This window comes from Hypanus sabinus, chromosome 6, assembly GCF_030144855.1.
Source record: "Hypanus sabinus isolate sHypSab1 chromosome 6, sHypSab1.hap1, whole genome shotgun sequence".
NCBI classification, from domain to species: Eukaryota; Metazoa; Chordata; class Chondrichthyes; order Myliobatiformes; family Dasyatidae; genus Hypanus; species Hypanus sabinus.
In genome coordinates, this window is record NC_082711.1 from 152,540,440 (window position 1) to 152,677,036 (window position 136,597).

General features: G+C 40.9%; 2 protein-coding genes across 2 annotated transcripts; one reads left to right on the forward strand and one right to left on the reverse strand.

Annotated features, from left to right (window-relative positions):
* Window positions 1-13,067: 13,067 nt before the first annotated feature.
* On the forward strand, window positions 13,068-64,932 carry vkorc1l1 (vitamin K epoxide reductase complex, subunit 1-like 1). Its single transcript, XM_059973196.1, has 3 exons — window positions 13,068-13,314; window positions 46,635-46,744; window positions 61,518-64,932. Exons 1-3 carry the CDS (start codon window positions 13,124-13,126, stop codon window positions 61,742-61,744), a joined length of 528 nt encoding a protein of 175 aa, XP_059829179.1. The 5' UTR covers window positions 13,068-13,123; the 3' UTR covers window positions 61,745-64,932.
* gusb (glucuronidase, beta) lies at window positions 62,562-88,455 on the reverse strand. Its single transcript, XM_059973195.1, has 13 exons — window positions 88,248-88,455; window positions 86,438-86,623; window positions 82,035-82,213; window positions 77,506-77,648; window positions 75,416-75,609; window positions 73,992-74,144; window positions 73,165-73,343; window positions 72,495-72,641; window positions 72,297-72,381; window positions 70,865-71,041; window positions 68,439-68,574; window positions 66,428-66,554; window positions 62,562-66,006 (listed from the first exon to the last, which is right to left on the reverse strand). Exons 1-13 carry the CDS (start codon window positions 88,425-88,427, stop codon window positions 65,904-65,906), a joined length of 1,989 nt encoding a protein of 662 aa, XP_059829178.1. The 5' UTR covers window positions 88,428-88,455; the 3' UTR covers window positions 62,562-65,903.
* Window positions 88,456-136,597: the final 48,142 nt, after the last annotated feature.

A 136,597-nucleotide genomic window follows, 5' to 3' on the forward strand; every position in this document is an offset into this window, starting at 1 on the left:
GTAACAGGGATATCCAGGAGCAGATAGGGAAACGGATCCTGGAAAGGTGTAATAATAACAGAATTGTTGTGATGGGAGATTTTTATTTCTCAAATATCGATTGGCATCTCCCTAGATGGGAGTTTAGATGGGGTGGAGTTTATTAGATGTGTTCAGGAATGTTTCTTGACACAATATGTAGATAAGCCTACAAGAGGAGAGACTGTATTTGATTTGGTATTGGGAAATGAACCTGGTCAAGCATCAGATCTCTCAGTGGGAGAGCATTTTGGAGATAGTGATCATAATTCTATCTCCTTTACAATAGTGTTGGAGAGAGATAGGAACAGACAAGTTAGAAAAGCATTTAATTGGAGTAAGGGGAATTATGAGGCTGTCAGGCAGGAATTTGGAAGCTTAAATTAGGAACAGATGCCCTCAGGGAAAAGTATGGAAGAAACATGGCAAATGTTCAGGGGGTATTTGTGTGGAGTTCTGAATAGGTACGTTCCAATGAAACAGGGAAGTTATGGTAGGGTACAGGAAGCGTGGTGTACAAAGGCTATTGCAAATCTAGTCAAGAAGAAAAGAAAAGCTTATGAAAGGTTCAGAGAGCTAGGTAATGTTAGAGATCTAGAAGATTATAAGGCTAACAGGAAGGAGTTTAAGAAGGAAATTAGGAGAGCCAGAAGGGGCCATGAGAAGGCTTCGGTGGGCAGGATTAAGGAAACCCCCAGGGCATTCTACAAGTATGTGAAGAGCAAGAGGATAAGATGTGAAAGAATAGGACTTATTAAGTGTGACAGTGGGATAGTGTGTATGGAACCGGAGGAAATAGCAGAGGTACTTAATGAATACTTTACTTCAGTATTCACTATGGAAAAGGATTGTGGTGATTGTAGTGATGACTTGCAGCAGACTGAAAAACTTGAGCATATAATGTAGATATTAAGGAAGAGGATGTGCTGGAGCTTTTGGAAAGCATCAAGTTGGATAAGTCACTGGGACTGGATGAGATGTAACCCAGGCTACTGTGGGAGGCGAGGGAGCAGATTGCTGAGCCTCGGGCAATGATCTTTGCATCATCAATGGGGATGGGAGAGGTTCTGGAGGACTGGAAGGTTGCAGAATTTGTTCCCTTATTCAAGAAAGGGAGTAGAAATAGCCCAGGAAATTATAGACCAGGGAGACTTACTTCAGTGGTTGGTAAGTTGATAGAGAAGATCCTGAGAGGCAGGATTTATGAACATTTGGAGAGGTATGATTCCGAATAGTCAGCATGGCTGTGTCAAGGGCAGGTTGTGCCTTATGAGCCTGATTGAATTTTTTGAGGATGTGACTAAACACATTGATGAAGGGAGGGCAGTAGATGAGGTGTATATGGATTTCAGCAAGGCATTTGATAAGGTTTGGTAAGGTCCCCATTGCAAGGCTTATTGAGAAAGTAAGGAGGCATGGGATGCAAGGGGACATTGCTTTGTGGATCCAGAACTGGCTTGCCCACAGAAGGCAAAGAGCGGTTATAGACGGGTCATATTCTGCATGGAGGTCGGTGACCAGTGGTGTGCCTCAGGGATCTGTTGTGGGACCCTTACTCTTTGTGATTTTTATAAATGAGCTAGATGAGGAAGTGGAGGGATGGGTTAATAAGTTTGCTGATGACACAAAGGTTAGAGGTGTTGTGGATAGTGTAGAGGGCTGTCAGAGGTTGCAGCGGGACAGTGATAGGATGCAAAACTGGGCTGAGAAGTGGCAGATGAAGTTCAACCCAGATATAGAAAGAAAAAATAATGGATAGTCAGAGGCTTTTTCCCAGGGCTGAAATGGTTGCCACAAGAGGGCACAGGTTTAAGGTGCTGGGGAGTAGGTACAGAGGAGATGTCAGGGGGTAATTTTTTTTATGCAGAGAGTGGTGAATGTGTGGAATGGGCTGCCGGCAACGGTGGTGGAGGTGGATACAATAGGGTCTTCTAAGAGACTTTTGGATAGGTACATGGAGCTTAAAAAAATAGAGGGCTATGGGTAACCCTAGTAATTTCTAAGGTAGGGACATGTTTGGCACAACTTTGTGAGCTGAAGGGCCTGTATTGTGCTGTAGGTTTTCTATATTTCTAAGCCTCTGCAGATTATTTTGATCCTGTGAGATAGCCTTCCCACACCCCCATATCAGATGGTGATGCAGCCAGTTAGAATGTTCTCCACAGTACACCTATAAAATTTTGTAAGTGACTTTGGTGACGCCAAATCTCCTCTAACTGCTAAAGAAATTTTGCCACTGTCGTGCCTTCTTTGTAGATGCATCAATATGCTGGGCTCAGGATAGATCCTCAGAGATATTAACACCCAGGAACTAGAAATTGCTCACTCTCTTCAGTTCTGATTCTTCTATGAGGCCCAGTGTGTGCTCTCTCATCTCTCCCTTTCTGAAGTCCACAATCGGTTCTTTCACCTTACTGATGTTGAGTGTAAAGGTTGTTGCTGTGACACTACACAACTGATATATCTCACTCCTGTACGCCCTCGTCACCATTTGAAATTCTGTCCACAATAGTTCTGTCACCAGCAAATTTATAGATGGCACTTGAGCTAAGCCTAGCCACACAGTCATGGGTATAGAGAGAGTAGAACAGTGGACCAAGCACACACCCCTGAGGTGCCCCAGCGTTGATCGTCAGTGAGCTGGAAATGTTGCTTTGTTTGTTTGTTTTCTTCTGGTTAGGAAGTTGGGGATCCATCTATCTTTAACTTTGTATGTTTATTTACACTTAATGACCACTATATTAGAGATCCTGCAGAGGGCTGTAAATTTAGTCAGCTCCATCTTGGGTACTAGCCCACAAAGTATCCAGGACACCTTTAGGGAGCGGTGTCTCAGAAAGGCAGCATCCATTATTAAGGACCTACAGCACCCAGGGCATACCCTTTTCTCACAGTTACCATCATGTAGGAGGTACAGAAACCTGAAGACACACACTCAATGATTCAGGAACAGCTTCTTCCCCTCCGGCATCTGATTCCTAAATGGACATTGAACGCTTGAATACTATCTCCCTTTTTAAATATGTTATTTGTTTTTGCAGAATTTTTAATCTATTCAACATACATGTATTGGAATTGATTTACTTATTTATTATTATTTTTTCCTTCTATATCATGTATTGCATTGAACTGCTGCTGCTAAGTTAACAAATTCCATGACACATGCCGACGATAATAAACCTGATTCTGATGTTTGTGGTCTTCTGCTATTGTAGCCCATCCACTTCAAGATTTGATGTGTTGTGCATTCAGAAGTGCTCGCCTGCACACCACTGTCAGATTGTATGCTTATATGAGTTACTGCTGCCTTCCTGCCACTTGAACCAGTCCAGCCATTCTTTGGCATTCCTCATTAACACAGCATTTTCACCACAAACCTGCCCTTCGCTGCATTTTTTTTTCATTTTATGCACCATTCTCTGTAAACTCTAGAGACTATTCTGTGTGAAATATCCCAGGAGATCAGTAGTTTCTGAGATATTGAAAGCACTCTGCCTGGCACCAACAATTGTTCCATGGTCAAAGTCAATTAGATCATATTTCTGAACAACAATGTCTGATTGTGTATTGAGTGTGTATGATTAGCTAGTTAAGTATTCACAGTAACGAGCAGATGTAAAGGTGTACCTAATAAAATGGCCTGTATATTTGGAAGATCATTTTCTTGCATTCTTAATTGTCCTGAAAGATTGCTTTGGTGTTCTGAAGAAAAAGACATATTTTCATGGCATTGCTAGGCCAACCTGTAACTTCAGATTGTGTGTGGATGTGAACTAAATCAATTGGGATTAAAAATCCACTTCTGTTACCTCCACACTTCTCATTTAACTGCTGTGAGCTTCTTAAAATTTAACAGTCCATCCGTCTTGCCCCACACTAACTCCATCAGTCCGTGGCCGGAAGCAAGAGAACACTTCATTCTCAACTAGCTATCCATACTATTCCCCACATCATTCCAATTGTTTTTTTCTCAAAGAAGCCTTTAAGAGTATCTTTCTTTTGATGTCTTTTTGGCTTCTCAACCACGTGCCTTCTCTCACAGATGTCTAGCAGTGAACTTTTCTAACGGTCTATAGAGCAGGTGTAAGTGTTAGAAAACTGAATAGCATTACGTGAATATTTACTTGCTACAATTTTTTCTCTCTCCCTCCATTGTGTGCTGGCTGTGTGCCAGTTAGAAGGTTGTGGTTTTCAACCCTATTCAGAGACATGAGCGCAAAATATGATGATGGTGATAAGACCATAAGACATAGGAGCAGAGTTTAAAATTTCTCCCTTATAAAATAGTCAGTGTACTTATCCCTTCCATCAAAGTGCCTGACCATACAATTCCCTACACTGTGTTCCATCTGCCACTTCTTTGCCCATTCTCCCAATCTGTCTAACTTTCTGCAAACTTCCTGCTTCCTCAACACTACTTGTCCCTCCATCTATCTTCATATCATCTGTAAACTTGCCTGCAAAGCTATCAATTCCATCAAACAAATCATTGACATACAATGTGAAAAGAAGCTGTCCCAATACCGACCCTCGTGGAACATTTCTTGTCACCAGCAGCAAACCAGAAAAGTCCCCCTTTATTCCCATTCTTTGCCTCGAGTCAGTCAGCCAAACTTCTATACATGCTAGTATCTTTCTTATAATACCATGGGCTCTTATCTTTTTCAGCAGCCTCATGTGCAGCACCTTGTCAAAGGCCTTCAGAAAATCCAAGTAAAAATCATCCACTGACTCTCTTTTGTCTGTCTTGCCTGTTACTTCCTCAATAAATTCCAACAGGTCTGTCAGGCAAGATTTCCCCTTAAGGAAACCATGCTGACTTTGACCTATTTTATCATGAGCCTCCAAGTACCCCAAAACCTCATCCTTTGTATCATTTTCTTTACCCTTCTGTGTTTATTCTGGCACTCCTGTTAGGGGACCTGGCTGCTCGCACACATAGCAAGTCCTCTTTGTCATCACAGCGTCTACATGACTTCTCTTCCCCCTCTACTGGTCTATCTCCACGGCCCATGACACTATCGTGGGGTAGGTCGATTGCACTGATAACCCCAAATCTAAAACATCTTGGTGGGCTGATCTCAGGCCTTCCTTCAGCACTTTCAGGAAGATTGGATCCTCCCTCATTGAATTGTCCAACCCTGAATACTCATCGTATGCTTGATATTTTCACTCTGCACAGTCCATGGCAGGTTCATTGGCCTTCAAACAAAAGACATTATCATTCCCCCATTACTCACTTATCTTCCAATTCCACCTCACATCTTCCTTAAAGTTCTGAGATCTTTCCTCATTGCTGGCATTCCCACGAGTTGCCCATGTTCCATCCTGCTCCCCTGGGGTCATACTGTCGCGGGTATTTCTTGGACATTTAGCTCTTGCCAATATTTGTACATCTTTGAGGTGCATCGAGTGGATTTCGGTCATTTCATCTAACTTACACCAAATTTTTGCATTGCCACATGCAACTCTAAGTGAGGGCAGTTGGGATAAAGTGCTCTGCTTTTCACCTGGGGTGAAGGACATGTGGATGATGGTAATGAATGTGAGGGGCTGGCTGGAATCATCCGGGTTCTGAACCTGTTGTTGTCTGGTCTCTAACACGCCATCCCAACAGGCAGTGCTGGGTAGAACCACTTCTGTTTGTGGGGACTGTCCCACTTGTTAATTTCCAGGTCCCAATTTACCTCATCACCTTCCTCAGCAGTTATTCCCGTGGCTGCTGCCCAGTGAGCACCCGCTGGGTCTTATCCCACTTACCTCTCGGTCTGGTCACACCCCTGAACAATTCATTCTGGCATTGTTCAAATTGTTCTGCCTGTTTTTCATCCACATCTCCCTCTGTAAGTGAAAGTGCAGTGCTGAGAACTGCGCTGTTGGTACAGACATCCCTCAGCTGAGGCACAAAAAATAAATCCTGCTTGGTCTTTGAGACAAGCAGAGGATCATGTGACATTATTTTGGGAGTTATTCCCACCGTTTTGGATGATGTTTATCTCCCCATCCACAAATAAATAGATATCATGATCTTACTATATTGGAAATTTCCTGAGTGCCTTATTTCCTGACATCAATAACTATAGCTCAGAACTTTATCTGTAAAACAATATGGATGTCCTGAAGTTGCGTAAATCTTAGTTTAAAATTGAGAACCTTCTCCTGTTCCACTGTAGCCACAGAATTTGACTTGTAGATATAAGCAAATGCTTAATAGTTACCTTGACTGAGTTTTCATTACCAATTAAGATGGTTGCACCACTAATCAATAATCCAATTCAGAAAAGTGCTTTTTTAAAGACCATAAATAACCTCCAAATTAACAAAAACAAAAAATTTCTATGTAGGCAATAATACCACTTTTTATCGAATATGGACTCCAGTACCTACACAGTTTGCCAATTTTAAAAGACTCCACGTTTCAACAGACACCAGTACTTCACCACTGTAAACCCTTTTAACCAGACAGGAAACATATAATAAGTTGCCCTCAAAATTCAATGTTTTAAAACCACACTGCAATAAATATAATTTTTTCCAAATATTTAAACTTAGTCCATTACTTTTGCTCAAAATTATTGTAAGAACAGCCAAAGCACCAAGTTTGAGAAACTAATGTTTTCTGCTGATGAATGGTATTGATGAATCCTGGAAAATCCAGCATATCCACAATCCAAATTTGGTTTGTTAGGAACAGTTCAACTCCTTGCCCAGGGCTTTGAAGGGAAATTATTTCTATAAAGGTTTTTGAAGGACATACATATCACAGAGCAGTCTTCTGGATAGTAAACCCCCCCCCCCCCCCAGTACGCAGCTGGCCCAGATGGAATCCACGGCCATGTCCTCAGATCCTGCAGAAATCAGCTGGGAGGGGTATTTGCAGATGTTTTTAATATCTCCCTGCTTCAGTGTGAGGCTCTTTCCTGCTTTAAAAAGACCATGTACCAAAGAAAGATAAGATCATTTGCTTTAAAGACTATTGCCTAAAGGCTCTGACAGCCATCATCATGCAGTGCTTCAAGAGGCTGTAAATCTAACAAAAATAATCGTTTTGTCAGTCCTGAATATATGAAGAGAACATGAACAGATATGGAGCATTTTAAGACGTGTACAACAGGTAGTTATTGAACTACAAATTAATTCATTTTTTTGATAAAAGTAATTCAAATTTTCATGTTATTCACAGATTGACCTATTCATGAGTTTTCTGAGCTTAATTTGACATACCTAGAAAACTTGTGGAGTTGATGTTGATTCACTCCATAACCTGGAAGATCCTGACTCTGTTCTACAGTATGTCATATCCATCCTTCTAGATCAATTCTTGATCTTTCTAGATCAAGTTATGCAATCACACATAATTACATCAACCATTCATAGTCTCTTGTATATTTTTCAGAAATTACATGCTTTTTAATTATCAGCTTTTCACAGTATCTCTTACTCAACCATATTCTTTAACTATTATTCAAATATTTCATTTCCAAATGTCAAACTTATTGTGAGATGTTAGCACATAAATCTCTCAGGGTACTCAAAATGTTTCTCTCTGTAATTTGATTCCTATTTCAACTGTTTCTCTGACATTCTCCCAAACTAAGTTCAATTGTGGAGCCACATTTGCTGGAATCTGGAGTAACAGGCAATCTGCTGGAGGGACTCAGCAAGTCGTACAGCAGCTGTGAGGGGGTGATCTGGGGTTTGGAGAAAAATGTTAACAATTCCTTTTTTTTTCCCCCCACAGTTGCTGCTTGACCCACTGAGTTTGTTCAGACAATTGTATGCTGCTTTAGTTTAATTATGCTATGAATCTTCTACCTATTGAGCAAAAATATAGTGTACTGCAGTGTTGTTGCACTGATTAACAAAATCCATATATCACTGACAAACTTAAGAACTTCTGTAAATATTTGTTTCTTAAGTTTTTCTTTGATAATTCTTCCTGATCTTACAGAGCTGCCATTTGTCTTTGGGTCACTTGGTGAAACATGTGCATGTTTAATATGATTTTATTTCATAAAATGCTCCCAAAGAAATTCATGACGTTGAGATTTGTTATCTGAAACTTGCTCTTTTAATAAGTTGTGAAGTGAGGAAAGAGTGTGCATTTCTTTGAGCATATGTTGCTTGTTGTACTGGATCAAACATGTCTTACCTCAATCCACATTGCATAACTTTTTTATATGTACTAAGAAATTAACAATGCCTTTATCACATTCGGCAACCTTAACTCTTTGGAAGGGTCTTGGTTTGACTTCCAGTTCCAAAATGTTCCAGACTTCCAGTTCCAGTTCTACAAGCTCGATAATACTGTAGATATTTACTAGCTTTCAAGAACCTGGTCTCATCCCACAAACAAGACATCAGGTTCCTGACTTGACAGAATCAGATATTTAGCAAGAAGCTTTACTAACAATTGTTTTCTCAATATACTTGTTATGACACAACCTTGTTCTATCAGTAAATCAAATGATCTTATGCCTCCATTTGGATATTTGTCTTGTTCAGTCTCAGCTGTTAGACCTTTCGTTGTATAGATATTTTAGAAAGATAAGATTTTTATCACTGCTTGGCTATCTCAATTGCTGTAACCAGAAAACAGCTTCTCGTTTGTGAAACTATTCAGACTCACATTTGGTAACCTTGATAATTCACCTGATATTGCAGTTTGTTTTGAACTTAATTGTGTAATTATAATTGAGATAAGAAAATAACTTGTCTCAGCATTTCCATATTTTGTACACCAGTCCTGAAGAGTCATTGAATTGCGTAGAGGGAGAAAGAGTTTAAGAGATGTGAGTGCAATCAGCACATTTTGCATGCCACAGTCCTGAGTCATCGGGACTGTGCAGAGGGAGAGAAAGTTTAAAAGAAGGAAGTGGGGGCGGTCAGCACACTTTGTGCACCACAGTTTCTGAGAAGACGTTGGATCGCGCATAATTAGGCAACTGGCAAGGCCAACAAAAAGAAATGGCAGAGCAGCCATTGTACGAGTATCATAGTGGGGAGTTGTGGGATTGTCTTATCGGGACTTCAGTGATGAGGCGTAGGGCATAGGTAGATTTTTATTTCATTACTTATTCTTTATTTCTTGCTTATTACACATTCAGAGCAGTGGGGATGCCAGACAATATACTGGCATGCTCCTCTTGTGGGATGTGGGAAGGCAGAGAGACCTACACTGTCCCTGATGACTACACCTGCAAGAAGTGCATCCAGCTGCAGCTTCTCATAGACCCTGATAAGGAGCTGGAGCTGGTAATGGATGAATTCTGGGTCATTTGTGAGGTTGAGGTTGATAGACAGGACATACAGGGAGGTAATTACACGTAAAGTGCTGGGCACTGGTAACTGTGAGAGTTTCAGGAGGGGGAGAGGGGTAAGGCTGACAGTGCAAAGTAGCCCTGAGATCTTGTACCCCTCAACAACAGGTGTACTGCTTTGGATACTGTTGGGAGGGATGACCAAGCAGAGGAAAGACAGGTCTCTGGCACCGTGTGGCATTGTGGCTCAGAAGAAGTGAGCTGTAGTGATAGAGGATTCATTGGTTAGGGGAACAGAAAGGAGATTCTGTGGATGAGAACAAATTCCCAGATGGTTTGTTACTTCTCAGGTGCCAGGGTCAGAGGAATCTCAGTTTGAGTCCACAGCATTCTTAAGTGGGAGGGTGAGCAGCCAAAGGCTGTGGTCCATGTCTGTATCAATAGCATAGGTAGGATGGGTGATGAGACCCTGCAAAGTGAGCTTAGGTGCTAAATTAAAACAGAGGACACCCTAGCTGGTGATCTCAGATGCCTGTGCCACTTACTAGGGAAGCCAGAAATAGGAAGATCGGACAGTTTAACACATGGCTAAGGAGATGGTACAGGAGGAAGGGCCACACTTCGGATAAGTGGGCTGTCTTCCAGGGAAGGTGGGACCCGTACAGAAGGGATGGTTTGCACCTGAGTTGGCAGAGGACCAATATCCCAGTGGGTAAGTTTGCTAGTGCTGCACGTGGGGGTTTAAATTAGACTTGCAAGGGGATGGGAACCAGAGTGGAGTGGCTGTGGAGAAAGATGTCGTGAAGCCTACGTACAAGGTCAGGAATCAAAAGGTAGAGCACGGTGAGACTAACGTTCAGAGCCACAAAGAGTATTGTAGGAAAGGTGGATGAGCTTAAGAAATAGATTAACACATGGAGTTACGATGTTGTAACCATTAGTGAGACTTGGCTGCAGGAGGGGCAGGACTGGCAGCTCAGTGTTCCAGGTCTCTGTTGTTTTAGGTGTGACAGAGCAGGAGGGATTAAAGGGCATTAATAATCAGGGATAATGTCATGGCAGTGCTCAGTCAGGATAGACTGGGAAGCTCATCTAGAGGGGCTTTATGGGGAGAACTGAGGAAAAAGAAAGGCATGGCATGGCCACATTAATAAAGCTACCCCACAGTGCACAGGATTTAGAGAAACAAATTTGTAGAGAGATCGCACATTGTTACAAGAAACATAAGATTGTGGTAGTAGGTGATTTTGACTTATTGACTGGGCCTCCCGTACAGTAAAAAAAATGGGAAAGAGTTTGTCAAATGTGTTCAGGACATGGAAGTCCCAGCTAAAGAGAGTACAATACTGGATCACCAGTTAGGGAATGAGACAGGGTAGGTGACAGAAGCTTGTGTAGGAGTACATATTGCACCTAGTGATCGTTAAAACCATTAGTTTCAAGGCAATTATGAAAAAGGATAGGTCTAGTCCTCAGTACAAACAAAAAATCTGCAGATGCTGGAAATCCAAGCAACACATACATAATGCTGGAGGAACTCAATAGCCAGGCAGCATCTATGGAAAAATCAACATTTCAGGCCGAGACCCATCATCAGGTCCTGAGATATTTAAAGTGTCCTTGGTCATGGGTGAGGAGCTGCACGATTGGAGGATAGCACTGTTCAAAAAAGGCTCCAAAAATAAGCCAAGAAATTATAGGCCTGTGAGCCTGACATCAGTAGTGGGGAAAGTTATTGGAAGGCATTCTAAGGGACCTGATATATAAGTATTGGGATAGACAGGCAAATTAATGGTTCAGCAGAGACGGGATGGGTCAAAATGCCTGCTTCGGTTCTATAGTCTTTTATTAATCTATGGCATTGCCAACTTAGGATCAAGAATAATGATGAGTGACTGAAATGAAAGGTCTGCTCACCAAGAGTCCTTAAAACACTTTCACCCCAAGTACATTTTGTAATTTTTTTTTGTTCCCAGTTTGAGTATAATTTCTCTTACTATTTGTCAATATATGTACTGCAAGGCTTTCTTGTACCCAAACAATAATTCAGAGAAGTGTACAAATTGCAAAATACTGTTTGAGAATAATGAATTAACAAACTCTTTTTGTATAGCATATTTTTACTGTTCTATGTCTATTTTTCATCATTCCAAGGTTGATAAATTTAAATTTCTTGCTCATATGATTCCATTGCTAACATCCTGTGAGTCACTTTCTTACCAATATGCCGAGTAGCCTGCATCAGCTTTCACTTCTGTAACCAATGTAGGCTGTCAGGCCTGCTGCTTTGGTATTGTCCCTGTCTGAAGAACAGCCTAAAATTGGCAGAAATTTCAGGTTTTCAATCCTTTACAATGCCCTCCATCTTTGACTGATTGCAATCCATTGCATTAACGTGTAACCCTAGATAAGTGACTACTTCAGGTAACATTGTGCATTTGCCTGAACTTTATACCTTGCTTGTGCATGAGTGTATGTGTCTTCTAACATTCAAAATTATTTTCTTCAGCATTTCATTGCATAAAGGGGAAGGGCAGCAGACAGATGCAAACATATACCACACACATATCTGTAGGTTCCCAACCAACTCACACACCGTTCTGACTAGGAAATGTAGTACTCCATTGCTGTTTGATTTAAATCCTGGAACTTGTCACTCAACAAAACTGTGCAAGTACTTTCCCCAGAAGGGTTACGACTGTTCGAGAAAAAATGGCTTATCGCAGCTTTTGAACAGCATTTAGGGATAAGCAATAAATGCTGACCTTACCAGCCTTGTCCAATTTCCAAAACATGAAAAAATGGTCATGGATGAAGGAGATTAGGTATGTCACCAAAACACTTGCACAGCTCTACAGATGTACTGTGGAGAGCATTCAAACTGATTGCATCACTTTTTGATATGGGGCGGGGGCGGCTACATCACAGGATCGAAGCGAGCTGCAAAGAGTTGTAAAATTAGCCAACTCCGTTATGGGTACCAGCCTCCATAGTATCCAAATCCTCTTCAAAGAGCTTCTTCCCCTCTCCCATTGATTTCTGAATGGACATTGAACCCACAAACACTACCTCACCACTTTTTTAAAAAAAAGTCTTCTTATTTTTGCACTACTTATCTAATTGAACAATTTACTGTAAATTCACGTTTCCTTTTTTCTCTCTATTATTGTGCATTGCATTAGACCATTGCTGCAAAGTTACCAAATTTCACAACTTATGCCAGTGATATTAAACTTGATTCTGATTTACACCTTGCAGTACCATGTCCAATGGAGCTTAAACAATCTTCAACTACAATGACCACAATACAATGTTCCACCAGCATTTTGTGTGTGTGTGTGTTGCTTGAATTTCCAGCATCTGCAGATTTCCTCGTGTGACAATATGAGGTAGTTTTTTGCATTGAAGAAAAACTCTAGAACATGTGCAACCGATTCTAGACATGTATATATCAAAGACTGTTACATTTCCATTTTAACTGTTAAATATAAATATATATAATATAGCATATAATTAGTTATGAGGGTTAATTAAAATGTATCTATAGCAATCACGGACCAACCTACTCCCAATTCCAATCAGTTATCTGTTTTTCAACGGAGCATCATTAAGTCAAACCCATCCAATGGTCAATGGTTTGCAGACTGTATTAAGCTAGCGGTAGGTGGTACCAAACTAGCCCAGAACCATCGTCAACTCTCCTCCCACCTGACGGGCGCCTGTCTGATGACGAAGACGCTGGGATGGGGCAGGGGTGACGCATTTAGACGACGTCGGCAGTGCCCCGGCTAGCCAATCGGAACGCGCTACGTCTCGGCCTCGGCGGCGGACTGAGGGGGGGAAAGATGTCGGCGCCCATCCTGAAAGTGGCGACCCCGAAATGGGAGAAGGTGGCGAGGGGCAGCGTCTGTCTGCTCGGGGTGCTGCTGTCCGTCTACGCCTACCATGTGGAGAGCGCCCGGGGCAGTGACCCCGGCTATGTGGCCATGTGCGACTTCAGCGAGCAGATGAGCTGCACCAAGGTGTTTGGCTCGAGGTGAGTTGGCACTGACTGCGCGGCGGCAGCGGGAGAGGGGCCGCCGGCCTCCCGGGCGCTGTCTCCCCGACAGCTGTGGAGGGCAGTCGCAGCACTCCATTCATTGCTGAGGCAGATGCTGCCACTTTTGCAGGGAGGAGGGGGTGCGGTGGGTTGTCGCCAGCCCTTCAGGCTGAGGGTTCTGACAGGTGGGGGACGAGGTTGCTGGTCTGGACAGAAAGTGCCTCATTCCTGGAGAAGACGGGATTGTTCTGTCGGTGCTGTTGTCACTGAAACCCGATGAGTGAACATTTGTTCTCTACTTAACTGAAAAGTATAGGTTATTATCTTTTCTCATTTGGGTCTTATCTAGTGAGCGCATCGAGTCTTAATAGGAACGAAGATGTAGCTAATGATTTGTCATTGATGATTAGCTATTTTAGCTGTTCATTGAAGGCAGATTGTGGTTTAACCAACATTATGCCCGTACTTTTCTATAGTTGTGTATGGGTTGCTGATTAGTAAATAGAGATAGTCGTTGAAGCATGCCATTATGCTGGAGTAGTATAATAAGTGTTACCCAAGTGAGTTAAGTTTCATGTTTTGGGATGGTCTGGACTAGTGCAGAAGGATCCATTTGTGACTGATGTGTGTTTTATAAGTACTAGTTTGTATATTAAACCATGTTAAACAATATGAATTGACAGATCAGCTACATGTAACGTTAGGATATCCTGAGCAAATATTTGAAGCTTGTTTACATAGGGGATTTGTATATTTGTCAGTCATGTAGTTAGTGAGCAAAGAGTAAATGTGCACAACTATGACAAAATGACCTTGAACTAAATGTGAATCTTCAATGAAGGTATTTCTGAAACAAGCTGAACTTGCATTCACTGGGTACAGGTTAAATTCTTGGTGATTATTGTGTGCCGTTCTAGTATTAATATCATTAAAGGAGTAGTTGATATAGTTGAACTGGGATCGGTAGAACCTCATTATTTGACCAACACATGGACAAGTTTGCAAGGAGTTTGGATTTTTTAAAAAAAAAGGATTTCTCATAATTCATTGCCAAGATGAAGCAAGAAATGAAGGCCCCACTCAAATATTGGCAAACTAAAAGTTTGCTTGATTGAACCATTTGGCATATTCTTTTGACATACCATAATGACAGGTGTAAGATGCCATAAATTGATGGAATTTTTGAAAAATCTTAAAAATACAGCAATAAAGCAGGGATTTAAACCCATGTGGACAAACCAGTTGCTTGTTAGGTGGGCTGGTTAGAGGCAGGGGGAAGATTTATTGATTTCAGCCTGACTGAATTTCCCCCCTTTTTGCCAACTTGATTTTTTTGGGCAATAACTTGGTAAAAAGAATACCTTTTTCAAAAAAAAAATTGAAATACCACAAGTCTTCAAAATCTCCTTTAAAACGATGATTCCTACTATAAGAGTCCTTTTGCAACCCAAATAGATAAAAGTCAGTCTAGATATTAGATTCTGTTTCAGACCTTTTTGAAACCTTCAGCATTGCTATGAAAAAGCAAGGATGAAATTGCATTGGCAAAATATGGTCCAGTAAGTTTAAAACTTGAAAGAATGGAAACTTATTTAGTTTGTAGGGATATTGCATTAACTCACAGATCACATACCAAAGGTTAGGGATTAGGAATATTTTAGATGGCTTTTTTTTTGCTCAGCCTAGATGGCATATTGTACAGCATAGTTCTGTGACGTTTTTCTTTATTATTTTGTTATACAGTTAGTCAAAATATGAGCCAATTTGTTTTCCCTCGATGATCAGCCCATTTAAATGATAAATATTTTCCAAAGAGATTGCACAGCTTGGTTTATACCTTATAATGAAACTTTCTAAATTCATTTCTTCTTCATTGCTGGAAGTGCCCTTGTAACTCAATGCTATCTTTTGTGGTATGTGCCTCAAATCACACTACTCCCATTGATAGACGGCAATAATTTTAGAAGTTTTATGTGAGAAAAAAGCAAGCTGTAAATTTTGTTGTGTTCAGCATATTGAAGTCCAGATCATTAATGCCATCGGTACTCATACCAGGATTGTTACCCTACTATGTAGTATTATTCATTTTTATCACTATCATTTAGCTTCTTGTCACTTGTATGTGTAAATAAGTTTCAGAGGCATAATAAAGCTGTTTTAATTTGAAGAGTGCATGCCTGCTTTAAGATTTTCACTAGCTTCATTTACTTTGGGTTTGGAATTATAGTGGAATTATACAATAATCAAAGATGGAAAAGTCCAGTAAGTAGTGATCAAAACCAGTGCCTTTAGTTCATCTATAACTTATTGCACTTCACAAAGTAATGCAGTATGAGCAAGCAGCACTGTAGCTGTCTTTTGTACATTTAATCTGTTATCTTAATGTTAAATATTTATTTCTTCCTTTAAATAGAGGAGGGCAATAGAATTAAGGTGGTAAGGCAGTCCGGCAAAGTTTCTCCATGTTTAGTTTACATACTGATGATTGCTTGCTTTGTGCAAGATTGTTTATATATGATGTACTTGAGTGTTGGAACAACACATTTCACATCATTTAGGACAGTGATAATAAGCCTGGTTTGGAGTTGCATGGAATTTTTAGTTGTCATTCTTTTCATCCGTCAGAATGTAGTAGAAACACGTTTAAAGATCTCTGGATTTTGTTTTGAGGGGCTGGGAGTAATTTGATCAGAAATGTGTTAAAATACTGTTTACATTTTATTTTAAAATGAGAGTAGATGAATGTCATTTGAACACGGTAGAACTGTTACAAGAGCTGTTCCTCCAAACTATGGATGTGAATTATTTCTCTGATTCAAAATGTACTTTTGAAGAGGTTAATTCTGTGTGATCAGTCCAACTATTGCCCAAGGTGTTTCTTTGTACAAGTATTTATACTCTTTCCTTAATGTACTGTTGACATCAATGACGGATTCCAATTCAGCCTTTTATAATCTCTCAGAATTGTAGCCTTGATCTTGGTAAGGTAACCACACCCTTGCTGTCTGTTAAACAGGTTGACTAAATAGCTTTGAGTTTCTGGCCTGTCTTGTGTCCTTCCACAGATTTTTTTAATGTAAAGTTATCTTTGTTGGAGATAAGGTTGGAACTTTGTATCCTTTGCTTTCTTGACTTCTAGTTTCTTTTGTCCTAAGTCTCCTGTTGATATGTGATTACTTCATTTAGTTTCAATGGGAAGGAACTCCAAAGTCTAAAAGAATTTGAAAGTTTCTTTTTTGCCTAAGGAGGTTTGAAGTAAATGGCATTATTACCTTCACAGAGGACCTATTTATAACAGGAGAGAGGCAAAAAATAAGCTGAGGGTTTTACATGAAATTGAGTGGGAGGAGACTTAGAGCATTAATATATCTGCATTAATATTTTGATTTGCATTTTATTGTCATGGAATAGAGTGCAAAATTTGTGCCATGAATGTTTTTAATATGAAATAACGTATTTGAAATGATAGCTCTCTTTCTTATAAACTCTGAGGAAAATTACTTCCTGTCTTCAGGATTATTTCAATCCCAAGAACACGTAGATCGAATTGCTTCCAAAGACAGCATATTAAGGCGGTGCTTTTAATCAAAATAAAATCCATCTTAGTCTAAATAAAAGTTACACTTTGCTCCCTTGATGGTTTGACTAGTGGAGCCCACAGGTCAGGTCAGTCCCAGTCAATTCACCCTGCTCTTTGATCAGTTAGAATGACTTTGCTAAGGCTGAAGAAAAGTTGCTATAGCCAGTCTTTACGTTTAGCCAAAAAAAAAGCAACTTTCCAGTGTCAACGTAGCTATATAGGACAGCTTGTATGTCAGGCAGTAAGAGTTTTATTGATGCTTTCTGATTGTTGACTCCCCTAGTGCTTGCGCACTGAATAACGATGATCATACAGGACAGCCACTGGAGTTGTTTCCACTAAGTTAGCACCAATATCATCTCCACAAAACTGCCTTCACTGGAAGCATTAGTGAAAGGTGTTGAGGACCGAGTTGCACTCTGTTCTGCTGGGCAGTCATGTTATTCTGAAGCAGACAGTCTGTTTAGAACTGGTCAGTAGGGAGGGAATACTCAGTGGACAAAGGAAGAAAAATCAAAAGTGCTCAAAGCATTCTCAAAACAGAAGGTTATTGAGGCTTCATCCGTGCTTTAAGAATAGGCATAAACTTTGTGGAAGATGCATGCTACCGCACAAGCTACGTGTGTGTTAGTCCTGTCAGGCAACTCTTTTCACCATCTCTGGTGGAGCCTGACGATTCCACATGGATGCTATCAGTTAGTAAAGAACCCATAAAATGGATTGGCAGCAACTTGTCCTCAGTCTTAAGCGGCTGCGCGAGAGGATTCGATCTGAATATTTTGGGTAATTTCAGTAAAACAGAATTGGAGACGAAGAGGCTATTGAGCTGTAAGTTAATGATGAGATTGGGTTAGTGAAAATAGTCTCATTACACTAGATGAGACTATACGACATAGAAGAATGAGGCTTCTCCACCATTCCATCATGGCTGATTTATTATCCCTCTCCATGCCATTCTCCTGCTTTCTCCCCGTAGCTTTTGATGCCCTGACTAATCAAGAGCCTATTAACAGGCAACACGAGTGAATCTGCAGATGCTGGAGATAAATAAATATACAAAGTGCTGGCAGAACTCAGCAGGCCAGACAGCATCTGTGGGAGGAGGTCACTACTGTTATGAGTGATGAACAGACCTGATGGTCAATGGGGTGCAGAGTTAACCATTCCCAACCCCCCTCCTGAGAACTACAAACTATTGCTGTTGCTATGCTGCTCATGTGAGAGAGAGAGAGATGAAACACAGGCAAGAACATCTGCTGCAGATAAGAGGTGGAGAGAGACTGTTGATTTACTGTATTTTTACTCTTCCTGGATTATTTACCTTCCGCTACAAGGACCTTACTTTGCTCGTTAACATTCCTCAGGAGATAGCAGGAGTGGCCTGATTTGATGGACATGGTCATTCAGAGTTGATGGATAGCTGAGACCCCGTGAGTGGGGATAAAAGACAGATCTTGGAGAGACACCCTTCAGACACACCAGTGGACACTGACTGAGTGTTGGGAACCCACAGAAAGGTGGGGGCTTCGGGGACCGAATCAGGAGATCGGTCAGTAAAGCTCAGTGTTATAGCAGGGCTGGTGGGGACTTGTGTGTGTGTCCACTCATGCCAGAGTGACGAGTCCACCACAGAAGAATGGTCTAGCTGAAGAACAGAGGGGTCATAACTGAATGACCACAACAATACGATGGATTAAGAAAGCAATGGAAGGTTTGCCTGCTGTTGCTGTTACATCTCACTGGCTCTCTCTCTTCAATGATTTCAATACACCAACCATAACCACCTTGGCATTTATGAACTGAACTCTATACTTTCCTATGACAATTCATTTACCCCAAGACATCGATAAAGCTTGTTTATTATTGCTTATTATTATTCCTACACTTTTAGGTTTATTACTGCTGACTTGTTTTATATGTAAATTTGCATTTTTGATATTGTATTGTGTAGTTTACTAATAAACACCTTTAGTTCGGTACCACCAGACTCCAACGGATTCTTCTTTCTCTGCTGGTCAGACACCCAGTTACGGGGTACGTAACACTACCTCCTCCCATAGATGCTGTTTGGCCTGCTGAGTTCTGCCAGCATTTTGTGTTTTTAAGAGCCTATTAACCTCTGCTTTAAATATACCCAATGGCTTGGCCTCTACAGTCATCCAAGGCAGTGAATTCCACAGATTTGCTACTCTCTGGCTAAAGAAATTCTTCCTTATTTCCGTTCTAAATGGAACTTACTCTATTCTGAGGCTGTGCTATCTGGTCAAAGGCATCCCCACTATAGGAAACGTGCTCTTCACGTCCATTTTATCTAGGCCTTTCAGTATCTGATCAGATTCAATAAGATTCGTCCCTCCCCACCCCCCCCTCCCTTATTTTTAAACTCCAGCGGATATAGGCCCAGAGCCATCAAACGCTTCTCATTCATTAACTCTTTCATTTCCAGAACCATTCATGTGAACCTCCAATGCCAGCATACTTGTTTTAGATAAGGAGCCCAAAATTGCTCACAGTACTCCAAATGTGATCTGAATAATGCCTTATAAGGCTTCAGCATTACGTCGTTGCTTTTATGTTTTAGTCCTCTTGAAATGAATGTTAACATTGCATTTTCCTTCCTTACCACCCACTCTATCTGCAAGTTAACCTTTATGGAATCATGCACAAGAGCTCCTAAGTCCCTTTGCACTTATGATTTTTGAATTTTCTTCCTGTTTATAAAATACTCCATGCATTTATTCTTTCTATCAGAGTACATGACCATATACTTTCCTATACGATTTTCCATTTGTCAGTCCTCTATCCATTCTCCCAATCTAAGTCCTCCTGCAAACTCCCTGCTTCCTCAACACTACCTGCCCCCACCTATTTTTGTATTGTCTGCAAACTTGGCCACAAAGTTATCAATTCTGTGATCCAAATCATTGACACATAATGTGAAAAGAAGTCATCCTAACGCCAACTCTGGTGGAGCACCACTAGTCACTTGCAGCAAACCAAAAAGACTCCCTTTACCTCCTGCCAATCTTGTATCCATGCTGGTATCTTTCCTGTAATGCCCTGTGATCTTATCTTGGTAAGCAGCCTCGTGTGTGGCACCTTGTGAAAATCCAAGTAATGACATCCACTGACTCTCCCTTGTCTATCCTGCTTGTTATTTCCTAAAAGAATCCCAACGTATCTGTTGGGCAAGATTTTCCCTCAAGGAAACCATGCTGATTTTGGCTTATTTTATCATGTGCCTCTAAGTGCCCCAAAATGTCATCCCTAATAATGGATTCCATCATTTTCCCAACTACTGAAGCCAGGCTAACTGGCCTATAATTTCCTTTGTTCTGCCTTCCTCCCTTAAAGAGACATTTGCAATTTTCCAGTCTTTCAGAACCATTCCAGAATTTAGTGATTCTTGAAAGATCACTACTAATGCCTCCACAATCTCTTCAGCTACCTTTTTCAGAACCCTGCAGTGTAGTCCATCTGGTCCAGATGACTTAATCTACCTTCAAACCTTTCAGCTTCCCAAGCATCTTCACTCTAGTAGCAACTACACTCACTTCTGACCACTGACACACTCGAATTTCTAACTTACTATTAGAAATACTTACTAAATTCTTCCACCATTTCTTTCTCCCCCATTATTGCCTCTCCAGCATCATCATTTTCCAGTGATCCAATATCCACTCTTGCCTCTCATTTACTCTTTATATATTTGGAAAAAACTTTTGGTATCCTCTTTTAGATTATTGGCTAGCTTACCTTCATATTTCATCTTTTCTTACAGCTTTTTAGTTGCTGTCTGTTGGTTTTAAAGCCTCCATGTCCTCTAATTTTTGCTATATTATATGCCCTCTCTTTTTCTTTATGCTGTCTTTGATATCCCTTAGTAACATAGGTTGTGTCAGCCTCTGTTTAGAATACTTTATGTTTAGGATGAATCTATCATGCTCCTTAAGAATTGCTTCCAGAAACTCCAGCCATTGCTGTTCAGCCAGCATCCTTGCTGGTGCCCCCAGCTCCTCTCTCATGCCTGTGTAGTTTGCTTTACTCCATGGTAATACTGATTATTTTGACTTTAGGTTCTCCCTCTTAAACTCCAGGGTAAGTTTGATCATATTATTTTCACTCTGATTCCCATCACCTTGTCAAATCAGTTTAAACCTTCCCTAATCTCTAGCAAACCTGCCTACAAGAATAAAAACACAAAATGCTGGCAGAACTCAGCAGGCCAGACAGCATCTATGGGAGGAGGTAGTGATGGCGTTTCGGGCCGAAACCCTTCATCAGGAGACTCCTGAAACGTCGTCACTACCTCGTCCAATAGATGCTGTCTGGCCTGCTGAGTTCTGTCGGCATTTTGTGTTTTTATTTATTTCCAGCATCTGCAGATTCACTCGTCTGCCCACAAGAAATTTCGTCCCCTCGGGTTCAAGTGTAAGTCATCCTTTTTGTACACATTATACCTTCCCCAGACGAGATCCCAGTGATTCAGAAATCTGAAACCCTGCCCTCTGCACCAATTCCTCAGCAATGCATTCATCTGCCAAAACATCCTATTCTTATCCTCACTGTCTCATGGCTCAGGCAGCAATCCAGTCGTTACTACTCTAGATGTCCTGCTTTTTAGCTTTCTTCCTACTCCCTATGTTCCCTCTTCAGGACCTCCTCTTTTTGACATTGGTACATATATAGACCGGGACTTATGGCTGCTCGCCTTCCCCCTTTAGAATACAGTGGACTTGATCTGAGACATCCCAACCCTGGCATCTGAAAGGCAACGTACCATGCAGGTGACTCTTTTATGTCCATTGAATATCCCATCTGCTCCTCTAACTATAGAGTTCCGTATCACTACTGCAGTCCTCTTCTCCTGTTCCTTCCTTTCTGAGTCACAGAGCCAGACTCATTGCCAGAGATCTGATTGCTGTGGCTTCCCCTTGGTAAGCCGTCCCTCCCAACGGTATCCAAAGCAGTATACTTATTATTGAAGGGAATGGTCACAGGGATACCTGCACTGGTTGTCGTTTCCCTTTCCTTCTCTTGACACTTACCCAGTGAATGATACGATTCTGTTTCCATCATCCCAATAAGCAAGTTGAAATTAAAAAGAATATTTTCCCAACCCTTAATTTATGCCCAAAATTAAAAGCTTGGGATCCTTGGCTAAATTGCTGATAGGAACAGTTTATAATTATGTAATCCAGTCACGATCTAGTACACCTTTATAAGACTCTTCTTGACCTTCTTTGCTCCTGGGAAAATAACCACAGCCTCTATATTTTAACCTTTCAGCTGCAGTTTCTGAGCGATAGTCCGATACCATAGTCATAAATCATTTGTTGTAACCTTATTAAGGTATTCTCAAAGTTCAAATAAATTTATTATCAGAGTATGTGTATGTCACCATATGCAGCCCTGAGATTTGTTTTCTTGGGGTCAAATATACATCCTCCCCAAACAATATACCACACTGGTATATTTTGTACTCCCAGGAAGCTGCAGCGTTAAATGACGCTCTCCAAGTGTCTCACCACTTTCCCCCTCTCCATTTTCTAGGATGTATGCACATGTACATCCAGCTGCCTCTGTCCCTACGCACTAGTTAGAAATGTATCATTTGGTTTATAGCCTTTCAGCCATTGTGCCTTGCTCCACTATCCAGGTCATGCACTCTTCTCGCTGCTGCCATCAGGAAGAAGATAAAAGGGGGCTCAGGACACACACCATCAGGTTCAGGAACAGTTATACCCCTCAACCACCAGGCTCTCAAACCAGAGGAGATAACTTCACTCATCCCATCATTGAACTGTTCCCACAATCTATGGACTCACTTTTAAGGATTCTTCACCTCATGTGAAACTTAATGTGCTTTATTTATTTATTTAGTATTTGTGTACTTCGGTGTCTCTTACACAGTGGTTGTTTATTTGTTGGGTGTTGTCTTTCATTATTGTGTTTTTGTGTATGCCTGCAAGAAAAACAATCTCGGGGTTGTATATACAGGCGTATGTAATTTAATAAAAGCTCCTCTACAACTAAAGCTGACTGGCCTGTAGGTGAGAGGCATTTCTGTGCACCACTCCTTAACATAAGGACGTTAGGAAGGCTAATAGAATTTTCGACTACATAATGCACTCAAAGGAGTTCAAGTCCAGAGATGTTCTCCTGAAGCTATATAATGTGCTTGTGAGGCCACACCTTGAGTACTGTGTACAATTTTGTGAGAGATGTGAAGACACTGGAGAAGGGTGATGAGACTCATTCCAGCTCTGCAGGGTATGAGCTATGAAGAAAGATTGAAAGAGTTAAATCTTTTTGGCCTAAGTAGATGTAGAATGAGAGGAGGTATCATAGAAGTATTCAAAATCTTTAAGGGTATAAGGTGGATGCCAGCTGCTATTTCAAAATTGATCCATCATCAAGGGCACGATGCTATAGGTGGAATCTGTTAAAAGGAGATTTCAGACTAACATTAGGAAGCATTTCTTTACAGTGAGTTGTGGACACATGGCACAAACTACCTAGTTGTGTAGTTGAGTGTAGTACCTTAGAGACTTTCAAATCTAAACTCAAAAATTATTTCAACACACTATGTGAATAGGAATTTGGCAAGCTTTGTTTGGCCGAATGGCCTGTTCTTGTCAAAAACTTTCTAATGTTACACTTTTTCTAATCCTCTAGTGTCTCCCCAGCATCTAGAGTGTGTTAGAAGATTATGACAACTGCTTTTTGTTCCCCTTCTCAGAACCATAGGAAGTATCCCATATAGAACTGATGTATTGTTTGCCTTTCTAGCACCTTTGTATCAATTCTCATCCCATCCATTACTTCTATTGCCTAGCCTTGTACTGAAAGTTTGGCACCTTTCTCTGCCTGAGAAAGATTGATGCAAAGTATTTAATATTCCCTCTTTACTCATCTTTTAACCCTTCTGTCATTTAAATAAATACTTCTGGATCCAAAACAAAAGTTAGGAAGAAAATTTAACTGTTGTTAAATTTGTTTAATGTATGTATTGTATGTTAGACATTTACTGTGAAGCTCCTGTGTCAGAGGGAGAATGTGTACTATCATCTGTACATCAAGGATATTTTGTTTTACTGTTTGTTTCATTAATCTTCAAAATTAGAGTTGTTTCTATTTTGAGGTGATTCATTTTACTGAACTATTTGTATTTGGAAATGATAATGGTTTGCAGACAGAACAAGCAATTGTAGCCTAGTGTTTTAATCTAATCTGATCCATTTCAAATAGTTGTCCGGTTCACATTTTATCATAAGATATCTTTATGCAGTCTACATGTAACAAACCACTGGTAAGGTGGGTAAAATGCGGTAGTGAATACTTTTGAAATGGGTGTGAGGTAATGCATTTGGCAAAGCAAGGGATTACATAATAAATACTGTATAGTGGAGCAGGAGTTAGACTTGTATGCTTGCAGTTTACTGATGAGATATCAGATACTTTATTAGTTGTGGATAAAATGTAAATAGGGGAGGGGAGATGCTGGAGCTGCATAACATACTCTGCTGTTGGAGAGGGGAGACTGCCTTTTGATCACTGGGGTTCATTCTGCTATTGGAGAGGGGAGAGGCTGTGGTGCTGTGCCCAGAGCACGTTACCCAGCTTTTCGATGTTTTGGATATGGACTTGGAACTACAGACTTTTTTTCAGTGTTTGGTTTTTTTATTCTGTATTTTTCACCCAATCTTTCTTGGTTCTGTGTGTGCAGGGGAAGGTGGATTTGGCAGTTGATGTGCCTGTTCCGTTTTTTTCTTTGTGCGGGAAGGAGTAATTTCAGGGGTTGGTGATCATACTGCCGTTCTTAGTTTTGTGGCTAACTGGGGAAGAATTATTTCAAAGTTGTATACTTTGATAATAAATGAACCTTTGAACCTACTGGTTAGTCCACACCTGGAGAGCCAAATATAATTCTGGTAACTACAGTCTAAGGCAGCTATCTGCAAAATGAGATATCAGAGTAGTTCAGTATTTCCATTGGTTGGCAATTTCCATAATAACAGCAAGGAAAATTTGGGTCTAATTACAAAAGCTTAAATTTAGCAAAAGTTGACTGCTACTTTCTACAAGATTTTAACTTTAGATGGAGACTCTTTGTTATGGAAAAGGAAAAATGATGACATGACCTTAACAACTATCATTTTGTTCATACCAGGTTCCAGATAATTGTGGGCAATGTTTTACTGTGTATTAGTATCTTTGAGATGTAAACTCAGCTGCTCACAAGAGCCCACTTCTTATAAGTGGAGTTTCATAGAAATATTAAAAATAAATAGGTTAGGCCATTTGGACCTATGTCAGGGAGTTCCCTCAGTTGGAGTTAAGGACAACTATCCACAAAATGAAACATCAAAGTAGTGAATAGAATCATACTGATCATCTGCTTGATCTATTTATTGTTAAGAAACGTCCCTGAGTATATTTAATGTCCTGACCTACGCTTTTGTGGTGGAAAAATCTGCAAGCTCCCTCCCACCCCTTCCACTCACCCTCCCCCAACAATACTCACATTCACCTTATCTTGTTTCAAAATCTGCATCCTAAGGCTATGATGTCTGGTTCTAGACTCTTCAGCCATCAGAAACATCCCTCTGCCTCTAGTCTGTTTAATTCTGTTAGAACTTTATAGGTTTATCTGAGATCTTTTTAGCTACTATGAGTGTTGGACTAATCAGTCAAATCTCTCATTATACATCCGTCCTGCCATCCCAATTATCATTGGAGGAAATGTTTGTTTACTCACATTGCAAGGACACCTTTTCTTGGATAAGATCAAATGTGTGTAGGCAGCTCCAGATGGAATTTTACCAGGGCCCTGTACGGCTGCAGCATAATCCCCTGCTCATTTTGCATCGAAGGTCAGTATGTTATTTTGTGCTTCTAACTACTTGCCGCACTTGAATACTTCCTTTCATGGCCTGGTGTAGCACCCAACCTTACTTGCAAGTTTCCTTTTCCTAATCTGCTACACCTCAGATAATTTTTTTCTCTGTACAACCAAAGTAGATAGCCTCACACATATCTATAATTAAACTGCACAAACCATCTCCCCCAACCCTCTACCAAGCTTGCCAAAATTGTATTACAGCCTTGCCTCTATTCTCACTTTTCCTGCTCCTCTTTGGAATGTCGGACAAAACCTGAGTGCCTGGAGGAAACCCACATGGTCATGTGGAGAACATATAAGTTCCTTGCAAAGAGCAGTGGAATTGAACTTGGGTCACTGGTGCTGAAGTGGAGTCATGCTAGCCACTACGCTACTGTGCCACCCTATGTGGAATCTCTCCAAAGCTTTCTAAAAGTCCAATTAGATCGTATCTGCTAGTTTGCATTTATTATTTCCAGGACCTTTATCTTTGGTCCTATAGGAGGTAAATTAATAAGCCCTGAGGATTTGTCAGCATTTTGACCCATTGGTATCGCAAGCACTATCTCTATTAATTTCTTACCTTTCTGCATGCTTTTGGTTCCCTAATGTATCTGAGTGGTTATTTGTGTTTTCCTTTGTGGAGACAGAGCCAGGTAGGTGTTTAATTGTTACGTCCAATTTTTAAACCAATATTTGTGATCGTAAAGAACAGGGATTTGAGTTCGCTTCAGTAAATTGGTGGCGTGTTCGATTGCAGCGGCTTCTGTGGGGCCAACCAAAAGTGTTATTGTCCTTTTTAAATGTATTTTTTACAATCACAAGACTCTGCTGGACATTAAGAACTTAAAGGACTGCAGGTCTGTCCCATCAGGGAGTTGCTCATTGGCAGGGAAACTGAGGGACTCGACTTGGTGCCAGTTGTGCTGCTGCCTACGTCAGAGGAGTCGGTGGGCGAAGACGGTGTGCAGTTTAACATCACGTGATGATCTTAGTCACTTTTCTTGTGATTGCATCATCCTGTCAGACATTGTTAATGCGGAATGCTGCAAGTCCAATTCACTGATTTATTGGTAGATGGCAGGGGATCTGTGTGGTCTCTGATGTAGTGAAGATGAGGCCTCAAGCCGCGGCATTGCTTGTTAACAGCCTTCCAGGAGAGAGGCATTGGAGTCGGTGTGCTCCACCGGAGGTGTTGTGGCGCAATGTCCAAGCTGGAGTTGGTCCTGCCCTCCCCAGTGTTCACTCGGCAGAGGGTGAGCTGTATTGTGTTCAACTGCAGACTGCTGCAACATTTATGATGCTCAGTGTCTTGAACTATATTTTTGTGTAACTGTATTTTACTGATAACTTGTATGTGCTTGCTGTCTTATGTGCCTTGTGCTGAGTGTGATTGTTAGTACTGTGTTTTGCACCCTGACCTTGGAGTAATGCTGTTTTGTTTGCCTGTGTTCAGGGGTAATCACGTATGGTTGAATAACAACTGAACTTTAACCTGAACTTTACTTTTTACATATTTATAACAACTTTAATAGTCAGTTCTTGCATGAACTACAGGTATACTTTTGTACTACATCTTCTCTAATATTTTAGTCTTTTACTGAATTTTAAACTGCTCCCAAATCCTTTTCCTGATAGTTTTAAGTGCTTCCTCCTTTTGATAATCAGTAACCCTGATTTTCTTTGTGTGGTTGAGCTCTTTTGTCTGACTTATTTTTTGAGCTACATAGGAATGAATAATTGCTGTTAATTTAAGTACACATCATTAAACATCATTCATTGTTGGTCCATTTAGATTGAGGACCTTTGCCATCAGCCAAGTGGCACCTTGCACTTCTGCAGTTTCCCATGTTCAGATCCAGGACCCTGGTTTCTGACTGTTGCTTTAATCTTTATCTTAATGAAGAATTTCGTCATGTTATGGTTAATGCTCATTATAAAGGGCACTCGTTACAAGATTGTTAAATTAGTCCTTTCTCATTTGTGTATAATCGGTCTAAAAGTCCTTGTTTAGAATAAGTCCTTCAATCTTATTGCTAATTTGGTTCAAACAATTTATATATGAAGTCATCCATGATTACAACTGCACCTGTATTGCATGGGTCTCTAATTTTTCCTCCCCTTGTCATTCTATTTTAAACCCTTCTAGACAGCGTTAGCAGAGTGGCCACCAACACTCCTTCCTGAGGACATTGGTACTGCCTCTGACCAGGTGCAACCATCCCAGTCGGTACTGGTCCAAATGTCCCAGGAGTATCTGAATTCTTATCCTCAGCAAAGGATTAAGGACGCTAGTCACCCAGGACATCCATCCTCATTGTTACTATCAAGGAGGAGGTACATGAGCCTGAAGACACACATCAAACATTTCAGGAACAGTTTCTTCCCCTCCATCATCAGATTTCTGAATGCCCAATGAACCCATGACCACGACCTCATTTTTTTTTTTGCCCTCTCTTTGCACTACTTGTTAAATTTTCTTTTTTATATATACTTTAATTTATAGTTTTTTATTATTAAGAATGGCAGTGTACTGCTGCCACAAACAAATTCCATGATGTATGCCAGAGATATTAAACCTGACTCTGATTCTCATCTGATACCTCTTCCTCTTTCTGTTCTTGTTAGCATGAGGTACATGGCATATTCCTAACATTGCAGCCTTTTAGGTCCTGTTTTTAAAATGTACTTCCTAACACAACTTTCGGGACTTCATGCCTTTTTCTTCCTTTGTTATTGGTACTGATGTGTATCACAACTGACTGTTCATTCTCTCCCTCCAGAATGTCCTGCAGACATTCTGAGATGCCATTGATTAGCACCCTGGAGGCAAGTCACTATCCTGCAGCTGCAGAAATATCTCTCTGTTCCTCCTACATTTGAATCCCCTATTTTGTAGTCTTGTTGGTTGATGAGATGGTACAGTAGCCTGTTCTTTTGCTGCTTACGTTATGATAAATTGCTTACAATATTATATGTGACAGTAGCCTCCAGCATTTCCAGCCCTGTGGGGACAGTCTAGCCTCTAGACTTATTAAAAATGTAATGGCAGAGTAACAAATATCCTGAGAGCTTTGTTCAATCTATACGAAGCTTCATTTACCAAAAAGTTAAAATTGTTAAAATGGATCATTTATCTCATTACAGTTTGGATAAGTGTATTGAAGCAAGCTAGAACTTTTATAGCAAGTTATTGGAGTGCACTCTTCCTCTGAGTGTGAGCTGTTTCATTAACAATATGAGCAAGCTTTTAGGCCCTTTGTGTTGTTTCATTACTCAGTCAGATGATTCCTAGCTCATTCCCTGCCTTTGACACCATATCAAAGTTCATCTTATCCAACTTATAAACTGAGGGACTACTAAAGGTCCTTGTGGAATGCAACAAGTTGCTTCTTTCTAATTCATAACCATTATCCCTACTATATTAATACTTAAACCTGCTAACTAGTCAATAGCTAATTTACTGTAATTTTAGATAACACTTGGTTTTATTTACATATTGATTGAGATACAGGGTGAAATAAGCCTGTCTGGTCCTTCAAGCCACACTGCTTGGCAATCTCCCGATTTAATTCTAGCCTAATCATGGGACAGTTTACAATTACCAACTAACCTATCAACCGGTATGTCTTTGGACTGTAGGAAGAAACTGGAGTACCCAGAGGAAACCAATGTGTCATTGGGAGAACGTATAAACTCTTTACCGGCAACGATGAGAATTGAACCCAGGTTGTGCTGACCATTATGCTACCATACCGCCTGTTTAGATGGCCTTCAATGATGTTTTCTGGAACATTATTGAAGGCCATCTAAACTGTACCCAAAAAAAAAAAATCCCTTTATCTATTACTTTAGTTAATTCAACAAGATTCAGTTAGGTTTTCAAATCTTCCCTACCCTTTTAAAAATGACACTCATCAGAGGATTTGGATAAATACACCATGGTTGTTATGGACTTTATAACGACAGTCATAGATGAGTGTGTCCCCAAAAAAATCATTCAGATTCTACTCCAACCAGAAGCCCTGGATGAACAAAGATCTGCTGAGGGCCAGATAAGTGGCATTCATGTCTGGTGAATAATTAAATACAAGAGGTCCAGGTACAACGTCCAGAAAGCCATCTTACATGTGAAGTGGCAATTCTGGCCCAAACTGTAATCACAGAAGAATGCTCAACAGCTGTAGCATGGCTTGAATTTTATCACCTATTATGCAGTAAAACCAAGTGACATTATGTGACCACAATATTTTGTTTCTGGATGAAGTCTCTGCCTTTTATGCCAGTTTTGATTGACAAAATAACTACACAAACTCCCACAGCCTTTGACAATCCTGTGATTTCAGCCTCTGAGGCTGACCCAAGAGCATCCTTCAGGAGGATGAACCGACAGAAAGCATTTGGCTCAGACAGGGTACCTGGCCGAGTACAGAAGATATGTGTTATTCTATAGGCTGGAGTGTTCATTGATCTTTTTGACCTTTTGCTTTGGCTGTCTTGAGGTATACACCTGCTTCAAGCAGGCTTCAATTAAACCAGTGCTCAAGAAGAACATGCTAATCTGTCTCAAGGATAATCGTCAAGGAGCATTTGTATTCACTGTGATGAATATCAACTCTGCTTGAGGAGCAGCTTGGATTGGCTTCAATTTTCCGACAGTCGCAACAGGTCAAAAACAGATGCCATTTCATTGGCTCTTCACTCAGCCCTGGAACATCTTGACAGTGAATATGCATTCATCAGGATGCTCTTCATTGACTACAGCTTGGCGCTCAATACTATTATCCCCTCAAAACTAATCAATAAACTCCCAAGACCTAGGCCTTAATACCTCATTATGCAACTAGATTCTTTATTTCCTCACTTGCAGACCCCAGACAATTCGGATTAGCAACATTTCCACAATCTCCATCAGCGTGGGTGCACCACTAGGCTGTATGCTTAGCTGCCTCTACTCACTTTATATTTCTGACCGTCAAGCATAGCTGCAATGCCATATTTAAATTTGCTGATGACACCACTGTCCTTGGCCAAATCAAAAGGTGGTGAAGAATCAGTGTGTCGGAGAGAGATTGAAAATCTGGCTGAGCGGTGCCATAACAACAGCCTCCTGCTCAATGTCAGCAAGACCACGGAGCCGATTATTGACTTCAGAAGGAGAAAATCAGGGGTCAATGAGCCAGTCCTCATCAGGGGATCAGAGGTGGAGAGGGTCAGCAACTTTAAATTCCTCGGTGTTATCATTTCAGAAGACCTGTGGGTCCAGCACATAAGTGCCATTACAAAGAAAGTACAGCAGTGCCTTTACTTTCTTAGAAGTCTGCAAACATTTGGCATGTCATCTAGAACTTCTATAGATATGTGTTATTGAATATATTGTCTTGTTCCATCATGGTTTGATATGGAAACACCAATGCCCTTGAATGGAAAAGCCTACAAAAAGTAGTGGTTACAGCCTAATCCATCACAGGTAAAGTCCTCCCCACCACTGAGCACATTTACAAGAAGCACTGTCATAGGAAAGCAGCATCCATCATCAAGGATCCCTACCATCTAGGCCATGCTCCCTCTCACAGCTGCCATCAAGGAGGAGGAACAGGAGCCTCAGGACCCACAGCACCAGGTTCAGGAACAGTTGTTGCCTCTCAACCATCAGGCTCTTGAACCAGAGTGGTTAACTATACTAATTCCAACACTGAACTAATTCCACAACCTATGGACTCACTTTTAAGGACTCTCCAGCTCATGTTCTCAATATTTATTGCTTTTTTTTTAGTGTTATTCCTCTTTGTTACCCTTTCTTTGTATTTTCACTGTTTGTGTTATCTTTGCTCATTGGTTGTCCATACTTGTTTGTGTTTTCAGTGATTCTATTGTGTTTCTTTGTATTTATTGTGAATGCCTACAAGTAAATGGATCTCAGGATAGCATTATGTGGTATAAATGGACTTTGGTAATAAATTTACTTTGAACTTTGAACATTGGCTTTCTAACCAGCTCATATTTCTTCAAGTTCTCAATTATTCTGTTCATAGTTATCTTCTCAAAAAAATACAAAAAAAGATGATGGCTAACAACTTAATGCTTTCCTAGCTTTTGTCATAAATGGAGTCACATTTGCATTTTTCTGAGTGGTATTTCCTTAGTCAAGAGAGGTAATGATTTGAGCCCATTTCTTTACTTACCTCTGTCAAATGTAGGGATAGAATCTTTTCGATTTTTGGTCTTTTAATTTATTTTCTTTCCTGCATAACCTATGTGAAGTAATTCCTGATTCATTATCTTTTCCTCTGAATGTTAGAATAGTTTCATTTGAGTATGGCTGGAACAATGATGTAGATGAGAGATTTTAGATTCCTGGGGCAGTGGGGCTTGCAGTGGGGGAGGTGGGACCTGTTCAGGTCAAATGGGTTGCACCTTAATAGGTCTGAGACCAATATAGTAAATAATTTTACACATGGTTGAGAACCAAGCCATAATGGTCCGAACATCAATTTCTCTAACTTCTGACAATTTAACCCCCCCCCCCCCCCCCACCAACTCTCCTTATCCTATTCTGGCTCCCTTCTACCCCTTCTCCTCAACTGACCATTACCTCCCTCTTGTGCCCCTGCTCCTCCCCTTTCTCCCATGGTCCACTCCACTCCGATCTAGTTTCTCTTCAGCTGTGGATAGCAATGCGAGTCTCTGAATAAGAAGTACACAGTATATGGGAAAGTGTGTGTGCAGTGTGGACTGGATAATCATTTCTACCAAATAGTGCATAGTAAAGAGGACATTGGAAGTTCACGGTGTGGACAAGGTGGAGTTATGCAGGGACAGAGCAAGCTGGATTCCGAGCACCAATCAAAAATAATGAACCTAGATCCAGACTGGATATCCGAGCAATCAGAATCACAATAGACAGTAGGTGCAGGAGTAGGCCATTTGGCTCTAGCCAGCACCACCATTCACTGTGATCATGGCTGATCATACACAATCAGTACCCTGTCACTACCCTCTCCCCATATCCCTTGACCCCGCTATCTATAAGAGCTCTATCTAACTCTCTCTTGAATGCATCCAGAGACTTGGCCTCCACTGCCTTCTGGGGCAGACCATTCCACATATCCACCACTCTCTGGGTGAAAAAGTTTTTCTGCGTCTCTGTTCTAAATGGCCTACCCCTTATTTTTAAACTGTGGCCTCTAGTTCTGGACTCACCCATCAGCAGGAACATGCTTCCTGCCTCCAGTGTGTCCAATCCCTTAATAATCTTATATGTTTCAATCAGATCCCCTCTCATCCTTCTAAATTCCAGTGTATACAAGCCCAGTCGCTCCAATCTTTCAACATATGACAGTTCTGCCATTCCAGAAATTAACCTTGTGAACCTACGCTGCACTCCCTCAATAGCAAGAATGTCCTTCCTTAAATTTGGAGACCAAAACTGCACACAATACTCCAGGTGTGGTCTCACCAGGACCCTGTACAACTGCAGAAGGACTTCTTTACTCCTATACTCAATTCCTCTTGTTATAAAGGCCAGCATGCCATTAGCTTTCTTCACTGCCTGCTGTACCTGCATGCTTGCTTTCATTGATTGATGTACAAGAACACCTAGATCTCATTGTACTTCCCCTTTTCCTAACTTGACTCCATTTAGATAGTAATCTGCCTTCCTGTTCTTGCCACCAAAGTGGGTAACCTCACATTTATCCACATTAAACTGCATCTGCCATACATTTGCCCACTCATCCAACCTGTCCAAGTCACCCTGCATTCTCATAACATCCTCCTGACATTTCACACTGCCACCCAGCTTTGTGTCATCGGCAAATTTGCTAATGTTACTTTTAATCCCTTCATCTAAGTCATTAATGTATATTGTAAACAGCTGCAGTCCCAGCACCAAACCTTGTGGTACCCCACTGGTCACAGCCTGCCATTCCGAAAAGGACCTGTTAATCACTACTCTTTGTTTCCTGTCAGCCAGCCAATTTTCAATCCATGTCAGTACTCTGCCCCCAATACCATGTGCCCTAATTTTGCCCACTAATCTCCTATATGGGACTTTATCAAAAGCTTTCTGGAAGTCCAGGTACACTACATCCACTGCCTCTCCCTTGTCCATTTTCATAGTTACATCCTCAAAAAAACTCCAGAAGATTAGTCAAGCATGATTTTCCCTTCATAAATCCATGCTGACTCAGACTGATCCTTGTACTGCTATCCAAATGTGTTGTAATTTCCTCTTTTATAATTGACTCCAGCATCTTTCCCACCACTGATGTCAGGCTAACCAGTCTATAATTCCGTTTTCTCTCTCCCTCCTTTCTTGAAAAGTGGGACAACATTAGCCACCCTCCAATCAGCAGGAACTGTTCCTGAATCTATAGAACATTGGAAAATGATTACCAATGCGTCCACTATTTCTAGAGCCACCTCTTTAAGTACGCAGGGATGCAGACCATCAGGTCCTGGGGACTTATCAGCCTTCAGACTCAACAGTCTATCCAACACCGTTTCTTGCCTAATATAAATTTCCTTCAGTTCATCCTTTACCCTAGTTCCTTTGGCCACTATTACATCTGGGAGATTGTTTGTGTCTTCCCTAGTGAAGACAGATCCAAAGTACCTGTTCAACTCATCTGCCATTTCCTTGTTCCCTATAATAAATTCACCCGTTTCTGTCTTCAATGGCCCAATTTTGGTCTTAATTATTTTTTTGCTATTCACATGCCTAAAGAAGCTTTTACTATCCTCCTTTATATTCTTGACTAGTTTACCTTCGTACCTCATTTTTTCTTGGCATATTGCCTTTTTTGTTATCTTCTGTTGCTCTTTAAAAACTTCCCAGTCCTCTGGTTTCCCACTCATCTTTGCTATGTTATACTTCTTCTCTTTTATTTTTATACTGCCCTTTACTTCCCTCGTCAGCCACGGCCGCCCCTTACTCCCCTTAGGATCTTTCTTCCTCTTTGGAATGAACCGATCCTGCACCTTCTGCATTATTCCCAGAAATACCTGCCATTTTTGTTCCACTGTCTTCCCTGCTTGGGTATTGTTCCATTGAACTTTGGCCAGCTCCTCCCTCATAGCTCCATCGTTCCCTTTGTTCAACTGTAATACTGACAAATCCGATTTTCCCTTCTCCTTCTCAAATTGTAGGTTAAAACATATATTATGGTCACTACCTCCTAATGGTTCCTTTACCTCGAGGTCCCTGATCAACTCCGGTTCATTGCACAATACTAAATCTAGAATTGCCTTCTCCCTGGTAGGCTCCAGTACAAGCTGTTCTAAGAATCCATCTCGGAGACACTCCACAAACTCCCTTTCTTGGGGTTCAGTACCATTTTGATTCTCCCAGTCTACCTGCATGTTGAAATCCCTCATGACAACTGTATCATTACCTTTGCGACATGCCAATTTTAACTTTTCATTCAACTTACACCCTACATCCAGACTGCTGTCTGGGGGCCTGTAGATAACTCCCATTAGGGTCTTTCTACCCTTAGAATTTCTCAGTTCTATCCATACTGACCCTACGTCCCCAGATTCTGTGTCCCCACTCGCAAGGGACTGATGAGACATGATGCACACAAACTGATCTTTCTTGAAGAGTAGGCTCTGTCAGTAACCTAACTTTGTGTGAATTGTTATAGGGTAGGGCACCTCTATAACCCACAGCTCCAGTCTCACCTCATTCAAACACCTGACTCCAAATAGCTTTTGTAGAAGGCATTACACCAGAGGTTCACTTTTTTTTAACCTTGACTGTGATTGTTTAAATAGTGTACTCGGTATTGATGAGAGAAGTGCAATTGTGTGTGTTACTAGTTTAGGCAGATTGTGTTTGTTTATCGTGACTTGGATGAAGGTCAGACCACATTTTATGAGTAATTAATGCAGAAAACCAAGTAATTGTAAAGGATTCACAAACTTTTTCTTGCAACTATATATTGTCCATCTAATTTTCTAATGTTCATAGGATGAAAGAATTCAAGAATTGAAAAATATCTGTCGTGTTGTGGGCATTATTCTTAGAAGGTCCTTAAAACTTGCACTAGAATGTGACTGAAAAACAGTCATATTAATATTAATCTTTGCAAGCAGTACTAAGCTAATTTACTGATGTGAAAAATGTTTTTAAATAAAAACCTGGAAAGAACAATGAGAAAAGAGATTAGTAAACTAAAGTCAAACAAGCATTTGAGGTGATGCCACTAACAAAATTCTGATAGACATTATTAATAGTCCATCAGAAAAGCTTAGGAATGTCAAGGATGCCCTGCATTGGTTTGTAAACATATAAAACTTGTCTTACTTGATTTGAATATTTTGCATGGTGAATTACAATTGCATGGTTGATACAGTTTACATGGTTTTAACAGACAGACAGATGGCCCTTATTGATCCCGAGGGAAATTGGGTTTCATTACAGTCGCACCAACCAAGAATAGTGTAGAAATATAGCAATATAAAACCATAAATAATCAAATAATAATAAGTAAATAATGCCAAGTGGAAATTAGTCCAGGACCAGCTTATTGGCTCAGGGTGTCTGATACTCCGAAGGAGGAGTTGTAAAGTTTGATGGCCACAGGTGGGAATGACTTCCTATGATGCAGAGTGTTGCATCTTGGTGGAATGAGTCTCTGACTGAATGTACTCCTGTGCCTAACCAGTACATTATGGAGTGGATGGGAGACATTGTCCAAGATGGCATGCAACTTGGACAGCATCCTCTTTTCAGACACCACCGTCAGAGAGTCCAGTTCCATCCCCACAACATCACTGGCCTTACGAATCAGTTTGTTGATTCTGTTGGTGTCTGCTACCCTCAGCCTGTTGCACAACAGCAAACATGATAGCACTGGCCACCACAGACTTGTAGAACATCCTCAGCATCATCCGGCAGATGTTAAAGGACCTCAGTCTCCTCAGGAAATAGAGGAGTAATTTAGTAATCCCCATGGCAAATTCGTCAGGTAATTTCAAAGTAAATTTATTATCGAAGTACATTTATGTCACCATATACTACCCTGAGATTAATTTTTTTTGTGGGCATTCACAGTAAATGGAGATTTCATAGTCAAAGGAAGGGTGGTGAGATTCTGTGGGTGCGATAGAGACACCCCTATGGTACGTTGCATCCCTGGTGCCAGTATCAGACCCCTAAACAGTAGTAAGGATATGTTCTACAAATTACAACGGGAGATGGAAAATGCATGATGAAAGATTACTATTACAATAGTCATGGGGGATTTCAATAAGCAGGTAGATTGAGAAGATCAGTTTGGTTCTGGAATCCAAGAGGGGAATCTCTACAATGCCTGCAAGATGGCTTTTTAGAGCAACCCAAGGATGAGCCTGCTAGGGGATCAGATATTCTGGACTGGGTGTTGTACCATGAACTAGAATTGATTAGAGAGCTTGAGATAAAAGAACCTTTAGGGATAAGTGATCATAGTATGATTGAATTCATCCTGAATTTTGAGAAGGAGAAGCTAAAGTCAGATGTATTTGGTGTAAAGGGAATTACAGGTGCATGAGAAAGGAGTTGGCCAGCATTGATAGGAAAAGTACACTGGCTGGGATGATGACAGAACAGCAATGGCTGGAATTTCTGGAAGCAATTCAGAAGCACAGAGTATATACATCCCAAAGAGGAAGAGGTATTCTAAAGGCAAGGTGACCCAACCATGGCTAACAAGAGAAATCAAAGCCAACATAAAAGCCAAAGAGAGGGCATAGAATAGACCAAAAATTAGTGGGAACTTAGAGGATTGGAAATCTTTCAAAACCAACAGCAGGCAACTAAAAAGGTCATAAAGGAAGGTAAAGATGAAATACAAAGTAAGCTAGCCAGTAATATTAAAGGGGATACCGACAGTTTCTTCAGATACATTAAGTGTAAAAGAGAGGTGAGAGTGGATATTGGACTGCAGGAAAACTATGCTGGAGAGGTAGTAGTGGGGGACAAGGAAATGGTGGACAAACTGAACAAGTATTTTGCAAAAGTCTTCACTGTGGAAGACACTAGCAGTAATGTGGAAGTTCATGAACTGTATGAAGTTACCATTACCAGGGAGAAGGTTCTTGGGAAACTGAAAGGGCTGAAGGTAGATAAGTCAGCTGGACCAGATGGTGTACACCCCAGGGTTCTGAAAGAGGTTGCTGAAGAGATTGTGGATGCATTATTAATGATATTTCAAGAATCACTAGACTTTAGAATGGTTCTGGATGACTGCAAAATGGCAAATGTCAGTTCACTCTTCAAGAAGGGAGAGGGGCAGAAGAAAGGAAATTATAAGTCATTTAGTCTGACCTCTGTGGTTGGGAAGATGTTGGAGTCAATTGTTAAGAATGTGGTTTCGGGGTACCTGGAGGCACATGATAAAATAGGCCATATTCAGCATGGTTTTCTCAATGGAAAATGTTGCCTGACAAATCTGTTGGAATTCTTTAAAGAAATAACAAGCAGGATAGACAAAGGAGATTTGGTTGATGTATATTTGGATGTTCAGAAGGCCTTTGACAAGGTGCCACACATGAGACTGCTTAACAAGCTACAAGCACATAGTATTACAGGAAAGATTCTAGCATGGATAAAACAGTAGCCGACTGGCAGGAGGAAAAGATTGGGAATAAAGGGAACCTTTTTTGGTTGGATGCCGGTGACTAGTGATGTTCCACAGGTGGTCTGTGTTGGTGCTGATACTTTTTACGTTATATGTTAATGATTTGATGATAGAATTGATGGCTTTGTTGCAAAGTCTGCAGACTATATGAAGATAGATGGAGGGACAAGTAGTTTTGAGGAAGTGGAGAGGACTACAGAAGGACATGGACAGATTAGGAGACTGGGGAAGGAAGTGGTGGATGGAATACAGTGTTAGGAAGCATTTGGTCCTGCACTTTGGTAGAAGAAATGAAAGGGTTGACTATTTTCTAAAAGGAAGGAAAATACAAAAAACTGAGGTTTAAAGGGATAGACTTGGGAGTGCTTGTGCAGGATTCCCTAAAGGTTAATGTCAGAGAATAAAATATAAAAGAGAATATAAAAGCAAGGATGTAATGTTGAGTTTTATAAAGTACTGGTGAGACCTCACTTGGAGAATTGTGAGCAGTTTTGGGCCCCTTAGGATGTGCTGAAACGGGAGAGGATTCAAAGGTTTACAAAAATGATTCCAGGTTTAAGCGGCTTGTCATATGAAGAGCATTTGATGCCTTTGGGCCTGTGTTCACTGGAATTCAGAAGAATAAGGGGTGACCTCATTGAAATCTATGGAATGGTAAAAGCCCTTGATAGAGTGGATGTGAAGAGGATATTCCCTATGGTCGGAGAGTCTTGAGACCAGAGGACACAGCCTCAAAATAGAGAGGCACCCTTTTAGAACGCAGATGAGGAGGAATTTCTTTACTCAGAGACTGGTGAATCTGTGGAATGTGTTGCCACAAGCAGTTGTGGAGGCCAAGTCTTTATGTATATTTAATGCAGAAGTTGATAGATTCTTGATTGGTCAGGGCATGAAGGGATATAGGGAGAAGGCAGGAGATTGGGTTGAGAGGGAATATGGATCAGCCACGATGAAATAAATGGCAGAGCAGACTCAAAGAGCCAAATGGCCTGATTCTGCTCCTGTGCCTTACGGTCTCACTGTCTAAGTAGAAAGAAACACAGTAGAATCAGTGAAAATCCAAGTCTTCCTGAGCCTGATGGTGTGGGACTTGAAGCTCCTGTACCTCCTTCCCGATGGCAGCAGTGAGAAGAAAGCATGGTCTGGATGGTGAGGGTCCTTGATGATGCATGCTGTTTTTCTGTAACAGTGCTTCTTTTAAACAGATGGATACTTTTTTGATTCCAAAGGAAATTACAGTGTCACAATGGCATTACAAGTGCACAGATAGATGAATATTAGAAGTAAGAACAGAATAACGGGAGGGGGCATCACTATCCCCAGCTATAGGTTGATTCATTATTGAGCCTAATGGCTAAGGGTAAGAATGACCTCATATAGCTCTCTTTAGAGCAGCAGAGTTGTCTTAGTCTATTACTAAAAGCACTGCTCTGTTCAGCCAGGGTGGCATTCAGAAGATGAGAAATATTGTCCAGAATTGCCACAGCCTCCAGTTTGGCTCCTATAACAGAGCCAGCCTTTCAAATCGGTTTATTGAGCCTGTTGACATCACCCATAATACACTTGTAATGCTACTGTGACAATGTGATTTCCTCTGAGTTCAATAAAATATGTATTTATGTATTTACAATAAGCGCTATTGCCATTGCCTCAGTACACCACCACATAGAAGATTGTACTGGCGACCACAGACTGGTAGAACGTGTGAAGGAGAGGCCTGCATACACCAAAGGAATTCAGTCTCCTCAGGAAGTAGAGGCGACTCTGGTCGTTCTTGCACACAGCCTCTATGTTGATGCTCTACTCAAGTCTGTCATCCAGGTGCACCCCCACATACTCACCATCAGTAGTAACAGGGAGCAGTGCAGGCTTAGCCTTCCTAAAGTCCATCACCATCTCCTTTATTCTACTGACGTTGAGCTGCAGATGATTCAGCTTGCACCATTTGACCAAGTCCTTCATTGGGGCCCTGTATTCATCCTCCTGTCCTCCCCTTATACATCCAACTATTGCTGAGTCATCAGGGAATTTCTGCAAATGACATGACTGAGTGTTGTATCTAAAGCCCGAAGTATACATGGTAAACAAGAACTGTTCTCGATGGTTGTGAGGGCTTTACCTGTGATGCATTGGGCTGTATCCACTACTTTTTGCAGTTTTTTTTCCCTTTAAGGGTATGCCATGAACGCCCGTGGATCCAGGAACAGTGATGTTCTGAGACAAGGAAAACTTGATAACTAATGTGTTGTCACATTTTTTAAGAGGCACAACTGATTCTAAGACAAACATGATGGTATCTATGGTCAAAATGCTTAAGCAAAACGCCATACTGAATCTTTTGAGGCAGTAACGATAGCCAAAACAATGGGAGAATACTCTCCCTTTTCACAATGCCATTTATTATCTTCCTGAACAGACAAAAATTTGATTAAACATCCCGTCTGTCTGAAATACAGCATCAGACAAAGTAGCTTTCTTTCATTGTAATGCTAATCTAAATTGAGTTCCGACGGCTGGTGTGAAGCTTGTGTATACATGCAATATCCCAACCAGAAACAAGTTGTGTCAACTGAAGCAAACTTAATCAGACACGAATTTAGCTTGGCAGAGTTTTTTAATTTCTTTGTACTTTTTTTTAGTTAATCTAGCTGCTTCTTGGTGATCAATGGTCCTTTCTTTACTGTCTCCCTGAAGACAAATAAGCAATTTTTTTCCTTCAGTATACCATTCCTAATGTGAACTTAATTGGCAACCTACCAGGTAGAAAATCTATTCTGAAACCAACCCCCAGAGAATGAATATTGATTCTTTTGGCATGTGTGTATGATTTCTTAGCAATGATGTTAGTTGACAGTGTAATTGATTACTTGTAGTTTAGTAGTTTTCGAAAATAACAGAGGTATGTCACAGTCAAGAAACAGAAAGAGGCCCTTTGGCTGACTCTGTTCATGCTGATTCCATTTGCCCACATTCTCTCCATAATCTTGTCCTGCGCAGTTAACTAGCTTAGTTTTGAGTAAATTATTATATGTATATAGGAGTACACAAGGCAACACAAACTCTTCATCTTTTACTTGCAACTGCACCAGTCTCTGCTTCTAAATTTGGACATTACTGCACTTCTTGTAGTACTTTAAGAAAAATGGTGAGAACATCAGTAAACTATTTTGGAGTAAATAATATGACAATTTCTTGGAGTGTATAAATGTGGAAACCTGGCACTTGATTGTTGAATTTACCCAGCTATGCTCTGGTAGTGATTTGTTACAAGCTAGGCACTGAGATGACTGAAATAGGATGGTTTTTTTGGCTGTATTTGTCCACTTTATGTGGCAACTTGACAGTTTGAGCTTTGTATTCAAGTATGAGTGAAGTTTTTATTGCATTGTGGTAAATGATCATTGTTGCCAAGCAATATATTGGCATTGAAGATTTAATTTTTGTTATTTTGGATCACATTTGTTTTAAAAGTTGAAAACTTTTTTAAAAACAATCCAGTTATTGCTGTCAATTAATCTGTGATGAGCTTTTGGTTTAGTAACACCTTGCCTAGTGAACATGAACATAAAAAGGGAAAGTGGGCAAATACTTTCTCCTTGTTTACACATTTGTTTTGAGCTGAGACCCTTCTTCAGGACTGAGAAAGAAGGGGGAAATGCCAGGAAAAAAGGGGGGGGGGGAAGAGACTGGCTGGAAAGTGATATGTAAAGCCAGGTGGGTAAGAAAGATTAAGGGCTGGAGAGGGAGACACCTGATAGGAGAGGACGGTGGACTATAGGAGAAAAGAGAGGAGGGTGGGACGCAGGGGGAAGTGGGGAAGTAATTGGCAGGTGAGAAGAGGTAAAAAGCCAAGGTGGGAAATGGAGGAGAGGGAAGAAACTTGTTTACTGTTAGAACAAATAGATATTCATGCCTTCGGGTTGGAGATCACCCAGACAGAATATAAAGTGTTGCTTCTCCACCCTGAGGGTGGCCTTATCTTGGCACAAGAGGAGGCCATGGTCCAACATGTTTTTATACATATTTCACCAAGGGCTCCTGACAGAGATGGGAATGATTTTTAGATTTATTACCCTTAGACCAATTTTACTGCATTCAGTTTTGTTCCTATCTTAGACTGCTACCCCTGTTCATGCTGAGAAATTTTGGGTTATACCTTCAACTGATCCATCATAAAAATGGCACTTAAGTGACATGTGAGGAAACTATATGAGAACTGTTAATGTGATGAAAGGTGTGTCAGAGGAAGGAAGAACAATAGTAACGTTTAAGAAAAGTAATTCTGTAGGCTTTGAGGTGGGTAGTGAGGCCAAGATATAATCCACAGAATCTGCTCTTGGGAGTCATGGAGTAATTAATGCAGCTTGAAAGCAAGCCCTTCGGCCCAACTTGCCCACACTAAAGATGGTGCCCACCTAGCTAGTTCCATTTGCCTGTATTTGACCATTATTTCTCTAATCCTTTCCTATCCACATACTTATCTACATATATAAATGCTGTTATTATATCTTCAACCACTTTCTCTGGCAGCTTATTTCATGAAAGCCCCAACTTCTGAAGAAGTTGCCCTTCAGGTCTTTTTTTTCCATCTTCGTCTCTTACCTTTTACCTAGGCCGGGGGTTGGCAACCCGCGGCTCCGGAGCCACATGTGGCTCTTTTACGTCTGTGCTGCGGCTCCCTGTTGCTTTGGGAAATAATTGGTTGTGGCGACCCTTTTCCTGGCACATCCGAACCGACTCACAATTAGATAGCCTACAGGGGTTTGTGAGCACAGAGCTTTGGAGCCTCTGTGCCATGGGGGGCAGGTTGAGGGAGGCTTAAAAGTGAGGCTGAAGATTTCGAATAAAGTTTTTTTCCTTCGACTGCAGTTACCGACTCCGTGTCGTAATTTTAGCGCTGCGTGTAGCACACCGCTACATGGTCAGTATTTAATTAAAATGTATTTTATGTTAGTTTGTTAGTTTTTGAAATGTAAATCTAAATTTGAAGATTATGGTGATCTTGTACAATCTAAATAAGACGTTGTGGCGACCCATTTCCTGACACATCCGAACCGGCTCACAATTAGCCAGCGTTCAGGCTAAGGGAGACAGCCTACGGGGGTTTGTGAGTACGTGTCTTTTGCAGCATCTGCGCCCATGGGGGGGGCGGGTTGAGGGAGGCTTAAAAGCAAGGCTGTTTAGTTCGAATAAAGCTATCTTTGACTGCAGTTTACTGACTGCGTGTAGCACACGCTACAACGTGTTTTTATCGCTGGCTGTCCAGAGGGGAGGTGCTGAAACGCTTTGTCGCGTGTCTGGAAGAAGTGAAAACTTTCCTGGGCAGCAAAGGGCTCACCTTTCCTGAGCTGGAACAGCCAGAGTGGCTGGAAAAGCTACACTTCATGGTAGGCATGACAGCGCACCTGAACACGCTGAACACAGCTCTTCAACGGGGTAAGGACGTACAGCCCTGCACATGTTGGAGGATGTTTTGGCATTCGAGTGCAAGTTGACGTTGCTTGCCAGAGATTTACAGAAAGGCACAATGTCTCACTTCCCCAATTTGAGAGAGTTCAAACAAGGTCACGACATGATAAATTCGGAGTATTTACATTCTGCAATCATCGCAATGCAAACATCGTTTGGGAAACGCTTCTGTGAGTTGAGAGAGGAAAAAAACACATTATCCTTCCCCGTCACTCCCCTAAGCATTGATCCATCCCTACTGAATACGACTGCATTGTCAGGTGTGAGTCAACCTGAACAAGTACGATAAATATTTTAATTGCCTATTATTTTACGTATATTCATATGTTTTCATTGTTCAGTGAAATAGTCCTTTTATTTTTCAGGTTGACAGCTGGCTGACGTTATTTTTGGTTTGCTGCTGGCGGCAAATTTAAGTTTGGCGTTTTTCATAAATACAAGAAGGACTCAAATAGACGTTGAGTGTTTTACTTAAAAGTAACCTTCAACCCAACGTCTTTTTTTCGGAGTTCAAAATGTTTTTGTTGCATGCAGAAATGTAATTTCGTTTTCTCTGCAGGAGTTCATCAATTTCATAAATGCAACACATTATAGTTTGTTTATACATAGCATAAAGGCAAAACAAAACGTTGTATGCAGTGTTATTTCATTTTAAATGTCAAACGGGTTTTGCGGCTTTTCTGTGGGAAACGGGTCCAAGTGGCTCTTTCAGTGGTAAAGGTTGCTGACCCCTGACCTAGGCTATCTACTTTGTAGCCCCCCCCCCCCCCCATCCTTGGGGAGGAGATGTCGAATGTGTGTTCACCCTTTTTACACTGTGGTCACATTTTTAGATATGTCTCATTAATGCAAATATCTAATCAGCCAAACATGTGGCAGCAGCTCAGTGTATACTCAATGTATAAAAGCATACAGACATGGTTAAGATGTTCAGCTGTTGTTCAGACCAAGCATCAGGATGGGGAAAAATGTGATCTAAGTAACTGACAATTAAATAATTGTTGGTGCCATTTGGGGTGGTTTGAGTATCTCAGAAACTGCTGATCTCCTGGGATTTTCATGCACAGCAGCCTCTAGAGTTTACAGAAAATGGTGCAAAAAAAAACCCCAAAAAATATCTAGTGAGCTGCAGTTCTGTGGGTGAAAGCACCTTGTTAGAGATGTCAGAGGAGAATGGCCAGACTGGTCCAAGTTGACAATAACTCAAATAACCACGCACTACAACAGCAAAGTTCAATGTAAATTTATTATCAAACTACGTAGTCACATATACAACCCTGAGATTCATTTTATTGTGGGCATACTTAATAAATTGATAATAGAGTAATAACCATAATAGAATCAATGAAAGACCGAACCAACTTGGGTGTTCAACCAGTGTACAGAAGACAGGAAACTGTGCAAATGTGAAAAGAAAGAAATAATATATTAAGCAATAGATTTCAACTACATGAGATCAAGAGTTGAAAGTGAGACCATAGGTTCTGGGAGCATTTCAATGATAGGGCAAGTGAAGTTGAGTTAAGTTATCCCGTTTGGTTCAAGAGCCTGATGATGGTTGAGGGGTAATAGCTCTTCCTGAACCTGGAAGTGTGCAGAAGAGCACCTGGACACACAACACATCAAACCTTGAAGTGGATGGATTTACAGCAGCAGAAGACCACAAACATACACCCAGTGGCCATTTTGAGTTGAGGTACCTAATAAAGTGGTCTCTGAGTGTATACCCCTATGATTTTACATAGCTCCATAATTACCTGTCAGACTCTTGTGTTCCATGTTCTAGTCTGCCCACCCGCTCCCTCTGTCTCAGGCTCTCAATCCTGTCTGGATCCTCTAAATATTCTTGCCATTCTGACCAATTTAATAATATTTCTCCTGTAACAGGGAGACCAAAACTCTACTTAATACTTCGGTGCATACTCACCAGCATCTTATGAAACTGCAACATAACATCCTAACTTTTGTATTCAGTGCCCTAGTTGATAAAGGTCAGCACGTCAAATGCTGTTTTCACCACTGTGGCCTGTAATGCCATTTTCACCAAATTGTGTACCGTACTCCTAGTCATTACAACCCCCTCCCCCCCCCATATTCCATACCACTGCCCATACTGTGACCATTCACTGTATGAGTCCTACACTGGTCTGATTCCCTAAATACAACACTTTGTGCTTATTAAAATTGAAAGCCTTCTGCTAATTTTCGACCCACTCACCTAGTTGATCAAGATCCCCCTGCAATTACTGATAGCTTCTTCACTGTCTATGATCCCCCTATTTTAGTTTCATCTGCAAACTTCCCAGCTATGCCTTGTATAGTTGCAAGAAAAAGTTTGTGAACCCTTTGCAATTACTTGGTTTTCTGCATTAATAATTACTCATAAAATATGGTTGATCTTCATTTAAGTTACAATAATAGACAAACACAATCTGCCTAAAACTATTAACACAAAAGCAATTGTACTTCTAGTCAATACTGAGTATATCTTTTAAACAAATATAGATGGAAAACAAATCTATGGATAATAGTACATGATCATCTTTACCAATTTTTACTAATTCTGTTTTCTGAAATATGACTATTTCCAATTTTCAAATTGCTTTTTGACTATTATTTTAATAAACTTGATTGTATTCTTGTATTTAAAAAAAAAAATGTTTTACCATGGTGGATGTGTAAATCAATCATGTTTCTGTTATCTGTTACTAACAGATGTTCTTGCATTGTCACCTTAAATACTTGTTGTTTGTTCCAGGTGGGGAAGAGGATTTGGGCTAGTTGGAATCATATTTGGAACAGAGAGTGCTTTGAACCAGCCAAACAGTATATATGGACTTAGTTTCTATGTGCTACAAATGTTGTTGGGTGAGTACAATTTACATCTGAAGTAATATGATTCACTTCTGGCCATCTAAGCTTCAATTATTTACTATTGAAGTAATGTCCCCGGAGCAATTACAATATTCATACAAAACCTTTTTGAGTGCGGTAAGAACTAGGAGTAGGACTCAATTGTTGTGCTATTCAATGTGACCGTGACTGGTATGTCCCTGTCCTCATTTTCTCTTCTGTGTCAGATTACCCATATTCTACTGAACTCCAAATAAAGAAATAGTTTCTTTAGCATTCTTTGATAGAATAACCATCTCAACTGGGGAGTCTAGTGAATCTCTTTCCAACTGTCTTGAATGCCAATATATCCTTCCATAAATCACCCCAAATTATATTTTGATAGAACCTTGCAAAATCAATGGAGAATACTGATGTTTCATCAAGTTATTTTATTGGGAAATAAACAAATCATTCCAAAGGCTATCCGTTGAAGTTTGTTTCCAAGAAGGAGGGTTTAAGTAGATTGTGTTGAGTTCTGCTTTCTAGTTTTAAATTCCCACATTAATAAAGTGCTTATTTTCTTGATTCTTGAGAACAGTTTGGATTCTAACCCAAAAAAAATCATGGCAATCATTTTGAGGAGTTACTTTTCAAATTATTAAAATTATACCACTGTAATTTTTAAACCATGCATATGTTTAGTAAATGCTTAAATTGTGAAAAGATCTGCTCTGCATAAAATTACAATTTAACATTCGTCAATCTATTTGAGAATGTTTCTATAGTGACTGAAAGCTTATTCATTTCAGTTACATATCCATACTTTCCTACTGATTCTGATCCTTCATTCCAAATGTTAATTTCAAATTAATTGGATCTCTGGATTATTACAAACGTAGAAAAAAACTGCTAATATTTCTGATATTAAACAAAATTTAAAAATGGTTATGTGCTTTATAAAGTTGGCATTTATTAGGTCCAGTTCTATTTTCACTTGCCAAAAGCCTCAATATTCGGCAATATGATCTATTTCTGTAAATGCAGCATTTTGCTGATTGACGAATATATTTACCTCAAGGCTGGAGTGAAAGATCATTGTAGGTTTACTCTGCCATTTGTTAGCTATCTGTATACCAAATCTACAGATAATATAAAAAGACTCATAAACCAAAACTAAATTCAAGGACTGGTCTTAAATTGGGGTTGATATCTCAATGCCCTTCTTTCAGTAAAATAGTCCAAATAGTAATTACCTATGAACTGGGTAAATCCTGCTTAGTGATGATAAAATACTTGATCCAAACTAAGATGGCATCTGTTTGGAATGTTAAACTGAAAATACATATGCTTTAATTTAATGTGGGGAAAAAAACGACTAATTTGGAATTGTGGCCTTTTATATACCAGTGATCTTGTTGACCAGTTTTGTTATTACTGAGTAGAAAGGTGCATTATGAAAAGCTCAGTACATTATTACAACATGTTTCAGTTTGACAATATGGTGAATAAAAGATGTAAAATCTTAATAGGAACTTGTTTGCTTGAAGTTACTCTTGTTTGATTCCAAAAAGGAAATTATTTTCTCCAATGTGAAATTAGTATGTTTTATTTTTATGGAGTTTTAAAGTATTTTATGGCTTCTTGTGATGGTACTGCAGTACAATTTTATATTGTGTTCGAAATTAATTTAGTTCTACCTGAAACCAAGGTCTTAAATCCAAACAAAGTTACGAAGCCTGAGTTGGTAGAAAGGGAAAATACATAAAAGCAATAATGGAGAGAAGCAATGGTTAAAAGTTAATAAATGTGTTATGTATAGAAAAAAACAGGAAATGAGGTCCAACCATAACTAACAAGAGTAGTTAAAGATAGTATGAGATCAGAAGAAAAGATTAAGTTGGTGAAGAGATTAAAATGGTGATTTTTGCCTAATATCATTGCGGCAAATGTTCAGTGTTTTAAAAAATTGTAACATATTGGGCAGCCATAACATAGATATATGAAAGGGAAACTCTTTCAATATATGGAACTGCATATAATGGCAGCACAGAAAAGGTAGAATAGAAAAGGGAATCAGTGGATGTAGAATATTTAGACTACCAGGCAGCCTTCAGTTAGGTGCTATATAGATAATGAAACAAAATGTAGGGTATATAGGATTGACAGTTATACACTAACTCGGACTAATGAGGGGAAAAAAAGCTCTATTAATAAGCAACAGGATTTAATTTCGACCATTAAGCTGATGGAAGCCCTTAAAGCCAAGAGTGACGATTTTGAGAATCGGTCCAGAAGACAGAACTTACGTATACTTGGTCTTCCAGACGGCATAGAAAAAGATGACCCTTCGAAATATTTTGCTCAACTTTTAAAAGAAGCGTTTCCGACGATTTTCCCAAATAACCCTCCTTTATTGGATCGGGCACATAGAATTCGGCGTCGATCACCGAGTGCTACAAACAAACCTTCGGTGGTAATTGTCCGGTTCCATTATGTACATGACAAAGAACAACTTATAAGAGCAGCTCGTCGAGCAGGAATGATTAAATTCAAAGAATTTTGCTTCCGCCTGGTCGAAGACTTTAGTCCTGACCTTTTAAAAAGAAGGCTTCTTTTTAAACCATTGATGGCTGAATGTTATGAGAAAAATCTGAAACCTGCACTTCTATACCCTGCGAAGCTTCGAATATCTCCGTCGAATGCTCCACGACAGGTTTTCATTTCAACTTCAGAAGCGAGAAAATAACTGGAGGAGAACTTCCCTACTGCTACGGTCACTGGTCTCTAATAAATGAACGATTCTGATCGTGTAAGATGGTTCTCGATCTCTTAAACCAGAATTAAAATCTGGTTATTGGTGTAGGTTCATCCTATACTTTATACTTAAGTTAAAGTGTGTTTTCGTCATATTAATTGTTTTGCCTTATACACTTTAATCATTTAACTACATACTTGTCCATTAACTTTGTTCCTTCGAAGATATATTTTTAATTCTTTGAAGGTGAATTTTTCTTTGATTAAGATGGTGGTTTTTTGAAAAAGATTTTTGGTTTTGCTTAAGATGGCGATATGTTTTTATTTTTTTCGCCTTTTTCCTACAATGCATCGCTTATCATAGCTTAAATATTTTTTGTTTTGTCTGGGCTAGAGCCCGATTTATAATTTTTTTGTGATTATATTTTTATTCTTTTTACAACTAACTATACTTAGAAATATGGTTTTTATTATAGCGATTTTAATTTTTAAAGTTGGGGTGATTCTTTTATATATATCCTTTATATATGGAGTGTTCTTCAGCTGACATGGGGGTAGAATTAGTCTTACTTTTTCCCTTTTTAAGTCATATTTTGACTTTTTCTCTTTTTCTTGGGGGGTGGGGGGATGGTCTGTTTTCTAATTCTATTTTTTTTGTACCAGTTTGTGTTTTTTTATTTGGGCTGTTTTTGAACTTCAAATATGTCTGTGTTGTCGTCACTTCCGGGTCTCCTCTTTACTTTTGTTCCTCTTCCGGGTGCATGAGTTTATAAGTTGGTTAACCCTTTCTATACCAAAGGGTTGATTTTAGAATTATGGCTCAGACCATTAATTTTGTGTCTTAGAATACTAATGGTTTAAATCATCCAATTAAACGAAAGAAGATTTTCAAAGTATTCCAAAGACTTAATGCACGTATCATTTTTGTACAAGAAACTCATGTGAGGAATGAGGACAAATTTCGTTTTTTTAGATTTGGGCGGGGTCAACAGTACCACGCAAATTCGAATGCTAAAGTAAAAAGAGTTTCAATTTTTATTGACTCCTCTATTTCATTTGTTCAACATGATATTTTTTCGGATCCGAATGGCAGATTTTTGTTAATTACGGGTTTACTTTGTAATAAAAAGGTTGCTTTGGCTAATGTTTACGCTCCAAATGTGGATTGTCCTGACTTTTTTAAGTCTTTATTTACCTCTTTACCCAATCTAAACGAATATAAGTTAATAATGGGTGGTGACTTTAATTGTTGTTTAAATCCTCTGATGGATAAATCTTTATCTATTCAGACTTTACCTAATAAGTCGGCCACTTGTATTAACTCTTTTTTGACTGACAATGGAGTTTTTGATATTTGGAGATTCCGGCATCCTAATGAGTTTTCTTTTTTCTCACATGTTTATCACTCTTATTCGAGAATTGATTATTTTTTTGTAGACTCTTGTTTTATTCCATTGGTAATCGGTTGTAACTATGATATTATAGCTATCTCTGATCATGCTCCATTATTACTTTCTATGAAATTTACGGATACAGCTTCTAATGCTAGACAATGGTGATTTGACTCTACCTTGTTGCAAGACTCTGACTTTATAAAATTTATGGAGGAGCAGATCGACTTCTTCTTTTCAACTAATTCTACAGATGATATTTCCTGCGGAACACTTTGGGACACTTTTAAAGCGTATATACGTGGACAGATTATTTCTTATTCTGTTGGTTTGAGGAAACGCACTAAGATGGAAACTCTTTTATTGGTTGATAAAATTAAAGAGATTGATAAGAAATATTTGATTGCTCCTAGTAAGGAGCTTTACAAACAAAGGGTTGAACTTCAAATGGAACATAGTTTATTACTTACATCCTCGATTGAAAATCAATTAATGAAAACTAAATCTGATTTTTATATACATAGTGATAAATCTGGTAAACTGTTAGCTAGTCAATTGAATAATGCTTTGGTTAAACGTCAAATCACTAAGATTGGTCAGCAGAATGGGAATCTGACAGTTAATCATGATGAGATAAATAAGGCATTTCAAGACTTCTATACCTCCCTGTATCAATCTGAATTTCCTCAAGATCATAATACCATGTCTGATTTTCTTGGGAAATTAAATTTTCCAAGATTATCATCTGATGATCTTTTGATATTGGATACTCCTATTACGGATATAGAAATTAAGGGGGCTATTTCCTCAATGAATTCTGGGAAAGCACTGGGTCCAGATGGCTATACAGTTGAATTTTTAAAATTTTTTTCTGCTACTCTTTCCCCTTGGTTAGGTAAGGTTTTTGAGGAAGCCATTAGATTGGGGAATTTGCCACAATCTTTTTATAGAGCTTCCATTTCTTTAATATTGAAGAAAGATAAAGACCCTCCTAACTGGTCTTCTTATAGACCTATATCTTTAATGAATGTAGACTCCAAGATTTTTTCCAAGTTACTGGCATCTAGATTGGAGAAGGTATTACCCAAAATTATTTCAGATGATCAAACTGGTTTTATTAAAAATCGTTATTCTTTTTTTAACATTAGGAGATTGTTGAATATTGTTTATACTCCCTCACATGACACTTCAGAATGCGTGATTTCATTAGATGCGGAGAAAGCATTTGATAGAGTTGAATGGCCTTACTTATTTAATGTGTTGGAGAAGTTTAATTTTAGTCTTGTAGCGGTGTGCTACACGCAGCGCTAAAATTATGACACGGAGTCGGTAACTGCAGTCGAAGGAAAAAACTTTATTCGAAACTTCAGCCTCACTTTTAAGCCTCTGTCAACCGGCCCCCCATGGCGTAGAGGCTCCAAAGCTCTGTGCTCGCAAACCCCCGTAGGCTATCTAATTGTGAGTCGGTTCGGATACGCTAGGAAATGGGTCGCCACAGTCTGATATTTATATCATGGATTAAATTGATTTATCATACTCCAGTAGCCTCAGTGTTTACCAATAATCAAAGATCTCCCTTTTTTCGCCTATTTCGGGGCACTAGACAAGGATGTCCTCTTAGTCCATTACTATTTAACATTGCCTTAGAACCTTTGGCAATTGCCATCAGACAATCACAGGATAATTTGGGTATTAATCGTGGGACAGATATTCATAAGTTATCTTTGTATGCAGATGATTTATTACTATTCATTTCTAAGCCGGAGAAATCCATTCCAGCAGTTTTATCATTATTGGCTCAATTTAGTGAGTTTTCTGGGTATAAGTTAAATCTTAATAAAAGTGAATTGTTTCCTTTGAATAAACGGGTCCCAATTTATGGAAATTTACCTTTTAAATTAGTTAATGACTCTTTTACTTATTTAGGGATCAAAATCATAAAAAACCATAAAGATTTATTTAGATTTAATTTTTTACCCTTAATTGATCAGATTAAAGGTTTGTTTACTAAGTGGTCACCTTTATCTTTATCCCTAATAGGTAGGATTAATGCTATTAAGATGGTTATTTTACCTAAGTTTTTATATATTTTTCAAGCGATACCAATTTTTATCCCGAAATCTTTTTTTACTAATATTGACTCTAAAATTTCTTCATATATATGGCAGAATAAAAATCCCAGGTTAGGTAAAACATATTTACAGAAGACAAAAAAGGAAGGCGGGTTAGCATTACCTAATTTCAGATTTTACTATTGGGCAGTTAATATTAGATATTTGTTATGTTGGTTGAAAGATGGGGGTGGATCTTTTGGCCCTTGTTGGGTGAGTAGAAACTAAATCGGTATCAGCTTATGCTCTGGGTTCTATTTTAGGGACTTCTCTCCCTTTTGCTCTTTCTAAATTGCTGAAACGAATTGACAACCCGATAGTTAAACATACTTTGCGTATATGGTTTCAATTTCGGAGATTTTTTGGGTTGACTCAATTCGTTTTAAATAGTCCTATTGTATCTAATTGTTTTTTTCACCCTTCCATTATAGATCAAGCTTATTCGGCTTGGAAAACTAAGGGATTACTAAGATTTTCTGATTTATTTTTAGATAATTGTTTCATGTCTTTTGAGCAATTATCCAACAAATATAACTTGCCTAGATTTCATTTTTTTAGATATTTACAGATTAGACATTTTTTAAGTTCTGTACTCCCTACATTTCCAAATTTTGTGCCTTCAGATATTTTGGAGAGTTTATTTGAATTAGACCCTTTTCAAAAAGGGCTTATTTCAAAACTTTATAATATAATTATGAAGATACGTTCAGAGCCTCTTTATAAGACTAAAAAGGATTGGGAAAGAGAGCTTAGTCTTAGTATTTCTAGTGAGAATTGGGATAGAATTCTTCAATTAGTTAATACATCATCGTTATGTGCCAAACATTCATTAATACAATTTAAGGTCGTACATAGAGCCCATATGTCCAAGGATAAATTAGCTCATTTTTACTCTCATATTAGTCCTATTTGTGATAGATGTCATTCTGAAATTGCGTCTTTAACTCATATGTTTTGGTCTTGTTCATTTTTGGAGAAATATTGGAAAGATATTTTTGATATTATTTCTGCAGTTTTGAATATCAATTTACAACCTCATCCTATTACCGCAATTTTTGGTTTACCAATGATGGACTCACTGCATTTATCTTCTTCAGCCCGTCGAATGATTGCATTTCTAACTCTGATGGCTAGAAGATCTATGTTGTTGAATTGGAAAGAAATTAATCCTCCCACTGTATTTAATTGGTTCTCTCAAACTATGTTATGTTTAAATTTAGAAAAAATTAGAAATGGTACTTTTGAGACTTCTATTAAATTTGAAAAAGTTATGGAGACCATTTATTCAACATTTTCATATGATGTAATATGACCCTGTGCCAAGTTCATTTGATTTCCCAGCTTTTAGCTTATGTATTTTGAGAGGACCGGAAGTGACGGCATTGATGAATACTTATTTTTGTGAGATATTATAAACAGCCCCATTTTTTTTTCTCTTTTTTTTGCTTCTTTTTTCTTCTATATTAGTTATCAGGTATTAGATTAGATTAGCTAGTTTTGCATTATATATTTTTTTCTTTCTTTTTTCTGTTTTCTTTATATCATATATTATGAAATATTTAGACTTACTATGTTCATACATATATTTTATGGCTTATGTCTTGGTAAACTCATTTATATTGTAACTATTATGTATGTTTTTTTCATATGTAATGGAATTTATATGTTGGTAATTTCTTTATCAATATATCATTTGTATTCTGTCCATATTACTAATATTAATAAAAAGATTTAGAAAGAATAGGGAAAAAAAATAAGAGATTGCTATGATCTTAATTAAAGAGCCAAACAGATGTAAAGGGTTGAATAGTCAATTTCTGTGTTCTAAATACTCGTAGATCTGGCATTAAAATGTAACTACATTTATATGGATGTCCTTGTAACTTGTACAAGCATAACATGGTTATCTTTCTTATCTTAATATTAACCAGGCACACACATTCAAATATGAGTCACTAGAAAAATATGTATGCACTCTAAAGTGCTGAAAACTGACTTTTTGATAAAGATAGTTGTGTATTAATGTCTAAAGTATGTTAACAAAATTATGGCTGTGATTGGGGGGGGGTTGGTTGAAAAATGGAAATTTAGAAAGGAGTCTATTGTGAACATGTGTATTTCGAATTTTTTTTCTTTCACTCAACTTAGCTCATGCTTAGTTGTGAGTCCAAGCAGACTTTTTAAACTTCAGTCTAGTTTGTGAATGACTTTGAACAGCTGCATGGGCTAACATACCCCCTCCACAAAATCAACTGTGCATTTCTAGACAGCGATCGGGAGTGGGAACCTTAGCTCTTTTCTCTTCTGTCATTGGATACCTGGGTTGGTTGCAGTACCTCTGTGGCTAATAAAATATTTTAAAATAGGTTGACAAAAAGATTACATATTTTCCTACATGTGTCTCTGTGTGATAAGATCACAGTAAAATTGGTCAGACGATTGAGGAAAGAGATATGCATATTGATAGATCCATGCTTCATGAGAAATGATTTGCTCGCTGTTGCACGTGCAGTTCTTTTAAAAGAGTTATTTAAGATCAATGGTACAATAGTAAAATAAACCATTCATTTATGTATCCAATTCCCTATTGAGATTTGCTGTAGCATCTGTTCCTAACATCCTCTCCGGAAGGCACTCCAGATCCTCTTGGTGTGCCCTATGATTCTATTGTTAAAACTGTATCCTCTGGTTACTGACTCTATTGCAAAAAGGGTGGTTTCTCCTTACTTATTTGAAATATTGAACATTTCTGCTAAATCTCTTCTTATGATTCTCTAAGTTTATGATTCTAGTAGACAAGCAACTGTTATCAACTGTTGAGCAAATGAATTGAATCAACTTGTGGAAGCAAATGTGGGGCAGACCTATGAAAAATACAAATCAGTTTCGACTTTTTAAGTGTAAGATCAAGCAACCTGCAAGAATCCCTGATCATTATAACATAGACATTGCCCATAGCTACTTTTGTACGACCATAACAGGGTAGTTTTTGGAGGCTTAGAAGATGAATTTTAAGAGAAACAGAGAACCAGATGCACAAAATTACTTGAAGGTTTAATATTCAAGATGGTGAGACAGCAGTCACAGGAAAGAAACCCAGAAAGCAGATTAAAGTTTCAAAGCGGAGTACTTACATAACACTTTCACTATTTCCAGACATTCCAAAATATTTTGTAACTGAACAATAAACTTATCAAATTAGAGAATGCTGGAAGTATTCACTGGCTCAGACAGAATCAGTGGTAAGAGAATAGAATTAACATTTTTATGTTACTGTTACCACAGTTCTAACAAATTTGCCTCAAGTTTTTGGCTGGGAAAAGGATTGAGGTAGACTAGCAATGTGCTCACTTAGAGACACAAGAAACCACAAATACTGGAATCTGGAGCATCAAGCAAGATGAAGCAATCCAGATGCAAGATCTTGACCTGATGTGTCAGCTGTCTGTTTCCCTCTGTAGATATTGCCTGGCCTGCTGAGTTCCTCTAGCATTTTGTTTGTTACTGTGATTACATAGTCTAACTGTGATATATAAGGGATGTGATATTAGATGGGCAAAGTTAGGAATGAAGCAGGGTAACACTGAAGAGAAGGGAATAAACATGCTGTCCCCAAATTCCTTGCCTTGCTTTTCCATTTTGAAATCCATTTGCCTTATTGTTGATTACATTGCCAGTTCCAGTGATATCCTCTTCAGCCTTCAATTTTATTGTTCAGTATTAATCACATTGTCAGTTTTGGTTGTCTTCAAATGGCAGGTTTTGGACTCTATTTTTTCAATTATTCAGGCACACCACAGGAAGGAGGACGAGCACTGAGCCCTGCAGGATGCCACTACACACAGTTTCCCAGTCACTAAAATAGTGATCTCCTACTTTTCGTTTATTATTCTGAGTTAATTATGGATCCAATTCTGCCTTTTTTATGCATCATTTGTAACATAGAGGGCAGAGAAAGTAAATTCAAGGAAATACTGATGAAACTGAATGTTTGGTGTTTTCAGTTAACAGCCTTATCAAGCTTATCAAAAATGCAAGTCGAAAGTTAGGTTCCTCTCTGGAAAGACTGGAATCTTTAACCTTTCTGATAATACAAAGTACTCTCCAGCTTATGATCACTTGACTAGTGTTACAACCTTACGTACAAGTTAGCATTTTGCAGACCAGGACAGATTTTCCATTGCTATGGGGCTGTAGGTGACTGTTCTTAATAATAAATACAAAAGATTCTGCGCTGGAAATCCAGAGCAACAAAGACAAAATGCTGGAAGAACGCAGGAGGTCAGGCAACATCTATGGAAATGAATAAACAATCGACATTTGGGCCAAGACCCTTCATCAGGACTGGAAAGGAAGAAGGAAAACACCAGGATAGAAAGGTGGGCAATTGGTTGATTGGTGAAGCAATGTGGTTGGGAAAGGTGAAGTGCTAGAGAAGAAGAAGGAATCTGATAGGAGAAGAGAGTGTCCATGGGAGAAAGGCAATAAGGAGGGGCACCAGGAGGAGGTGATCAACTGGTGAGAAGAAGTGAGGGGCCAGAGTGGAGAGTAGAAAAAGAGCAAAAGGAGAGAGTAAAAACAAACTTACAAGAAGTTGATGTTTGTGCAATCAGGTTGGAGGCTACCTAGATAGAATATGAGGTGTTGCTCTTCCACCCTAAGAGTGGCCTCCTCACAAAAAAAGGAGGCCATATGCCAACATGTTGAAACAGGAATTGGGATAGGAGTTACAATGGTTGGCCACCAGGAAATTCCACTTTTGGCAGATGGAGCAGAGATGCTTGACAAAGTGGTACCCCAATTTGCATAGGGTCTCGCGAGTGTAGAGGAGGGTGCATTGGGAGCACAGGATAAAATAGACGACCCCAACAGGTTCACACGTGAAGTGTTGCCTCACTTGGGAGGACTGTTTGGGGCTCTGAGTGAAGATAAGGAAAGCGGTGAATGGACAGGGAAATGTGCTAGTTGGAGATTAATAGGGAGGGACAAATGGACAAGGGAATCACGGGGGGAGCAATTCCTGTGGAAGATGTAGGAAGATGGGGTGAATGTGGGTGTCTCAGATATGGAGGAGATGCAGGTGAGGGCAGCATCAATGGTGCAGGAAGGAAAAGTATGCTCTTTAAAGGAGGACATTGCGTAGTGTCCTGGAAAGCCTCATTCTGGCAACAGATGCAGTGGAGATGATGGAACTGAGAAAAGGGAAGAGCATTTTTACAGGAGGTAGTTTGGGAAGAGATATAGTCAAGATAGCCATGGGAATTGGTAGGTTTATAAAAGATGTCAGTAGACCATTTGCCATCAGAGATAGAGCGATCAATAAAGGGGAACGAGATGTCAGAAATGCACCGTGAATTTAAGGGCAGGGTCCAAGTTGGAGGCAGTGATGAAATTAACGAGCTTAGCATGGGAGCATGAAGCAGCACCAATGCAATCATCAATGTAATGCAGGAAGAGTTGGGGCATTACCAGAGAAGGCTTGAAACATGGACTATTCTAGTTGCCAACAAAAAAGGCCCATAGCTGAGCTGAGGCCCATGGGGGTGCCCATGGCTACCCCTTGAGTTTGGAGAAAATATGAGAATCTGAAGGCAATATTGTTCAGGGTGGGGACCAGTTCTGCCAGATGGAGGTGGAAGCAAACTGGTTGGGTCTCTTGTTGATAAAGAAACAGAGAGCTTTAAGACTTTGAGGGGGGAGAGTTTAAAGGGATTGAACATCCATAGTGAAAATGAGGTGGTCAGGGTGAGGGAATTGAAAGTTGTTTAGGTGATGGAAAGAGTGTGAATTGTCTCAGATGTAGAAGGGAAGGGACTGAACCAAGGGAGATAGAATGGAGTTGACTATGTGGACATGAGTTCAGTGGGGTAGAAGCAGATAGAAACCATGGGCCTACCAGATAGTCAGGTTTTTGGATCCATGAGTAGAAGGTGGAAACGAGCAGTGTGGGGTAAGGGAATTATGAGTTTGGGGTCAGTAGATCACAGTTCTCCAGAGTTGATGAGGTTAGTGATGGTGTCAGAGACAATGTTCTGGGATTCTGTTCGAGGTAAGTAAGAAGAAGTACCTGAGAGTTGCCTCCTGGCCTCAGCAAGGTAGTGGTTGTTCTGTCACACTACAACAGCAACCATTTGATGCTAAGATTGGGATTGGTGCAGAGAGATTGGGAGGGGTTAGTGCATTCAGAGGGGATAAGGCTTAAGGAGGAGGGAAGAGTGCTGAAGTCAAGCTGCTGGATGGTTCCCTGGCAATTGGAGATTAAAAGATCTAGAACAGGCAGAGAACCAGAATGGGATGTCAAGGAGGAGGAGGAAGGTTGGAGATAGGAGAACAGGTCATCAGTGCAGCATGGGGAATACTTGCCAAAGAAGTGGGCTCGGAAACGGAGGTGATGGAAGAGCTCGCTGTTGTGCTGGGTGCAGTCTTTGCTGAGGACAGAACTTTCTGCCTCAGGAAGGTTAGAGGAAATGGGGAAGACACAGCAGGGATTAGAGCTGGGGAGGGTTGGGGTATTCAGGGAATGTAGGTTAGGGGGGAAGATGGAAGCTCTGAGGACCCAAGAGGTGATCGGGGGGGGGGGGGGGTGGGAAGGAGCCTGAGTGACCTGGGGTTGCAGATTGGTGGTGGGGAAAGGGGAGCCCAAGAGGCCAGAGGCAGAGAGGAAGGTGGTGGCGGCTGATGTTTGGGGTGGGGTGGGAGCTAGGAGGCACATAATTCACAGTCTGAAGGTGTCCAGGGTCATTGGCACTGGACTTGGTGACAAGCCACAGACAGGAGGTGTCCAATTGAATCTCAGTCCAAGGAGGAGGTTGTCAGGGACCATGGTCTGAAGATGTCCAGGGCCGTTGGAACTGGAGTTGGGGGCGGCAGATCCGCGATCTGGTTATGGGCCATCTTCCAACCCTTCCTGGTCTTAATGCTAGCTGGAATTTTGCCACATTGAACCCAAGAAGAATACATTCTAGATAACATATTTATATATAGTTTGTAAATCCCATCTAGAGACACACCATCTGGGCCAGCAGCAATGGCCTTTTTAAAAGCATTAATAGCATTTAAAACCTCTTCTGCAGTAAAATCGTTTAGAAGAATATTAGTATTGTCCCAAATTAGGCTTGGACTCCCTCCACTCTCCCCCCCCCCCCCATATTAGCTTTATTTAAGTAAAGGTGAAATTTTAAAATGTTTCGGACTATGGCTCAACTTACCTCTACAGGCATCTTCGCCATTGGTAACTTTTTATTGCAATCTGGTGGACTGTTCAGATCACGAGGAGTTTTCAGCAATGGAACCCTGCCATAACCAGAGGAGGGCCTGCATATACTCCATTTACTTTTAATTTTAAGATAATTTTCTCACTCTCATCTTTGGTACACTTATTGCTCCAATATTAAAGCACCCCAAGCAAAGAAACTTGTGAATGTAAAGAACAATAAAAATTAGCTCTGAGGTAACTAAACACTCGGTTGAATAAGTATTACTTCACATTTCAGTATTTTTCATAGGACAGAAGAGGCACCATTTAGAGTATTTCTGTCAGTTTCATTCCTCCTCTTGCTTCTCTGTATTCATTTGGCCCTAATTTTTTCTTATTCTCCTCCCCAATTAAATCCTCCACCATGATTTTCTTGCCAGTCACTTCACTGAGGATAATTCATAGATCTCAATTATCCTATCAGATAGTATATGGGAGGGAACTGGAACCTCTGGGCGAGCCCTCATCGATACAGGGAGAACATGTAAATTCCACACAAACAGTACCTGAGATCAAGGCTTAATCTTAAGTTATCAGAGCCACATGACAGCAGAAGAAAATGCTAAGTCTCTTTCTGGCCCTAAAAGTAGGTTTGGGGCTTAAAACCATGGTGAGGTGAAAGAAGTGGAGATGTATTGTAAATCAAAGTGGAAAGAACAGTGCTTTCAGGGAGGGTCGTGTAGCTGGAAAAGGTTGGAAATGGGGAACAGCAACACAGAGGAGGAATTAAATATCATGAAGATTTTAAAATCAATACATTACTGGACTAGGCACAAATTGTAAGTCAATAAGCACATGGGTAAACAAGTTTTGGATGCATGACGTGCAAAAATGGAAGCATTTCAGTTTTTTGTATTGATACAAAAATCCATTCAGAACTGCCTAGATTAAAACTGATTAATTTATGTTAAATGTATATTGATATGTCACTCTGAGAGCTTTTGTAAAATAAAGCTTGAGTAATTTTCTGGGTAGAATAAAATAGACAGCTGCTTGGTGTTCATGCCCATAGTTTTGTGCAAGATTCCAGAAAACTTTTAGCTGAAATATCTGGAGAAACTTAATATATCCTGTTTTAAGCAACATACATGTATGAAAACAGTACCATTAGCTGCTTTTACGAAATATTATTACACATCTTTATCTGCTATAAATATCCAGTTGGCTCCATAGAACTGCCTGACTGTATCCTAATCCATGTATCACAGTTTTCAAATGTATGGCAACATGAGTAACTATTTTGTAAAAGAAATTACTTTTGTTCATTATATAATACGTCTTTTCTTTCCCTACAGGTATGACCGTGAGTGCAATGGCTGCTTTAATACTAATGACAACATCCATAGTATCTGTGGTGGGTGCACTGTATCTAAGTTACATCCTGTATTTTGTGCTGAAGGACTTTTGCATAATTTGCATCACTACATATATCCTGAACTTCATTCTCTTTATTATCAACTATAAACGACTCGTTTACTTGAATGAGGCCTGGAAGCAGCAACTCCAATCCAAACAGGAATAATTCGTACGATTGACAAGCCTAACACCTGGAGAGCCTGCTTTCATTATGTCTGTTTGGCAGTAATTTTTTTGAGAGGTGTATATGATATAAAGGAAATCAGATTAATTGAGAATCAATTTTTTTTTTAAATTGTATACTTGTGTGGGGCCCTGGACTTTATTTTCATTTATCTCCCTCATGCAAAGATTCAATAGACAGGCCAGCTGAGAGCAAGCTTTAACTGTAGTGCACATTCCTTAGGTGACCTGAATTTAAAAAAATACACTAAGTGTCATTTGTGTTGTTAAGCATTCCTCTTCCTTTTCCTCCTCCCAATAATGCAAATTGTGTTAAATCGTGATTGAAAGTGCCTTCTGTTACTGAGGATTTTGCTGTTTATTTTAATCCTATTCAAGTGTTTTATATTGCACAGAAAGTGGCTAACATGTGTCCTGGGTCTTGGTGCTTTTATGTGGATCAGAAAAATGTACTTTGAGTGACAGTGTGACTGTTGCAAGTCCCAATTTCTTTCAATGTAGTAGTAATTTGTCACATATTGAATGGTAGAAAAAATGCTTGGGTCCTGTAGGCATAAGCCTTATCTCTATACCATGCTTGATTGTTTTTCAAAAAGGCCAACCACGGTAGACACAATGAACCAAAAAAAAACGGTATTTAAACTAACACCATTCACAGTGGATAGTTCAGACAACAGCTTGCTAGTGTTTTTAAAATGCTTCTGGGTATCCAGTAAAGTTACAAACGTTACTCTTTTCAGATGTCAAAAATGCTACTGTGTATATGTTAATATTTGTGATGTAGTTTAGTAGAAGTGCAGTATAATAGTTTTGTTTTTTACAAAAACGACTTGAAGTTGCACTTTAGACATTTTATGTTTCAGTATTTTTAATATTCTTGAATAAAGCAGCATCAGGACTACGTCTATAGAAATGCCTGGTCAGCCAGACCCAAGCTTAAAAGTTGAGTCTTTAGTGACCTTATTTAATGGACCCCTTTTGGTTTGAATTTAATTGCGCTGTACATAGCTTTTTTTATAATATGGACAAGTTTTGAGGTTTTCATTAGGTTGAGGCCCCTTTGTCTTCAGTATAACACCATTGTGCCAAGTGTTTATGCGATTAAGACAAGTTGATTTCAGCAGCATTGCTTATAACATAACTTTCAAATTGGTTGGATTTCATGGATAGAAATAAGCTGTTTATATGGCAAGTTTGATAACTGCCATTAAGAAAGTATTTAAATTCAGTTCTGACCCATAAAACATTTAAATATGCATGACAGAGGCTTAAATAAAGGATTCTCTCTCTTTCTGTACAATTAACTGCCATCCAGAATTTGAAATGCCTGATTTGCTCATTATAATTTCAGAACAGTTTGGGAGTATTCTATTGTATGCACATTGACATTTAGCATTGAAGAGGCTTTTGCCTGGTTTAAACTGTGGTGCTCAGATATTGTTGGAAATGTGTATTAAGTGAGTAATAACAGGTAGATTATCTTGTAGTCATTGCTTCACTAGATAAAGATTTCAATTAAATATATTTGTGTCCCTAAAACTACAAATTGCAGCAAATTTACTAACTTTTTCCAGTACTGTAATTATTCACATCAAAGAAAACTTTGTCTATTGCACTAACTGAGATCTGAACAGTTTTGAAATTTCTTAAAGTAGCTTATGATATCATTAGAATGAGGTTACTTTAAGCATTTTCACAATCCATGAAATTGAACGTCATTGCAACTTTGAACTGGTGAATATGGTTTATTGCAGAAAAATATTGTTCAACCAATATTTTTTCTGAATGTAACTTTTTATGCCTTGAAACAACCTTTGATAAAAATGTATCAATTCTGGTATACCTCAGACGCTATGCACATATGAACACAATTCATCTTACATGGCTCAGTAAACCAACTTCCAGTGACTGTTTGATGTGCTTTGTCTAATGGGTGAGATAAGTTTTAAATCAGCAGGCTTACTGGCTGAAATAAAATGGGTTATGTCGATCAAGGACTGCATGTAAAGCTAATACATAGTAATTTTATTTTAATCTAAAACTTGTTCATGTGCAAGATATTGCATATGCAATCAGTAATTTATGGAACCAGTATTTTGCAACACGTGTTTTTGTGTGTCCTTAACTGTGTTTATTTTTAATCCTTGCACTGTAAATGTTTAGTTGGTGATGTTTAAAGCCATTACATTCTTTATAGAATGGAGATAATCCAGAGGAAGTAGGGTACAGTTAAAGCTTGCCTCAAAAGTTTGAATCCTGAATATGGGGGAAGTACATTTATTGTATCTGTGCTTCTTGAAGCTGCTGGTATAGTAAGTGACTCAAGTCTGTCTCTGAGCTCCAGATGACCACTGAATGCTATTGTAATATTATGTGACATTCCTGTGGCCCAATAAGCTGTAAGGAAAAGAAATATTCCTACACGGTTATTTTATCCTGGCTGTGGGCCACACATGCGCATTCTTGATCCTGTTTTGAAGTAAGGCTATACCATGTAGCTGCAATTCTACATGTCTGGTGCAAAACAAATTGAATATTGATTTTTGCCACTGTTTTGGGTTGGGTTCAAATTTTGTGTATTTCTTAGTATTGGATCTTTTTACCAGCAGTAGAAGGATGGACAAATTTAAGGTCTCAATGTAACTGTATTAACCCTCTTACACCACCATTGTTTGATAATATTGCACTGTCTAGCATGAAACCCATGTTTACTGCTCATGATGTACTGTAATTGAATATAGATTCATAACTATTGGTATTGGCCTATCACTACATATCACTGGTATCAATATAGGCAAATGGGCCCCTATTAAAGACAGTGAAATAAAATGGTTTTCATTACAGTAAATTATCATTATGAACATGACAGGGTGACAGATGCTCTTTATTTTTGTAAACTATCTAGCATGGCAGAAGTACTATGTTCTTGATCTGTATAATATGTTCCATCAGAGTTATTTATTAATGCTGCTTCAAGCTCATGAGCACACATTAAAACTTTCAAGGTGGACTCTCTGGGCATTGATCCCTTTCACAGCCACAGGCGAGAACGTTTTTTTATACATAGGTTCAAGAATATGATTTTGCTAAATAGCAAAAATTGTAAATATGTATGAATGTGTATTCATTGCACAAATTTTTTGGTATGAAATAAATGTAGAATTTACATGAGCAAGTCTTGTAATTTTTGAATGTTAACTTTGTAAGATTGCTTCTACCGTGTAGGTGGACTTCAAAATGAACCATAAACTGAGCAAGTTCACTTAAGGATCAATACTTGATAATTTCTCCGACAACATTGATTTTTTTTTCATGGCACTTCTTGGTTACTGCTAATTTCAGTGTTTTCAGAATGTGGATTGCTATGTCAGTTTTACTTGTTAGGATGTGTAAAGAAATGAAGTTTAAAAACTTGCCTGCAGTAATCCTGCCAAATGAGATTAAGTTCTGCTGAAACAAATTCTTTCTAAAATATTGTAGTCAGCTTTAACCTCTTCAAGCTATGAAGTGTAACATACAGTGAATGGATGAGTAAATTACTGCATATTTAATGTTTCCAGAAGCACCTTGTCTGTGTTTATGTGGAAATTAGTACCTAAATCTGTCAGCATATATGATGAAACAAAGTCTGGCAAATAGTTTAATAGTCATTGAAAATTTTATTGGTTGTAAAAGTTTTTAAAAAAACCTTTTGTGTTTGTCAATCATTAATGTGTCATTTAAAGAGAATGAAGGTATTTGAGGCAGGTATTGTGCGTGTGCGTCTCTCTCTCATGCTCTTGGTTAACATACATTAAAAATTTCCTTGAATACCTTTTGTCAAACAACAGCTTTCAGTTTAATCTCATGACACTTGTAAATTAGGGAAAAATCAATCATAATTATCAAGTTTTTATTTAAGAAGTCATCCATTTCCTTACTCTTGCTGTGAATTTGTTCTAATGCTGATAAGAAAATTCTATACATTTATACAAAATAAATGAGACATTGTAAAGTTAATTACAGTTAACCTTTAATAGTCGCTGAGGGTTATTTCCACAAGGCAGGGAAAATGTTTATAAATGAGCAACAGATATTCAAAAATTACAAAATTAACAGGGCCTTGGTAAAACTCTGCTTATATCTATTTTACCTTACCTATTTTACGGGGAATAGGGGTGATGAAATTGTGACTTGGCTGTGCAGAAGTTTCTTTCATCCCTTCGACAGATGTTATGGTCTTCGTTTTGAGACTGGCAAGAGAACCTGCCAAACAATAGGGTTGGTACTGACTATGTGGGGATCTGTTTTTGGTGTTTGTCAATCTTAAGTATTGACATTTCCTCTAAGCTGATAAAGAGAAGTTAGCCCCAGCAAAACTGCCTCAAAACCCTTTTTAACTCCCCAGGCTTTTCAAGCACATGGCAACACAAAAAAATCTAGAGGAAGTCAGTGAATCCAGACCAGGTGAAAGATCTCAACCCAAAACATCAACTGTCCGATTCCTTCCTGAGATCCTCTAGAACTTTATCCAGTATTTGTAATATGTCTTCAAATGGGGAAGCCAGTGTAAGTATACATTCTGCATCCTTCCCAGAGCTTTTGGGTACACATTTCTTAAAATGAGATTTAATTTCCCACAACACTATACTAGTACTGTATTCACAGATGACCACTGGCATAATACCTTGGAGAAATGTATCTGGTTTCATTTGCCAGTTTCCAGTAGCGATTCCGAAGAACAAAAGCTGCTGTTTTAGGTTGCCGCTGACGAGTGAAGATGCCTTTTCTGTTCCCATTCACACGTCTAATGGCTGCAAGCAAATGAAGGAGTTATTTGCCATCCTTCAAATTTTCATGCCCCCATCCACCTTTTAGCAACTTGTACAGTTAACTGATGTGAAGTATTTAACTTTTAGAGTCACTGTCTGTAAGACTGTTGCCAGGAAAACCTCGAAAGACAAATAATGAAATTTTGATGCAATCCTATATTTTTCTATTTCATGTTTTAATATGAATCTGATATTTCAGTAGCATTAAGAATTGATCAGCAAATTCAAATAAAATATTTACAAAATTGGTTTGTATTAGTCCATGTGAAAAGTCAACAATACAGGTCCCTGAAACTAGATCACATTATCAATAAGACAAGTGCATTTTAAGTAGCATGTCCTTTGTGGTTAGGTAACTCAAAATAAACAGTCTGGTTGATTTAAAAAACTTAATAAATTATGATAATTAAGTTTTACTGCCACCTGCAGCTGAAACCATGTCATTGTCTTACTCTGCATACCTCAAAGTTCAAAGTACATGCACATCACAATATACAACCCTGAGATTCATTTTATTATGGACATACTCAATAAATCCAATGATAATAGTGTCACTGAAAGACGATATCAGTAGGGCAAAAAATACAAAAGAAAGGAAAAATAAATAAATGACCAATAAATAGAGAACATTAGATGGAAAGTCCTTGGTAAGTGAGATGGTTCAGTAAAAGGACAAGTGAAGTTATCGTCTCTGGTTCAAGAACCTGATGGTTAAGAGGTAGTAACTATTCCAGGTGGTGTGAGTCTTGAGGCTTCTGTACTTTCTTGATGGCAGCAGTGAGAAGAGAGCATCAGCTGGGTGGGGAGGGCTTTACCTGTGATAGACTGGGTTTATCCAGTAATTTTTATAGGACTTTCCATTCAAGGGCATTGGTGTGTCCATAGCAGGCAGTTTTACAGCCAGTCAATATATTCCCACCACATATCTAAAAGGAGTTTGTCAAAATGTATTAACCATGGAGTGTAAAATCTAAATTTCTCATTAATCTTTGATAAAGCCTGCTGTGCAATAAGCAGCTTATGTACAAGTTCATTGCCTTAAATAAAGCAAATTATCACGGAGCCTCATTTGTTCCCAGCACAATCTAAGCTTAACCCATCAGTACAATTAAACAACGGTGTGCAGCATCCACTCATACTGTTAAAGAATGTGAAGTAAGCAGTGCTTCTCCCGCTATACAGGGGAGGAGAGTGACTGAAGAAATGTAAGCTTCCATTTTGCAATAGATCTTCAACTTGCCAAACAGCAATGCAATATTATACATGAAGGATCATAAATCTGTAGCTGTCATATTCAAAGAGCTGTAATTTGTTGCAAGTTCCTATTCGGGCAGGAGTTCCCAACCCTTTTTGTGCCATGGACTGCAGGTTGGGTGCCTCTGTCTTAAGGTAAATGCTTATTGTTCTCTTTCCTACTTTGGATAAATATATAATATTTCCTACTTTGGGTAAAATTTCATATGGGTACACTGTAGTGCAGCAAGTAGTAATTTATTTATTTATTAAATAAGACCACTTGAAGTACAGCTAGTAGTCATTGTCCCACAGCACCAGCACCCGGGTTCAGTCCTCTGATGCGTCTGGGTACATGGTCTCCCTGTGATTAAAAAGGCACCACAAATACCACTCTAAATTTTCCCCCATTGAGAGTTGAGATTAGGTGACAGAGAAAATTAATGGGGAATGGGCTTGCACTAAGGACAGGCACGGACTTAATGGGCTGAATTATTTCCTTACAGCCTAGCAGGTCGCAAAAACACTCTGGTAAGCAACAATTCTGAAATCACTTCTCAAAGTTAATGTTGTAACCATATAACCTGGAAATTTTCAGTTTAGCTCCTTAGATAATATAAAAATATTACTTACTTTGGTCAGTCATGAAGTCAGCAAAATTCCAAATTAGTTCTCCAATTAAGTAGTCCTTCCTTTTTACATCAAATATTTTAAAATATTCCCGCATTACAGCTTGCTGATACTCTTCAGTGAACATTACAGGAGGATCCTAAAGAAAGATAATCCAGTAAAATCAACCTTGAATCTTGTTACTTAAGAATAATTTGATGTCCCTTGAGTCATTTTGGATCAGCATTCAAGATTATGCTCTTTAAGCAGAAATTAATCGAACCATTCACTAAATGCTCTTAGAAGAACTTTGCCATTTCTTCATCTATTTTTCATTGTCTTCCTCTGCAAAATCTTCATTAATATGACATACCTGGAGAAACTGACATTTTCTGGTAGATGCAGATTGTTGAAGTCAAACTAGAACAGTTGGGTTAGATGCATACCAATTCTGGAGATCAACTCACCAGTATTCTCACTGGGTTGTTATGGTCACTAAACTTTGTATCCACTACACAACTGCTTTCTTTCTATCTTGTGAAATTAAATTAAAATGGATAGCTTCCTTCATAGGAAGGGGTGGGGGGGGGGGGGGATAACATCAGGACAACTCACCCATTCAAGAGATGGCAAATTCTTAATGCACTCCAAAATCTTTAAGGCAGTTTTAGCAGAGCTGGGGATGAATAGATTCCTTCATCATTAATTCCCTGGAAGTCGTATCATTCCTGACTTACTCTATCCAGAGATACCGGCCACGTGATATTCGCACTGCCACCTGGCTGGTCGGAGGACACACCACATGCCAATCAACATTTGGTCCCTCCCAACTAATCAACGCACACCTAAATTATTGGTCACCTTAATTGGATTATCTCACCCAGCCCTATGCTATAAAAGGTGAGACTTGTGCCTGGCTCGGTCTCTCTCTTACAGACCACCTCATTGAAGGTAAGTGCATTGATTTATGTTTGGGAAGGTCTATCGTTTGCCCTGGTAAGGGAGTCGCAGCTATCCAAGGTCAAGGGGGATACCTGTCGTAGTGCTTTTCCCTTGTTCTTTGTTTGTGTAACCGTACCCTGTCCCCACACCGCTTCCTGTGTATTGTAGTTGCTTGTGTTGACCCGACTTCCCTTTGTAAATAAATTCCTTATTATTAAAACTGTGTGTCCAGGCCTCTACTGTTGAGACTCAAAGAACCAGTTATTTTCCATCACAACATTTGCCTAACAATATATGATGCTATTAAATCACTACCAGCAATTGACAAGTTACAAACGACTTGCTGGAGGAATTTTTCAAATCAAGCAGCATCCACTGCACTGGAGGAAAGGAATTGTTACATTTCAGCATGAAACTCAATCAGGTTTCCTGCAGCAGAATGTTTGTTGCTCAAGATTACAGTCTCTAATGACATGTTAACTTTGGGTAGAAATGTCATGATCTTTTGCTATTGACTATGCTTTTCCCCAGATAGTATTCAATATAGAAAATTACCAACTCGTTGGCTGCGAGGATGTAATTAGCAACATGGCTCCATGACCATGGTTGTCTTGAAGCTTTGAGGCAATCTTGAAAATAGCCAGACTCACCTGCTTGTTCACCAATATGCTAACACTTATGATGCAATTACCCTTGAACAGGTCATGCCCAGTGAAGGAGAACCTGTTTAAAGGTTCTGTTTATTGGTTTAAAGGTACAATTCTGAGCATGGGGATGGTAGCAGGCTGTTATTTGATGAGGCCTGAGTTCTCACAGGGTTGACACAAATCCTCACATTTTAGCAACAAAGATATTGCAGAACAACGGTAGTGAAGATGTCTTTGTTGAACCAACGACAGAGATTGGGGCCTTGCAGATGATACAGCTTTATTCTAAATTTTTATTGACATCTCTGATGTTCAGTAAGGCCATTTTAAAAAGTATAGTTGTTCCTCTTTTTTGTCTTCCCCAAAAAAAGGGGAACTAGACAGGTTAAAAAAAAAGCACACCCATCCTTTCACCACAAGCTTTTTATTCTAGATTGCTATTTATTTTTCACCTTGGAATTTAAAGTCTGGGCATTGTAGACAAGGCCTTTCCCATTCCCACTTACTCTGGCTGGGAGTCAAACTGATTACATCTGGTAAGGATGGTAAATTTCCTTACCCTTAGGGATACTAAAGACTATCCAGCAGTACTTTGGCCTTCTTTACTAATGACTAGTTTTGTTTTCTTCTTAAATCCCAGATAACTGAATTTACATTTTACAATTGGAATGGCCAATTTGAAATTGGATTTCTGATTACTTACTTAACCACTAACAATCATCCCCATTATTAATGAATGTCTGCCATGGTGAGATGCAAGACATCACCAGGTACAAAATTGTGAAGTCTTAACTTCCCATTCTTAACTCTGCAAAAAGTATAAATAATATACAAGTCATGAGTCAGGGTTTCTGTACTTACACTATGCAGTTCTGGAAGTGTATCTGCTCCATATTCACTCTGAATAATTGGTTTCTGGTATTTTTTATACCAATTCTCAAACTGATCAGTAAGTTGCAATTGAATGACCTCTAGATGGCCTGAATCATGGTACCAGGAAAGATAGCTGTTCACACAAACAACATCTGTGTATTGGACCTGTGAAAGCATAACCATAAACTAATTTTCCAATGCACAGCTTAACAAAATCATTTGTCAGGCTTCTGAAAAAAGTTTGAACAAGCTTTAAAAAAAATGAAGATCCTCTTGTCATAAATGTGACTTGACGCAGCACCATCACCCTCTGCCTAGCACAATGGTCAGCAGATCTATACGTTAAAAAAAAGTGAACTTGGTTCCTCTCTTACACTAACAGAAAATTATTACCCTCAGAAATGGCATAAAATTTGGAAAGCAAAAATTCATTTTCTTTATCTTAACTGGTGCTTGTGGCTAATCTCTCAACAAAAATCAGGCCTAGGTGGATCTAATATTTGTATATTCTATATTGAAATGGAGGATGCTTGTAAATTAATATAAAATACAAATAATATATTTTAGGCTTATTTGTATACATTATAAATTCTTTCTTGATTATCTATCACTTTAAGACACTAAAACAACCTCTCGTACATTTAGATTATACCAATGAATTCTCTAATCAGGAGAATTATATTCCACGTTAGCCACACCAACATTGTAAAAGTCTTGTTCATCAAGAACTTAACCATCTTAAGGTTGTTAGAGCCGGGAGTGGCAGTAGGGATAAGCCCACTACCCATTAAATGTTCCCAGTGGCAAGCATCTCAAATTGCATCTGAAACCAAGTCCAGTCTCTGGCTTTCATGTGTGGCTTGGCTAATTAGCCTGGCGGAATAATTTCTACTGACAGAAAAGGGCAAAGACAGATTATTCATGGTGCTACCATGGTTGGTAGCTCATCTAGAAGGAAAATTCTGATCTCAAACTTGCAGAGCTAGGGTCCCAATGACAGTCGTACGTTGAGTTCAATGTCAACTGGCAACTTCTCCAATGCCGATAGTGCCAAACTATATTGGTCTCTGCCATTCCTTTGGATTCACTATCTACACAGAGAAAGGGAGCCTGCTACATGGTCAACAGCTTACTCTTCACAGCGTACAGCCCTGGCTTGCATATCACATAGAGAGTTGGGATGCGACATCCATGGTCAACCCCAAGCAATGGAGGGCCTCAACCATTTGAACACCCCGTGTCAAATTTAAAGATTACAGAGTAATTGTAAGTGCTGTTAACTTACTTTCTGGCTGTTTAGGGTTCAGTGTCAAATGTGACAAGAAAGCAAGTTTTACTCTTGTGCTTTGGACTTTTACAAATTCATAATGGAAACTATTCATTGTTTGTTGAATGAATTTCACTTTATACAAGTACTCACAGCCTTGTCAGTGTCATAGTTAGTGCTTGTTACAAGAGTAACAGGTCTGGTTGGATCCATAGCTTTTGTTGCTGAAATTACAGTCCTTTTTTAAAAATGAAAAGCAGAACACAGAAAAACATTTAAACATTTAGCTAGATTCCACTAAAATAATTTAGTAACTAAGTGCAAATGATCATTGCATCACTCAGATCTTACTTGAAGTAATGTTCTGCTGGTGGTAGTCCAGATGCTGGTTCATTAGCTACCGACCACATTACCACTGATGGCCTGTTTTTGTCTCTGTGCACCAGCTCTTTCATTACAGCTAAATGATGAGTCAGGGACTCATTTCCAAAGCTCACCCTGAAAGAAAGCACATGAAAAATTACTGCATTTTGTACATTGTAAGTATCAACTATGGGGAAGGCTAGGGTTTCATACTCCCTAATAGCTGTTAATTGGTTGAATGAATAATGGCAATTGAAGTTGAATTATGCTTCTGTCAGGGAAGAAATCTATGGATTATTTTCACTGCTGCAATGAAAGCAAAATTTTAAAGTTTACATTATTGGCTCAAATATGCTAAAGTAGAGGAAAAATTATTCTGAAGTTATGTATATTTACTCCCTGGGCACTGAAATATTCCTCAAAACACTGCAATCATGGTTACAAGTACTATAATCGAAGGACCTATTTCTGTACCATATATCTACGTTAAAAAAAATGCAACAGAACTGTATTTGTTCAATACAGTAACATTTACAAGTTTAAAAAAGTTCCTTTTTCAATTATGTAAAGTTAACAGTGAACCAGAATACTCTTACTATTGGTAGAACATTGACATTTGTATCAGATTGTTTGGTAAAATTTTTAAAAATGTTCTTACGGATCTCTGATGCCCACGCCTGGACACTCATCTATGACCACAATCCCATATTTGTCACACAAATCCATGATTTCTTCTGCATAGGGATAATGGCTTGTACGAAATGAATTTGCTCCCAGCCAACGAAGTAGGTTAAAGTCCTTGATAATCAATGGCCAGTCAAGTCCTTTCCCTCGAATCTAGTAGTGGAGCGGTGATGATAATTAATGAAGGTTTCATATCAAGGTCAATCTTGCAAAATGTTTGTTTTAAGTCACTCCTCACACCCAATAATTGAAGTTTACAATCAGAATCTCTCCCTTTAAATGGTAATTCTCTGTGCCTCACAACGTCTCCACATTTTGGCATAATCTCTCCTCGCTATCAACAGCTGTGACAGCTCAAGGATATGGAAATGATTTAGGGATCATAAATTCTCAAGATCACAAAAACACAGAAACCACAAGTCCTATTATGCATATTTATCCTATTTTTATTTTAGTGTTTAGCCATAAAAGGAAGTTTGCAATCAGTAGAAGCCAGTAATATTCACAGAATTTACAGCACAGGTAAAGACAAATGATGCTTACAAAGAGCCTGGTTACAACTGTGTGGAACTTGGATAACTTCAAATTAAGCATCTGTGTGAATTTAGTGTACTTCAATGGACGAACTTTACAATGTAATTAAAAAAAAATTGCTGATAGTAACATTTGTTGACATAGAAATAGTTCACATCCAAACTAAAAATACAAACCAGTGCTTAATGACTCAAAATGTTAAAGCCAAACCAGGAAAGATACAAACAATCTAAATCGGCAGATGACAGAAGCTTTATTGATACTCACATCAGAATCTTCATGCTTATTCACTCCATGGAAATAGAATGGCTTTCCATTAATGAGGAACTGGGTCTTAGTAACTTCAACTTTGCGAATTCCTACTGGTAATGTATAAAAATCTTCATACAAAATGCCACCACTTTTGCTCTTCATATACACCTAGGTATAAAATGCCATTTTTTTTAAAGTTGGCAAATTCAAGTCCTAGTAGAGTCACAGTCAAATAACATTTTGAATTTAAAGTGGTTGATAAGATCTAGTATTGCATCATGAATTACTTGCTTATATAAAAAGGTGTCAGAGAAAACTCAAAACATTGCCTTAAAAATGCAGAATTATAATGTTAACAAAAAATCTGATTTTAAATAAATCGCTAACTATGAAAGCTGAGTAGTTGTGTAATATGTCACACTCAAAGAAAATATTAAATACTGCCTTATAAAACAGGTAGAACAAGAAAAGCAAGCATTTTGAAGCAGCACGCGATATGGTCGAGTAACATCAGTGGGTGGAAATGAATTGCCAACGTCTCAGGTTGAAATCCCACATCAGGACTGAAAATGGACAAGAAGCATGGCTGGTACAAAGAGGAGGGGAGAGGCAAAGGGTTTTGAGGCGACTGGTCGACTGAGGAGGGGTGCAAGATGGCAGGTAGGTTGTGCCAGGTGAGGGAGGGGAGTAGCAGGTGAATGATAAAGGGGGACAAATAGAGCAAGGTGGAGGGGTGAAGAAACAGCTGCTAGAAAGTGATAAGCGGGTACTAACAGTGCCAGATCCCCAAAGTAAAGGAACCCGCTAACAATTAGTGGATAGGTCTACAAACACCTTCTAGCTATCCTCCTTCCCCTCCCACGCCTTTTATTCGGGCATCTTCCCCCCTTCCAGTCCCGAACAAGGGTCTGGGCCCAAAACATCGACTTCATTAATTTCCACAGATGCAGCCTGACCTGCTGAGCTCCTCCAGCCTTTTACGCGTGTTGCTTTGGATTTTCAGCAGCTCATGATGATAATGGTTGGGAGCCAGTTTTTATTTGTGTGTGGTGGTGGGCAGGGGAGCTGTGGTAGAACCCTGTGTTTGAATCAGGAGAGGGAAGGGGATGAAAATGGGTAAAACCGGGGCAAGGGGCTGTGGTGTGACGAAGGGAGCAAAAAATGGGAGGACTAGAGGAAGATCAGAGGGAGGGGGTCATGGGTGGAGTGAAAAAGGGAGTTACCTAAAATTGGAAATTAGAATATTCATGTCACAAGGCGTAAACTACCCATACATTAAAATTTTTTCAGTTTACTCTACAGACCTAGAGAACGTAGGTTTGAAGCTGATCTAGTTAGTTACAGAATGATGTCAATTTTATTTTCTACAACTCCAAACTCCCCCAGCCCCACTTTTACCTTGGAACAATGCTGTTTTTACATGAGACCAAACATCTTACCTCAAGGCTATACAGGTATGCAGGATTCTCATGCATAAGGTATGGCCACCACAGGTTAGGATTATGTAGTTTAAATTGGCCAGCTGAAGGTACATCAATGGCAGAGGCAACAACCTGTCCTTTGTGACCATATAGTTTCAGTGTCAATGAGAAATGTGTGCTTCCACTAACAGACACTTGGTAATTTATAATTCCTAAAGGAAGGCAAGATCAAAAAGTGAAAGCTATTTTTTGGTGTTTTAAATGTCAAAAGTCACAGCACAGCATATTCCAGCTAAAAAAAAGGCTGTGTAATTCCATTCAAAGTCAAGTCTTGTGCAGAATGTACTGTTTACAAAAAGTGGGACAAACCCAGTCTAGTTGATTTTCACCAACCAGTTAGAGCAAAGTCATATCAGGTACCTGAGGTAGGAACTCTCACAACATTTAAGCAACACCTGGAATTGCATTTGAATTGCCAGACCTAGTTTGCTACAGACCAAGTACTGGTAAATGAAATTAGTATCGACATGTATATATGGGTCAGCACGACAAGGGGCCTGTTTCTGTGCTGTAGGACTCGATGGTTAATGACCAGCTTGGATTTCTGACTCCAGACCTCGGCACAAATCGCTAGTCCAAACGAACCACAGAGCTGAATGTTCACAAATGAAGTGACCAGACCAGCCACGACATCAAGGCAGCATTTGACAGGGTGTGATATCAAAGAAATTTGTCAAAACCAAAGTCAACAGACAGCAAGAGGAAAACACTCCAATGGTTGAAGTCATCCCTTGCACAAAGGAAGATGCTTGTGGTTCTCAGAGGACAATCACCCCAGCACTAGGACATGCGTGCAGAAATTCTTTAGCATCATTTCCATCTCCTTAGTATACATTCTCTTATGAGATTTGGATCATTAAGCCTATACTGGTCCTTAGCATTTCCATCAGTCCTCACCCCCCAGCCACCCAATGTCCTGTAACCCATTCACTACAGCATGCCTATTAATGTCATCCTGAATCTCCTGTCCTTTACCCAATTTACAGTAACCAACTAACCCAGTCTTTTGAGATGTGGGAAGAAACCAGAGCACCTGGTGGAAACCCATTTAGTCGCAGGATGTGACTGAATGCATTTTTCACTAGGTGTTCCACACAGACAGTAACTAAGATCAAGATGGAACCCAGGTCTCCAACAACAGCTCCACTGTGCTGCTTCAAGCATCCTTCTGTCATGATACGGTCAGTGCCAGCAATCTCTAATGATGACAACACAACATTCAACTCTATTCACATCTCCTCACCAAACGGAGTCTATATACAAAAGGACGTAGACAACACTTGGGCATGGGCCAATAATATTCATGCCACGAAAAAGATCCCAGGCAATGACTTTTTTCAAAAGAGTTTACACTCAACATTCAATAACTATACCATGGGCAAAGCCCCGCCTCAAAGTTGACTAGAAACTTATTTGGATGAATCACATCACCCCTGTAGCCACAAAAGAAGGTCTGAAGCAATCTTACCATTCCATATGGCCATCTTAGGGCAAGTGATTCAGTTCCTGGCACCACAAATATTTCTGCTATCTACAAGGTGCAGGTAGTCTGATATAACACACCCCACTTACCCGGATGAATTTAGCTCCAACAACTCTTGGAGCTTGAAACCATCCAGAATAAAGCAACCTTCTTGTTTGGCATCCTGATCACTTCTAAAAATTCATTCCCTTCACCTTCAGAATATAACAACTACACAGCGTACCATCTACAAAATGCACTGGAATTACGCATCTTGACTACTCTGACAAAATCTCCAGGACATGTGACCTCTACTACCAAGGACAAGGAACTGAAGGTGCTAGGGATCACCAGCACCTGCAGTTCTCCTTCAAGCTGTTCATAAACCTGCCTTTGGAAATATATTGCTTGTCCCTTATCACTGCTGGATCCAATTCGATAAACTCCCAATATTCACTGTAAGAGTAACATCAGCAAAGGACCACAGCAATTCAGAGTAGTAGCTTACAACCACCTCACGTGTAATTAGGGATAAGCAACAAATGCAGACCTTGCCAGTGAAACCCAAGTGCCACAAATAATCTACCTTTATCACCCTGGATATCTGTTATAATTGTTATGTCATCGATGTAGACGGTAGGTGTAGTGTACAACAGAACAGGCCGATGAATCCCAGCATAATTGAAGAAATCAAATTGGATGATCTGCACAAAATAGCCAGGCGGATACCTAGAAGAAGGTAAAACAGTACAATTGAGATACTAAATGCACAAGTTTAGACTTGCTACTCTTATCTTCTGCCTGAAGATAACAAAATAAATCCAGAACCATATAAAAACAGGAAATGCTGGAAATACTCAACAGATCAGGCAGCATCTATGGAAAGAGAAATAGTCTATATTTCAGGTCCTGGAAACGTTAAACATTTCTCGTTCCACAGATGCTGCCTGACCTGCAGAGTGTTGGCAGGCTTTTCTGTTTTTCACTCATATTTTCACCATCTGCCTAAGTTTTTAATTTTCAACTTGAAGTTTTATGAGGAAAATGCCATTTAAAAATCAGTTATTGAAAAGAAATTATTAAAAATGGGAAAAAAATCTGTCTGTACCACATTTTCTATCATGCTTCTTAACAAGAAAAAAGTAAATCCAAAATACATTATAACAAAATTGGAGAATTGCTTCTATGGAGCTCTGACATCAAGCCTTGCAACTCCATGAAATCACAAATGGTGTTTATTAACTTTGCCTTTAGTTTTGCAAATTTTCCAGTTTTTGTTTTCTTATAGCCTTTGTAATTCATCCTGTGTAATATTGCAAAAAGTCAAAATATCAAAACTATCAATTACATAGAAGTTCAAAAAAATTCAGCAGTGGAATTTTATATGGCCAAATATCCTCATGTCAGTTCTGTAAAAAGGCATGATATAACATGCAATATTTAAAATCACAAAAATGTAACAACAGGTCTACCAAGTATCCCCTCCCCCACCGCTGCACTCCAACCCTGGGTCTCTCAGCCTCAGGCCCTCAAATCTCCCATCTTCCTCCCACTTTACCTTCCCTGAATACCCCAACCACCACCCCCAGCACCACCAACTCCCCTACCCCCCTTGATCCCAGTTCTAATCCCTGCGGTGTCTTCATCATTCCTTCCGCTCTTCACTGCTCTCCACACCAATTCCAACCTTACCATCAAGCCCACAAAGAGGGTGCTGGTGTAGTGTGGCGGATTGACCTCTGCCTTGCTGAGGCCAGGGGGCAACTCTTACTTACCCCTTGAAAAGGACCCCACTCCAGACAATCAGAAAATTGTCTCGTCACCATCAGAGGTGCCACCCACTGCCACCAAACTCATAACTCCCTTACCTCCTGCTTGTGTCTACCTCCTCCCAAAGATCCACAAGCCTGCCTCTCTGGGTAGGTTATTGTCTCTGCCTGCTCCTGCCCCACTGAGCTCGTGTCTGCATACCTCAACTCCATTCTACCCCTCTTGGTTCAGTCCCTTCCCATCTAAATCTGCGACATTTCACATGCTCTTGATCCCCTCAACTTTCAATTCCCTTGCCCTGACCACCTCATTTTCACCATGGATGTCCAGTCCCTACATACTATCCCCCATCAAGAAGGTCCACTTCATTTCTCAGCAAAAGACCCAACCAGTCCCCAACTCCCCCCCCCAAATCACACCCTCCTCCATCTGGCAGAACCAGACCACACCCTCAACAATTTCTCCTTCAGCTCCTCCCACTTTCTCACTATGGGAGCTATAGGCCTCAGCTAAGCCAGCCTTTTTGTTGTCTATATTCCAAGCCTTGCCTGGCAATGCTTCCCAACTCTTCCTGCACTACAGTGACGACTGCACTGATGCTGCTTCATGCACCCATGCTGAGCTAGTCAATTTCATCAACTTTGCCTCCAATTCCCACCCTGCCCTTAATTTCACTTGGTCCACTTCCAATACCTCTCTCCCTTTTCTCAATCTCTCTATCTCCATATCTGGAGACAAACATTCTTTATAAACCTACCAATTCCCACAGCTACCTTGACTATAACTCTTCTCACCCTGTCTCCCTGAAGTTCTATAAAAGTGCTATTCCCTTATCTCTGTTCTTTCATCTTCACTGCAACTGTTCTCAGGATGAGGGTTTCCTTACCAGGACATCAGAGCTGTCCTCCTTAAAAAGAACAGGGTTTTCCTTCCTCCACCATTGATGTTGCAATCACCCACATCTCCTCCCTTTCCCAGACAGTCACGCTCACCCCAGCTGCCCACAATGAGGCCTCTCTCAGGGTGGAGGCGCAACACTTCATTCTGTCTAGATAGCCTCCGGCCTGACGCAAGAACATTGAATATTTTTTCCCTCTCCTTCTATAATTCCCCACTCTGGTCTCTTACCTCTTCCTTTCACCTGTCACCTTCCCCTGGTGCCCCTCCTTCTTCCCCTTCTCCCATGGTCCACTCCTCTCCTATCACATTCCTTCCTCTCCAGACTTTTACCTTCCCTACCCACCTGGCTTCACCTATCACCTTCTAGCTAGCCTCCTTCCCCAACCACCCCCCCCCCCACCTTTTTATTCTGGCATTTCCCCCCCCACCTTCCTGTCCAGTCCTGAAGAAGGGTCTCGGCCTAAAGTACCGACAGTTTATTCTTTTCCAGAGATGCTGCCTGCCTGACCTGCCAAGTTCCTCCAGCATTTTGTGTGTGTTGCTCTATTAATGTCTGCTCTCTGGAGAATAATCCCACTTTCTTCAGTCTCCTGAGCCAAACCTGTAAGCTTTTTATTAAGTATCCCATGCTCAAAGGGTCTGACATATAGCCTAATACTGCTGCTCCTTATTCTTCCCACAAATTCATCTACGTCTACCAAGTTCATTGCATGTCTTCAGTTCAACTGTGTCACCCTTAAGTCACAATTCCCCCCCCCCCCCCCATTACATTCCCAAATCTGCTTTTGTTTGAATTGTTCTCTCCTACCCCAATCTAGGTCATTAATTAACAAAAGACACAGTCTTAATCTGTAACAAGTCTATAGATCCTGCCTATTATCCTTCACTGCTTCAAACATCCACAGATATTTTAATCCATGGGCTTCAATTTGGCCGGCAAGTTTATTTTCTTTAACTAATTGCACTGCAAGTTTTTAAAATACAGCATTTTTAAATGTGAATTTTTTTCCTCCTAAATGTCAGTTTGCAAAAGCAGTGGAAGACTTGTTTACAGGGTTGTAGCTCTTGAGATGATACCTGCCCATTGTAACCACTGCAGCTTGAACATCAGGCAGAGACAGAACCAGGTTCAAAATGGGAACTCTGGTAGTCAGGCAACCTTCCAGCAACCCCTACATACAGGATTCCCGCTTCAGCATGACACAATTAGATATCCTTGGTGCATATTTAAATGACCTTAAAAACAGTATTTCCTCCCACCTTTCATTTTTAGCAGTAAATAGTTCTTGATATCCAAGTATTGCATTAACATTCAGTAATGAAAAAACTTAATCAGTTAATCTGGCCAATATTTCACTGGAAACATTTGTTGTTAGAACACCCCCCCCCCCCCAAAGATTCTTTAGCTGAATTGGGAAAATTAAAAATGAATTACTCCCAGTATGTCGTGTTATGAAGTATGAACAACTCTGATGGGCAAAAGGGTACAAAATCGCCAATGCCCCCCCTTTGGAGAATCGCAAATCGCTACTATTTCACTGCTGTTATCAAGGAAGTGAGAGAGACACAGGACAGCTGCCAGGACAGTTGTTATTGATAATGGCTCATGAAAATTAATGAGAGACAACTCAGAGATACACAAAGTGGAATGTCTCCTACCTAACAAAAGAGGAACGGAACCATTGATTACTGCTATTGTCTTTTGGAGAAGGATTGTGTACTAGGTACTGTTCTATTCATTGAAACCCCTCAGGGGGCAACCAGAGTGGATGGGTTTGATGGGTTACATCATCTCAACCTGATTGACACCTGAGACCTCGTGAGTGGGGATAAAAGTAAGGTCTGGGGAACACCCCTCAGACGCACCAGGAGAGACGCTACGAGACCGGTGGGGGCTTGTGTGTGTGTCCACCCTTGCCTGGGTGACGAGTCCACCACGGAAGAACGGTCTAGCTAAAGGACAGAGGGGTTATACGTGAATGGCCACAACAACAACGCAACGACGGATCAAGATCGTAAAGTTGGCAAGTCAATAGCTGTTACTGTTCTCTCTCTCTCCAACAATTGAAACACAGTGACCAACAAATACTGCAGCCTGCATGAACTGAACTGAACTTTATATTTCCACCTGACAATTCGTTATCCCCTAGACAACGATAGAGCTTATTTCTTATTATTATTATACCTGCACTTTTAGGTTTAGTATTGATGATGTATATTATCTGTATATTTGCATTGATATTATTTTTGTGTATTTTTACTAATAAATACTGTTGAAAATAGTATCACCAGACTCCAACGGACACTTCTATCTTTGCTGGTAAGACACCCAGTTACGGGGTTCGTAACAGTCGAAAAAGCACTTTCTGCTTTGGATTATTCTGCTAGAGGGAAGAAATGTTTATCAATATTAATCATTGAATTATTCACTTTACTTCATCTCACCTTTTTGTATCTGACATGTGTTGAATCTTCCCCGGAGGTAAAGTATAAAGGGTAAGTGTGTTGTTTACTGCTATGGTGATTCTATATGGAGACAGACCATCCTGCATAATTTTAGTGACATCAGCTTCAAAAGGAAGGTGGCCACCTTCATGGAAGGTAACCTGAATACCGTTCACCCACTGCAAACAAACAGAAACATTGATCATGATGCTGGAAACTTAACTTGGATAGTCGTGAGTTAAATAAACTTCTCTAGCTTACCTACAGAGCTGAAGTCCCTCATTCCCTCTATAACCCTCTAGCTTATATTGCCCATTGTCATTCTTATTACCAGAATGCAAATTTTCACATCTTCACCATTAAATTTCATCGGCAACCTATTCCACCAGGTTGTCTACACTCCTTGAAGTCCATTACGTCATTGGTCCTCGAAGTTTTGTATCAATTGAGACTTGCCAGTCGAGTTCCATTTTTACAGTGCCCAGAAGACAATTTTGCCCACAAGTCAAAAAAGGCACAAAAGGAAAGGAAATACTTGATATGGAAACTGTACCTTCACAGGATTGTGACGAATGGGATTAAAAGCAAGCAAGGACGGTAAAAATGAACAAATTCTAAAAGTGCGAAGAGAGGAAAAAAGTTTTGCTCTCTGTGACAAGAAAGGTAACTTATGTACTTCTGACTTCTGAAATTTAATTATTTTGTTCATATAAAGGGGTGTTTATGACCAAGCACACCCAAGTCTAAATCATTAATGCACACTGGCATTAGTAGTCGTGGTACTGAGCCCTGGGAATGACATTGTACACTTACGTACAGTCCAAGAAACAACCTCTAACTACTGCCCAGTTTTATGTTATTTAGCCAATTTTCCATCCAAGCTATGCCAAGCCCTTTTATCTTCTTGACAAAATTAAGTGACACTGTATCACATTCTTTGGAAGTCCATTAGCATTTCCCTCATAACATCATAAGGAATAGGAGCAGAATTAGGCCATTTGACCCATCGAGCCTGCTCTGCATGGCTGATTTACTATCCCTCTCAAGTCCATTCTCCATTTTCTTTCCATAACCTTTGACGCCCTTGTAATCAATAACACAAACTTCCCTTTAAATACTTGCAATGACTTGGCCTAAACGGCTGTATGTAACAATGAATTCCACAGATTCACCACCCTCTGGCCCTAGATTCCCCCACTACAGGAAACATCTTCCAAGTCCACTCTATCAGGGTCCTTCAATATTTGAGAGAGAATTCAATGAGAATGGGCAGACATCAACTCTCTCTAATACTTTATCAAAAACTATGAAGTCGGATGAAATTTGTCTTTAGAAAATCAACATTTGGTTTTTCAAGTCATACCAAGTGTGTCCCAATGACTACTAATTCTGTTCCTGATTATTGTTTCAAAATATTTTACCATGAGTAAATCTAAATTGACTGGTTTTAGTTACAGGGTTTATCTCAATGCCATCTTTTGACTAAAGCTGTAACATTTGCAATTCTCTAGGTCAGGGGTCACCATCCTTTTTTTGCACTGCGGGGGAGTAGGGGTGGTTAATCATGACTGGAATATAGGTGATAAGTCAACTCTAAGTCACTTATAAGTGGCTAATACACTCAATTTCGTTTCTAAAAGGGTTTATCTAACGAATTTAATATTAAACACACAGCGCATATTTTCCTCGCATGAGTATAGTGATAAGTCAATTGTAAGTCACTTGTAAGTCAACAGCATCATGACATTTTAAGTAACATTTGGATATTAAATACACAACGCATATTTTCCTCGTATGAACATATAAAATCATTGCAACATACCAATATCGCTGAATCAGTGGGAGCCCTGGGCTTTGTTTTCCTGCAACAAGACGGTCCCATCGAGGGGTGATGGGAGACAGTGATATTCCAAGGGGGTTCCTTATGTACAGTCTATTCCTCAATTTAGTTTTTGTTGCATTCATTGCAGAAAACCCCACTTCGCAGGGATATGATGTTGGAAATGGAAGCAACATTTTCAGTGCTTTCACGGCTACCTCAGGATATTCAGCCCTGACTTTGATCCAGAATGCCAGCACAGACGTTATGTCAAACATACTTTTCAGCCCACCGTCATTTGCAAGCTCGAGCAGTTGATCTTCTTCCCACGCTGACATGGATGTTTCACTGGGGACATTCACAAATGGGTCATGGACCCTTTCTTTTGCATGTCTTGGGTCATTTGTGGTTGGGAAGTAACGCTCGAATTCTGTTGACAGCAAAGATAGGTGATTGCGCTGTGAGAAGGACGGTGCAGCCTCAGTCTCTCCCAAAATCCCAGCTAATGTTGGGAACATGTCAAATATGCCCCATCCACTCGCTGTCCCCACAGTTCCAGTTTGGTTTTGAAAGCAGACACTTTATCTGCCAACTTGAAGACAGTTGTTATTCTCCCCTGAAGTGACAAATTGAATTCATTGAGCAGGTTGAAGATGTCACACAGATAAGCGAGTTTTGCTGTCCACTCCTCGTCACTGAAGCATGCTGCCAGTGGTGACTTTTTTCCTGAAAGAAATCTCTGTAGCGGCTCTCTTAACTCAAACGCTTTGGCCAGGACTCTCCCCCTTGATAGCCACCTGAATTCAGTGTGAAAGAAAAGGCGTTTGTGCTCTGCATTCATTTCCTCGCAAAGCTGCTCAAACAGACGTGAGTTAAGGGCTTTTGCTTTGATGTGACTGATAACTTCAACAACGTCACTCAATACGCTGTTAAGATCAGGTGGCATTTTCCAGCTAGCCAGCATTTCCCTGTGTATGATAGTGTGTAGACTGGCATTCAGGAGCAACCTCTGACTCGGGTAGTGAAACCAGACAGCCATCCAGTCATAGCTGTAGCCCCATCTGTGCATATTCCAACACAGAATGACAAGACCAGTTTGCCTGACACGTAGTCAAAGACTTGAATAGTTCTGCCCCAGTTGTGTTAGTTGGCAGCGGCAGTACACACAACATATCCTCATGCACATTGTCTTGAAATATATATCTCACATAAACCAGCAGTATTGCCTTGTCGTCAACATCGGTAGACTCGTCAACCTGGATAGCATACCATGGTGACTCGTTAAGCCATTCCAACAGCTGAGCTTCGATGTCCTCCGCTATGTCAATGATTCTCCTTGAAACTGTTGTAGCTGAAAGAGAAACCTGTGCCATCTTGTTAGCTGCAGCTTGCCCCAACAGTCCACGGCACATGTCCTTGGCAGCAGGCAGAATCAATTCTTCATCAACAGTGAAAGGCTTCTTCGCCTTAACAATACGGCTAGCCACTGAGTACGACACTCTCAGAGCAGCAGCATTGTGGAGGTGGTGGCTCTCAGCACTTGCTCGCATTATTTTCCGCTCAAAAAACTCAATGGGTTTGTCTTTAAGTGCAGGGTGCTTGGATTCAAGGTGCCGAAGCAGTTTTAAGGGCTTCATTGCCTCATTAGACAGCTTCTCTCCACATATCACACACAAGGGGCTTGGAGCATGCGAGTCACCAGTTGCATTAAAGCCATATTTTATGTATGACTCCTCGTATTTTCTGTTGAAGGAAGCTTTCTTTTTTTTTTGCAGTCTTGGCCTCGGCTGTCTCTGCGTTATCATCATTGTTAGGCCTTTTATGTCCACTACCAGGGCTTTTATGTCCCCTACCACCTCTTCCAAAGAAACTCTCAAGCGACGTTTGTTTCTTTCTACTCATCGAGTAGTTGTAGTTGACTGACTGGTTACTTTGAGTGGATAATGACCTTGTGTGCATTCAAGTTCAACAGTGTGCATGACAGGGAATGAGGAAAGGTGCAGCCGACTCATATCATTTCATATCGCCAAATCACATTGTTTCCTCGTGGCCCGGTAGCATATGCTTTGCAGCATGGTGTTTGGTGACCACTGCTCTAGGTGATTCCCAGGGATCACTTTGAATCTACATATATTTGGAAGAGTATAGATCCCTCATCATTCATTCCTTCTGGAGAAAATGATTACCTACTTTTTAAGTCACTCTCACCATGTTATGTGATATTTCCTGTGTGTCTGGCCATTTATGTTATGTTTCAAATCCAGACCACTGAATGTAGCTGTTGCAAAGCAATTTTTTTCACCGACAAACATTGTACTTAAGATTTAACAAGTGTTGGAATTAGACTGTACTGAAAAAGATACTTAAGCAGTTTCTTCTAAGGAAATAAGACAGCATATATAGTGTGTACACACCACAGTGCAAGTTTTAATAGACTACAAAAGTACCTGCAATGACACTAATCATTTACCATCAATTTAAAAGTATTATTTTATGATATTGGTTGCTTAGCTCATTAAATTTAATTCTAATTCTTAGTTACAGTAAGAAATAGAAATATTGTCAAATAACTGTGAACACTTACAACAACAGAGAAGTAATTGGAACTACCAACGTAGAGTACCACTCTCTTCCCAGCATCAGAAGTCCAACATCGAGGAACCCAAACCTCTTTTTCATACCAAACCCAGCCAATGAAGTTCCTTAATGTGGGATCCTGTGTGATGTCATTGTAACTTGCTGGAACAGGCATGTCGATCACTGGCCCTGTCTAAGAGGAAATAATTTATGATGGGGCACACCACAGGCACACAAGTACAAATATTTAGCAGCACTTCAAAAAGCTCTTCTGATGAGACAAAATTTTACAAAAAGCTTTACATACAGAGAGAAAATATGTCTCTCAGGCTGCAAGGTAGTAGGTTCCGACCTGCGTACAATGTATCGGAGATCCGGACCAAAGCCCGAAGGTCTATTGAAGGCCCAGTCAAGACCGATGGCTGGAGCCCGAGTTTGTGAATCTCTCCGAGTCCGCTGGGGACGTCGGGGCCCGGTGTCTGGGAATACGCAAGTCTACTGGAGGCTGAACACAGCTTGCCCTGAGGTTAGAGGACTATCAGCACAGGGGGGTGGGAGGGAAGAACACGGCTTACACCACTGGTTCTGCTTTGTTACTTGGTGTGGTCTGTGTTACTCTGCCGACCATTGTGGGCATCCTATGCCAATGCTGAAGCACATCCTTCGATGTATTGGTTGTTAATGCAAATGACACATTTCACTGAATATTTTGATATACACGTGAGAAATGGATTTAAATGCATTGCTGGAGGACAAAGGGAAAATCTGGTGAATTTTGGATTGTCTGCCCATTAATCTCAGCTGGCAATGTAGGCAAGTTTCAAATGTTTACACCCACTCATACAATGTCTAACCTGACATCCCAACAAAGTCATGACAAATTGATAAAGTTTACACCCACTAGTACAATGTCTAGCCTGACATCCCAACAAAGTCATGACAAATTGATAAAGTTTACACCCACTAGTACAATGTCTAGCCTGACATCCCAACAAAGTCATGACAAATTGATAAAGTTTACACCCACTAGTACAATGTCTAGCCTGACATCCCAACAAAGTCATGACAAATTGATAAAGTATCAGGGTCATCTTTCAGTTGGTCTGTTAAACTGAAACTCTTCCTTCTTTATTGCAGTGTTTACCCTCAATATTTATCCACCAAACTCAAAACAGTAGATTTGATTACAGTACACAAGAGCCTGCAGGTGCTGCAATCTGGAGTAACTCTGAGTAAGGCACCATCACTGGAAGGATGGGGACTGTCAAAGATTCTGAAAGCTCCATCTGGACTAAAGGATAGAAGGGAGATGGCCAAATGGAGGAGGGGAGCAGAGATGTAGCGACAGAAGCTGGGAAGTGGTCAGTGGTTAAACTGAAGACCTACAGATGATGCAGTGTGATTATTTATGCTTATGCTGCCTGAACTGTGCTGTGGAGAAGTCTGACACTGTTTCCATACATTCCAACAACCCCAATTCTAAAGCACTTTAAAGCAGCAAAAAGTTTTGCAAGCTTCCTAAACGCTGGAAATTGCTAGTTATTACGTCACTGCATTGCGATATTGCACTATATCTTCACCGTAAGATTTGCAGACACATCAACAGTTTTTTTTTTGTTGCCTGGCAGCAACATTGCCGTTTACAGGAAATACGATGAGACTCCGAGTGACTTTGCTATGTTACTCATGTCGGCCTTGCCGAGGGGAGCTAGACGAGTGAGGGGAGGGGGGGGGGAAGAAAGGAACTAAAGGTCTCAGAGATGGGGCAACGCATTAAATCCTCCACCACCCTGCACCCTATGATCACACTGTCCCACCTCTCTCAGCGGCCGCTGGTACCATTTCTCCTCGAATCCTTGGTTCCGGCTCGAGGACCGATCGGCCCGGAAACTCCAGAGTCCGCTCAGTTCTTTCAGTTCTCGGGTCTGCGTCTCCCGCGGACTCAGGGCAGCAGCCAAGCCGAGAAGCGACAGCAGCAGGCACCAGCTCCGCACCATCTTACCCGCCAACTGCCCCCCGGGTCACGTGACGCCTCTGATCAAACGACCGGCGGAGGGCGGCCGGGCGCTGATTGGTTCCCCTGCCGCCTACTCGGGACCCGTTTCCAATGGCCTTCGAGTGCCGCCGCTACTGCACTTTGAGTGGCCCAGAGAGTTTTGACCACTCCCCCTGTTTGCATCCTGAGCAACTGCAAACACTACCTGGTTCGGAAGTTGCACCAGCTCGGATCGCAAGACCCTGCAGCGGATAGTGAGGTCAGCTGAGATGATCATCGGGGTCTCTCTTCCCACCATCACGGGCATTTACACTACACGCTGCATCCGCAAAGGAAACAGCATTATGAAGGACCCCATGCACCCCTCATACAATCTCTTCTCCCTCCTGCCGTCTGGGAAAAGGCTCCGAAGCATTCGGGCTCTCACTACCAGACTATGTAACAGTTTCTTTCCCCCAAGCTATCAGACTCCTCAATACCCGAAGCCTGGATTGACACCTTGCCCTACTGTCCTGTTTATTATTTATTGTACTGCCGGTACTGTTTTTATGCACTTTATGCAGTCCAGTGTAGGTCTGTAGTCTAGAATAGCTTTCTCTGTGTTTTTTTATTACGTAGTTCAGTCTAGTTTTTTGTACTGTGTCATGTAAACCATGGTCCTGAAAAACGTTGTCTCATTTTTACTATGCACTGTACCAGCAGTTATGATCGAAATGACAATAAAAGTTGACTTGTTTTGCCTGCCAATCTCTTTCCATGACAAAACTCGGCATAAACGGTCTGTTTCTTGGTGTCTGGTGTTGGGCGTTTGAATGTCATAACCAAAGCAACGTAAGTGTGACTAAGCACCAAAATTGGTTTTAGAGAGAATTGGTTTCACTTCTTCTGGTGAGTGTTGAGGCTGTATCAAGGCATTATTGGCAATAATTTTTCCAGTGCCTTGAGATTTGTACCGCAGACATTTCAGAACTTTGTGCCATTATGGAGGTCTTGATCTTCAAACAGTCTGCTCCTTAGTCAATCTGGTCAATAGCACATTGAAGGTGATGTGGACTTGGTCAATGTCTGCCTTCCTTAGGGAAGGTCAATATTTTCCAGCTACAAGAGCTGAAGCTGCAATGCAAAAGATGACAGTAATAAAAAAGGAAAGATTAAAGGAGGTAGAAAGAGTTTCAGATAAATAAAGAGTAAAAGAGAGGCAAGAGTGGACACCATACCATTGGAAAATGATACTGGAGAGGTAGTAATGGAGTACGGAGAAACAGCAAGTGAATTTAATGAATATTTTGCATCCGTCTTCACAGTGTATACGTAACAGAAATTCAGCAGGCAGAAGTAAGTGTAGTTGCCATTGCTAAGGAGAATGTGCTTGGGAAGCTGGGAGGTCAGTAGGTAGGCAAGTCACCTGGATCAGATGGACTACACCTCAGGGTTCAGAAAGAGGCAACTTCAATTAGAGGCTTAAGGTAAAGGAACCCTTAGGAGGGTGTGATCATAATGTGATGGAATTCACCTTGCAGTTTGAAGAGGGCATTAGTAGCAATCTTTCAATAATTACCATATTCTAGAAGACTGGAAGATCATAAATGTTACTGCACTCTTTAAGAAGGGAGGTAGGTAAAAGATGGTAAATTATAGGCCTCCTAGCCCAAATTCAGAGGTTGGGAAGTTGAAGTCAGGGTACTTGGAGGCACATTAAGGCCAAAGTCAGCATGGTTTCTGTCAGGGGAAATTTGATTGATAATTTTTTTGAATTCTGTGAGGAAATAGCAGGTATGATAGACAAAGGAGAGTCAGTAGATGTTGTTGACCCATAGTTTCAGAATGGTTTGACAAGGTGCCACATATAAGGCTGCTAAACAAGATTACAGCCCATGGTATTACAGTAAAGGTATGAGCATGAACAGAAGATTGGCTAACTGGCAGAAGGCAAAGAGTGGGAACAAAATGGGCCTTTCTGGTTGGCTACCAGTATTTCGCAGGGATCATGTGTTGGGCCTGCTGCTTTTCATGTTACATATCAGTGTTTTAGATGATGGAATTAATAGCTTTATGGCCAAGTTTGCAGATGACAAAGATAGGTGGAGGGTCAGGGGGTGTTGACGAAGCTGAGAATCTGTAAAAGGACTTGGACAGAATAGGAGAATGGGCAAAGAACTGGCAGATGGAATACAGTGTAAGGAAATGTATGGCCATGCACTTTGGCAAAGGAACAAAGGTGCAGACGAGTTTCTAAATGTGGAGCAAATTTAGAAATTGGAGGTACAAAGAGACTTGGGAGTCCTAATGCACGGTTCCCTGAAGGTTAGCTTACAGGTTGAGTCGGTAGTAAGGAAGGCAAATAGAATGTTAGTTTTCATTTCAAGAAGACTAAGATATAAAAGCAAGGATATAATGCCGAGTCTTTTGTCATACCATATTTGGTGAACTGAACAGTTTTTTGGCCTCATATCTAACAAAGGATGTGCTGGCATTGGAGAGGGTCCAAAGGAACTTTACAGGAATGATCCCAGGAATGAAACAGTTAGGGCCTGTAGAGAATTTGATAGTTCTAGGTTTGTACTCACTGGAGTTTAGAAGGAGTGTGGATCTTGGTGAAACTCAGACAATATCGATAGAGTGGACATGGAGAGGATGTTTCCAACAGGACCAGAGGGTAAAGCCTCAGAACAGAAGAATCTCTCTTTAGAACAGAGATGAGGGGGGATATCTGTAGCCAGAGTGTGCAGAATCTATGGAATTCATTGCCACAGATGGCTGTGGAGGCCAAGTCATTGGGTCAGAATCAGAATCAAGTTTATTATCACTGGAATGTAATTTGTAATTTAACTTAGCAGCAACAGTTCAATGCAATACATAATCTAGAAGAGAAAATAATAAAATAATAATAATAAGTAAACAAGGTTATCAATTGCAGTATCTGTATATTGAATTGATCAAAAATCATGAAAAAAACAGAAATACTGTATATTTTAAAAAGTGAGGTAATGTCCAATGATTCAATGTCCATTTAGGAATTGGATTGCAGAGGGGAAGAAACTGTTCCTGAATCGCTGAGTGTGTGCCTTCAGGCTTCTGTATCTCCTACCTGATGGTAACTGAGAAAAGGGCATGGCCTGGGTGCTGGAGGTCCTTAATAATGGATGCTGCCTTTCTGAGACACTGCTCCCTATAGTGGGTACTTTGTAGGCTAGTACCCAAGATGGTGCTGACTGAATTTACAACCCTCTGCTTTTCATTAAACCCACTATATTTAAAGTGGAGGTTAATAGGTTCTTGAATAGACATAGTTCGTGGGCCAAATACCCTGATTCTGCTCCTATGTCTTATGGGTGTCTGTTTCTTTCTAGATCATATATTCCTCCAGTACTTCTCTACTAACACTCTCCTCTGGCGGTACTTCTGCTTACCTGAAAAAAGTTCTCAATCGATTCCTTCCAGAACTTCTCACCCTGAATGACGGTAATGTCGAGACTGTAAGGCTGCACTTTGTCCACTTGTTGAAAGGTAGCCCCCCCCCCCCCCCCAAGGGTTGCCAGCTCTCTCAGAGAGCTCGGCATTTTCCAGAACTGAAATTAACCTACACTGGGCAGCTACAATCAGAAAATAAAATCACAACCAGAATCATTGGCATTTGTCAGGGAATTTGTTGTTTCATGGCAGCAGAACATTGCAATATATTAAAAAAACTATAAATTACAATAACTATATAGCTTAGATCCTCTACTGGTCAGGGTCAGCCAGGGATGCTGCATCCTGTCCACACGATGCACAGGTTAGGACAGTACGATATGGAGAGCAATCCGTTGCCCATACAGTAGGCTTCCCCTTTCCACACTGCTAATGAATCCAAACGAATGACAGAGACTGATACAGTTTGACACCAGCAGTATCAGTGGAGTTGCCAGTCAGCATTGAAATCGATGTAGGACAGCCTGAGGGACGCCAGCTCCAGTGTTTTCCTTGGGGTTTACTCCCAAAGCCTTCCCCATGAGTGGGTTTGCTGCAAAAGACACCAGAGGCTTGAGTTTAGAGTTCTTCTTTTACTATATGAGCTGACAATCCCCATCTGCCCAAAGTGACTGGTTTTAAGGTGGAGCCTTACGATGGAGCGAGCTGAGCTTACAACTTTCCACAGCTTTTTCTGATCCTGTTTAGTGGCCCTTCCAAACCAGGCGGTGATGCAACAAAGTCAGCGTCAAAGTTCAGGCAGAGATCAAAACATCCAGAGAAATCCAAAAACCAGAATCAGGAAAAGTCAATATTCAGACAGACAGAGCACAGATAAAAATGCTGGAAAGGCTCAGGAAAACTCACTGGTACAGTCTAGCCACAAACAGGTGGAAACACAGGACTGAAATACACTGAGCAATAAACAGAGAGGCAGATGATAGGTGGAGCACAATGAGACACAGGAAGTAGCAATATAGGTGATAATGAGAAACAGATGAGAGACGGAGTACTCAGTGATACAGGGGCCGGAGTAGAGCAGGAGTGGGGACAGGAGCACATGGCAATACAAAACCACAGACTGACAGCTAGGGTGAAACACACAAAAAGACAGAGTTCAACTGGAGGTACTGACAGTACAATTGCGTTGAATGCTGAGCTGTAGTCAATAAACAGCAGCCTAATGTGGGTATTACTATTGTCCAGGCGATTCAAGGGTTCGTGGAGAGCCAATGAGATTGTACCCACTGTAGACCATTGTGGTGATAGGCAAATTGCAGCAGGTTAGGTCCTTGCTTAGGCAGACATTTGATTCTAGCCATGACCAACCTCTCAAAAACACTTCACCACAGTAGACGTAAGTGCCATTGGGTGATAGTCATTGACGCAGCTCACCTTGCTCTTGGGCACTTGGGACACTAGAAATCAGTGGTGGTTGTAGGCATTAGTACCGAGTGATAACTTGCAGGAGTATTTCCCTGGAACCCACTGCGAACAGACAGGAGGTTAGATAGAACATAGAATAGCACAGCACAGGTCCTTTGGCCCACAATGTTGTGCCGACCCTCAAACCCTGTCTCCCATATAATCCCCCACCTTAAATTCCTCCATATACCTGTCTAGTAGTCTCTTAAATTTCACTAGTGTACCTGCCTCCACCACTAACTCAGGCAGTGCATTCCACGCACCAACCACTTGCTGAGTAAAAAACCTTCTAATATCCCCCTTGAACTCTCCACCCCTTACCTTAAAGCCATGTCCTCTTGTATTGAGCAGTAGTGCCCTGGGGAAGAGGTGCTCGCTGTCCACTCTGTCTATTCCTCTTAATATCTTGTACACCTTTATCACGTCTCCTCTCATCCTCCATCTCTCCAAAGAGTAAAGCCCTAGCTCCCTTAATCTCTGATCATAATGCATACTCTCTAAATCAGGCAGCATCCTGGTAAATCTCCTCTGTACCCTTTCCAATGCTTTCACATCCTTCCTATAGTGAGGCGACCAGAACTGGATACTGTACTCCAAGTGTGACCTAACCAGAGTTTTATAGAGCTGCATCATTACCCCCGTGACTCGACTTATGAAAGCTAACACCCCATAAGTTTTCTTAACTACCCTATCTACCTGTGAGGCAACTTTCAGGGATCTATGGACATGTACCCCCAGATCCCTCTGCTCCTCCACACTACCAAATATCCTGCCATTTACCTTGTACTCTGCCTTGGAGTTTGTCCTTCCAAAGTGTACCACCTCACACTTCTCCAGATTGAACTCCATCTGCCACTTCTCAGCCCACTTCTGCATCCTATCAATGTCTCCCTGCAATCTTCGACAATACTCTACACTATCCACAACACCACCAACCTTTGAGTCATCTGCAAACTTGCCAACCCACCCTTCTACCTCCACATCCAGGTTGTTAATAAAAATCACGAAAAGTAGTCCAGAACTGATCCTTGTGGGACACCACTAGTCACAACCTTCCAATCCAAATGTACTCCCTCCACCACGACCCTTTGCTTTCTGCAGGCAAGCCAATTCTGAATCCACCTGGCCAAACTTCCCTGGATCCCCTGCCTTCTGACTTTCTGAATAAGCCTACTGTGGAACCTTGTCAAATGCCTTACTTAATGCCTTATGATTAATCTTCCCTCTAATCGGTCCTACTTTCACTCCTGTCATCCTTTTGTTCTTCACATAATTGAAGAATGCCTTGGGGGTTTCCTTTACCCTACTCACCAAGGCCTTCTCATGCCCCCTTCTTGCTCTCCTCAGCCCCTTCTAAAGCTCCTTTCTTGCTACCCTATATTCCTCAATAGACCCATCTGATCCCTGCTTCCTAAACCTCTTGTATGCTGTCTTCTTCCACCTGACTAGATTTTCCATCTCACTTGTCACCCATGGTTCCTTCACCCTACCATTCTTTATCTTCCTCACCGGGACAAATTTATCCCTAACATCCTGCAAGAGATCCCTAAAAATCACCACATTTCCCCGCAAAACATCATCCCAATTCACATCCGCAAGTTCTAGCCTTATGGCCTCATAATTTGCCCTTCCCCAATCAAAAATTTTCCTGTCCTTTCTGATTCTATCCTTTTTCATGATAATGCCGACTCTCAGGTCGAACCTGCTTGGTCAGAACACGAGTTAAAATCCGGATGAAAAGCGCGGTTTTCGTTTTGGTGCGAGCTGTAGAAGGGCGGCAAGTGACCTGCGATTCCTTTCGACTTCCTGAAGTAGCCTCAATTTCAACCATCTGGTTTCTTGAGATTTGTACCACTTACCACGTAACAGGGTCGGTGAGAATCTTTATTGTCATTTGGGTAAACGTTTACATTGATGTAAATAATAGCAACAATTGCTTTAAGTAGATTGAAACAAATCATCTCGTGAGAGAAACAGTATCTAATGGGTTGGTGTTGGCATTCTTTATTTGTAAATTAACTGCTAAATGGTAACAGCGGAGATATGGACCTTGGTGCCTAAATCCAATTTTGTTCACTGGAATTAAATGGTTCCGGTTTGTTCCATTTAAATAGTTGTTCGTTGACTTCTGGCGATAAGACATTGTGAAGTGATCAGACACAGTGACTTCTCGTCATAATATGGGTGAGTGACGCTCACCGCGGTCTTGCTGCAGTCCGTGCAGTCAGTCCAAATTGGATAATGAGCACAGATTTCCGAGCGGGCTTTCGCGATGTTCCCCTGTCCTCTGCGGTCTTCTTATTGAGTTTCATTACTTTAGTAAATGGGGATGCACATTTTGGTGAGTTTGTTATCTCCGATTTGCTTTTATTAAGCAAAGGCATATCCTTTCAGCCAACATAAAGGCAGTAAAAATGAACGTGAATACATTTTGAACTTTTCATATTAATGCATCAATTAGCATACTCAATGTGCAGTCATTTAAAGAATTTGATGTACTGGGGAAACAGGAATCTTTATGGATAATTATGGAACATATGAAATAATACTGAAGGAATGATAATCTTTATCTCTGAATTTTACTGAAGTTTGGATCACTGAGGTGGTTACCTGTGCAACAGGCAGGAAAACCAGCAATTCATACGATATTTAAATGGTTAGCTGTAATGATTGGGCTGCTGTTTAACTATGTCCCATCTCACTGGGAGATCTAGCAATGGATATGCTGTAAATTGTTCTGTTCTTGGTTACTGGCAATGCTGTTGAACTCTCACAAAAATGTCACTTCCAACACTGGAGTGTAAAGGTTTTGATGTACTGATTACAGTGATAACAGATTAATAGAATAATCCACAACTGAAGTAGCATCATTTCGTGCCAAAAAGAAGAATAAAATGCTACTCGTAATCATTTAGTCGAGCTGCCTCTTGTGCTGCTAATTACCACATCCAGCATTGTTTTTATTGTATGAAAATAGGCAGTGCTAAAAAAAGGCATGTGTTGCTGGTTCTGGCTGTAGCAAGGCCTTGAAATCCAGGCTAAATGAGCACTGTACAAAATATATATTGTATCCTGTGCTTTGCACTACATCTACATTATGGAATTTTGGAAAATTATAGACCTTGAGATATAGGAGCAGAATTAGGCCATTTGGCCCATCAAGTCTGTTCTGGCTGATCCAATTTTCCCCTCAGCCCCAATCTCCTGTCTTCATAACCCTTCATGCCCTGACCAGTCAATAAGCTTTGTGCCCTGCTCAATCAAGAACAGGGTGAGATTTGATGTGGACATTACATGTGCAGATAAGGTACCACGCTTTTAAAAACAGATTATCTGTAGCTTCTTGGTGTGAAATATGGGCTAGAGAAGTGAGTTGGGGAAGTACGAGTTAAGTGACAGTGATATTAATCGAGGTTTGTCAGTTTAACTGTGTGTTCTTGATCCGGTTGGTGGAAAGAAGGTAGGAATACAGTAACAGAGGATAGGGCTAAAAAATTGGGTAGACAAATCGGGAGTCACCCTGGAGAAGGATGGAGAAGTTAATGTACAATTTGTAAATATGGAATTGAGTCGTGCAAATATGGTAAATGGGATAAAACATCTTTTGGGGAAAAAAAAATCCAATGGTAGTTCTGTCAATTTCTGTAAATGGTTTCACAAAACTTGTGGTGAAGATTAATGTTGCAAATGTTGGAGTTTATTATGCTTGACCTCCACTCTGGACTACAACCTCACCTGGCTGCTTTGTTACTTTGGATAAAAAATAAGAGAAAACAGAGACTGTGAATAGTGAATTGCTGAAATAAAACTGAAAATTGTTGAAATAACAGGCCAGGCAGCAAACATGACAAGGCAACCTGGGTTAATATTTCTGGTTAATGACCTCTCACCAGAACCAGCAAAGACATGAGAGAAACTATTTTACATGCAGAGTTAAAGGAGAATCAGAGGAGGAACATAGGGAAGGCTGTTGTAAGAGATTAAAGTACAAAACATAATATTGCAAGATAAAAAAGGATTATTATGAGAGATAAAAACAAAAATATCATTCCACATTAGGAATAAATAAAAGTAGAATCCTTTGCAAAAGGAAAACACCATGAGTGCTGGGAATCTAAGATGAAAGGTAATGTTCATTATCTGAATCTCAAAGTCAGTTTTTAATCCAGAAGGCTGTAAAGTACCCAGCTGAGTTTAAAAAAAATAGAGGTGATGGGGCAACATTGAGCTTCAATAGAAGAACGATAGGGATAGAGCTGGAATTGGATGGAGATTTTACACACCAATTGATCGGGGTAAGTCCATAAAATTAGGAACAGAATTAGGCCTTTTGGCCTATTCAATCAAGGCTGGTGCCATTCTCCTGCCTTCTCCCCGTACTTTTGATGCCCTTACTAATTGACAACCTATCAACCTCTGCTTTAAGTATACCCTGCCTCCGCAGTCGTCTGTGGCAAGGAATTCTAAGATTCATCACCCTCTGGCTAAAGCAGCGGTTTCCAACCTGGGGTCCACGGACCCCTGACTTAATTGGACTGGACCATGGCATGAAAAAAAGTTGGGAATCCCTGAGCCCAAGAAATTCCTCCTCATCTCTGTTCTAAAGGAACATGCTTCTATTCTGAGGCTGAGCCCACTGGTCCTAAATACTCCCACTATTGGAAATACAGTAAGTCCCCGGGTTAAGAACGTCTGACTCACGGACAACTCGTACTTATGAACAGGCTGCTGGTGATGCATCAAAGAAAAGGAAAACGATCCTGATTGGAAAATAAAGTGGAAGTAATAAAGAGATCGGAAAGAGGTGAAATGCCATCGGTCATTGGAAAAGCGTTAGGCTACAGTCGGTCAACGATCGGAACAATTTTAAAGAATAATGTGAGGATAATGGATCATGTGAAAGGCCTTGCTCCAAGGAAAGCTACAATTATTATTAATCAATGCAGTGGTTTAATTATTGAAATGGAAAGGCTATTGATAATTTGGTTAGACGTTCAAAATCAGCGTAATATGCCTATTAGCCTTACTTTAGTGCAAGAAAAGGCTCAAAACATTTGACGAACTGACGCTAAATTGACGCCCTTGAAGAATGAATTGGGAGAAATTGTTATGGGAAACAGGGAAATGGCAACAGAATTTAATGCATACTTTAGATCTGTCTTCACCAGGGAGGTCCATACATCTCCCAGATGTATGGATGGGCCAGGGTCATAAGATATCAGAGGAATTGAGACAGATTGACATTAGGAAAGAAACTGTGATGAGTAGACTGGTAGGACTGAAGGCTAATAAATCCCCGGGTCCAGATGGTCTGCATCCGAGGGTTCTAAAAGAGGTGGCTCAGGAAATTGCCGATGCATTGGTAATCATTTTCCAATGTTCCTTAGATTCAGGATCAGTTCCTGAAGATTGGAGAGTGGCTAATGTTATCCCACTTTTCAAGAAGGGAGGGAAGCAGAAAACAGAGAACTATCACCCTGTTAGCCTAACGTCAGTCGTGGGGAAGATGCTTGAGTCCATTATTAAGGACGAAATAGTGGCATATCTTGATGGCAGTAATAGGATTAGGCCGAGCCAGCATGGATTTACCAAGGGCAAATCATGCTTGACTAATCTGTTGGAGTTTTTTGAGGGTGTAACAAGGATGTTAGACGAGGGTAAGCCAGTGGATGTTGTGTACCTAGATTTTCAGAAGGCATTCGATAAGGTGCCACATAGGAGATTGGTGAGTAAAATCAGAGCTCATGGCATTGGGGGCAGGGTTTCAACATGGATAGAAAACTGGTTGGCAGATAGAAAGCAAAGGGTAGCAGTGAATGGGTGTTTCTCGGACTGGCTGGAGGTGACTAGTGGGGTACCACAGGGCTCTGTATTGGGACCACAGCTCTTTACGACTTATGTCAACGATTTAGATGAGGGCATTGAAAACTATATCAGCAAGTTTGCTGACGATACTAAACTGGGTGGCAGTGTGACATGCGAAGAGGACGTTAGGAGAATACAGGGAGACTTGATAGGCTGGGTGAGTGGGCAGATACTTGGCAGATGTCATTCAATGTGAATAAATGTGAAGTTATCCACTTTGGAAGCAGGAACAAGAGGGCAGAGTATTGTCTGAACGGTGTAGAGTTAGGTAAGGGAGAAATGCAAAGAGACCTAGGAGTCCTAGTTCATCAGTCTATGAAGGTGAATGAGCAAGTGCAACAGGCAGTGAAGAGGGCAAATGGAATGTTGGCCTTTACTACAAGGGGAATTGAGTACAAGAGCAAGGATGCCCTTTTGCATTTGTATAGGGCCCTGGTGAGACCACACCTGGAATATTGTGTACAGTTTTGGTCTCCAGGTTTAAGGAAGGACATTCTGGCAGTTGAGGAAGTGCAGCGTAGATTCACTAGGTTGATTCCTGGGATGGCAGGGCTGTCTTACGCAGAGAGATTGGAGAGATTGGGCTTGTACACACTGGAATTGAGGAGATTGAGAGGGGATTTGATTGAAACGTTTAAGATAATTAAAGGATTTGATAGGATTGAGGCAGGAAATATGTTCCAGATGTTGGGAGAGTCCAGTACCAGAGGGCATGGATTGAGAATAAGAGGTCAGTTATTTAAAACAGAGTTGAGGAAGAGCTTCTTCTCCCAGAGAGTTGTGGAGGTGTGGAATGCACTGCCTCGGAAGACGGTGGAGGCCAATTCTCTGGCTGCTTTCAAGAAGGAACTGGATAGATATCTGATGGATAGGGGAATCAAGGGATATGGGGACAAGGCAGGGACTGGGTATTGATAGTGAATGATCAGCCATGATCTCAGAATGGCGGTACAGACTCGAGGGGCCGAATGGTCTACTTCTGCACCTATTGTCTATTGTCTAAATTAGAACCGTACGTACCTGTTCCAACTTACCTACAAATTCGACTTAAAGACAGACTTGGGGACGGATCTCATTAGTAACCCAGGGACTGCCTGTACTTTCAAAGTCCACTCCATGTAAGCCTTTCAATAATTGATAGATATTTAAAGGGATCTTGGAGGACAGGCTTTTAGTCAAGTGGACAGTGCTTACCTAATCTATGTTCAGGCTGCCTGACATGGAGGAACCCACTTCATGAGCAGAAAATGCAATGTACTGAAAGGAGTATAATAAATTGCTGCTTCACTAAGAAGAAGGGGTGTTTGAAGCCCTCAAGAGAAGAGGTAAAAGGGCATCTGTTGCATCTTCTGGGTGTTGCATGGAACTGTGCCACTATATTAGAGCTACTGGGAATGGAGGATAATCACTAGATGTGGAAATGTGACAGGATTTCCTCCAGGCCCTGGTTTCCTCCCATATTCCAAAGGCATATCAGCTAGTAGATTAATTGGTCATTGTAAATGGCCCTGTGTTGGGGCTCAGATTAAATCGGAGGATCGCTGAGGGTCCAATTCTGTGCCGCACCTCAAATAAACAAACAAACAAACAAATAAATAAATAGAATTCTGTCCTGCATGAGAAGTGGTAAGGTGCATAAGATGTCAAGGGTGCTGTGAGACACAATGAAAGGAAATCTTTGGTTGTGGGGGGGAAAGGGGACGATACATCAGAAAGGCCTGTGTGGAGGAGGGCGTTCTCAGACTGATGTAATGGAGACACAGATACTGGGAGAGAAATTTCTTGCAGGAAGCAGGATGTTCAGAATGCAAACATGAGGAAATCTGCAGATGCTGGAAATTCAAGCAACACACACAAAATGCAACAGGCCAAGCAGCATCTATAGGAAGAAGCACAGTCGACATTTCAGGCTGAGACCCTTTGTCAAGAATGGTTTCAGGATGGGAGTCACTGGCCTCTTGAATGTTTTGTGGTATACCTGTCCTCTAACATGGAGATTCCGGAGGGATGTCCTCATTCTTATCTCTAAACATCTAGAGGCCAGATACACTTCCTTACCTTCTGTTGGCATAAACAAGACAGCAGTTTTCACACTGCTCATGCCAATCCAAGTTTAACCATTTAATGCATGCAAATATTCTTTGTCAGATAATGACAACAAAATTATAGGATGACAAAGTATTGGAAGTAAATAATAATGTGTTGAACAAGAGAAAACCTGCAGATGTTGCAAGTCCAAGCAACACACCCAAAATGCTGGAGGAAGTCAGCAGGCCAGGCCCAGGCAGCATGTATGGAAAAGAGTACAGTCAACATTTCGGGCTGCAATCTTTCGTCAGAACTGGAGGGAAAAAAAGACAAGGAATTAAAATGAGGGGCCACTGGGAGATCCTGCATTTTCTGACAGGGCCTAGGTGCTCAGCGAAGTGGTCTCCCAATCCGTGTTGGGTCTCACCAATGTACAGGAGGGCACACCAAGCACAATCGATAATCCCAACAGACTCTCAGGTGAAATTTGTTAATGTGTTAAAAATTTCTTTGGTAATTTTGTTATTGCCCCACTCCAGGCTTGATATAAAGGTCTCAGTACTGAGCAAAACCATCAATTTCATTAATCAATTTTCTACCCTTAACCAATGAATTGAACTATGTATTGTAAATGTAAGGCATGATGAAAAGGTTAGATAACAGGGGTAGTATGTGATTGTGCTTATAGTTCTAAGCGTAATGTAGTGGATATGGTGTAGTACTGATTTTTTTTTTTGTAACGCCTGTGGTAGGAATAGCAGGATGCACCTGTGGAAATGGTCAGTATAGTATCTGGTGAAACATGGATTCCTTTGGGGAAATCCGTACTTTGATACTCCTGACAAGCAGAACGCCGACACCATTTGGAAAGGTTCTGTGTGCTGATCCTCTAGAAGGCCAAAGACAGCAAACTAAACTGTTTTCCTAGAACAGTCAGTGACTTTTCATAGCAAGGCAATGAGTGCCTGAGACAGAAAATAATTAAGGAATGTTTGGATAATCTTTGACACACTTTGAGATGACAGACCACAATCAACAGAACTTGGCAAGTCAGATGAAGTTTATTGTCATGTATGCAAGTACATTGAAGGTTTAAATATCACTTTTATTTGTCAACTGTAATCAAAACATGCAGTGAAATGGCATGTACTGCATCGTTTGTGTCCGTGACCAGCACATTTCTAGGATTGTGCTGGGGGCAGCATGCTTCTGCCCGCAACATAGCGTGCCAACAGCTCACTAACCTTAACCCTAACTGTGCATCTTTAAAATGAGGCAGGAGACCGGAGCACCCGGAGGAAACCCAGACAATCACGGGAAGAATGTATGGTCTCCTTACAGACAGCAGTGGGAATTGACCCCAGCCCATGATTGCCGGCACCAAAGAGCATCGAGGTGCACCCGTGTTGACTGTCAGTGAGGAAGCGACTTTGTTACCAATCCTCTCTGAGGTCTTGCTGGCGATGAAGCAGGGGGCGTGGTACAGAGACTCCGGCCTTGAAGCTTGATGATGAGTTTGGATGGGATGATTGTGTCGAATGCTGAACTATAGTTGATGATGGATGTACGAGTTCCTGTTGTCCAAGTGGCCCAGAGCAGAAAGAAAAACAGAAGACTCCTCACAACAGTTTGGAACTGAGCTTGGTCCTGCAATCTTCAAAATTCTAAGTAAATGTATTATCAAAGAACATGCATGTCACCATATACAACTCTGCGATTCATTTTCTTTCAAGCATTCACATCAGACCAAAGAATGAATGGAAAAACTACACATGAAGACTGACAAACAGCTTATGAGCAAAAGAAGACAAACTGTGCGACCAGACAAAAATTAAACAAATACTCCGAACATGCGTGGTGGATCCTTGAAAGCGAGTCGATAGGTTGTGGAGTCGGCTCAGAGTTGAGGACAGTGAAGTTACCCATGAAGGCTCAGGAGTCTGATGGTTGAAGGGTAGTGACTGTTGCTGAACCTGGTGGTGTTGGATATAAGGCTCCCATACCTCCTTCCAGCAGCAAGGATGACAAAGGTCCTGGATGGTGTATACTGCTTTCTTGCAGCAGAGCTCCTTGGAAATGTGTTCAGTTGGTGGGGAGGGCTTTTCCAGTGATGGATGGGACTGTATCCACTACTTTTTGTAGACTTTTCTGTTCTTGGGCATTGGTGTTTCCCTACCAGACTGTGATGCAACCAGTCAGGATACTCCCCACTGTGCATCTATAGAACTTAGTTGAAGTTTTAAATGACAAGCTAAATCTGTGCAAACCTTTAGGAGAGCAGAGGTGCTGGCACTTACACAAATGTGCTTGCAGGGGAGAATTCAGTTGACTTATTCTGAAAATCTTTAACTCAATAATTTTCAATCTGACGTGATGTCTCACAGATCTTAATGAGAACTCCTTGGTATAAGTCACATAACGGTCTAACACTGCAGAACACATTTAGCTATGTTCCCTTGCACTGCTACAAATGTTTTCTCAGACCACTTTTAAGTGGTGCAGTCACTGAAGTTTCATCAGCGGGGGAGGCTGTCTGTTCAGACCTTTGGTCTGATGACCGAAATGTTCTTGTTTTTCATCCTTGGGGTCTTGGGCTCTGTGGTAGTGGACCCTGACATTGGCAACTTCAGATGAAGAGGGCAAGCACGATTAGGCAGCACGTGAGGTACTGACTGAGGACAGGTATTGAAGGGGATGCAATTAAAAAGAGTTCCTGCTCCATGTTCCAAGCCTTTATGGGTATCCGTCCTCCTCTTTTCCTTCGCTACATTGGCGCTGCCTCCTGCATGCATACTGAGCTCGTTGGCTTCATTGACTTTGCCTCCAACTTTCACCCTGCCCTCAAATTTACCTGGTCCATTTCCAACACCTCCCTCCCCTTTCTTGATCTTTCTGTCTCCATCTCTGGAGATGGCTTATCCACTGGTATCTACTATAAGCCTACAGATTCTCATAGCTACCTGGACTATTCCTCTTCCCACCCTGTCTCTTGCAAAAATTCTATCCCCTTCTCACAATTCCTCCGTCTCCGCTGCATCTGCTCTTAGGATGAGGCTTTTCATTCCAGGACGAAGGAGATGTCTTCCTTTTTTAAACAAAGGGGCTTCCCTTCTTCCACCACCAAATCTGCAAAATGCATCTCTCCCATTTCCCTCACATCTGCCCTCACCCCATCCGCCCGCCACCCCACTCGGGATACGGTTCCCCTTGTCCTCACCTATCACTCCACCAGCCTCCAGGTCCAAAGTATAATTCTCCGTAACTTCCGCCACCTCCAACGGGATCCCACTACCCAGCACATCTTTCCCTCTTTCCCCCCACCTTTCTGCTTTTCGCAGGGATCGCTCCCTACACGACTCCCTTGTCCACTTGTCCCCCCATCCCTTCCCACCAATCTCCCTCCTGGCACTTATCCTTGCAAATGGAACAAGTGCTACACCTGCCCTTACACTTCCTCCCTCACTACCATTCAGGGCCCCAGACAGTCCTTCCAGGTGAGGCGACACTTCACCTGTGAGTTGGCTGGTGTGGTATACTGCATCTGGTGCTCCCGATGTGGCCTTTCATATATTGGTGAGACCCGACGCAGACTGGGACCGTTTCGCTGAACACCTGCACTCGGTCTGCCAGAGAAAGCTGGATCTCCCGGTGGCCACATATTTTAATTCCACGTCCCATTCCCATTCTGATATGTCTATCCATGGCCTCCTCTACTGTCAAAATGAATCCAAACTCAGGTTGGAGGAACAACACCTTATACACTGGCTGGGTAGCCTCCAATCTGATGGCATGAACATTGACTTCTCTAATTTCCGTTAATGGCCCTTCTCCCCTTCTTACCCCATCCCTGACATATTTAGTTGTTTTTTCTCTCTCTTTCTGCCCATCACTCTGTCTGTTCTCCATCTCCCTCTGGTGCTCCCCCCCCCCCCCCCACTTTCTTTCTCCTGAGGCCTCCCGTCCCATGATCCTTTCCCTTCTCCGCTCTGTATCGCTTTCGCCAATCACCTTTCCAGCTCTTAGCTTCACCCCACACCCTCCGGTCTTCTATCATTTCGCATTTCCCCCTCCCCCCCACTACTTTTAAATCTCTTGGTGTTACGAATGTGCCACAACTCTGAGGGGCCGAAGGGTACAAAGTAGCCCCCTCCTTTCCGAGAATTGCAAGATCACTTTGGTAGCTTTGAGAGGCATAGGAAAAGGGACCGAAGCGGTGCCCTTGCATAGGATCATTATAAATTGTGATCTGGTATCTGGACCAGTTGAAATAGGGGTGCGATCAGAATTCCCGAGAACTGACGTGGACGTCCTCCTTGGTAACGATTTAGCCGGTGGTAAGGTTTGGTCGGCAATGAAGCTGATGAGCCAGCCTGTGAGTGTTGAGGCTCCGCCCCTAGATTCCCAGATCTATCCCGCATGTGCGGTCACTCGCAGCATGTTGAGAAAGGCAGCTGAGAACGAGCCCAGTTTGAATCAGGCCAGTATCGATTTGGCCGAGACGTTTTTACCGACCCTGTACCAAGAGGGTGGTAAAACGGAGAATAGGAAGGTGAAGGAGAGTAAGGGAGAGGAGGTAGACCTGCCCTTAGCCAGGAGGCACGAAGTAAAGATGAAAAACAGATAAGGCTGTTAAAAGGTCCAGAGTTGGACAGGGATGATCTGTCTGGTTTGGCAGAACTGCTTGAAGAAGTTGAAAATTCTAAAGGTGTTCCCGATAATGAAATGAGGGCAGTCCTGTATGAAAAGGATGCCATTACCTTGAATAAGTCTGCTGGGTTGGCAGATGAGGTTGTTTCAGCCCGCGGGGTTGAGTTTACTCTGGAAGGGAGTTGCCCAGAGAGTAGCTGGGAGGATCAGGGGAATTTAGAATTTGAAAAGGGTACGGGTATTGAAAGCCTGGAAGAGGCAAATGTCCCGTTTGAGTGAGTTCAAGATGTGGATGCACGTGGTACTGAACCTAGTAATGGAGCTCAGAAAAAGTCAGGTATTTGATTCAGTTGAAAAGGAGTGCAGTCCTTGTGGGTCAGATGGACTTGTTTCAGTGAAGAAAGGGTTAACCTTGGTAATAGTGGGAAGTGAGAATTCCCAGTTGTTTGCGTTCAAAGGTGTGTTAAAAGTTAGTGAGGAGATAAAAGGTGGTGAGGTGAATATTATTATTGAAGGAAAAGGGAAAAGCGTAGTTCCAAAATTGAATGAAGAAAATTTAAAGTCTGGATTGATGTCAGAAGCAGCAACCAGGCTACAGAGACAATGGCTTGGTGACAAGATGCCTGCGAATCTATTATGGGTGGAGTTGGAATGTAAAGGTGCCCCACACGCTATTGTTATTCAAGAGGGTGGTGTGTAAAAGCAGAATTCGAAATGCTGTTTGAACAAAGAGGGATCGCTTTCAGATCTTAAATTGAGAACTAATAGACTGAAGGGCGCTGAAGAGAAAACTAGCCACTTGCTTAAACTTAAAGAATTGTGTGGAGATTCGGAAAATGATCTAAGTTTGGAACACATTGTTGATAAAATAACTCCTATGAAAGGAGCTGGCGAAAGCCTATATCACCATGGTGCACAAGCTCACTACGTGGGAGTTAACTGGAAAAGGGGCGAGGGTTGACGGGCTGCCATTTTAAATAGCAGGATCCGGTTTTAAGGGATTTCGACAAAGCATGTGAATAATAAAGACAACCCCCATGGAAGATTGACTGTTAAGTTTGAAAGTAACATAAAGATTAGTATCTGCATGAACTTTTGTAGTAGACACGTAAACTAAGATCACAACCCTTTAGTTTTTTGTTTGCTGAAGAAGAGGAATAAAAATAGATGGTTAGCCAATTGAAGTCCGATGCTACAAGACTTTAGTAAGGTACAAGATGTTAAGATATTAAAGGAAGTGACAATATAATCGTTAACTGTTTAGATGCTGAATTGAATGTATAACTGTATTACTCTGTAGTGAAAAAAAACTTTTGTATTGTGTTAGATTCTAAAATCCTGTAAGTCTCTGTATTACTTCGTTTTTACCAATGGTGAAAATGCTTTGAAGGAAGGGGGTGTTACAAATGTGCCACAACTCTGAGGGGCCGAAGGGTAAAAAGTAGCCCCCTCCTTTTTGAGAATTGCAAGATCGCTATTAATTCGGGTCTGGCACCCAGGAAATGAGAGAGAGACGTCCAGAATACATAAGGCTTGGAATGTGTCCTGGCCTCAGCAAGCCGGAACCCTTGATAACGGCCATTGTCTCTTGGAGACGGAATTGTGTATTGAGTACTGTACTATTCATTGAAGCCCCTCAGGGGACAACCAGAGTGGGCTGGTTGAGGGATTGCTTCATCCCAACCTGATTGACATCTGAGACCCCGTGAGTAAGGATAAAAGAGGGTCTGGGGAACAACCCCTTCAGACGCACCAGGAGAAACGCTAGAAATCCCGTGACAGCGTTTAATAGCGACAGCCGGTGGAGGGTTCATGTGCGTCCTTTCCCGTTGCCTGGGATTGGGGCCTTACCACGAAAGAACAGCTTAGCTAAAGGACCGACTACACCAACGGAACTCTCGAAGGATCAACATCATTAAAAGGAAAAGCTGGCAGGTTTCTAAAATCTCTCTTGACTCCAACCAAAGGCTGCAGCCTGAATGAACTGAGTGACTTTTATATTTCCATCCGACAATACATTATCCCCTAGACAATGATAGAGCTTATTTCTTATTGATTATTATTATACCCGCACTTTTAGATTTAGTATTGATGAAGTATATTATCTGTATGTTTGCATTGATATTATTTTTGTGTATTTTTACTAATAAATACTGTTAAAAATAGTACCATCAGACTTCAACAGACCTCTCTATCTTTGCTGGTAAGTGACCAAGTTACTGGGTTCATAACATTAGCATCTCTCCTTTCAGTTAGTCCTGTTGAAGGGTCTCGGCCCGAAACGTCGACAGTGCTTCTCCTTATAGATGCTGCCTGGCCTGCTGTGTTCCACCAGCAATTTGCTCCTGTGCTCCCTTTCATTGTCATATATTACATGATTATAACTGAGATGTTATTCCCTATAATCATAGATGAAGTCCAGCATGTTTTGATGTTATTACGGTGATGGATGGTGCATACTCTTTCCATTAAATGCTTTATTACTGAAATACATAGCATGGCACTAATATTTAAGACCGTTTCCCTCGACCACTTGGTAAAGCATGCACAGAACAGTTAGAAGCACTGCACATTCTCTGCTGATACTTCAGAAACATTCTACTCCTCCAAAGCCCTGAGGAATATTATCTATTTTTGTCGAGATTAGAATATAGAAAACTACAGCACATTACAGGCCCTTTGGCCCACAATGTTGTGCCGACCATTTAACCTACTCTAGAAACTGCCTAGAATTACCTTAGTGCATAGCCCTCTATTTCTCTGAGCTCCATGTAAGAGGCTCTTAAAAGACCCTGTTGTATCCGTTTCCACCGCCAACAGCAGCAGTGCATTCCACCCACCCACCACTCGCTGTGTGGAAAAACTTACCCCTGACATCCCCTCGGTACCTATTTCCAAACACCTTAAAACTGTGCCCCTTTTGTGTTAGCCATTTCAACCCTGGGAAAAAGCCTCTGGCTATCCACATGATCAATGCCCCTCATCATCTTGTACACCTCTATCAGGTCACCTCTCCTCCTCTGTCACTCCAAGGAGAAAAGGCTGAGTTCACTAAGTACGCCCTCCAATCCAGGCAACATCCTTGTACATCTCCTCTGCACCCTCTCTATAGTATCCACATCCTTCCTTTAGTGAGGTGACCAGAAATGAACACAGTCCAGTTCCTTTGGTTCTCCGATGCAGATGCTCCCTGGTTGTTCCTGGTGCTAATGCCTGCTTTTAATCACTTGCGATCTGTAGGCCATCAACTACCTTCAATGCAAGTATCAACTTCCACACTTGTGGTCTCTGCTTTCCGTCTCTGCTGGACACCAGGAAGAAACCGAAAGCTAGAGGTGGCCCTTTACCAATCCCAGTACTTACCATCCCTGTGAGCAGGCAGGAGTGCTGAATCACTTGGTGTCGGAGATCTCACGAGTTAAATTTTCTAAGCTGGTCTGAATGAGTCCTGGGCACTTTCCCAGTGAGTGACTGTTACCATGCAGTCCTGCTCGTGGATAATTTGTAGGCCTGTGTGAAAATTAAAGCGAAGTAGAACTGTCAATGTAAGAATAAAATAATATTTTTCATATATTGTGATCTGAAGTCTTCCAACGTATGAGTGTCTCATGGAATGTGCTTAAACATGTGACCTTCAACAGTCAATCCCCAGCACCTCCTCCTCATGGGTGAAGAGAAGTTTATACAATTATAACAGGCATTAATAGACAAATGGTATATTTTTCCCAGGGTTGGAATGTCTAGTACAAGAGGGCATGCATTTCAGGTGAGACAGGAACACACAAAGGAGATGTGCTAGGCAAATTTTAATACATATTCAGAGAGAGATGCATGCCTAAAACATGCTGCCAGGTGGGATAGTGAGGACAATTACGATTGAGGCATTTGAATGTGCAGATGATGGAAGAATATGGACTTTATGTCGGCAGAAGGTAATAGTTTAGTTAAGTGTTTAATTCGTCTCTGTGGATTGTCACCTTGTTGTGGTGGAGAAGCTTGTGTGGTCCTGAGATCCCGAGGAGATATGCTCCTGGTAGGGTCACCCATGGCGTTAAGGTCCAGGGTGAGGTCCCTGACAAAGAACAATACGACCAAGGTCTCAACGATGGAACAGGTGGACGATGTTACTTCGAACTCAACAGCTGTGAAGGCGGATGAAGGCTCCAACAAATCCATCAGCTCCGGTCGTTGTGGTTTCCATGCCATTGGAATCAGTTGGTTGACTTGTGAAGTATCGTGTGCTTCTTGGAGTGCAACATCAAGTACACGTTAAACAAATACACGCACAGGCATCTTGGCTCTGTGATAGCTCAACGAAACGAGGACCATCATCCTCGATCTCGCGGGATAGCCACGACGACGACAACTAGTTTAACTAGTTTGGCCCATTCTGTGCTGTAGTGTTTTATGTTCTATATTCTAAATAGCTGGAGAGATGGAGGACCTTCTCCAGTTACCTGCTCCTTTCTGGTGTTTGTACTCTCTCGGAAAGTGGGATGGCATTAATGTGGGCATTACAATTACTGAAAAGAGGACAGGAGAACAATTCAATGGCGAGGCTGCTGGGGAAGGGGTTATTACAATATTCAAAGATGAGGGAGTTGCCAGTAGTAACTATGCAAATGAAAGATCGCCCACACTGAAAGTTGCCAACAAGAACATCAACGCCAAATCCCCAACCCCCTTCCTTGCAGAAAAAGCTAACACATCACCCCGACATATTGACAGAGCAGCGTGCCCTTCCGGAGAGAGCGACCGCTGAGCACGGTGGCTCTCCCCTCGCTCGCTCTCCTCTGCACTTGCCTCGACGCTTCAGTCTCCCTCAATACTTTAATCATCGAGAAATGGCCCTACGCCCCATCTCCAAATTTCTCCTCCAGGCAGCTTGTGCGTGCCCTTGTGCCTCTGTCCTAGAATTTTCTCAGAGACCGCAGAGTGCTAGATCACTCGGTCAAACTCCAAACTGTAAGTCTCAGGCTCCGACAGTTTGAAAAACACAATTAGGATAAAAAGAATAAGTAGAAGACATAGAAAAAGTGAAATAATTGACTATCTGGAAGATGTCGCCTGAGGAATCCTTGTTCACTGGTGCCATCTTGACCGGAAGCATTTTGATGTATTAAAGATTTGGGACACTAATGATAACCAAAAATCAGATACCTACTGCTGGTGGGTTAGAAATGAAAGGTAATTCTTCCATCAGCTCCTCAATCTATTTCACAATATGTGGTGTATCTTATCTATCTAGCTATCTCGTACAATGGTATGACATTGGGTGCCTATGCAGGTGTGAGATCTGCTGATAAGACTGTGAACTATTAAGCTTTGCAAATTGAAACCTTTCTTTTTCCTTTCAGAGTGTGGATCAAGATCAGTCACTGAAAAGTCAAGCCAGTCACGGATCGTCGGGGGTCGTGATGCGGTGCAAGGGGCGTGGCCCTGGCAAGTTAGCCTGCAGCTGGGCTATACCAACATGCACATGTGTGCAGCAGCAGTTATTAGTCAATACTGGCTCTTATCAGCAGCCCACTGCTTTTCTCAGAAAGGTTTTAAGTACGTTCACCCAACAGTATCAATTTATTATTCTGTAGGATGCAATTGAACAGCTTTTGTCTATTTCTTTTTGTATGCTTTGATTAAAGCTTTGGGTTCTTGTCCTGCTTCGTAACTGCCTTAAAATTTATGGTCATCATCATGTGTCATGTATAGCCTACATGGGTTTCAATATAGGTACTTTAATGTCAGAGAAATGTATACATCCTGAAATTCTTTTAGGATGTATAACGTACATCATGTATAATGTAGGCTCTCATGATCCTATGACCATGACTGCCCTTGGCAGGTTCTTCTACAGAATTGGTTTGCCATTGCTGCCTTCTAGGCAGTGTCTTAACAAGATGGGTGAGCCCAGCCATTATCAATACTCCTCAGAGATTGGCATCAGTGCTCACGTAACCAGGACTTGTGATGTGCACCAGCTGCTCATATGCCCATCCACCACCTGCTCCCGTGGTTTCACGTGTGGGAGTGGGGGGGGGGGCTTAATTAGGTGCTACACCTTGTCTGAGGTTGACCACAGGCTAGTGGGGGGAAGAAGTGCCTTGTACCTCCTTTGGAAGAGACGTATCTCCACCCTGCCTCCCAATTATGGTCATTCTCCAAAATGCTCTCCCACTGTTGGCCCATTGGCATTCATTGCAGTTGTAATTAATGTAAAAGTGTAACTTGACATCAAAAGAATACTCTGTATTCTTTTTTTGTAAGAAATCAATAAAAATATTGAAGAAAAAGTGTAACTTGAATATAGATCTTTTAACACAACCACTTATCATGAATATACTATTATTAGTTATAGATCACGTGAAGCCTCATTTGTTATGTGCTTGACTTTACTGTAATTTTGTGCAGCCAGATAGGAACTTGGTTATGAAAGTGATTCTTGGTCCCAGCACTAATGGTTGTTTCCTTTTGTGCCATCGCAGCAACAACTATGTTTGGAAAGCAGTGATGGGGCTGACAGAGATGGAGAAGGCTGATCCATGGACAACCACGCGGCAAGTAGAACAAATAATACTACACGAGAAGTATGCTAACCTCAAAAATGATGTGGCTGTGCTTAAGGTGGACCAACCGATCAAGTTTGGGGACTACATCAGGCCTGCCTGTTTGCCACAACCAGGCATATTTCAGATTGACAGATGGACCCAATGTCACGTTACAGGATGGGGACTTATGGAGCAAAATGGTAGTACTTTTATGAGTACTTTTATATTAAAAGAAAATGTCTTACAAGTCACTGTTTATACGGAGCCCTTAGCCAAATTAAATTTGATTTTTGTGCAGGCTTTAATTTGACATTAGCTTTTTCTGAAGGTGTTCCTTTGCCAAATAGCTATGCTGGTCAGTACAGAATCTTCAATTCCAGTGGAGACTTAAACCATTTTGGGTACATAGTTAAAATAGTATTCAATTATTATCTCACTTATGCCAAATGAACAATGAATAATTTTGTAGCTACATGCATAATCAAGATTCAAGTACATTTATTATCAGAGTGCATGAATTATAAAACCTTGAGATTTATTTGCTCACAGGTAGTCACAAAGCAAGAAGCCAGAAAAAAAAACCCAGTTAAAGAATAAAAATAAAAGACCAACTCATGATGTGTAAGAGAAAGAAAAAAAAACACAAGTCACGTATAAAATTGAAGCGGACAACAGCATTCTGGACCAAAAACAGATCTGAACCCTGGAGTAGCCCGGCGTAGGCCCAAAGCCTCACCTGTCAGTTAATCATATTAGCATGCACAGAGCATGCTCAATGTAATCATCGAAGTAATAACTGTGTTCGCTCTACCCTGTGTTCAGATGCAACCTGTAGTTCTTTCTGCTGTTGACAACATGGCGCTGGTGCCTGTTGCATGCATGAGAACATTAAAATGTTCAAAAGCATTAGCACTTTGAGACAAAATTAAACATTGCTAAAACATTATTGAGATAAGCGGAACATGCATTTATCATGTTAATAATTGTTTGTGGTTTTGATAAATTCACAAAGTTTTATCTGTGCAATATTTGTACAGCAAATTGGTCTGTGGAGTTTGATTATGCCATTGTCACTAGATTAACAAGCATTTTGTTTAAAAAGTGGAGGAAATATATTACAATATAAAGGGAATATTCTAAAGGGGTGTTCATGTATTAATTATTGTCTGTTTAATGTGTTCTAATGAAGTCCTGATGATGTTGAATATATCAGTTATTAAAAGGTACAGACCAGTGGGACACTATGTCAGCAAGCAGTTTCATGCTGTGTGAAGCTCATCTTGAGTTTTACTGGATAGATAGACGTGTTATTAGAGCTCCCTCAAATGGTTCTTTTGGTAAGTGCAGGGATAGTGCAAACACACACGTAGAAAGTTGTTATGTGAGTATTATTAAAAGTAAGTTAATACTACCAGGGTTGGCCGGGTCTTTACTTCCGCTCTTTTTACTCCCAGTACACATTGTATATAGTTCCTCCACCCATGTCGCATGAGGTACCTGGAAGCCTCTGTATTGTAAATATCATTTGCTGTCCCAGATAAAGATGCTCTTTTGGCCATTGAATTGTCGAGTGGTCTTTTTGTAAAGAAGAAGTTACCACTAAAGTCTATCCCTCAATCTTGACTGGTCATGAATTAGTAAATCTCCACTATGGCACTGGTACTGTAACACACATCAGTAACGAACAAGATATTGGTTCTCATGCCTCCTGGTTGGTAACCTTCAACAGAGATGTCCACAAAAATTGTAGATGTTGGAAATACCCAACAGATCAGCAGCAGGCATGGAAAGAGGAACAATTAATTATTCAGGTATGGAACCCTTCATTAATATTTTCTATTTTTTATTTCACGTTCTCGACATCTAACTTTCATTTACTGGAAATTATGGGTGAGAATAGATTGGGCTTGATTCTAATGCACTCCCGTGTAATATGGATTATCAACACCCCAGGTTCAAAGACTGATTCATTCATTGAAGTGATTTGTGTCCATGTTATTACACCACAAAACTCAGGAGGGAGCCAAGGATACAAACGGTAGCATTTTATAATGTAATTATTCATTGCCTGTTGTTGCTAAATAACTGTCATTAAGGCTAACCTGGTCCCAACCTATTGATGCAGCTATAAAGAAGGCAGGACAGCAGCTATATTTCATTAGGAGTTTGAGGAGATTTGGCATGTCATCTGAAACACTGAAAAATTTGTACAGATGTACAGTGGAGAGCATTCTGACTGGCTGCATCCCTGTCTGGTATGGGGGGGGGGGGGCACCGCATAGGATCAAAGAAAGCTGCAGAGAGTTGTGAAATTAGCCAGCTCCATCTTAAGTATTAACCTTTTTAGTACCCAAGGCATCGTCAAGGAGCTGCACCTCAAAGGTGGCATCCATCATTAAGAAGCCGCACCACCCAGGACATGCCCTCTTTTCATTGTTACCATCAGGAGGAAGGTACAGAAGCCCGAAGACACACACTCAGCAGTTCAGGAGCAGCTTCTTCCCCTCTGCCATCAAATTTCTGAATGGACATTGAACCCATGAGCACTCCCTCACTACTTAAAAAAAATTTTTTTTGCACTACTTATTTAATTTTATATACTTGCTGTAATTCTGTTTTTTCCCTTTATTATCATGTATTGCATTGTACTGTTGCGGCAAAATTAACAAATATCATGACATGTGCCAGTGATATTAAATCTGATTTTGAACTCTAGGGAATGCACTTAATGACAATGAGCCACTCATCACATCTTCTACATTAGACCTTAGAACTACCTGCAGAAAAAGCCTGCAGTTTGTTGAATCAGCCCTTTCCCTTCACTTTCTTCATTCTCTTATTCTTAAAAGTCTCCTCGAGTCTTTGATCATCCCTTCTATGAGCTCGGCTACGCACATGGCTTGGGGAAGTTATTATTTTAAAAGTACATAAAATGGGTATGACTGCAACTGAAGAGATAAAAGACAATAATCCTGAGGGCTTTGAAAATTTCAGAATTCAGCAAACACAGACAAAGGCATTGAAAGGGAAAATAGAATATTTGATCTTGCTAGTGAAAATCATGAACAACAATAAGATTTGATACATTGGCCTTCATAAATCAAAGTACCGAATACAGCAGTTGAGATGCTGAAGTTGTGCAAGATGTTGCTGAGGTCATAGATTAAGGGTGAAAGGTGAAATATTGAAGGGGAACCTGAGGGGGAACTTCTTCACACAGGAGGTAGTACAGATGGAGTTAATGCAAGCTGGCTTTTGCAACTGAGTTTGGGTGAGAGTAGTACTAGAGGTCATAGATTAAGGGAGAAAGGTGAAATAATTAAGGGGAACCTGAGGGGAGCCTTGTGTTGAACTACATATATCTGTCTGGACACGCCCCCCCCCCCCCCCCCGCTGACTGCTCCTGTGGCTCCTCCCACAGACCCCTGTATAAAGGCGATTGGAGGCACTGCTCCTCCGTCAGTCTCCAGGATGTTGCGTGGTGGTCTCTTGCTGCTGACAGTGCTTTCTTCCAGCTAATAAAAGCCTATCTCGCCTCACGTCTCTGAGAGTTATTGATGGTGCATCAAGCCTCTTCACTCAAAGGGTGGAGCTGCCAGTGGTAGTGGTGGATATGGGTTTGATTGCAACATTTAAGAGAAGTTTGGATAACTACATGGATGGGAGGATTTTGGAGGGCTATGGTCCAGATGTGAGCTAACGGGACTAGGTAGAATAACAGCTTAGCATGGACTACATGGGCCTGTTTCTGTGCTGCAGTGCTTGATGACTCTATGGGATAAGTCAACATTGACTTACAAAGAGAAATCAGATTTGATTAATCTGCTGGAATTCTCTGAATTTGTGACTTATTCAAGAACTAACATGATGCGGTGCATTTCATTGTAATAGCCCCTATAGATTTGTAAAAAAAACAAAGGATTACAATTTTTTTAACCCTTACAGACAAGAGAAGTTATCTGGCAAAAATTAAGAAAATCCTAGAGAAATAAAACTAATTTTCTGCATCTTCCTTCATGGAAGCAGACACAGAAAAATAGCATAGCAATGGAGAGACATATGTCTAGAATAATAGCCAAAGGAGAGGTGTATGTCTATAGTAAGAGTGGATTCAGTGAAATTAAACTTGGCTATCCTGTGGAATCCATGGCCTCTGTCGGTCGTGGTCGACCAGGGGGACTGTGCCTCTGGTAGTCACTGGGAGTGGCTTCTCCAGGGCGCAAGCCGGGGCAGAGTTGATATGGAGATCTGTCTGTTGCCCATGCAGTGGGACCCCCCCTCTCCATGCTGACGACAGGTCCAAAGGAACGACGGAAGTCGGTACAGTTTGGTGCCAGCAGCTTCGCAGGAGTTGCCGTGCCGGTGCTGGGTACAGCAGTCAGCCGCCTTCGGGACTCCGACTCCGGATTTTCCCTCAGGGTTTACTCCCAAAGCCTTTCCCGTGAGCGGGTATAGCCACAAAGCAGCGGAGGTTTGAAATCGGAGTTTGCCCTTTCCTAGATGAGCTACCATCCATGGTTAATGAGCCCCAAATGCCCGGAGCAACTGGTTTTAAGGCGCCAGTGGCCCATCTTTGCCCCTTCTCCTGTCAGTGAGAACAGCTCCGCCGGGCATAAGAACTGTGCCACACGTGAAGACCAGGAGTTGGACTTGGTTGTCAGAGGCTGTTTGAGACGCACGCCATGAAGAGCTTTTGTTTAGTGATGGGAACTTGTCCCCACTACTGCTCTTGGAGCCTCCCTTAAGGTCTAATGTGTTGCCTGAAAATCTTTGTTTTCAGCTTTGGATGGGGACTTCACAGATCTCACTTCAGTGCTTGATTCCCTGTGGAAATGCCTTGATGCTGTTTTTTATGCATTTCTGGCCAATTCTGCAATTTTTTTTTGGTGGGGATCAATTTGGACTTTTGCACTATACACCGCACGTGTTTGCAACATCAAGGAGGGTGAAATGCAATTTCCAGGGAAAAGTTTTCGTACCTTGTACCATGAAGAGTAGTTAACTAAGTTAAATTAAGGTTTTGCCACAGTTATTCTGAGTGGCATTGGGGTTTCTTTTTAACTTTGACTCAAGGGTGGCATGTCTTCAGGCGAGGATAAGCCCAGCCATTTCCCTGCTCCAGCAATGCCTACTTCCCTCGCCACACCTCCACTTTTCCCCGATTTTCATTAAATAGACTGAACCCATGCGCTAAATTTCAAACAATGGGCTAAAAAAAAGTGATTGACATGAACTTGAGATCACAAAGTTGTCTAGGCCACATCAGATTTTATATCCCTGTAAATGAGATTGTGAAACTTAAAAGTTCAGGGTGAAGCAGTCACTAATTGTCAGAACTTCACTCTCCTTCATGTCTTCAATCTAGCCTAATGTTGGTTGAAAGAATGGTTATACATTGCATACGGTGAGCAAAAGTTGCCCAACATTTCAAGGTCCTACCTATTTTAAGTGACGTTTTATACCTTCCATCCTGCAAGTAACCAAACATTTAAAGAACTCCTTCATCTAGCTAATGACCAATGAATAAAGCTTAATTCTGCAAAAGGCATCTCGGCAAAGAAAGTTCATCTTATTGATTGGTTTAAATACGAAGTCCCAGTGCAAGAATAGATGATAGGATTGTGAAAATTTATCAGTGCAAATGTTTTGTTAATGTTATAAATTCCAGAAGATTGGTCTTTGCTGAACCAATACAGCATGTTGCATTTACTTGTTTTAGGCATCTTTCATTAGGACTTGATTGCATTAAATATTCTTCAGTACCATGGACTGTACTGCCAAAATGTGTTTGTGCAGGCACAATCTTTGTTTGTACTATCAATTCCTATTCTGCAGGACTGTTCTAATTCATGGCAGTGTGCTTTAGGAAGTAGAATTAGAATTTTATTTCTTACATTCATCTCACAACAAGGGGGTAAAAGTCTTTTTGTTGCATCTCCGTCGCTATGTACAAGCAGTAAGGAAGGGAAATGTGGGAGGGTAGTGCCCAAACACTCATATGTAATTGTTTTGTATACATGTATGTACCCGGGTTTGATGCTAGCTTCCATTGCTGTTCACATGGAGTTTGCATGTTCTCTCTGTGATCACGTTTTATCTAAGAAAATTTTTGCTCCAATTTGAAAGGGCCCAGAGGAGGTTCACATGAATGATTCTGGGAATGAAGGGATTAATGTATGAGGAGCGTTTGATGGATCTGGGCCTGTTCTCACTGGAGTTTGGAAGAATGAAGGGTGATCTCTTGAAGCCTACTGAACATTGAAAGACTGAGTGGATGTGGAGAGGATGATTCAGTAGTGGTGCAGTCTAGGTGCAGAGGGACATCTCTTTAGAATGGAGATGAGGAGGAATGTCTTCAGCCAAAAGGTAGTGAATCTGTGGAATTCATTGCTACAGACAGCTGTGCAGGCCAATTCATTGGGTATATTTAAAATGGAGGTTGATAGGTTCCTAATCAGTAAGGGCATCAAAAGTTATGGAGAATGGGGTTGAGAGGGATACTAAATTGACCATGATGGAATAATGGAGCAGACTCAATGGGCCATTTGGCCGAATTCTGCTCCTATGTCTTATGGTCTTATGTCAATGAGCATGTGTGAGGGAGGGGGGAATCACATTGAAATCTATTGAATGTTGAAAGATTTCGATAGATTGGATGTGGAGAGCATGTTTCCTATGGTGAGGGAGTCTAAGACCAGAGGACACAGCCTCAGAACAGAGAGACATTCACTTAGAATGGAGATGAGGGGGAATTTCTTAAGCCAGAGAGTGGTGAATCTGTGGAATTCGTTGCCACACGTATTGGGTATATTTAAGGCAGAGATCAATAGATTCTTGATTAGTCAGGGCATGAAGAGTTATGGGGAGAAGGCAGGAGATTGGGGCTGAGAGGGAAAATGGATCAGCCATGATGAAATGGTGGAGTAAACTCAATAGGCCAAATGGCCTAATTCTCTTATTTCTTATGATCTAATAGATTATAGGGAAATAAGCAGGAGAATAGGATTGATGGAATTGCTATGAGAGCCAGCATAGACTCAATGGGCCAAACGTTGTTAGCAAATATGAGATCAATAAATACTATGATATTTAATTAGCTGCAAGAGAAAAGTGAAATCAATTGACACAATGATTGATTACTTAAATCTTTTTTTTATAGAGCAGTTTGGTTTCTCGACAGTGCAACCAAAGCACATCTATACCTTGCATCACTGATGTATGAAAGAGCTATACTTATATTTCCATTGGCATTTGATGTTAATATTTAACCTAAAAGTATCTCAAATATCTTGGACTTACTCCACTTGCATTAAGTGGGTTTTATTCTGGACAGCATTCTCCGGAACTCTTTTTACACCAGAGGAACAGTGGAAGCTGGTTGACTAAGCTCACAGGGTTTCAAATGACAACACCAGCATGAGGACAAGATGGGACAACACTGATGAGACAGCGAACATTTCCTGAACCACAAAGTTCTGACACCATTGGCACTTGCATGATGGAGCCTGGTTTTACCAGCCGTCAGAGTGGAAATTCTGAGAAGTCTACCAAATAACTTATTTCACTTCCTATTAATCTAAAGGAATGGCTCTTCATGTGCAATTGCCACAGTTTGGAAAATAACCAGAGTACTTTATTGGTCTTCAAGGACACTCAATCGCCATATCAAAAGCAAGGCAGAATACCCTCGCTCTTTGATTCAGTGAACAAGGCCAGGCACCTTTCATTGGCCAATAAATATTGACTAACTTCCGGTGGTGAAGAAAAAAATGAATGTTGTTTGTTATGTATTGAAACAGAACCTTTCTTTTTAAATAATTAAAGAAATTAGAATGCAGTTTTTTGGCACCATGTTACCGGCTGAAGGACGGGAAACACATAATGATTACGTTGCAGAAAGTAAAAAGTTTACAACAAAATACAAAGGGAATGTTTATTGTAGGAAAGGGCAAATAGTCTTGAATAAATGCTGATGAAAAGCAAGGAATCCTGTAAGCAAAGATCTACTTAGTTGCCATTAACAACTAAGGAAAGAGGAAGATGTTTTCCAAGGATTCAGCCACCTGATAAGCAAATGCACCATTTTTTCTTCTGAAATTATTACTTTGTATATTACCTTTATATATTCATCTTTAGCCCAGATTACAAAATTTTAATGGAAATAAAATCTTTATCAAAACATGAGTGAAAATTGTATCTCCTTAGAGAATTATTTCAATCGTTTTTGCTTAGGGTCATGCTTTCCCCAAGCAGTAAGACTGATCAACACCTCCAGCCACTAACCCACCCCTCCACACCCCCAACCCCCAACAACTACTTTGTTTCTCTACAGTACCGTGCAGTAATCTTAGACAGATGCATGTAGTTTGGTTGTCTAAGACTTTTGCACAGTACTGTATATTATGTCTTTCCAGCTACTAAGTAGTACTTCTGAGCTAATACAAAGCTGAGTACTCTTATTTCTGTTTGCCAAGCACCTTTCTTTTTTAACCAATATACAGTGCTGTGGAAAGGTTTCAGGCACCCTAGCTATATATATGTGCCAAAGACAGTTGCAAACTACTGTATGTACAGACATTCCCGTGTCTAGCATCTCTTATGGACATATAATCAATTTATGTATCTAAGTATTGTATGTATTTATATTTATAGTTTTAAAATAATTATTGTGTTCTTTATCTTTTGTGGTTTTTGTGCTATATCTGATCTGGCATAACAATGATTTTGTTCTCCTTTACACTTGTGTGCAGGAAATGACATTATATAATCTTAAATCTTGCATATTAATTTAAAAGTGACTAACTTGGAAAACTTTCTCCTTCTTCCACAGGCTATAACCATCTGTAGAACAAAAGGATGGTTGGAACAAGGTTTTAATTGTTTGATGAGAGGAAATCTAGTATCAAAGACAAAAGACATGTCAGCCACAGAGAGGTCATGCATTAGATGGGGCGATAGATGCAAGAAAACTCTACCATATTCAGTCTCCGGAGTGCAGGCTGGAGAATAATGGGAGACGATGACTGGTGCAAGTGACCAGCACACTCCAGACAGCAGGTGCTTGATAACCAACATCCATTCACAAAATGCTTATTTGACATCAAGATAATCTCCGTCTCAATACTCTGTGGCTGTCATTCAGAATGTATACAGCTAAAACTTACCAAGATGTTCATCCAGAAGACCTTCTTTTGCTGTCACTCCTGTCATGAGAAGGACAATAACAGGATAATTCAAGGTCTATCATTACTGGAAGAGCTGTTGTCCTTTGAATGAACAGCCCCCATCTTCCTCAACGTATCCTGTGATTGAATCTAAAAGATCTCAGAAACCAGGAGTTTCAAAGGATGTGGTGACAGGAAGGTGGCCAAGAAACAAGATTGACTCATTGAATGGTGGAGCTTGCTTTTTGAATTTTCTTCCATCTACGTCTCACGTACTCTACTTTGGGCGAAAAAAAATGCAACCACGCTCTCTGCCCAGAGAAATTATGCACATCAAGTGCATTCATTTTTCAAAGTCTGCCTTCAGCCACCACAGTTATACATGTGGATCACACCCAGGATGTCATCCACATCTGAGGGCTCTGATGCAAAGTTTGACAAAGGTCAGAAAGAATAAAAAAAAAACAACATCCACAATATCAGTTTTGTTTGAAACCTTATTTTAGATATTAGAAATATCAGTTCCATTTTTATATATGACGTAGAAGGCTTTTCAGCCTTTCAAACCTCAGCGACTTTGCCTATACACATTCTGACATGAATACCCATATATTTCAATCCCACCTACCCAAGGGGCAATTTGCATGGTCAACTAAACAAGCAATCCATGCGCCAATGGAACATTGGTGGAAACTGAAGCACGCAGAGGGAACCCGCACAAGTTATAGTGGAAATTTTGTTAACTTTTCATATGCCATAGGAAGATATTTAATTTTGTTTAGAGCACTGATGATTATGAAGTTGCTGGTGGCCTAGCTATGCAATCCAGTTGAATTTCTCTTTATTTTTGTTTAGGTAAGCCAGCGCATATTCTTCAGGAGGCTGGAGTTGAATTGATTCCTTTAAAAACATGTCAACAGAGCAACTGGTACGGCAATGAAGTAGACAACAAAGTGATCTGTGCTGGTTTTGCAGGTGGAGGTATTGACGCCTGTCAGGTACAAGTACATCCTTCTTTCATAATCAAGGAATACCTCTTTTGTCATATACTGACAGCTCCATTCATAAATCTACTCTCCACTCAGTGGCCACTTTATTAGATAGAGGAGTGGAACCCAGTGTGGTCTTCTGCTGTTGTAGCCCATCTGCTTCAAGGTTCAATGTGTTTTGCTTTCAGAGACGCTCTTTGGCACACCATTGCTGCAACGTTGTAATGTCTGGTTATTCACCTTGGCCCCTCTCCTTTGACCTCTCTCATTAACAAGGCGTTTTTGACCACAGGGCTGCCGCTCGCTGGATATTTTTGTTTATTGCGCCATTCTCTCTAAACCCTAGAGCAGGGATTCCCAACATTTTTTATGCCATGGACCAATACCATTAAGCGAGGGGTCTGTGGACCCTGGGTTGGGAATGCTTGCTCTAGAGACTGCTCTGCATGTAAATATCAGGAGAACAACAATTTCTGAGATACTCAAACCACCGCATCTGGCACCAATAATCATTCCATGATCAAAGTCGCTTAGATCACATCTCTTTCCAATTCTGATGTTTGGTCTGAATAACAACTAAACTTCTTGGCCACGTCTACATGCTTTTATGCATTGAGTTGCTGCCACATGATTGGCTGATTAGATAGTTGCATTAAAGAGCAGGTGTACAGGTGTACCTAATAAAGTGGCCATTGCTGAATTATTTTTGAATTAACTTCATTCTCCAATTGGCTAAAGAAGAGAGACCAAATATAATAGACACTTACATTTGCACTTAGACTCTGCAAACTATTTAGCAACATGAATAAATTAATGTGCATAATGCATCCCAGGCATGGTGCTGAGTAGAAAAGGGTTTATACGTTGTGCTTAAGTGCAATAACGTGAACAAATTGTGCAAGCCATGCATGATATTTTTGGCCAGACTCAGAGTGGGATTTTTTTTAAGTGTAAGTGAATACCAAACAGCACATCAGTAACACTGGAGCTGTTCTCTGCGTGTGCTCTTTGCCCACATTGTATCACGTATGAGATGTGTGTACTAGAACTGTGAATGATAAGCATAGGAGTCAAAAGCTACTCATTTCAGCAGACGGCTGCTGCCGCATTGCGAAGTGTTTTATCTCTGAGTAAATATGCAGTCCACAAGGCCGCGTAAGTCAATTGCACAAACACGCTCTAGATTCCAAATGCAGTTTGGGATTCATTATTTGACCTTTTATTTGGACAAATTGCTTGTGAGTTTACAGTAGAAGAAGTATTCCTACCAGATGGGGCACGGAATGGGGATGGGGACAGGGCTGACTCGGAAAATACATTAATTATTGTCCAATGACGGACGCATATTGAGCAAGACTTCAGAGAGAAGCCTTCTTCAAATTACTGCTCTGAGATCCTGAGGAGTGGATAGGGACATCTCACTAACGGGTGGGGCCACCAGCAGTGCAGCATTCCCTTGCAAGTGCACCCAGGTATCAGCCTAGATATTTTGTGCTCAGGTGTCCAGGGTGGGAATTGAACTCGGAACATCGTGACCCTATGGCAAGAGTGCTGCCACAGCCAGCAAAGCAGCAGTAGCTGTGACAGGGCACGGTGATGTGGAGATGGTTTCATACTCACTGTTTCTCTCTCGCAGGTGAGATGGAATATGTTGTTCCTTCCATCCAAGTCAGCATAGTTGACCTAAGGTCTGATATCCAAAGAAATTACAAATTTGAGTTATGTCCCAGAGAACTAAAATACCACAGCCAATATAACACCATCACCTAACATAAGGATTGATGTTCTGTGGTCAGACCTGAGATTGTGTTAATCAACTCAGCATCAAAATGTGCACTGACCAAGACCAGGGTAAATCTCACAATACCTCGAAATAGAAGTATAATAACATTTGTTTATGGTTCACATGGAGTTATCGATAAGGTTTTCTTATCTGAGTTCAATTATTATTTGTCCTTACATTGTTATTGAAAACTTAAGATAGAGAAAAAAAGATGTCAAGATACACAAACATCCTCTTTTTTTGGAACTTAATGGCATCCACAAAACCTGTCTGCAAACAGACAGCACCTACAGACACCAGTCTAACTTTGTGTTTCCTAGGGCGACAGCGGTGGACCCCTATCATGTCGGTCTAAAGATTCAAATCAGTTTTTTGTGGTTGGAGTAGTTAGCTGGGGACGAGGATGTGCTCAGCGTTTTAAACCAGGGGTTTATACCAGCACAAGCGCCTATGGTGAATGGATTGAGCAGAGCACTGGAATATTAATTTCCCAAGATGAAATAGAACATAAAAGTGTTTCTGGAGCTGTTTTGACAGAAGGAAATCCAATAGTGCCCGCCAACTCAGAAGAACCTGTCGAGGAAGGTGGTACACATTCACCCATTTCAATGACGCACAGAAATTCACCTGGACAAACAATTCCACTTTTAAATCTGCTTATTGTTTTATATTGTTTTTTTTATTAGTTGTTAATACTGAAGTTAAAAAAAGTTATGAAAATAATTTTCAGACATAAACATAAATACCCTGAGTAAGATTGCTGTTGTGTCCTTTATTAAGGTACTTCCAATTCTCTGTCCTCCCTCACATTTCCACCCCTCAGTTGCACTTTAATTGAGCTAAGTGTTAAGCCCGGGAAAGAGAAGGCATTCTTCCCTAAGTATGAGAACACTGAATGATGGAGGAACTCAACAGGTAAGGCAGCATCTGGTCATTGGCATCTGTCTGTTTCAAAGGTCAGTGGGTGATGATCATCATCACAAGCCTGGGTGAAAGATGTTGAGATCCTGAGATGCCCAGCTGTCAAGATCCCCCTCTCGGCCTCACTAGTGTAGTCCAAAGGAAAGCATATGAAGCAATACGTTTGGCACGAGCTTGGCTGCAGGAGCTGCTGGAAGAATGTTCCCGGTGGTGGTGCTGGAGGCAGCTACCATAGGGTCTTTTAAGAGACTCCTGGATAGGCAAATGGAGCTTAGAAAAATTGAGGGTTATGGGTAAGCTTAGGTAATTTCTCAAGTAAGGACATGTTCAGCACAGCATTATGGGCCAAAGGGCCTGTATTGTGCTATAAGGTTTCTATGTTTCTATATTAGAAGCACCAGCACACTTCTTTTGCCCTTTCTCATCTTTACAATCTTTTGCCATCAATCTGGAGCAATAAGGTGATGGTCATAATGAAAACAAGGATTAGTCTTTCTGGTCTGCATGCTGACGTGCTGCCAATTCTCATCATGTGGGCCCCACTTAGGGACCGTTCTCCAAGGGAGAAAAAGATACAGTTGGGAAACCATATCAAAGGATGAGCAACAATCAAATCCCTATGATTATTGAGCTGGGATGAACTTAGGGTTCACATTAAATATCTTTCCCTGTTTTATTTAATTAGTCCATGTTGTTCACGGACTGTCAGAAATCTGATGACAGAGGGATAGTGATAATGGTACGGGGAGAAGGCAGGGAAGTGGAGATGACCTGAAGAATTGGATCAGCTCACGACTGGATGGTGGAGCAGACTCGATGGGCCGAATGGCTCCTTTCTCTTATGGCCTTATTTTATTTTGGTAGATCGAGATCAAGTTCAAGCTCGTGTTTTATTATCATTCAACCAACCCATAAATACAGCCAAAAGAAGCAGCATTACTCTGGGGCCATGGTGCACAATGCAGGGCCAATGGTCACACACAGGACCAAGCACAGGTAACACAAATACGATAGCAGTAAAATACAGTCACACAGAAGAAAAAGTAGTCCAAGTCCCCGAGTCCATGAATGTTACAGCAGACAACATTATGGTGTTTTGTTTGTAATGGGGATGTAGTCAAATGCTGTCCAGCTGATATCAAGTTGAAGGGGTTAAATTGTATCCTAGGCCACAAGGGAACTGTTAGGATATCTGCAGACTTGAACTAGGGAGGCAGAGATGGTCTGAAAAATAAGTCAGACATAAGATTGGCAGATTGAAGAATATGAAGTCATGGGCGATCTATGTGCACTGGGAAGGTATGCTCAAAGTCCTGAAAGATTTTGGAATCATTAAACACCATCCACAATAAAAACAGGTAATGCTGGATGAAGTGTGCTGGACCCGAAACATGATCTCCTTCTCTTGCCGAGTTTTGTCCCAATGTTTTCTGCTTCATTTAATTCAGGTTTCCAGCATCTGCAAGTTTTTAAAATTATAATTCCACAATATTGGCTGCAGCCCAAATTACAGGACTTTCCTGCCATTCTATATGTTTGAAAGTGATTCAATTTACAGCAGAATAATTTTTCTGAACATGTTATTATAATTATTGAACATTTTAAATGAATCCTCTTTGAGTGCAGTGTTGCATTTTTAATTTGCCAAAACATAAAGCTTATATGACATTAAAAGCCAAAGCTGTTTCCAGATCTCAGTTCTTTTTAAATATGCTGTGCTAATGTACATGAACAGTGGTTGAAATAGGTTGAATAACATGAATAGGTTGAAACCTTGATTCTCATACTTAACTAAAGGAAAATATGGTGTGAATCTATTTGGTTAGCCCCAATTTGATATGTGATCCTTTAACATCACACACAATCTGGGGATAAAAGGTTCCAGTAACCTTTATGTCATTTACCACATTGTGCTTTTAATATATGCCAATTAAACGACTAAGTATCAGGCCTGCATGAGCAAGCACTTCCCACTCTCCACTCTGCTAATAGGAGTCATCTACCGCTCATTTCTAACTCATCACCTGCAGCCTATTTAACCCCAGCTCTCATCCACAGTCCATTGTTCACACAGAGAACCAGCTGGCCTCTAACAGTTGCCTTCAGTTATCTTGTTGCCTGCTGTTTTATGGCCTCTTGTGAAGTTGTTATTTTGCTATCATCAAAGTTGTCGCTCACCACAGTGGCCTCTACACAGCTCTGCTTTTGGGTCAAGCTTCCTCGGCATTTCCTGACAGGATGGGTAAACCCAGCAGAGTGTGCTCACCTAAAGGAAGGCATCTGTCAACGCCAGCACATGATCCAGAGGCAGAAGGAAACCATTGGCTTCCAATTCCACTTCTATCCAACTTCTCCATCTTGATATAGCAACCCTGTGCCAGTCAGCCTCCTCCCTCTGAGCCCCCGATTGCAGTGCCCGAATGCTTCAACAGATCCCCAACACAATGCTGCAACTTCCTGTCCCAGTGCGTCTTAGACCTCGTGCTCTGGCTCCCCGTGTTCTACAGATCAAGCCAAGATTGCCTTTCTCATCTCTCTTGACTGGGCGACCTCTGACCTGGGTCGCCACAAACTGGGGCAATAAAACCAGCCTTTGCAACAAGTACGAGGGTTTTACTGCTGAGATGTGGAGGTCAGGTCGTTGGGTGTGTGTAAGGCAGAGATTGAAAGGTTCTTGGTTGGACACGGCATCAAAGGTTACAGGGAGAAGGCCGGGAAATGGGGTTGAGGAGGATTAAAAAAAGGATCAGCCATGATTGAATGGCCCAGCAGACTCGATGGGCCAGGCTTTGCTCCTATGTCTTACGGTCTTATGGTTTTCAACCGTCCAGGAAGTGGAAGGGAGACAGCAGATCTTCACCTGCATCAAGGCTCAAGCTCTGTTGCTGGCTTTCAGGACCCTCGTGGCAGAAAGCGGCTGGAAAGCAGAACTCTTGAAAGGTGAGCTGTCTACATCGGAGACGCCCACTGACCTCAAAAGCCTCATCACCTGGCCCTCCATATTGACAACTGCCTTATGGAAGAAACGTCTTCATCATTGGCCAGAATGCCAGTTCCATTCCCAGAACCACTTTGGACTACAGGATCCTCAACTTCAATGTCTCTAGAATCCACGCAGTTAGGGAGAGAGGGACAGATCCCTTAAAATCCAATCCCCTCCAAGAGCATCAATGTCGTTGGAGAAACAACTTGTAGGCTTACTGTGGAGCAGCCGGTCACCACCACATCAAATGCCCACTGCATCCAGGAAATGATGCAACCAGGCAGAGGCAAGGCACCTCCTATTTGGTAAGCTCTCCCTGGCCCCTCGTTCCAGCAGCACAGCCCAAATCTCTCTCTCTCTGTCCTCCTCCATACCCTGATGGCTCTCTGTGCACAAGAGACTCTGGAGAATTCTGGCAGACAACTTTCTAGGCTGGAGTGTGTGTGTGTGTGTGTGTAGTATAGACTCCCTACTGAGCTTATATCTCACCCTTTCCAGATCACTGCCATTGGTGGATGTCTGCTTGGGTTCTGGGGTGCTCTGATCACGCACACAGTCTGTGCACATGTGCATTGGAGAGCACCATGAGTCCATCCGATTCCTTATTGACTCACCTGATAGTCCTCTCATCTTGGGTTGCCCGGTTCTGAATTCATGGCCCTCACTTTGCTGGTCAGTGGTTGGCAAGTTGATGGAGAAGATCCTGAGGGGCAGGATTTATGAACATTTGGTGAGGGATGATAAGGAATTGTCAGCATGGCTTTGTCAAGGGCAGTTCATGCCTTTGGAGCCTGATTGAATTTTTTGAGGATGTGACTAAACACATTGATGAAGGTAGAGCAGTAGATGTAGTGTATATGGATTTCAGCAAGGCATTTCATAAGGTACAGCATGCAAGGCTTATTAAGAAAGTAAGGAGACATGGGATCCAAGGGGACATTGCTTTGTGGTTCCAGAACTGGCTTGCCCACAGAAGGCAAAGAGTGGTTGAGGATGGGTCATATTCTACATGGAGGTCGGTCACCAGTGGTGTGCCTCAGGGATCCGTTCTGGGACCCCTGCTCTTCGTGATTTTTATAAATGACCTGGATGAAAAAGTGGAGGCATGGGTTAGTAAGTTTGATGATGATCCAAGGGTTGGAGGTGTTGTGGATAGTGTGGAAGGCTTTCAGAGGTTGCAGTGGGACATTGATAGGATGCAAAACTGGGCTGAGAAGTGGCAGATGGAGTTCAACCCAGCTAAGTGTGAGGCGGCTCATTTTGGTCAAATATGATGGCACAATATAGTATTAATGGTAAGACTCTTGGCAGTGTCGAGGATCAGAGGGATCTTGGGTACGAGTCCATAGGACACTCAAAGCTGCTACGCAAGTTGACTCTGTGGTTAAGAAGGCGTATGGTGGTTTGGCCTTCATCAATTGTGGGATTGAGTTTAAGAGCCGGGAGGTAATGTTGCAGCTCGATAGTACAGAGGATTATAACTGGTTACCTATTTACCTTCAGAGTGGTGCAGATTTACTACTCGCCATTATTTATATTATCTTTGCATAGACATCAACATCACATCTGTTTTGTTATCATTTCTGTTCCGCATACCCAGTGTAAATATTTATTCTGCCTTGAGTACCATGACTCCAATTTTAATTAACCCAGTTGTTACATAAGAAACTATAGCAGAGTTTCCCAGTCTGGGGTCCACAGACCTCTAGGTTAATGGTAAAGGTCCATGGCATATCAAATGTTAGGGAGCCCTGAACTATAGTATTACTCTTGGCACGCATTTTCACACAAGACTTGTTGTTGTGAAGTTGAGTCCAACTTATTGTGCAACTCATCATTGGGTCCATAGGTTTTTCATGGCAAGATATAGAAGTAGATTGCTAACCTTTTCTTCCATGTAGATCACGGGTGTCAAACTCATTTTAGGTCACGGGCCGGATTGGGCAAAATGCAGCTTCACGCGGGCCGGATCAGTCGGGTGCGTGCGAACGCAGCTTTCTTTGCCTCCGTTTTTTCAGCCTGTTCTCATGTGTCTCAGTCTCTGCTATAACTACAAAGTGTTTCACTTCACAAATCCCATTTCTTATGAAGAAGACTGCTGAGCAAGCATTATTTTTATGATTGGTATTAACTTACAATCATAGGCTTCATATTGCCGGGCCATTAATAATTAAAATAATAGATCTATCTAAAATGATCTCACGGGCCGGATATGGCCTGCGGGCCTTGAGCTTGACACCTATAATGTAGATACTGCTGCTGCCCAAGTTTGGACCTGGCTGGGTTTGAACTCAGGACCATCTGCCTTGAAGTCCAGTGCTGATGCCACTACACCACGAGCCAGCCCATGCTGATACTTAACCAATGAAAACCGAGTAAGGTGATAAACCATTAGTTTAGCCACTATACTGTTTTCTGACAGTGAGTGGGGATGAGCCATCACATACATGAGTTTGTTAAAAAGTACAAATAACATAAAAGTATTATTTTTTTAAAAAGGGGTTTCCAACACACATTAGGAGCATTTGATGCTGTTGTGCCTGTACTCACTGTAGTTCAGAAGAATGGGGGGGCAGGGGTCGCATGAAAACCTATTGAATATTGTAAGTTCTGGATAAAGTGTGAGTGCATGTGCAGGATGCTCCTTACAGTTGGTGAGTCCAGGACCAGAAAGTACAACCTCAAAGTGGAACAGAGATGAGGAGGAATTTCTTTAACCAGATGACAGTGAGTCTGTGGAACCTATTGCTTCAGATGGCCGTGGAGGCCAAGTCATTGAGTATAGTTAAAGCAGAGATTGATGGGTTCTTGATTTGTCAGGGTGTCAAAGGTTACAGGGAGAAGATAGGAGAATGGGTTTAAGAGGGATAATAAATCAGCCATGACGGTGAGCAGACTTGATGGGCTGAATGGCCTTAATGTCTTATGGTCTAAATTTATTATCAAGTATGTTTAAGTTATAATGTACAGTACTATGTATCATACAGTACTATAAATCTTAGGGATACGAGGGGTGATTGATAAGTTCATGGCTTGAGGTAGAAGGGAGTCAATTTTAGAAAACCTAGCACATTTATTTTTCCTACATTTACACACTTAGTCCAGTGGTCTTAGAGCATACAGATCCTTTCTTTGTAGAAGTTGGCGTCTTGGACCTCCAAAAGTGGCCCACGGTAGGGGTGATTGATAACCTCAAACTTTTTACATTTTCACTCAAAGAGTTGAACTGCATGTACATGTAATGAAAGCTGTATAACTCATCTCCTTCCACCTTAAGCCACGAACTTAGATCACCTGTCGTATATAGATAGGGTGCCTAGGACTTTTACACAGTACTCTATATCTGTTAACATGGAGTGGAGAATGAGTTTATAAATCTGGCGGGGGCGAAGGGTGTTGGGAATGGTGAGGGTGGAGTGCCACAGGAGAGGTGTGGGACAGATGGCAGAAAGATTACACACACGTTCTGGAAAAGGAAGTGGTTTGTAATGTATAATGATTTTTTTTAAATGCCTTTGTGCATGCTTACAAGCCCCATGTAAATTTCACCATGGAAGGTGACTTGACTATCCTCGAATGCATGCAGGTTAATTCACAATGCAGTGCATTTATGTGATTTATAAAGCTGAGAGGGAAAGGTTCAGTGAATCACCCTGGGCTTGCAGTAACTACACTCAATTTGCACAGTGTGTTCCTAATGGAAAGGCAGCAAAGTGAGTTTATCATTAATGGGGTAATGAACTAACAGTGATTTGTTGGGCGAAAATGGCCTGAAAGCTTTACAATTAAACTCAGCAATTCAACAAGATTTAATAATAGACATTTTAAAGTACACTTTATTAATGTTGTAAAGTCAGTGTGTAGATGTCTCCCAGTACATACTGTAGTGTTCTCGCTCGGCGTGTAAGATAACGCTGAACTAAACACCGAGGTAAACCGTTGTGAATGAAGATAGGATCACAGTAAGATTAACCGTTTACTGTTCACTCTTCCACATTAATGTATGGTGAAAACTGTTGATAAAACAATACAAGATTTGTACAGCATTTGTTTCCTTCTTGATATTACATTTACATCGTAAATACTTGCAAAAGTAAAACTACAACAACTACATTACATTAAAATGCAGCATACAGTCAGAATCTATCTACGCCATTGACTGCTTTAAATATACTTCAACACAAACTATCCGCAACTCTTTAACTAACGAAAACATAAACCTTATTGACCGTCGTTACTTTTGACAGAATCGGCATTAACATTTTAATTCAACATATCGATTATCTCATGACTTACGGTGTTGCTTCCACTATGTTTCTAGTGCGTAGAAAGACAACTTTCCTTGCGCTGATATCACACACGTGAGCCCCCCACCTTCCCGTTTCTCCAAACTGGTATTTTCCCACAAGACGCGGCGAAACCGGATGTGACGTCATCACATGCCGCGATATATCACAGACAACGATTTTACTTTAAACAATCCTAACTTTAGCTAGAAAATGCTAACAACGACTTACTAAAGTAAAAATATTATAAACTAAATAACTGCCATAAAGGCAACACACATACAAAAGAAGAATTAGCGCTGTGGACAAGTTGCCATTTTGGAGTAAGAACAGTAAAGAAATATTTGGATCACTACGCTTTTAAACCTGGGTGACTGGTCACATTTCAATAGTGTGCTTACTTCAGATCACAACTTGAAACGTTAATATTACATTGTTCTCAAGAAGTTTATTTTCCTGAAAATGAATGTATGATTGGGTCACCCTTACCCTGAGAGAGAAAGGAATTTCTGACTGTGTAAACAGTGACTGAACATTGTTCTTCACAGACATTCAGCAATGTGAGAGAGAACCAACTTCTATCATTGTCTATCAAAGTCCTTTCTCTGTTTAATATTATACAGCTGTCTTCCATAGAATTAAACATTTATTTCAGTTTTAATTTCATTATACTATGTTTAAGAAGTTTCCCAAACTAGGAGGATTTAAATTGAAAGAAGAGTTGCTAAAGTGCTTCATTGCCTACAATTAGATTTCAACATATAAGGCACAAGTCATTAATGTTCTCTTTTATCAAAAGGGATATTTGCCAAAAGTGGACATGGGATGAGTTCAGTACAGAAAAATGGCTCTGAAAAAAAGTACACCCATTATTGTATTGAAAGCAAAAGCGGCTGAACGCAGTGGTTGGATTCTGAAATTCAGCCAGAGAAGGAGGTAAAAGCTGATTCAATAATGCTTGGTAATAAAATTGGGTAATTGCATTTGAAATGCAAGTTTTTACAAGAATGAGAGTGGAGCTAGTTAGACAGCTCTTGTGTGTAAGGTGCACTGACTAGAAATTTCACTCTTTGGTGTGCCAAATATTACTTTGCAGCGCAAATTTCCAATGTCCTGCAATTGGCCGAAATTAAATTAAAATCATAGTTTGATGGTTTTCAACAAAAACCATGCACTGAAATGGGATCTGCACAAAGCCTGATAACTTAATCAAAGGCTGCCAAACGCACTGAAAAGAGAGTTTGACAGGTGCCTGCACTGGAAAGCTAGGTGGATATGGGCCATGCACAGGCAAATGGTTCTGGTTGGCAACTTGGTTGGCATGGATGTAAGAGGCCCAAGGGTCTGTTTTCATGCTGTCTAACTCTATGAGTCTAGTTATGCCTTTGTCACATGAATCACCGGGAAAGGCTGTGCACCTTTTCGGGGTAAGGGTGATTGAAACAACAATGAAGTGTGTGTGGCCTTGCATGCGCTCATCTGCCCTGATTATCACTCTGAGCTACAATATGCTGGGAGGGGTGGAAATTGCAACAGAATACGATGATGCGCATTGCGTAAGAAAGTCTCACATATCCCTGAGCATTTGAAATGAATGCCCACAGCTGCCACGGAAGTCACTATTGTCAAAATAGAAACCTTTCAGTTGCCAGAATATTGGCTATAGCACTAGATAAATACTAACATTTTGTGACTGAAGTACATATATTGCAGCAAAAACTTCAATTTATTCTGTAATGGAGGAAAGTGCAATTAATAAGTGACTGACTGATGCTGAGCAATATCAAAGAATGGCACTCTGATATGCCTGAGTCAATTTCCAACAGCCCAAATTTCATCAGGTAGATGATTACCATAGTGATCTAAATGAGGTTAAAATGCTTGTAAGTGCAGCTTTCATGTGAAATATGGGTGCTAATGAAATAATCTCCCACCCCAAGATGGTAACAAGCATTCCATTTCCTTGATCATCAAATAATCTGCTGGAAGAATTCGGCAGGTCAAGCAGCATCCGTGAGAAGAAAGGAATTGCTGAGGTTTTGGGTTCAAGCTCTGCGGCAGGAAACCCGGTACTAAGTGCCTTGACGCAGGCTAACAAGCGGAGGTGTTGTCAGTTGCTTTCCTCCCACCCGTTGGGTTCTTCCAGCAGACGGCTTGTCGCTCCGGATTCTAGCACCTGCAGTCTCTATTTGTGATCAATCCTGATTCGCTCAACACACAATTTTCCTCTAGCTCTTCCAACCAACTGCTGGTAAGAAATTTCAATGCAGTGAACACATTTTTTTTCCAGATTACTTAGAGATAATAGATGTGGAGAACTGCCTGTGTGTCCAAGACTAATCTATCAACAGAATGTGACAAGAAAGTCCTGGTCCTGCTTCTTAAGTTATCCATTTCATGTTACACATGGACTCATCATGAGCAATCAGTCAACCACAGATGCAGGTGGTTTTAGAAAGTGTCTCCTGAAATGTAGGAGCATAGTCCAGATTTCCCTTGGAGCTGTCATTGACCTATTGTCAGAGGGCATTAGGGACAGGTTGTCAGAGAACCAGTTAGGTGCAGGGCCCAGCCTCTGATGATTCCTTGACTGCATCGATGATGGCTGGAAGAGAAATGTTGTTTGTGTACCAAGGTTGGGGTAATTCTGAACTGGAGGTGGAAGAGGGTGAATGGTTTCCCATTTGACCTATAAATTAGATGGACGTGTTTTTGGAAGTGAACAGTGGTTATAAGGTGTTCCGAGATGGTGCATTTTGTTTGACACCAACCTCTGTTGTGGAGCTGTTTGTTTGGGGTGCAGCTTGCATTGTGCAAGCCATTTGGTCAGACACAAGAAGATCCTGGCCCAAAACATCAACTGTTTACTCTTTTCCATGGATGCTGTCTGGCCTGCTGAGTTCCTCCAGCATCCTGTGTGCACAGTCAGCCCTCCTTATCCGTGAGGGATTGGTTTCAGGACCTCCCGCAGATACCAAAAAAATGCAGATGCTCAAGTCCCTTGTTTAACCTTGCTCAGTGCGGTGGACTTTAGGACCTGGCGGAACCCCGGACATTATTTAACCTGGCTCAGTGCGGTGGACTTTAGGACCTGGCGGAACCCCGGACATTATTTAACCTGGCTCAGTGCGGTGGACTTTAGGACCTGGCGGAACCCTGGACATTATTTAACCTGGCTCAGTGCGGTGGACTTTAGGACCTGGCGGAACCCCGGACATTATTTAACCTGGCTCAGTGCGGTGGACTTTAGGACCTGGCGGAACCCCGGACATTATTTAACCTGGCTCAGTGCGGTGGACTTTAGGACCTGGCGGAACCCCGGACATTATTTAACCTGGCTCAGTGCGGTGGACTTTAGGACCTGGCGGAACCCCGGACATTATTTAACCTGGCTCAGTGCGGTGGACTTTAGGACCTGGCGGAACCCTGGACATTATTTAACCTGGCTCAGTGCGGTGGACTTTAGGACCTGGCGGAACCCTGGACATTATTTAACCTGGCTCAGTGCGGTGGACTTTAGGACCTGGCGGAACCCCGGACATTATTTAACCTGGCTCAGTGCGGTGGACTTTAGGGCCCGGCGCAGCTCTGAATCCGCACTGTTTCTGTTCACAAAAATAATCATGATCACAATTGAAAATAAAGTGGAAGTAATAAAGCGTTTGGAAAGAGGTGAAACGCCATTGGTCATTGGAAAAGCGTTAGGCTACAGTCGGTCAACGATCGGAACAATTTGGCCCTGCCCCGATGAAAGCTACAATTATTTCTTCTAAGCAACGCAGTGGTTTAATTATTGAAATACAGTACATATGTTTCTTAAGTGTTTTATATGCACAGAAAGGTAAAATATATACTATATACAAAAACAAACGTTTTATTAACTAATGCTAAATAATACCTGATGTACCTTTTCTGACTTAAAGATGGACTCAGGGATGGAACTCATTCATAACCCGGGGACTGCTTGTACTTTAAAATCATCTCTAGATTACTTATAATACTTAATACAATGTAAATGCTATGTAAATAGTTGTTATACTGTATTGTTTAGGGAATAATGACAAGAAAAAATAGCCTGTACATGC

Bases quoted from the DNA above. Each gene is read 5' to 3' on its own strand.
- vkorc1l1 (XM_059973196.1), top strand. From the start codon at position 13,124: ATGTCGGCGCCCATCCTGAAAGTGGCGACCCCGAAATGGGAGAAGGTG. The intron at 13,315-46,634 runs GTGAGTTGGCAC...TGTTTGTTCCAG, and splicing joins ACCAAGGTGTTTGGCTCGAG to GTGGGGAAGAGGATTTGGGC. The intron at 46,745-61,517 runs GTGAGTACAATT...CTTTCCCTACAG, and splicing joins TGTGCTACAAATGTTGTTGG to GTATGACCGTGAGTGCAATG.
- gusb (XM_059973195.1), bottom strand. From the start codon at position 88,427: ATGGTGCGGAGCTGGTGCCTGCTGCTGTCGCTTCTCGGCTTGGCTGCT. The intron at 74,145-75,415 runs GTAAGATGTTTG...TTTTATACCTAG, and splicing joins CATACCTGTATAGCCTTGAG to GTGTATATGAAGAGCAAAAG. The intron at 66,555-68,438 runs GTAAGTAATATT...ATTTGCTTGCAG, and splicing joins TGACTTCATGACTGACCAAA to CCATTAGACGTGTGAATGGG.